We start from the raw sequence: 144,179 nt of genomic DNA, 5'->3' as shown, positions 1-144,179 counted from the left end.
AACGTTAGTGTGAGCTGAGAGTGGTTAAAAAAGCTTAAAATAATTAATCAAAGAGGAGGAAATTTAAAAAAATAAAAATAAAAAAAAAAAAGAAAATAGCACAGGTTAAAAGTTTAGAACGCTACTCCACTTAACAATTTTTATTATCTAACAATTTTTTTCACTCTGCCACAAAGTAGATTTGTGTCTATTTTGAATTATGTGTTGTCCACAGTAGAACCAAACTAAAGCACCAACAGCAAAAAGAAGACAAATCAAGAGCAGCCCACAGCTGATACTGCTCCATATTTCTGATAATAATGCCTAGTGGCAGCAAAATATATAAAAATGTAAATGTGTGTCTACAAAGCTCAAACAATTAATGTGGTTTGGGTTTAATTTAATTTCAAACTCATATCATACTGTGCAGAGTTGTTTGGAGATTTCTCTTAAAAGTATTTTTTAAAACATTTTTAATGAGACAAAATGACTAGTGTTGGTACTGAGGACAAATACATAAATGAATATCTTCATCACAACATCCGTAGTAAAAAGTTCTTTTTGTCAAACTCCTAGCCATTTACCAGTCAGAGTGGAGTGGATGTATAATGAACTCTGCCTCAGGTGTTGGAGTCAGCATTCTTCTCCTTAGAAGCATCCATATTAACTGGAAAATAAAATGCACATGTTCTTGTACTGAGCAAAACTTTTATATGAATGCAGGATTGGCAAGAACATGATAAACACATCGTCATTCTCCAACAATCACATACTAATTATTATGAATGATTATAAAAACAGCTGCATATTGTTATTTTTCTGCGGTGGTAAATAAAGTAATAGGAAATGAAAAAAGAAAAGCTGTTTTTCCACCTAATTTTTTTCTTTTCTCTTTTGTTTTAACTTCTTAACAGTATTACTTTGTAAAAGGAGTTGATTAAATTTAGGAAAACATCTTAGTAGGTAAAAACACTTTTTATGGTTGGCTGCGTTTTAATTTGTTAGCTCTCTGCCATTATGCTGTTACCTGTTCCAGCCTAAATAAAGGTGAAAAAAACTGACATTTCCCCCCATACTTGACGTTTCAGTAGCTGGCATGTGGTGTTGCTGAGAAATGTCACAGCACGCAGCGACAGTGTGGGGGCTCTTTGACACGAAATGCAAGATCACACTGCAGTTGTGTGTGACAGTTTTGTTTTTGTTTTTTTTAAATGCATCTCAAATTGTAACAGTGCAGGAACATGACAGTCCATACATCGGCCACTCTCATTGCTCTACTGACAAAGCATTAAAGCACTTGCCTGAAATTCACATATTCTTTCAGTGAAGTGATATAAATTTTCAAACAGCGAGAGAGGTGATGTCAACGTCTTTGTGACATGAAATCCCTGAACATAGAGTGGATCCAGGCCGGCAGGAGGAAATGGGTTTGTGTTCTAACCATTTTTCACACGAGGGAGACCAGACTGAGCTGTGGTGACAAACTGTCAGGGTGGGTGTGTGTTTAAGTTTAACAGAGGCGCAAGACTTACCTGTCAATATAACTTACACAACACCAAAGACACTGATTTATATCCAGCCTGATCTGCAAGTTTTGCCTCCATAGTTTAATGAGAATTGTGTAAACACAAGCAGAGCTTTCCTCGGAAAAGGCTGTCAGTCAGATTACTATTTAATTTACTGGATGCTACACACATTTAATTATCCCCATGATCAGGTTAACCTTCCCCTTGCGTTAAGGTCGTTTTTAGGTTTTAAATGAGTAAAGAAGCACATATATCTGTCTATTGCTCTAAAGCTTTTTGGTTTTGTCATGGACTCCTATTTTTATCAAAATAAAGCAAATATTGTTTTTCTCAAAATTATAAAATGCTCTTAATAATAAGTAATAATTAGAGCCAAACTGAAATCATAAGTGAACTGTCACCCAACACATTGACAGTATGCTCTGCTCCCAGTCATTTGAGCTTTAGAGGATCCTCTTCTTGCATTTTTTTCATACCTGATTAGCTCATTTACCTTGTTAATCCTTCGGCGTATATAAGGCATTGGTTGCACTTCCTTCTTGGCGGTCCATTGTTTGTTGCTTCTGTTTGTTGTTAGATGCTTACTGTTTGCTGTTGGTTGATAAAGTCCATGTCTCAGATTGATAATGTTAATATTTAGTGACGTGAGTTTTTTTTTGCCACCATGGTTGTTTTTGTGAGTTTGTTTTACTTATTTAAACCTGGCAAGTCAGTTATATAATGGCTTCTTGACAGAGGAAGGATTAACAAGAAACAGGTGAGGTAAATGAGCTAATCAGACCAGGTGAACTAATGAGTAGGAACCAGAAAACACAGACCTAAACATGGCCCTAAACACCAAAAACCAAGAACATAAACCAAGAACATAACAAATATCCAGAATGTAAACCATAAACATAACAAAAAACAAGAACATGAAACAACATAACAGTAAACCAAAGAACATAAACCGCTGACAGCAACTCTGGTAGTTAAATACGTTTAACTAAATAGTATACAGGCAGTGGCAGTTTTAGGCTCTTTTTAGATTGATAACATTCCATAATTTCAACCCTACAAGATAAGAGATGTCTATTATTATTTTTTTATTTTTCATTATTTTTATTATTATTATTATTATTATTATTATTATTATTATTACTATTATTATTATTATTATTATTATTATGCTGCATGGTGGTGTGGTGGTTAGCACTGCGGCCTCACAGCAAGAAGTTTGTTCTTTTGAGCCTCGGCTGGGGGGAGGTTGGAACAGTGGCCTTTTTGTGCAGAGTGTGAATGTACCACCCAATCCAACCCACTTTGGATCTCCAAAGTGCTGCACATCAACAATCAACAGTAATCAACAATACTGATTTAAAATAAATAGATAATTTAAAATAACAATTTATATATATATATATATATATATATATGTATGTATATATATTCTACCCACAGTTTTGCTCGCCAGCCTTAGGCTTTCAAAAGTCTTGAGAGAAAAAGTCTTTGGTTTCATTATCACCAGCTCTGTTAGCTCCTTTAGCAGCTGTGGTTGATAAAGTGACACCAAAGCATCAGAAGTACCACAAAGGTAAAAGTGGGTTCTGAGGAAGTTGTGTCCATCTACAGGCTTTCTCCCATTCAGCTTTTCTATTCTTATCACTCACAAACTAAAGACTTCCATTGCTAATTTTGTTTCCTTTTGTATGTAAACTGCAACCCAAGTGCAGTGCAGCATTGTTTCTGTATATTCATTGTTTTGATGGGGGAAAAAACATCTAGTCACAAACAAGTCCCACTTGAACCTTCTAGTCTTCTTGTCTTGACAACAACCAAGACAACTCTTCATCCCAGAATCTATTGCACAGATAAAATAATGGTGTCCTCCATATATCAAAAATGTAGTAAAGTAAATGGTATTTTTAAGTTGTCACTAACAATGACTTTTAGCATAACAGGGCAATAGCAAGGAAGGAAAAAGTCATTTTGTTCCTGGTCTAAGCCAATGACTATTCATGCAATTCATAAAATCACAACATAAAATATTTCAAACATCCAATATTTTAAGCCATATGGAACAGAACAAATCCCAGGACTCTCTAGGGCAGAATAAGTGCTCAGTAGTCCCCTGGTCAGGACTGGAAATTACACACTAATGGTTGCTGACGGCCTCCCTAGGTCTTTGATGAAGAGAGATTGGACTGACAACAATGATAACTCTGACTGTTCCCATCTTCCCTGCTCTTCCATTCGTCATTCTGGGCCACCTTGAAATAAAGGTTACACATCTATCTGTCTCAGGTAGAGCTGCAACTTTCTTTCCAGAAAATAAATTAAGGTCTTTGTTGCCAGGGTAAGAAACTCACCTTCATATCCACCTACCGTAACAATTGATGGATTTTAAAATGCATCTGCTATTTTTCCCTTCTCTCTAACTTTTTAATTTGTTTGTTTTGTTGTTGTTTGTTTTATAGAGAAGTGCCTGAATGATAGTTTTGGTTGGATTTACTGAAAAAATTTAATGATTTTTAAAATGCAACATAGTATGAATATATATATATATATATATATACACACAATTTATTTATTTTATTTTATTTTATTTTTTGCGATTATGCCCAGGGCTCCAGACTGCGACCAAATGTGAGACAGTGTGAGTGACCTTTTCATCTACTCGCACAATGGCAACCAGTTCACAGTAATGCGCAAATTAGCTGCTGGTTTGCCTACTCAAACTAACTTCAATACGAGAAAAGGAGACAAACACCAACGAAGAAGACGATGGCCAATGTGCGTGTGAGCGAGGACGAATGACCACTGTGATTGGCTTATGTGTGAAGAGGCGGGTCTTGGGGGAATTTATTGTTCCTCGGTGTTGTCAATTTAGCAACTTTGTCGCTATATTTAGACCCCTATAGCAACTTAAAAAATAGCTACAATTAACAGTGACTTTTTCTGGTATTACATGAGACTTTTGGAGACTGAGGTGAATGAACGTAGTTTACTCTTCCCAATGAGGAGCGGGTGCTGTGCAGACCCCTCCCCCTGTCCAAAAGCACTCATACAAGGCTTGGTCTTCTCGGAGCAGCAGCTCCCAGCTGTATTCAGAGCAGACGACGTTTACCTCTGTTTCATGACCAGACTGGAAATGAAACGTACAAAGCTGCTGCTGGATGATCCTGCACTGGCTTACTGTCAGAGTAATCTCTATTAATGAAGAATGTGGACAAAAATATTTAAAAAGTTAAAAGTGGTGTGACATGTTCCAGACTAATTAAAAAACAAAATACACTTAAAAAAAACTGAACTATAAGTAAAGAAAATATTGACAGAATAATTATTTTATTTTATTAATTTATTTTTGCTGTTCTAAACATTTTTAGGTTGTCTTTAATCAATTTTTGCCCTTGCCACTACATCCCTCTTTATGGCAGCATCCATTACAACTATATGTACTAGGCTGATAATGCTAATTAGCAACTTTTAGGACAGCCAATAGCTACTTTTCTTACTGAGGAGTTGGGAACAGTGGCTGGAGGAGTATCAGTCCCTGAAGCTATTTATTGCCAGTAACTACATGGACAAGTCATACCATGCCCTAGGGGGGATGATGGTGACAAAGTTGCCATTCTGCTTTGACTACAAAGTGAATATCAAATCAGATCATCAAATCTGATTTGATTTGAAAAGTTCTATGTCTACTTGTTTTGTATTAGTGTGACCAGTAAGATGTTTTTTTTTTTTTTTTTTTTTTTTGTCAACTGCTGCACACAAACATGTGAACTGTAGATGTTGTAATTTCTGAATTTATTGTTCACGTATTTATCACAAATACAGTGAAAATGAAAGGAAATGTGAATATTTGCTATGCACAGTGATTTCAGTGTGCGCCCCTAAATTTCCTGCTTGTGCTCCTAAAAATTTAAGTTAGGGGCCATCGTAAAAAAGTTAGTCTGGAGCCCTGATGCCTGAAATTTGCCTGTTTTTAATGCAATGTCCAAGATGATGCTTTATACAAATAAATTCAATGATCAGCGCTCATTCAGCAAAGTCAATGGCTGAATTAAAATTTCATACCCCTTATAGTTTAATTTGAAACAGAGTGCACCTTTTTTTTTAACTAAATGTTATATAGAACAGGGTACATTATTGCAGTTAGATGGGTTTGTAGAACTAAATTAATTGTATGACTTTGTAAATCTTTTGTTCAAATAGAAATTTAAATTATTAAAAACTGAAGAATATGGTCAAAATTAAGAACAAGAATAGGTTGGAGTGAACAAATACTTAAATTTTGTTACTGTTAACTGTGAGCCGGGAAATGTGCATTGTAGGATTTAGTATAAAGTTGTTTAATGTATACAAAATACTAATCAGCTTGATGAAAACCTTACAGAACTATGATCCCTGATGACTGGGATTAAAGGTCATAATCCTAAAACAAAATTGATTGAATCCTGTCATGACACATGGTGGGTCCTGGGCACTAGTACAGATGAGGAGGGTAAATCAGCAACTGGCAGGGGCTTCACCACTGATGTGGAACCAGACTGGGACTGGGTGACTAAAAACTCTTGGGCAGAAACCTGACAGATTAGGAATTGGCAGACCGAAGGCCGAAAGACATACAGATGGACTGACACCTGGCAAGCTGAGATCTTGGCTTTGGCTAAGGAGTAATAACCAGAGGTCTATGCTGCTGGAAGCTAAATATTTGAAGTTGAAGTGGTTTTAAAACAAACCTTGTCCCCCATAAATGTGACCCTCCTTGACTCTTCTGTCTCTCACAGCTTCTCTTGGCCTGGCTTCTTCCTGGGAGCTCTCTGGGGCAGCTCCAGGTTAGTTTCCAGCTGATTCTGTGACTTTTCAACAGCCTCCCAACATAGACACTCTAAAAAGAGCCAATTAATTCACCTGCTAGGTCCATTCTTGGTCAGTTGCTTCTGTCATGAGGTAAGGAAGGAAGAGACAAAGAGGAAGGATCCAAAAACAATACTAAAGACATTACAGCAGTTTAAAATCACTGCATTGGCTACCCATGTATTTCAGGATCAATTTTAAGGTTATTTAAGCAGCTTATAAATGTCTTGATGGTCCTAAACCTTTTTAATAATCTGACCCTCTGATGTCCTCCAGTCTTATCTGCTGTTTTGTTTTTAGGTGTACATTTGCTTTGTACACCTAAAAACAATTGTGAAAGAGATTACAATAAATTTTTGTTTGTTGTGTTGTACAAACTACACAATGTATATATAAATGTCTCAAAATTTAAATACCATATAGCCCAGTTCCAATACCTGCAATACCAGTTTCTTTTTTTCTATTATGATATAACTGACTAAAACAACTTTAGTGATTTTTCTTACCAAAACTAATAATTTTTCCAGCATTATGAAAACTCAATCGGAGCAATCCCTCTTCAGTGGTTATAACTGTCTTATTGGCATAAAGATCTGCACCTTTGTTATCCAAAGAGAGATTTAAATGTTTAATTCATTGCTTAGTTAAATTACAAGTGACTTAATTTCCTATTGCTGCATGGGGTCATCTCACCTAGAGACAGACCTTTGCAACACTTCAACAGCTCAATTGTTTAAACATGAAGGTACATTTACAAGCTTTTGTTAAATAAAGAGAGAGACCCTGATACCTCCTTTCACACTACAATTTTACAAGTGTGACCTTAGAGCAAGCTGACCTGATGTTTACTGAAAGCACAACATCAATATTTTCAGTATGTGTAATTCATTTATACCAAATCAGAACCAGAAAATATCTTGTTACTTCTTCAAGTTGACCTTTTTATGAGTCATAACAAGTTGGACATCTAACAGTCATTTAAAGGAACATTGCATACGTTTCTGACCTTAAAACTGTGCTTCTGTCATTTATTATGTGTATTCATAGAGCTGTCATTGCCCTACAGTGTACTGGTGCTGAGAAACCGTAACAGACAACTTTTTTTCCAGCCTGGGGCATCATAGTACAGCTGTATTTCGCTTGACAGCACCACAGCCCACGCCAGCAACTAGATATCAGCATACTGGCTTGCAAGATTGTTACTATGTTCCTTTTTCTTGTTTTTTGCCGGTTGTTGCTATGGTTCTTCTTCTACATTTCGACGTTTGTCTGGCTCGGAGGACTAGATTGTAGATGAGTTGCTGGACAGCATCGTCATGTGTGTGTTGTTCCATAATTACATTTTCGGACACATAGTACGATCAAAACTGATTTTTTTTATCTTCGCATGTGAGGTCTCGACCAGATAAAACATCTCATAAGCTTAAAAAAATCGTTATGTGTGTAACAGGCTTTATTCAAACAAAGACACAACTAGAGGTAACCTAACATATAGCCAGGTGTTTATGACACTTGCAGACAGTGTATATCTCAGTATTAAAGAAAAAACTGTCAGTCTCTACAACATCAGCGATGCCACACAGTTAAACTATCTATTAACTGATTTAGTCCATTTGTATTGTACGTTTATATGGTAATTTTCCATTATATATTTTGACTGAGAATATTAAAAGTAATGTTTTGCTTTTGACTCTAAAAACACAAACATTGCTAAAGGTTGTGTAACACCACAGCTCAGATGGTCTGATACATTGCTGTGACTCAGCCTTTATTTAAAAAAAATCTTCTTTGTCAAAAGCAAAAAGAATGACAAACAAAACCAGAAGTCAGACTACCAGCTTGAAAAACACTCGGGTGACAATGCTTTTGTTTGGCCTTGAGGTTAATCTTTGCTTCTTGATTTCACTTTAAATTCTTTACACCTTGTATCTCCAAAAGCAGGCATTGAGATGACAAATTATCTGTAGGTGAATCAGTACATCAGTGCATCTGCAAGTAAAGCTATGACCTCGTGACCTTTTTCAAAGTTATTCTAGTTCATTCTTCTGTGTGAATTATTTATTTATTTATTTATTTATTTATTTATTTATTGTAGTTCATAATAAAATCAGTGTTTTCAGTTTCCATGAAAAGAAAATTTATCAAACTTCAGTGAAAAGCCAAGTGAATTTCACAGCATTGCCCTTCCCCCCACACAAATATAAAGTGGCACATCAATGGGGAGCAACTTTAGCACTCTGGCAACTATTCCTGAAGGAACACGTTCACTTATCTGAGGCACAAACATAGCCGCCAGCGACCAGCCTCATTCATCATCCTGAGACGGCATGTGATTACACTATCAGCTAACTATTCAACAGCTGCAATTTTATTGTCTTACTGGATGAGAGGACGTACAACCAGGAGATGCTGAAGGTGCCTGGTGATCCTCAGGGATTGTCTACACAGCATGAAGAAACTGATGTCTGAGAGAGCATCACAGAACTATTGTCTGTGACAAGCATTGTACAGGTGAACAATCAAGATAGGCAGTCTTTTCTCTTTCTCTCTCTCGCTCTCACACACACACACACACACACACACACACACACACACACATACACACACACACACAAACCTGCAGAATCTGCTGGCTGATAGAGCAGACGCTAATGTCGTAGTGGATACACCGGAGCACCGGAAAAACACTCCTAATAAGAGTGTTTGAAGATGGATTGATGATGCTTCCTGAATCCCCTGCCAGTATAGCAAAGTTTTCCAAGAGCAAATCTTACAGATATGATTCAGAATTCAGTAGAGTTATGTCTCCTATTCGGCGGCATTATATCTGAAAAACCATCAGTAGCAAATACAGAAGAAAATAAAGTGTTGCTCTTGGGAAATCCAGATTTTCCCCAGCAGAACAAATATATTGGTAAAAACAATGCAATGGAATTAAATGAACCACTTATTCTCATAATTATTTTGTCTTAGCAGTGGGTTAGTCATCAATGTATACAAATACCAAAATATAATTATAAAATACAAAAACATGAAGCAGAATAAATAATCTACGTATAATCATGAATTAGTCTGTAAGTTTTATTTTCTTTTATATTAAATTCAGAAACAATGTGTAACGTTAGTTATATATAGATTATTATTTTCTGTCCAAATATTGTTTAAGAATATCTACTCAGTATACTAAAAATTATTTGTCATTGTAGCTATAGCAAAAGGGAATGTATAAGGAAATGTATCTTCTTTTTTTTTATTTTGAGGTGTGATGCTCTGGTTAGAATCTTATTCATACTTTCTGGTTTCTGGTACTTAATGACGCTAACTTTAAATCCTCGCTTTGTTTAGGTTTTACCACAGTCATTACTTCACTACCACTGCATAAAGTTATGTACACATATACTCACACACACACGCACACACACACACAAAAGATTAGGATGGTAAATAGCAACCAGGTGTTGCTAATCAAATGCACTCAATTAATTGATCATTGATGAGTTTTAGCAGCTCTATGAAACCCAAAGTTTAGTCAGTTTGCTGTCTGGACCGTTCAGATGTTTGTTAGCTTAGTGCCACGGAGTAAAGTCATGTGTGATGATCTTGTAAGGAAGGAGGATGGAGGAGTAGTTGGTGTAGTTAAATGATACACTTTCAGTCATGGGCTTTTGTAAGGTATGCGATGGAGACCAACATATACTCTGTTACTAGCAACACAACACTTTAAACACTAAAAACTAAAAGAATTATAAAATCGTAATTGCGTATCAGCACAAACACCCCAAACGAACGGTTAAACACCGTAGTGAAGCGCTCATGACCTGGGCTCTTTGTAGACACTGAATCTCTTGACCAAAACTGTGTCATTGAAACAAAACACAGCAGCAACTCTATAACAGAATGGCGGAAAAAGAAAAGAATTAAAATCTTACAGTGGTCCAACGTCCACACCTCAACTTGATTGAAATGCTGCTGTGGGACTTTAAAAAGAGCTGTGCATAAACAAACTGCCGCATCAATAATATTACACAACAGTGTTGAATTAAGTGGGCAAAAAATTCTTCCACAATTATCTATGAGACTGATACCATCGTACAGACAATCATTACTTCAAGTTATAGCTGCTAAAGGTGCTTTCATGGGTTTTTTTTTATTGTTGTTGTTTGTTTGTTTGTTTTTTATGTCCTGATAGAAATTAAGATTTGAAAAGGTGGAACTTTCTTTTTTCACTGCGTATCTAAGCTGATTTTAAGTTACCAGATTATCTACTCTCAAGTCTGACTTTCCAGTCATTGATCTTTTGTTTTTCTTTATAACATTTGAGCTTCAATGAGTTCTATTTTTACATTGAGTTTTTTTATATGCTTTTTATCCTCTTTTTCTGCCTCAGGCCTATTGCCTCTCTTTGATCACAACTCCGAGGTACGCTGACGGCGCAAAACTGTCACAACAGGATTCATGTCACTGTTTAATTAGCACTTCACTGTAATATTTATAAAGACTTAATCCTACAGACTGTTTTTATTTGCATGAAAATATAAGCTGAGAGAAAGTGTTGAGGTTGTTCTACAAAGATAAATCTTGTGAAAAATTGTATCTGTACTTTGAATTTTCTCTTCAGAAGAGTAATGAATTAGATTTAGGAAGTTTATTGCCTTGCTCTTAAGATGAGCTCCATTAGATAGTCCATAATTTACCATATTCAAAAGCATATGTTTGGTATAATGTGCACAGTGAAATGCAGTCATGAGCTGTTTTTCAACTAGATGGATATTAGGTGTTTATCATTAAGTAACAGAGTGGAAGTTTTGAAGTTACTTCATGGTCAGAACTGATTGCACTGCAGCTGTATGATGGATTCCCCAGGCACAAATGCTTTGTTTTGGCTTGAACTTTTCTGCAGAGAGGGATGGCGGTAATTCAGATACATTTGACTATTATAGTTAGCCACAACAGATGATTGATGAGATTGATGTAGTACAGAACTTGCAGGAAAATAAGGTGTAAAGATTTATTGCTGTGCACAGGCATGAAAGACAAAGCAGTGAATTAATTAGAATGAAATGAGTTGACCTTTAATATTATCTTGAATCTACTTGAAAACTCCAGTCACTTGTATCATGTTTGCCATGTTGTTGCTGCGCAGAACAAGAGGACAGTCTGTCTTCATGAGGATAAAAATTATAGTTAATAACAGAAGCAAGATGATGAGATCTCGTTCTCACAGATAAGATCTGCAAAATCTGAAGATGGCAATTTGTCATCCACTGCTGCAGTGTTTCTTCACATCCTTTATCATTCCAAATTTCCTTTGTATATATAGTATACTTTTCCTTTCAGTGTTGTTTTTTTATGATAAAAAAGACAGGTATGATGAGTTTTTGGAAAGTTAATTTAAAAGTACAATGAATGACTCAGATAGTTTTGCATAATTTACTAAATTTTTACAGGATATTTCTGCTAATTAAGCTGGTGTAAATGTTGTGTACATGAGCTTCATGACACTGTAAAGAATGTTGAAGAAAGTTTTATTATTAGTTTAAGGCTGCAATAATTTAGATAATGTCTGTTTGGAAATTCAGCTTATTGTTTATGTACCTTAGATCATCCCATGCAACTGCAGAACTGTAACAACATTACAGTTCTAGTTTATGTCGGCTAGAAATTTTATAAGCTCTTTTTGAGCAGTTTTTTTCTGCTCTGAATGTATTCCACTCTTCCTGCTGCTCTGAGTGAACTAAAATAACTTCTGGTGTTCCCCAAGGCTACATCTTGGGGCCACTGCTGGTCAACATCTACATGCGCCCACTTGCTCAAATTATGAAACAAAATATGTTACCATAACTATGCTGATGACACACAAATCTACATAACCATCTCAACAGGAGACTACATTTCAATCCGAACACTGATCAAATGCATTGATCAAATTAAAAATTGGATGTGCCAGAACTTCCTTCAGCTAAATGAAGACAAAACTGAAATTATAGTTTTTGGAGTCATGGAAGAAAGATTAAAAGTCAGCACTCTGCTTCAAACAGCTAAGTTCAAAATCAACCGCAAAGCCAGAAATCTGGGAGTAATCATGGACTCAGACCTGAATTTTAGCAGTTTTATTAGGACTGTTGTGAAGTCAGCCTATTACCACTTAAAGAACATATCGAGGATTAAAGGACTGATGCCTCAGCAGGATTTTGAAAAACCAGATCCCTCAGGTCATCAGGGTCAGGTCTACTTTCTTTTCTCAGAGTCAGAACTAAACATGGAGAGACAGCGTTCAGCTTTTATGCTCCAAAATAAACTCCCAGAAAACTGCAGGTCTGCTGAAACTCAAAACAGTTTTAAATCAGGGTTAAAACTTTTCTATTTACCACCTTTTATCAAAACAACTGTTTAATTCCTCACAGTGGAACTTTTATTTCTTGCATTTTATCTATTTTATTTTAGCTTTTTCAGTTTTTAATTCCTTTTATTTATTTTGAAAGTTTGTTTTTAATGTACTTTTTAATGCTTCCTGCAAATACACTAAGTGTTTTATGTAAAGCACTTTGAATTGTCATATAGGCTACATGAAATGTGGTGTACAAATAAACCTGCCTGGCTATGTATACAAGTTCGTATGGCAGATTTACATTTTCTTGGCAGCTGCATGTAAAAATACTAAACTTAAAGGGGTTGTGCACCCAAAAACGTATTTTTTGAGCTGTAAACAACATAGTATTACTTAATTGTAAAGAAAACCACCTGTACTTTTGATAAAATTATAACGCCCCCTACAGGATAAAACCAGATTTTGTTTTTTGTGATGTAAAGCCATACTTGAGCCATACTTGGTAATTCTTTAAATCATGAGAAATTTTTAAAAACCTTGTCTTTGTGCCCCCGCCCTCCAGATGCAACTGGCAGGTCCTCACCTTGCAGATATAGAAAACCTCGCCCACCAACGCATATGAACGGATTTGCTAGTTTCAGGCTTTTATTCTTTCACAGTTTCTGATTAAACATCCTGCAATGGGATGGATTTCTGCTTTTGAGGCATGTAAACGTAAAACCAGTCTTTACTCTTTACCTGCTGATCAAATCGTAGCAGCGGTAACTTAAAGCAGCACTTCCTGCAGCTGCTACAACCTGCTGTGAGTCTCCACAGCTTCCCAGAGCTGCTGAAGCTGCTGACAGGCCAGCGTCACAGCGTTAGCGGCTCAGACTGATACAGTTCAGGACCACCTTGTTCTTGTGTAGCTGAGGGGATTCTGGAAGGGAAAGTCTTCCACCTTAAATACCGCTCTGTAGCATAGGTGCTTTGTGAATTTCGCTTTCCATCTTGCTAGTGCCTGCTGATCTGCTGTTTGTCAATCATTTCCACCTGTGTATCCCAGTCCGCCCACTCTCCGCTCCCTGATCACCCCACACCTTCAACGAGGTGATCGAGCATGCTCATGTTTGCCTCATCAAAATAGCTACATGGTCTAAGCTGAGTATACAGTAATATACAGTTATGGGCATTTTGTGTAAAAATAGAAATGAAAGAATCACAGTGGGAAGAACAAAAGTGAAATTATGTGCAGGACAAAGCTTAGGTACTCTCGTTTGAAAAGACCTGGATGAATGCAATTCAACAAAATCCACAATTTCTCTCAAGTATTTTGCTTATTTTTCTTCTGATTTAACATTTGCGATTGTTGCTGCAAAAGTCAACACCATCACGTTATCATGCCAACCTCATCACAGTATGACACATAATGGGTAATGCAACAAAAGACTCAGTTTTTTAAAATTTAAAGCTTGAAAATCTCTGAGCCTGTTGTAAAGCTTCGGACTAATTTTACAGTTTACTGCAGGATTATATCTCTATCAGATGAACTGTTAAAATATGGCCAGTTCACATTCACATTAATTACAATCCCATGGCCTATCTTTTAACAAATAAACCTGAATTTTAGAGACTTTTATGAACTTAATAGGGATATAATGATGGAATATACAAAAGAGATGGGTCTTTGACTCCGACTCGAATCTCACTTATGTCGCATTTTCAGTTACTCAAGACTTGACTTGGACTCATACTTAAAAGACTTGAAACAACTCAGAGTTGCTATTTGAGACTCGTGAACAATCTGTTTTTGTGTGTGTATTTTTTTTCATCATCTCTCTGTTTGATCTCCTGTCTGCTGTCAGATGCATCCGCACATGCAATCAGTCAAAACTATGGCAGCACCTGTGAACAGGTCTGATGTGGCAGCACTGTTGGTTATTAAAAATTTAACAATATAAGAGCAGCAAACTGCAATGTCTGTAGTATTATAATCCAGGATGCTGGATCCACCACATCTACCTTCATCATCCACTTCAAAACACAACTGGAGAGGTTAGTCACTGTAATATGAAAGCTTAATGTTAGCATCCATGTTAGCAACAAGCTTAGCGCCACAGCTTTGTAAACGTTAGCTTCATACTACATTTGTACTAATATAATGTAAACAACATCAGATTGGCTCCACTGAATGTGTTCAGAAGACGAATGAGACATTTAATGAACACATTTTCTATAAACTGTGACTTTGCCATGATGATGTTAAACTAGGACCCAACTCAGATTAGTCCCACTGTTAACAATGCGGTTTTACTGGGTTTTAAGCTCATTAAAAACAAACAAACAAAAAAAAATATTTTTCTGATGCACTAGTGCGTGGATCCCTGCAGCGTTACTGTCCTGCAGATCTTACATGTTTACCTGCTGCCTTGGTCAAATTATTAATGGGTCATTAAGAAGCTTGTGTATAACTTAACAACTAGTCAGGTGTGTTGCTGCAGATAAACATCTGAAACCCGCAGGTTGGTGATCATGTACTACATTCAGGAAAATAAATGCTATGAACTGCAGTTCATATTATTAGTTATTTTCCTGAATGTAGTACATGATCATGGATTTTTGTACACATTAAAAACTCTTGGGTAAATTATGTTACAAGCATATTTACTAATCTGAATAAATTTCCATGTTCTTCTATAGGTTTTTCGAATTCAGTAAAGTAAAGAAAGAGGAACAGAGCAGTTGTTAGTTTAAGCTAAAGATCAGTGCTGTTACAAAATGCTGGTAGATTGAAGGTGAGAACAGATTTTAAATCCTTGGATATTATAATGCAGTCCTCTAAGCAGACGACACATGTCACATGGCAGATTACTCATCATGACTAAAATTGACTTGAGACTTGACTTGGATTTTCAAAAATGGACCTCTCTGGCCCAGCCTGAGCTTCTTTTGTTTTTATTTAACACTATTTTGTAATGATTATAATACACCATGATGCAGAAATATTAAGTATATAAAAAATTTAAATATAACATAAGAAGACAAACACAGGCCAGTGTGCAGCAAAACAGGTTATCAGAAATTTAAAATTGTCACATTTTACATTTCTGTAAACCAGGAACAAGTGCATTGTTTACATTTGCACAAAGGTGCTTTATCTAGTCTTGTCTTTTTAAAGTCATGAGTACTGTGTCTTCATGCCTGATTTAACGATGACGAAGCTGGTACAACTTTCTAAACATATTTTTTAAATGGCTTTGTTAAGGAAAATTAACCCCAACAAAACCAAAATAAAATGAAAAGATGAATACAAAATGAACTGCAATGAGCAAAACTCCAATAAAAATAGAGAATTATATCCTGAGAATTATATCCTGCTTATGCCGTCAATCAGTGTTAGAGTTAGATAAACCTGCTTGTTAGTTCATGAGCACCCAAAACATTTGGAAGCTGAAATTAAATAAACATATTGCATAACATTGACAAATTAATGCTATACTTTTCTAGAAACATTAGGAGCCTCTTTTAGGGCTCCCCCTTGAAGTAGCACCTTAATTCGTCTTTAGTGGAGTTCTTGTGACTTTCAGCGGAGCTCCTCTTAGCTCCTCCGTAATTCAAACCCTGGCTATGATGTTAAGTCATAATGGTTATGAAATGGACAGAGTGAGTTTATATAAGCAGACAGGAAAAGAGTCAGAGTATAACTGTACACTAACAAGACTTCCCCCCCCCCCCCCCCTGCAGGATTCTGAGCCAGGCTTTTCTCACTTTTGTCAACAGAACATATCATTTAGCCCTGAGGCGCTGCCTTCACTCCCACTGCTAACAGTAGCATGGGAAAAGGACTGGCAATAGAAATGTGGGCAATATATTTTTTCCAAGTGGATTTCTTATGAAGTGGATCAAATATACTTAATTAAGACACATAAATGAACATTTATTTAAATGCACTTAGTCTTCAATTTGGTTTACAGAAATTAAACACATTTTTACAGCGATTACAATATCCTTAACAACACGGTCTTTCTCTTAAGAGCAAGTTTTATGGTATACTGTGAAGTATACAGTTCAAGTCAGAGATTTTAGATCCACTTGGAAATCTAATAGAAAATCTGTATGGTACTTTATGTAATAAAATCATTGTATTAATATGACATAGTATTAAATGATGGACACATATCATGTCATCATGCATGACTTTTAAAATAGTTGCATTTATTTTTTGCAGATGAGGCAACACTTGTTCCTCAGTAGGGCCAGAAAGTAAATTTTCACCATGCAATATATCTGGGAAAGTATTTATTTAAGGGACAAAAAAATGATGTCTTTCTAAACCTAGCCTCATTGAGTTTAATGCTAAAAGCTTGCCTGATGTTTTAGTTGCCTGTGCCATCCACAAGATTTTTATCGATATTTACAGATGCAACATTTTGTCAGTGGAAAAAAAAAAACGGAAGCAGAATCAAGTAAACAGCTGTTACACCTGTTTAAGAGAGCATATAGCTCAGATAAAGATATAGGCATTATTTCTGGTATATACTGTATAAAGGACTCAACTCTATGTATTAAAACTAAATGGGAAAAGGAGGGAGTAATGGAGAGCATGGAAGAAGAATGGAAAACAACATGGGCATATGGAAATGCAGTAGTTCGCTTAGCTGGAAAGAATTTGGCTGGAAAAGTCTGATAAAATATTTTATTACACCTCACCAGAAATCTCACTATAAAGGCAATTCCACAATCTGCTGGAAAACTGTGGATGAACAGATCCACAGAATGAACATATGTCAGTTTAGTTGTTGAAAGCCCATAATAAATTGAATTAAAAAAAAACTACAGGGCTACTCCTACGAGGGCCACAGTCCTGTAAGTTTTCAATGGGCCCCTGCTCCAACACACTTCACTGAATTTAGTAGCCCTGATGTGGTATTATCAAAACATCTAGCTGCTTGAAGATGTAGTGCACCCAAAAATGTGTTTTTTTGAGCTGTAAACAACACTGAATTACTTAATTGTGATGAAAACTACATATACTTTGATTAAAATTTGTATTTTTTTTTTTTTTTTTTTTTTTAAAAACAGAATTTTGTGGGTAAAAAAAGGGCTCATAACGCTCTCTACAGGTTGTTTTTGTGACATTGAGAGGTTATTTACATCACGAGAAAATTTTTTTTAAAAATTTTAAACAGATGGGTCCTCGCCTTGCAGGCATAGAAAATGCCCACCAACGCATATGAAGGGACATAAGCTTATAAGGTGTATATTGGTTAGTTTCAGACTTCCATTCTTTCACAGGGTGAAATATTCCTGCAGTGGGATGGAATTGCGCTTTTGAGGGGTGTAAAAGTAACACCGTGTGTAGCTGAGGAGATTCAGGAGGGGAAAAGTCTTCCACCTTAAAGACCGCTCTGTGGCGTAGGTGCTTTGTGAATCTCGCTTTGCATCTTGTTAGTGAGCTGAGCTGCTATCAATCATTTCTGCCTGTGCATCCTGTCCCACCCACTCTCCGCTCCCTGATCACCCCACACCTCTGGCAGTGGGTGGAGTTACACAAAAGTAGGGGCTTTTGCACCAAGCAGCAACCTCCGCCTGTAAAATGTGAAGCCTATGTGGAAGTGCAAAAAAATTGTAGTTCACCCCTCATCTGCCGGCTGGCTCCAAAACAGAACAAATTCCCATAGACTCCCATGTTAAAAAGGCCAACTTCACAGCAGAAATAAACATGTTTAAAGCCTGGTACAAAAATCCATTTTAGGATTAATAGGTCAAGTTTACCTTCACACCAGCTGTGAGGGGGATGAATTTTTTCTAACTCATCCCTTTGGATGTTATTTAATCTTGAAATTCGGCATAACTAGGACCGTATCCTTTGGATTGACAGGTATGCAATATCCACGGAAAGAAGGGAGAATGCAGCACAACCACAGTTTTTAGCCAGCTAACAGCTTGCCTTAGCTTTAGCCCGCCTATCTCAGTTAGCTCGGTTAGCTCTTAGCTACAGGCAGCTCGGAGTTTGATGGTTGTCAATCATCTACCCCCACCTTCACAGTCCCCCTCTCAGCTCGACCTCGTTGCCCATTTTTGGATTTTCCGGGACTAACGACACGTGTGATGCTACCAAGATGGCGACAGTGAAAACCACCCAACGAGCTTCACTTTTGCTCTTCAGAAACCTACGGGTGACGTCACGGAGGCTCCGTCCATCTTTTATACAGTCTATGAGTTACACATAAAAACAGGCTTTTACATATTTTAAAAAGAACTAATACTTACTACAAGAACAGCTGTTATTAAAATAGTGACTTTAGTCATCAAGTAAAGACATTAAAGTGGGCAGAGACAGGTAGAAAAGGACCAGGGCTGGATATAAATTAAAGCACATTAAATGAGAAGTGCTTTCTTAATCTCCAAAGGGAAATCACAAATTACTACAGTTGTAACATTCTGCTACTTCCTGTTTTATTGTGGTGCTTCCTGTTACCAACTCCAATTCAATTAGCTGAATTACAAGCACCTGTGACCTGTGGGGTTGAGTCTATAAAGGCCCCCGGTTAACCTTTCGCTTACTCTCCATCCAGCAGCACCACCACCACTTGACAAAACCCCTTTTTGGGTCTTTTTGTTTTTCTTTTCTTTTACATTTTAAATAAACTACAATTATTAATCTCGACCATGGTGTGGTGTCCATTGTTATGTTACGTGCTTGAGCCAGCTGTAACAATAATATTACTTAGACAAGGGTCTGCTACAAAAGAAAATCTAAAACATCTATGCATGGGGAAGCTGTTCTACCACTTGAGCTACTCAATTTGTGGCAGTTTCAAGAAATGTCCCAAGATATATTTTCTCTAGATTCTCCTTTTTGTCATCACATAAACTAAATTAAATCCTAGTAGCTCAATAAATTACATATTTTTAGATTTTGCTTGTCCCAAAATATGTATCGGATGTTGGGGACTCCATCTTATACATTTGAGTTAAATTTGAACTCTGAGACTCGTTGGTTTACCTTCACCAGCTTCTTTTGCATGTAGCTACACCCCTAACTCCATGGAGAAATCCCCCATGGGAGAGCGAATGTTGCCCATTCTGCTGTGACACTGCTGCAGTGTGCAATCAGGTTTTTTTAACACAGCTATTAATGGTGTCATTAACAGCTGTGTCTCGAAACATTTTCACTTAAATCCTGAGATTTTTTAATCATGGTTGGCCTGATTAAAAAAGTGAAGAAATGAGAATTACCCAGCTGTAACTTCAGAACAGCCATTTTCTCCTCTGCTTAGGGAACTCCTAGACCTCTTATAGGTCCGTTTCCCTGCTCTTAACAGGTCTCACCTTAGCCACTCTTTTAAGAGCTAAGATTCTTTAGGAATACCTTTTACCTTTACTAGCATCTACTCTTCACTTTTCTAAGAAAACATCATGATTCTAGGAATTATCTTAAGATTTGGCCAACTTTAAGTTTGGCTAAACACCAGGCAAGTCATGGCAACTACACAGCTACAGATTGCTCTCACAAAGCAACACGCAGTTATGAGTGCAAATACATTTAACACCTATGACTTCTACAAAGAGAGGCTTACTCTGCCAGGATCAGATGCAACCAGCTTCCTGACTAAATAGTAACTATGGATGTCCACTGTTGCATGGACATGTGGCCGTTTGCATTGTTAGCAATAAACTGCACACAGCAAAGCATAAGACTGCAAAACCATTTGGGATTGTTGTTTTTTTTACTTTTATTATGAGGTGATGTGTTGAGTTCCTGTTAGTTATGTTAATGACACAATTGCTTAGTTACTTGGCAACCTAACACTTATTATACATGACTGATTTACCTCTTTTGTGCAAAACTAAGCACATAGAGATTTAATGGTCCTGGTCTCCATATGGTTCTTTCATACTTCACAAACAGGGGTGCACAATGCTAAAACATTTTCACTTAATTTCAGAGATGCAAAGTTGTGTCTAAGAATGCAGGATTTTTCTTTTCTTCCGGGAGAAACCAGCTCTTTCTTCATACATTTCTTCACTCATCAATTATATGCAGTTGCAGTTAGTCAAAATGATCAAATACAAACTTCCTTTTTCAAAATTATTAAAGCTTTAAGGATGATGACATAGTTTGAAGCAATGGTTTATCACTGTGTTTGTAATATCTAGTATTAATCATATTTTACTTAAAGGTTTCATTAAGGTGGTTAATTTCAGTGGTGGATTTCTTAAACTGTGTGACTGAAGAATTTTTCTGTTAAGCAGTTTACATCGTAGTGCAAACTATTTTCTTATGTGGACAATAATTATGTGAAGCAGAGCTCATAAAATGAAGTAAAATAATCTTGTATTCAGTTCAGCAAAAGACTAAAACTAAAGAACTAAAATATGATTGGCCCCAAGGAGCCATCATATAAATAGACAATGAAATTCTACCAACTATTTAGTAAACAGATAGTTAAAAGGTACTAGCTCCCTGCTGAGCTTTACGTTACCTCTTGTGTCATCTAGTTTGTGTTTATAACTCTAGTAATGTCAGTCATTCCCTTTCAAAATGTTTGTTCTGAGGAAGAACTCTGGTCATTGTTTATGGACCAGGCTTGCTTACGATGGCATTCTCTTGCAGGGTGTGTGTGGGCGTGTTCTCGATCTTGACTGACTAATTGAGTGATTAGAGGTTTAAAGTTGAACATTTAGGATTGCACAGATATTTTGTTTTTTATTATCCTGTTTTAATTAATTAATGAGCTGTATAATATAAAGTAATGCTTTAATATAATCATGTTCTGTTAATGATCTTGACTTACTTTATTCAGGAGTCTGCTGTGATAGCTCTATTTGAACTTAGAGGGTGGTGCCTTAGGGTATACATAGGGGGTGCTGTCAAGCAGACTGGTTGGTCTGAACAGAGGGAAGTTGCAAAGTTTGGCGTGCAGAATGTCACAATAAATGGAAAACTATTTTTCTACTACCCCAAGCCTGTAAATGGTCTTATTCTACCTTTGCACATAGATTGTCTTGCCACATGTACCTTTACTTGGATGAACATAAGATGCATTAGTGCAACTGAACGCAGGATATAATATACTTTACTATGTTATTCAATACCAGATAACTGGAGCTAACAGATATGAGCACATTTCTTAGTTTCTGTCCTCCCTTCAGAGGCTTCATGTGCAGTACAGAATTTATTTTAAAATTTTCCTAACATATAAATGTCTAAACTGCCTTGCTCCACCTTACCTTTTTGACCTGCTGTCATGTTCCGTGGTTCGGAGCCCGTTTTCCCCAGCTACCCTGAAGGCATCTGCTCAGCACGCTGGCTTGATTGCTGATGCGCTCCACCTGCGCTGTGCGCTTTATATACCTGCCTGTTTCTTCTCCTAGTTGCCAGATCGTCTTGGTTCTACCCTGTACGCTTCCAGCCTTGATTTCTCTGCCTGTTTGCCCGTCTGTTGTTGACCCTGTCGCTTTTGGATTTGGATTCTGTCTCAGCCTGCCCCCTGTCTGGTACTCTGCTTGTCTCTGTTTGGATCTCCTGGCTCTCGGACCTCTGGAATCGATTATCGGATTTGGATAACGGATCACGGACTACTCCCCTCACCCCCTCAAGGATTCCCTGTCCCCACGCTGTCATCCTGGTCAGCAATCCGACCTGCGGGTTATTATCCAGCTTCTAATCTCTTTTTTGCTCAGCAGCTTCTCCCACATCCCGCAGCAGTTTTCCCCTGGATCTCCTTGGCTCAGATCGTGAGATTCCCTCCTTCACCCGCTGGATCTCATCTTGCTGGTACGTCAGCCACACAATTCGCACTGTCATCTGCTGCTCCCTGCTTTCTGACACCTGTCTCCCATACCCACAGAAGCCTGACCAGAGAGGAACTGGATTGCACAATTCTAGTATCACAATAAACGTCTGTAACCTATCCCTGGGTATCTGAGTCATTTTCTGAGTCCAAACCTGTCTGCCTCATGACAGAACGATCTGGCCAAACAATGGACTCCTCAGAACCCATGGATTGGCGTACCAAGGTTGAGGGGGCCATTTGTCAACAGGAAGCGGGTTTAAACGAACTCATTGTACAGGTCAAGTCTCTGGCAAAAAGCATCTCCCAGCTGACCCCTTCTGCTCCCGTTGAAACCCATCCACCTGTGAGTTCCCCAACAGTTGTTCCGGGCTTTGAACCCCGCATGGCGCCGCCAGAGAGGTATTCGGGAGAACCAGGTCAGTGCCGGGCCTTTTTGACACAATGTTCCCTCCAGTTCGAATTACAACCTTCATCATTTCCTACAGAAAAAGCCAGGGTGGCCTTTGTCCTATCCCTGCTGTCAGGAAGAGCCAGGTTGTGGGGAACTGCGGAATGGGAACGGAATTCCCCTGTCATCAGCAATTTTCAGAGCTTCTCGGAGGAGCTGCGTCGGGTTTTTGACCCTATTCGTCCCGAGAAGGAAGCATCCAGAAACAGTGGCGGCTGATGACAATTTTTTTTAGGGGGGCGCAAATTTTCTTGGAAAGTTGACACTTAAAACTTAGCCACTTTAATTTCAATACAGTTACAGAGTTAGGAAGAAAAGAAAAACGAAGTCTGTGTATGGCTTGTCCACAACGTTTCGGTGGTGCCGACACTTTCAAACAGCAGACAAGGGAAGCAGAAAAAGGCGTTACTCACGGCGCAACCGGCAAGCCAACTCCGTTTTTCAGAGTAAGAGCGGGAAAAAGCCCGGGTATAAGCTCTTCCGCGGTCGCCGCTTTGTTGCTGTACTTGCAGATCAGGCTGGTCAGCCCCGAGCTCCTTTATCCTCTTTTGCTCCTCGAGAGAACATCTTGAAAATGGGTGCTCTTGTAAATATTTTACAGAATTAATTCGCTCGGGAATTCCGGTTCCACTTTCACATGCCATCTTTCTAATCGTACGCTACTACAGACTCGTCTCCAACTCACTCTGCTACTACGGATGTACGTCACACTGGCTTAAAATACAGGAGTGTATAATTGACCATGACATTGTCCAAACACACTGAAGCAACATAATTCAACTATTCTAATTCGCTGACGATGAAAAGTGGGCGTATCCGGGGCGCACCGAGCTGCGCCACAAGCAGATTTTTAACGAACCAATCAAAACGCAGCCTCCAGTGACGTTTTAGTCAAAAGTTTGAGGCTGACAATAGGGATTCATTTGACCGGCGCCCCCGCAACCAGGAAGTGTTGTTCAATGAAAAATCATTAAAAAGAAACACTGTGTAATGCGCTTAACATGCACAAAAAGCTAAAAAAAAATACATTATTTTACACATATCTTCATCCGAAATTATTCCTAACAGTTTGTTTTTTTTAATTGTGTAGTAACCAGGAATATGGACTCTTTGTAGGTGAGGGCGGCGCCCCAGCGCCCCCTGCTGGCCAGCCGCCACTGTCCAGAAACCTGTTCTCTCTCAGTCAGGCAAATCGGGCAGTGACGGACTATGCCATAGATTTTCGGACCCTGGCGGCAGACAGTTCTTGGAACGCATCTGCCCTCTATGATGCGTTTTACAATGGTCTTTCTGAGCGCATTAAAGATGAGCTGGCAGCCAGGGACCCGCCAAAAGATATCAACGCCCTCATCGACCTCTCTATCCGCATCGACCAACGACTCCGAGATAGGAGGAGAGAAAGAGGGACCCGGGACCCAAACCACTCTCCTGCATTTCCCAGTGCTTCCTTACCACCCCCTGTCAAAGGGGCCACTCCCTTTTCTGTCCCTGACGCAGAACCTATGCAACTCGGGCGCTCCAAACTATCCCAAGCAGAAAGAGAACGGAGAATGTCCCACAGACTCTGCCTTTACTGCGGTCAGTCGGGTCACATGGTCCGCGTCTGCCCAGTAAAAGGAGGGGCTCAGCAGGGGACGGGCGGACCCTGCTGAGCCGAACGCTCCTCGATCCATCCGTCTCACGACCAATTTTCCACATACTGGTGACCGTAGCAGGACAAGAACATGAACTCTCTGTCTTTATTGACTCCGGCTCAGACTCTGAATTTATAGATAAGAATCTGGCGGAGCAGCTGGGCCTCCGTGTTTCCCCTCTGTCAAACCCTGTACAGGTCCGAGCTTTGGACGACCATCTTCTTCACCAGGTGACTATGAGAACCGAACCAGTGGCGGTGGTTATGGATAAATGTCATTATGAGAACCTCAGTTTTTTGGTCATTGACTCTCCTCAGATCCCGGTCATATTCGGCATAACCTGGTTGCAGCTTCATAATCCCCAGATAGAATGGCAGAATTATAAACTGGAGCACAAACTGTCTGACCACCTGCCTCCGATCATTTCCCCCTGTTAGTTCTGTTGGAAAAGACACAGAGACCAACTACCCCAGTCTTTCGCAGGTACCAGACCAATACCTCGACCTAAAGGAAGTATTTAATAAGAGCAGAGCCACCTCTCTCCCTCCACACCGCCCTTATGACTGCGCCATCGATCTCCTGCCAGGCACCGCTCCTCCCAGAGGCCGTCTGTATTCCCTGTCTGCCCCTGAAAAGAAAGCCATGGAACAATACATCTCTGACTCCTTATCGGCCAAACTCATCCGTCCCTCTTCCTCTCCTGCCGGAGCGGGATTTTTTTTTGTGGATAAAAAGGATGGCACGCTGCGACCGTGCATTGATTACCGGGGACTCAACGAGATTACTGTGAAGAACCGTTACCCCCTGCCCCTCATGTCATCCGCCCTGGATCTTTTGCAGCAGGCATCTGTTTTCACTAAGTTGGATTTGCGGAACGCATATCATCTGGTCCGCATCCGCGAGGGGGACGAATGGAAAACGGCATTCAATACACCCAACGGTCACTATGAGTACCTGGTCATGCCTTTTGGTTTGACCAACGCTCCCGCTGTATTCCAGGCTATTGTCAATGATGTGTTACGGGACATGCTTAATACATTTGTGTTTGTCTATTTAGATGACATCCTCATCTTCTCCCGGAACCTCGATGAACACGTCTTCCACGTCCGAACCGTCCTGCAACGCCTACTCCAGCATCAGTTATACGTAAAAGCGGAGAAATGTGAGTTTCATCGTCCTTCGGTCTCATTTCTGGGAAGTATCATCTCGGCGGGGGGTGTGGAGATGGATCCTTCCAAGGTCTCCGCTGTGCATGAGTGGCCCACGCCAAACAGTCGCAAGCAGCTCCAGAGGTTTCTGGGGTTTGCGAATTTTTATCGCAGGTTTATCAACAATTACAGTGTCATTGCTTCCCCCCTTCATCAGCTGACGTCGGTCAAGAATCCCTACGTCTGGAATGAGAAAGCCGATGCAGCCTTCAGTCACCTCAAAGACGCATTTACCACAGCTCCCATTCTGCGCACTCCTGATCCCTCTCGCCAGTTCGTGGTGGAAGTCGACGCCTCCGACTCCGGTGTAGGAGCTATCCTCTCTCAGCGGAGTCCAGACGATTCTAGAATGCATCCCTGCGCATACTATTCGAAGACCCTGACCCAGGCTGAGCGCAATTACGATGTTGGAAACAGGGAACTGTTGGCGGTCAAACTGGCGCTACAGGAGTGGCGTCACTGGTTGGAGGGCGCCGCCGAACCATTCCTGGTGTGGACCGATCACAAGAATCTTGAGTACCTCCGAACGGCCAAAAGGCTTTCTCCACGACAGGCCCGCTGGGCCCTGTTTTTTAACAGATTTGACTTTACCCTCGCTTACCGTCCCGGAGACAAGAATGCTAAACCTGATGCTCTCTCTCGTCAGACTGTTTCCCCGGGGGTGGATGCAGACGAAGCTGAGGATTTCATCCTTCCTGCCCGTGTTCGTCTGGGAGTCACTCGTGTACAGCTGGAGGAGGAGGTCAGTCGGGCTCAAGCTACTGCAGGCATCCCAGATGGATGTCCACCGGGTTTGTTGTTTGTGCCTCCTGGTCTACGCTCCAAGGTCTTGGTGTTCTGCCACTCTTCCCGCCTGGCCTGCCATCCCGGAGCCACGCGCACTCACCACCTGCTGTCCCAGAGGTTTTGGTGGCCTCTCTGTCGCCGAGATGTGCGTGACTTCGTTGCTGGCTGTCCTGTCTGCGCCCGATCCAAGACGTCCCGACTGCGTCCTGCTGGTCTTCTGCGCCCTTTGCCCGTTCCTCATCGCCCCTGGTCCCATGTTGCTATGGATTTCGTTACCGGCCTTCCTCCATCCAATGGCATGACCGTAATACTGACTATTGTTGACCGGTTCTCCAAGATGGCCCACTTCGTTGCTCTCCCCAAGCTGCCCACTGCAAAGCAGACAGCGGATCTCCTGACTGATCATGTTTTCCGTCTGCATGGCATCCCGGTGGATGTAGTGTCTGACCGGGGTCCCCAGTTCGTCTCGAGGTTCTGGGCCGAATTCTGCCGTCTGTTGGGAATCCAGGTCAGTCTCTCTTCTGCTTTTCATCCCCAGTCTGATGGTCAGTCGGAGAGGGCTAATCAAACCCTGGAAACCTGTCTCCGCTGTCTGTGCTCTGACAACCCCTCTACCTGGTCCCGCAACCTGTCCTGGGTGGAGTATGCACACAACTCTTTGCCCTCCTCGGCGACTGGGCTGTCTCCTTTCCATGTCGTGACTGGATTTCAACCTCCGTTGTTCTCTCCTCAGGAAGTGGAGGTCCGGGTTCCTTCGGCGCTGTTACAATCTGTCCGGCCACTCCCCTGATCCTACAGCACTCCCTGGTCTTCTGCTCCTCCATTCACTCCTCACCTCCCTCATCCTCCACACCTGTTCCTGATCCACTCATTACAATCCAGTCAACCTGCCACACCTGTGTTCCTCTGTTCCCCAGTCCTACATAAACACCAGCCCTTCAGTCACTCATTGTCGGACCTTAACCTACACTAGATGGACTCACTCCCACTCCGTTCCTGGCTTCAGCACCCCCAGTACCACTTCCAGCATTGGTATCTGTATGTTCGTTCCTCTGAGTTCTGGTTCACAATAAATCTGTTAACTTGCTCTTGTCTCCTGAGGGTCCTGTGTAACAGAAGGTCCGACCTAACTACAGAATGAGCCGCGGAAGGAGAATAGGAAAGGGATTCTTCGACACTGGACCACCCTTCTCCACGGAGGATGAGATGAGGAGATGGCTGGACCAAATGATCAGTCTTCGGGACAGTTTTTCTGACTGGTCGCCATTCCAGGGTTCCAGGTTGGCGATCCGGCGAGGTCCAGCTCCCAGGCTCACGTCCCCTGTGTCGCCTCCAGCTCCCAGGCTCACGTCCCCAGTGTCGCCTCCAGCTCCCAGGCTCACGTCCCCAGTGTCGCCTCCAGCTCCCAGGCTCACGTCCCCAGTGTCGCCTCCAGCTCCCAGGCTCACGTCCCCAGTGTCGCCTCCAGCTCCCAGGCTCACGTCCCCTGTGTCGCCTACAGCTCCCAGGCTCACGTCCCCTGTGTCGCCTCCAGCTCCCAGGCTCACGTCCCCTGTGTCGCCTCCAGCTCCCAGGCTCACGTCCCCTGTGTCGCCTCCAGCTCCCAGGCTCACGTCCCCTGTGTCGCCTCCAGCTCCCAGGCTCACGTCCCCTGAGCCTGTTCCCCGGTCCTGTCTGGCTCCACAGCGTCCGACGCCACAGCCACGGTCAGTCCCGGCTCTACAGCGTCCGACGCCACAGCCACGATCAGCCCCGGTCCTACAGACTCCCATGTCTGCTTCCCAGTCCTGTTCAGCTCTGCAGCCTCCGACGCCTGCTCCCCGGTCAGTCCCGGCTCTACAGCGTCCGACGCCACAGCCACGAACAGCCCCGGTCCTACAGACTCCCATGTCTGCTTCCCAGTCCTGTTCAGCTCTGCAGCCTCCGACGCCTGCTCCCCGGTCAGTCCCGGCTCTACAGTGTCCGACACCAGCGCAACGGTCCTGTCCGGCGCTCACCCGTCCGAGGTCAGCACAAGTGTCCGAGGAGGTCGACGGATTTGACGCTCCTCTCCCGCCAGTGGGTCCAGTCTCCGAGGGGGTCTCAGGGCGAGACGCTCCTCTCCAGCCCCTGGTTCGGTCCAGCCTGTCAGTTCCTGTTTCCGAGGAGGTCGACGGGTTCGACGCTCCTTTCCCGCCAGTGGGTCCAGTTCCCGAGGGGGTCTCAGAGCGAGACGCTCCTCTCCAGCCCCTGGTTCTGTCCAGCCAGTCAGTTCCTGTTTCCGAGGAGGTCGACGGGTTCGACGCTCCTCTCCCACCAGTGGGTCCAGTTCCCGAGGGGGTCTCAGAGCGAGACGCTCCTCTCCAGCCCCTGGTTCTGTCCAGCCTGTCAGTTCCTGTCTCAGAGGAGGTGGATGGTTTCCGCGCTCCTCTCCCGCCAGTGGGTCCAGTCTCCGAGGGGGTCTTAGAGCAAGACGCTCCTCTCCAGCCCCTGGTTTTGTCCGGCCTGTCAGTTCCTGTTTCCGAGGAGGTCGACGGGTTCGACGCTCCTCTCCCGCCAGTGGGTCCAGTTCCCGAGGGGGTCTCAGAGCGAGACGCTCCTCTCCAGCCCCTGGTTCTGTCCAGCCCGTCAGTTCCTGTCTCCGAGGAGGTAGATGGTTGCTGCGCTCCTCTTCCGCCTGTGGCTCCGGTCTCCGAGGGGGTCCCCAAGTGGGACGCTCCTCTCCAGCCTCGGGGTCCTTCCAGTTTCCCGCTCCAGTCAGTGCGACCTTCCCGTCGCCCACCAGAGACTCAGCTCCAGTCAGCGCGACCTCCCGGTCGCCCACTAGAGACCCAGCTCCAGTCAGTGCGACCTTCCCGTCGCCCACCAGAGACTCAGCTCCAGTCAGTGCGACCTCCCGGTCGCCCACCAGAGACTCAGCTCCAGTCAGTGCGACCTCCCGGTCGCCCACCAGAGACTCAGTTCCTGTCTGTGCGACATCCTGGTCGCCCGCCAGAGACGCAGTACCTGTCTGTGCGACCTCTCGGTCGCCCACCAGCAATATCACTAATACGTCTCTGTCTTCCAGAGCTCCTGTCTGCACCCCTCCCTGCCTTCCAGCTTCAGTCTGTGTGCCTCCCAGAGCGCCAGTCAGCGCGCCTGCCAGAGATCCTGCTCCAGTCAGCGCGCCTGCCAGAGATCCTGCTCCAGTCAGCGCGCCTGCCAGAGATCCTGCTCCAGTCAGCGCGCCTGCCAGAGATCCTGCTCCAGTCAGCGCGCCTGCCAGAGATCCTGCTCCAGTCAGCGCGCCTGCCAGAGACCCTGCTCCAGTCGGCGCATGCCTCAGGCCGTCCGCCTGAGCTCCAGCCGGCGCATGCCTCAGGCCGTCCGCCTGCGCTCCAGCTCCAGCCAGTACACCCCTCAGGCCGTCCGCCTGAGCTCCAGCTCCAGCCCGTGCAGTCCTCAGGCCGTCCGCCTGAGCTCCAGCTCCAGCCCGTGCAGTCCTCAGGCCGTCCGCCTGAGCTCCAGCTCCAGCCCGTGCAGTCCTCAGGCCGTCCGCCTGAACTCCAGCCTGCGCAGTCCTCCGGCCGTCCGCAGGAGGTCCAGCTTGCTCAGCCGCCGGAAGTCCAGCCTGCCCAGCCGCCGGAGGTCCAGCCTGCTCCGCCGCTGCCAGAGATCCACCTAGCCGGGTCGCCAGAGCCCCGGTGCAAGCCAGCCCGTTCACCAGGGGTCAACCACAGGCCCACATGTCCTCCGGGTCGTCCTCCTTCCATGACCCGGCCCTGGTCTGCTCGTCCCCCGGGTCGTCCTCCTTCCAAGACCCGGCCCTGGTCTGCTCGTCCCCCGGGTCGTCCTCCTTCCATGACCCGGCCCTGGTCTGCTCGACCTCCGGGTCGTCCTCCCTCCATGCCCTGGTCTGTTCGTTCTCCGGGTCATCCTCCAGAGATCCGGCCCTGGCCCTGGTCCACTCATCCTCCGGGTCGTCCTCCCTCCATGACCCGGCCCTGGTCTGCTCGACCTCCGGGTCGTCCTCCATCCAAGCCCTGGTCTGCTCGTCCTCCGGGTCGTCCTCCCTCCATGACCCGGCCCTGGTCTGCTCGACCTCCGGGTCGTCCTCCATCCAAGCCCTGGTCTGCTCGTCCTCCGGGTCGTCCTCCCTCCATGACCCGGTCCTGGTCTGCTCGACCTCCGGGTCGTCCTCCATCCATGCCCTGGTCTGTTCGTCCTCCGGGTCGTCCTCCGTCCATGACCCGGCCCTGGTCTGCTCGACCTCCGGGTCGTCCTCCATCCAAGCCCTGGTCTGTTCGTCCTCCAGCAGTCCGGTCCAGGTTTTCCCGTCCTCCTGGACGCCCACCGAGGCGTTGGGGTGTTTTTGTCTCCCCCTTTTGGTCGTCCGCCAGGGCTCCGACTCCTGTCCTCACCGCCCTCCTGTTGTCCTCCCGGCCGTCTGGAATCCGGCCATCTGGAGGGGGGGGTACTGTTACAATCTGTCCGGCCACTCCCCTGATCCTACAGCACTCCCTGGTCTTCTGCTCCTCCATTCACTCCTCACCTCCCTCATCCTCCACACCTGTTCCTGATCCACTCATTACAATCCAGTCAACCTGCCACACCTGTGTTCCTCTGTTCCCCAGTCCTACATAAACACCAGCCCTTCAGTCACTCATTGTCGGACCTTAACCTACACTAGATGGACTCACTCCCACTCCGTTCCTGGCTTCAGCACCCCCAGTACCACTTCCAGCATTGGTATCTGTATGTTCGTTCCTCTGAGTTCTGGTTCACAATAAATCTGTTAACTTGCTCTTGTCTCCTGAGGGTCCTGTGTAACAGGCGCATGCGGCGGTCTGCCGCTGTCACCGTCTCTGGCGGCGCGCTCGCGCTGCGCTTCTGGGGACTTCTCAGCGCTACCAGTTGGCGGCCAACCGCCTGCGCCGGGCTGCCCCATCCTACCAGGTGGGTCAACGTGTTTGGCTGGCCGCCAAGGATCTTCCCCTGCACCTGGAATGTCGGAAGCTGGCTCCCAGGTTCGTGGGGCCGTTTCCGATTGCAAAGGTCGTCAATCCGGCGGCTGTGCGCCTTCGTCTCCTGCGGACCATGAGGATTCATCCTACGTTCCATGTTTCCCGGGTCAAGCCTGTCGTCTCCTGTCCGTTGGTGCCCGCCTCCCGGCCCCCGCCGCCCGCCCGGGTCGTGGGTGGGGGTCCTGTTTACACTGTGCGTCGCATCCTGCGCTCCCGCCGCTCGGGCCGCTCCGTCCAGTACCTTGTGGATTGGGCTGGTTATGGCATCGAGGAGAGGTCCTGGATTCCTGCTCGCTTCGTGGTGGATTCTGCGCTCTGGGCCCGCTTCCATCGTCGTTTCCCCGGTCAGCCTGGTGGGTCGTCTTGAGCCGACCCTTTTGTGGGGGGTACTGTCATGTTCCGTGGTTCGGAGCCCGTTTTCCCCAGCTACCCTGAAGGCATCTGCTCAGCACGCTGGCTTGATTGCTGATGCGCTCCACCTGCGCTGTGCGCTTTATATACCTGCCTGTTTCTTCTCCTAGTTGCCAGATCGTCTTGGTTCTACCCTGTACGCTTCCAGCCTTGATTTCTCTGCCTGTTTGCCCGTCTGTTGTTGACCCTGTCGCTTTTGGATTTGGATTCTGTCTCAGCCTGCCCCCTGTCTGGTACTCTGCTTGTCTCTGTTTGGATCTCCTGGCTCTCGGACCTCTGGAATCGATTATCGGATTTGGATAACGGATCACGGACTACTCCCCTCACCCCCTCAAGGATTCCCTGTCCCCACGCTGTCATCCTGGTCAGCAATCCGACCTGCGGGTTATTATCCAGCTTCTAATCTCTTTTTTGCTCAGCAGCTTCTCCCACATCCCGCAGCAGTTTTCCCCTGGATCTCCTTGGCTCAGATCGTGAGATTCCCTCCTTCACCCGCTGGATCTCATCTTGCTGGTACGTCAGCCACACAATTCGCACTGTCATCTGCTGCTCCCTGCTTTCTGACACCTGTCTCCCATACCCACAGAAGCCTGACCAGAGAGGAACTGGATTGCACAATTCTAGTATCACAATAAACGTCTGTAACCTATCCCTGGGTATCTGAGTCATTTTCTGAGTCCAAACCTGTCTGCCTCATGACACCTGCTTAAGCCTCATGACCCTACTCAGCTCCTGACATCTGCGAAGCATCTGACTTTGGTTGCCCTGGAGACGAGGCTTGCTCTCATAGGGGATCAGGCTTTTGCAGGAGTATCTCCAAAACATTGCAGTAAGTTACGTTTGAAAAAGAAAAAGTTATAAAAGTGACAGCTGCATGTTGGATATATACATGTTACATGTCTAATTATTTTATAAAATACAGTTAGGTATGAATCACATCTAGTTACATTCAAAAGATGAAGGACATAGAATTTTATAGATATGACAATTCAGCACAGACAATCTAAATGAGTCATTTTTTACATGTCTGTCAAATCAAAGTTAAGGCTGGTTTTAGAGCAATTGGCACGATTTGCATCATAAGGTTTGTCAGATTATAAAAAAAATTTCATTTCATTTCTTTGTCTAATAAAAGAAATAATTAAAAAGAATTCTAATATTTCTAAAGCTTCGGGCTGATTCTATAAGTCATTTAGCTAATTAACATTCATGCTGCAAAAGCTTGAAACAGCACCAATTATCTCTACCTGTTTAATTAACCTGAAGCCTAAAGATTTTGCATCGTGAAGCTTCCAGCAATGATTCTTCAGCTTCTTTGACAGTTCACTCAGAAAACTTGAACACACCATCCACCTATGAGCCTAATTTTCTCTTTAAGATATATGTAAAGCCTTCTGTAGCCCCAGTTTAAAAATAAGCATTGTTTACTGTCAGATGTCAAGAAAAATACTGTCATTCGATGGCGTAGTTTAAGATCAATTCACACCAACTGATGTGTGCATCCTGTTGCACGTGCAGCAGACAGTTGTGGAAGATAATTCCAGATGATGTAGTAGCCACTGTGTTTACTTTCTCCTCACGTCCCACTGATAGGACTCCACACTTTGAAGCTCAGAGACAGACGGATGTTCACACAGCACTTCTTCCTCTTCACACTCCACCTGAGTGTGAGTGTAAAGGTCTGTGTGTGTGTGTGTGAGGGGGTGTTTTCTCTGCCTCAGTGAGCGTTCGCCCCTCAAACAGTAGAGAAAAATGTCTCCCTCGCTGAGTTCGTTATGCCTCTGCATCTGCCACAGACGTGGCCGGAGGCGTGATGTTTTCAGGTTGTCTTTTCACACGATGTCTGTGGAACAGTAAGGGGATTTAACTCAGTTTAACACAAAAGTTCACTTATACGAACGATGATCTGATTATAAATTGGTTGTTAAAAGTTTAAACCAGTGTTGCTGGTTTAATAAACTGATCATGACACATTTATACACAAATGTCTACTATGATGAAATTATGACTTGTTAAAAAGTATTAAAGGCCAAAACAGTTTCTAATTAGCACCATAACTCAGGAAAAGAAGGAGTGAATGTAATTGAAGCTTGACTGGTTGGTGCAGGGATATAACCACAACTTCTCAGACTTGTTAAATTTATTCGCTTTGATCAATGAGTCAATGGTTCATCTGAAGTTAGCTCACAACTGAATTTAGTTTAGCTTTTTATGTTTGTGGAGTAAGACATGTTTGCTGTGTTAGCTTGTTTTGATCAGTTTTTGCTTAACTGTAATTATTCATAAATGGGCTACATAAAATTTCCTTCTCCTATGCACCATAAATACTTGCATTTGAATAAGTATGGTAGACATTTACCATTTATATCACAGGTATTGTAAATTATAGAGGCATCCTACCAATTAAGCCCATGCTAGCCTTAGCGGATAACTTAACCTTCATTAATGTTTTTATATATGGTCACTTCTGACTCCAGAAAATCAATTCGAATGCATGACATTTCAAATTATACATTACTATGAGTAATCCTTTCATAAAATTTTTAGGTCTTTATGGCTTCAACATTTTCTAAACTTACACAGACAAACACAGCCAATAATCTTTGCTGTGTGTACAATTCCTCCCTAGTTAAAACAATGCTGCTGGTTATTTCACCTTGACTCAAACTAATTAAATTTTTGTTTGACTGTGAATTTAAAATGATGAATTTAAAATGCAGATTTGAAAACAGACCATATGACTCTCATCATTAGTCTGTGGCCTTTAGAGATGTGTTATTCCCTCACTTTCATTCAACTGTGACATTCAGGCCCACTCCTGTGGAGCCAAATGCTACTGAACAAGTATTCTAGAGTGCTTCTGGACAGATGAGGGGAGGCTGTGGCATTGACATTTTAGATTTCAGTGCCCCCCACCCACACACACACACACACACACACACACACACACACACACACACACACACACAAGAGGAAACGACAAGAAATTTTCAGACCGATCGAATATTTAAGAAGAAACAGTGTAAGCCATTCCTGTTTCTTCGGATGACAGCTGACATGGGGCATGGTGACAGTCCATGGCACATTATTTCAGCATGAAACTCTCCATGCTGGGATTCGCTCCTGTGGAACAGAGAAAACAGTCACAGTCATTGAAGACTGAATTGTCTGGGACTCTCTTAAGTCTGAGAGGCTAAACTGGCTCAGAATATGGCTTATTAAAAGCCTGGGAATAAAGAAATTAGGAGAGATTTTTATTAAGGTAGAAATAAATTTCTATGAGAGTTATGTTTCTCTACTTTTTTAAAAGTTCCTGTATGTTTAAGAGGACCTGAATGCATAAAGAGCTCTCTTTTACAATAGCCTAGGTGTATCTAACCAATGAAGTGCACTTGTGTTTTTGTTTTGAGTGTTTATAGCTTATCAACTAGCTTTGTTCCCCTCCAGCAGTACACGTTAATTAAACCACCATGGATGAATTTATTCTATCATTGGATTCTTTCTGCCCGTTAGTATTCCAAATGTCTTGGAGTGTCGCGGCGGGACTGTACAATATGATTGTAATCCTTAGCAAAAGACAAGGAAATTGAGCCTGAATGTGTTGCCCTCTTCCCCTGTGGATGGCGTTCCCCTCAGCAGGGACTGACAGAAGATGGATTCACTTATTATTGTGTCTGTGCATGCCAATAAGTGGAGCATGTGGAATCAATAAGTCCCTGGGAAAGGTGAGAAGACTGTTCAGCTGAATGGTCAAGCAAGGGTACAAATGAGGCAACAGCTCCAGTAAAAAGTAGAAAACCCTGGGCCTCTGCATTCATTCTGCTGCATAAAGGATCAGTTACAAAGAAAATGACCATGTTAATTAACTGCAATAAGCCTCCCTTTGTGTTCTATATTTAACTTAACCTCATGTTTAATAACCTTGTTTCAACCTGCTGAACCTGCCTACTGTATAATCTGTTGAATAGCTTTCTGAAGACAATTAGGTTTTAATCATACGTCTGATCGTAAAGAATGATCATAATCTGTTGTGGCTCTGTGCCCTAAAGGGTTTTATATCACAATGAAGAAATGCTTGTGTATAGAGACCACTGCAATTTCTCATTTTTTATCATTAGCTGTTGATCAGCAGTGAACCACTGTGGGTGTACCAGGTGATCACAACCTCACAGACATTTGCTGTGAAACGTGTTTATTAATGCCCTCCACTATTTTTTTTTTATTTAAATGTAATAAAACAAGAGTGATTACCAGTTTTAATATGAGAATAACTATACATCAGGAGGATGGAGTTCTTACAGAAGCCAAGAGTTTTTATCTTGAGATCTCAAGTTAGTTACACAGTTATTTTAAGATCATGAAGTTATTTTTATATGATAAGTTAATTTGTTCATTGTCTTGAGAATACTGCCTATGTTTTTTTTTTTTTTAGAATGATCAATAACTGTAGCTGGTTATTGCAAAGCAAGAAGAATTGTTTTCATAAAGTCACTTTTGAGATCAGATGGTGCCAAACTGTGCCAAAATGGCCATTTTAGAAACTTAGCCTGAACTGTCTGTATTAACAACTGAATTTTGTTCAGCTTCACTTAATCAAAATTGGCCTTTGCAGAGATAATGTTCACATATTTAATAGAGATTTAATAGAGATTAATTGTAAATTTCCAATGGGAAATTCATATTGACCCTGGAAGTGTTTGTGATTTATTTTGGTTTTTTTTAGGCAAGTTTGAAATGCTTTTCATTTGGGCTATGTGCAATTTTTATTTATTCTTCACAATAAACATATATACCAACATTTCCATGTTAACAAATCTTACATGTTCCTTTCACTGTAAAAGTCAGGTGTGTTGGAGCAGGGAAGTGGTGGTGGATTGGACGGCTCACAGCACACAACAAAGAATGCAGCTGTCCACGGTGCTTAAAGACATGGAACATCACCTGCATCCTTTGGAAAATGTAATGTATTAAATGAATAAAACACAGCACTGGCAAATTAATGTTTTTTTTTCTTATTTAAGAAACATCCGCAACGTTATGGAAATATGATTAAATATAACCTGAAAGTGAACTATTTTTAGAGCTCCCCCTTGGTATCTCAGGTGAGTGTTTTCAGCATCTGCTGTTCAGGGGAGCTGAGTTCCTCTTAGCTTTCTCATAATTTCAAACCTTGAAAAAATGTACTACACATGAAAGAAATCTCCTACTGAACTAAAATTCATTTTGTTCTTTTCCTGACAATAGTGACCAAGGCAGACCCCAGTGTAGAACATCTGTATTTCACTGCTGTATCTTATGTATAAGTGTATGTTGTCCCAGGTTTCTTTCACTTTTTCTTATTACATAGTTCTATAACAGTAGGTTCAACCCACAGCATTTTGCCCTCAACATCTTTTTCACCTTAATTTAACAACTACATCTTTATGATAGGTGTTGTGACCCAAAAGCTGCATGAAAATTCTCAAAAAGCATGCCCTTAATCCTCATACCCACTGAATAAAATCTGTAAAATTATTCTGAACGTCTGTGAAGCCCTTAAGTGAACTCCTAAATGACCTGACAAACAAGATGCCTCGGGTTGTAGATTTACATGAGTGCAGATAGTGGAACAGGTATAGACTGGAACAAAATAGGCCCTTCTGTCAATGAAAAGAGAACGCTTACCCCACTCAAAACCATCCACTTGTGTCAGCACTTTGTGGGTGTGTTTCTTTTTGGTAAATAGAACATGGCTGCTGGAGCCTTTCAGCAGAGGAGAGACAGCAGCATTCACTGGGTAAGTGGATAGCCTCTATTTACATTGTCACGGGTAGACATGCCCTACACGTATCTCTCTTATCCAGACTGTTCAGGGACTAACATATATCAGTTTACATGTGACCTGCTTGATACACCGCCTTACAGGCACAATCCCATTTCAAGCTTGGTGCTTTATCACCTTGATGACCTGTAATTTATCGCACTTCGATGCAGCATGAACAAACCCCTTTACAAATTCTTTGTATGGGTTTCTGCACCTCCTCTCCAACAAGCTTAGTCTTGCTCTACAGATGCAGCATTGCTCCTATTTCCTGTTTTCTGTGTCAAAAAGATTGAAACTATCAATAAAGGTTTTCTAGCGAGTCCCTTTTGGCTTTCTCATGGATCTATTAAGAATAATGGGCATGCCAATAGGGTGGAAGCTAAGACTGGAGAAACAACCAGCCTATGGGGGAAGATTCATCAAGATTTACTGCTTGGACGATCAACGCCCTCCACCACCACTACTGCTACCCCTGCAGTATCACCAACCTTTCATCTACACTCACAAACACACTCCCTCCACCCACTACCACTCTTGACTCAAGGGTTGATTGTCTGGTGAAAAAATCAGCCATTAGCGAGTAGCTTCTGAACCACAAATTAATGGACCCTTGCTTATTGTGTTCAGCCACCAGGAACGCTCAAGGGCAAAGCTCTCAAAGAGACATAAACAAAACCAAACAAAGAAATGAGGCTTTGTTATCTGATTTAGATGTTTTTCATTCAGACTTACTATTTGCAATTCTCTCAGCTGGTTACTTGAAAGGTTGTGAAAGGAGCAGTGCACAAAAACACATGAAATTTTAACTTGCATGCTCTATGCAACTTCACATTACAGACCCATGACAGAAATAGGACTATAAATAAACTATGAGGTTGGGTTGTACATGTTTGGCTAATCAGATTTTTTATCTCTGGCTCATGTTGTGATCATGTTGGTGCACACCATCCTGCAGCAGCTTGACTGTAGTCTTTTTATATCTGTCTGTGTCACAAAAATCACAGTGCCAGTGACATGTTTTATTTCTAATAAAGGCTTATGCGTATTATTTGCTTAACGCAGTCTCTGGTAGATGAGCATGGACAGAATACATCTTCTCAGATAGGTGGAACTTGCTTAACTATAAACAATCAAAAAGTACTTGTACTTGTTTACAAGACTTGTAAAATTGCTTTAGTTAAGAGTTAAATTGTTATTGAATGAATGTAACCCAAATAAAATAAAATAAAATATAAAAAAACAGCTGTTGTACTGTCTGCATACAGACCAAGCCCACTGTCCATCTTCTGCATTCATGTCATGCATATTTCAGCACGTATACAATATTTCAGACAAGTTGTGGATGTGTAACCAAATGCAGAGATATGGAGCAGCACCACCAGAAATTGTTGGTGTGTTTGCAGTATAGCTCATGTGCCACCAGTGACAGGAACATAGAGGAAAAAGTAGTCACAATATATGTAACGCTGAACTCTGCGCATGAATTGTCCAACAAGCATGCCAACATAAAGGACGCATGGGAGTGTATGGGCGGCGACATTTGACAACGTTTGGCAGACGTACCCATTAACGTTCATAAAGGGAGAATAAATTAGCCTTAAGAGTACTTTGTGGTTTGTAAAAGTAAATACTATTATATTACTTTTGCTCATATTAGTTGTCTGTCCCAACTGCCACCAATGGGATGTTCAGATGACACCAATTTGGTCATTTTTATTGTAAGACTTACAAAAATGTTAAAGGTTTTTTTTCATATTTTGAACAGAAAAAAATTGAGGACAGGGTTCATATTGCTTTCACATACATAAAAAACCTGTTAGCAAAGGGGCAAACAGCCAAATTGTGTTATTCAAATAGCACATTGAAAATCAGCATAGGTTGACTTTAGATATAATTTAATGACGACAGCTAAACTGTTTTATTAATAAATGATATGAAGAGGAGGAACACAGAGATAAAACTAACAGTGAAATGAGAAATGTGTTTGCCAGAAACTGAAAGAAAGGGGGAGCATGTGCATAAAGAATATGAGTGAGCCTAAGATGGAACCCTGAGGGATTCCATATTTAGGAATATGGAATAAGGTTGTGAAAGGTTTGAAAATATTTACATAAATTCATCTAATCTCTCACAGCGCCAATGTTGCCAATATGAAAACTCTTTATTTACAATGTTGGAATCTGTCACAGGGTATTAATGTTCACTAACAACTCATATTCAGAAGATCTGGCTTCTTACTGACCAGAAAACTGCCATGTATTTATATTTTCCATGCCTGATCTGGATCATAAACCTATGTTATACATTTACTTACATATCAAAATCTCAGCATTTGATTTCTGCTTTTCCTAAAACTGCTTCTGATGTTGATGAGCTCTCAACAGAAAAGTAAACATGCAAGATTTTTTCTCTGTTCCAATCTGTTAAAAGCCAGTATATCCTCCTCCAGCAGTACTGCATTTGTAATCCCCTCTTTATCTGACAAGACGCTGCAAAGATTTACTGTTATGGGTAAGTTATTCTTATCTGTATTTTCCCCTATTAAAAGAAATTACAAAGTGCTACTAAATCTCAGCTGTGACAAACAGCAAGCAACTCCATTCTCATGAGAATATGTTTGCAATATTTTGTTGTAGCTGAAGTTCAGGTTGTCTTAGATTGTGTCTCTGTCTCTAAAACCCCAGAATAAGATGGAAACATAAAGGCATAATAAAAACGTCTACAACACACTGGCAAAACTAATAATAATAATAATAATAATAATAATAATAATAATAGCAAGAATGGATTAAAAAAAAATAAAAAATAAAGCAGCAGTCTGAAATCACCTTTACAGTCTGGACTTTCTGTCAAATCCACATTACACTATCCCTTTCCCATGCTGGGAAAATGGCCTGTCACAACACATCCAATCCCGCATTGATCCCTTGATGCCCTTATTTTCCTCCATTTCTTCCTCGGCCTCATCCATCTCTCCTCCTGCCTCACTCTGCAGAATTGTCATCTATTGATTCATTCATCTATTCATCTCCACAACAAGACCTTATGCTTTGTGAGAGCTGAGTATTCAACGTGGCTGAATATCCATTTTGGTTTAGCATTTTAAATGGTTTCCAAAGATTTTCCAAGGTCGTTCCAGAAATTATAAATTGTGTTTGATGTTTTGCAAAAGTGAGATTTAAAGATAACTGCGTATGCACAGTGCTGTGCAAAAACTCTTTAGACACTCCAGCTTTCTTTAAAAATTTCCAGGAAGACATTAAACAAATGCAACAAATTACTGAAACATGTTCAAACATAGATAAAAAAAATCAATATCAGGCAAAACAGTTCATTGTATTCTAAGTTGATAAATTGTATGAGCAGCTTTATTCTTCAACACAAACCCTTGTAAACAAGTTTTCGTGTAATTTCTTTGAGTAGTCTTCAGAAATAGTTTTCCAGGCTTTTTGGAGGACTCTACAAAGCTCTTCTTTGAAGGTTTGGGTGCCTTTTGTTCCATGTTCTGTCAAAAAGATCCTACATTTAGATAATGTTGAGGTCCAGGCTCTGGGGAGGATCTATCACTCCATCAGACCTGTTGCCACATATTTTCAGTCCAGTTCTTGGGTCATCTGGCGAACTTCCGCCTATTCTCCCTGTTTCCCTTTCTAAGAATGGCTTCTTGACAGGCACCTTTCATAGAGACCATTTCTGATAAGGTTTTGGCTAGTTGATAGATCAACTCTGTCTCAGGTATTTCTTGAATTTATTTCTATTTCTTAAGAAGATCACTTCAGATCCTGTTCATCTGCTGTAGATTTAGGCCATCATCTTCTATTATTGATGTCCACTTGTCCAGATTTCTTTCATTTTTTATAAAGATTAAGACATGTTTTTAGCTTCTGGCTCTTTGGGAATCATGTTGTTGGTGGAAAAAGAAATACTGTTGTATGTCTGTCAAACTATGTTTTCTCTGGCATTTGATCATAGGTTCAGCAATAGAAATCAGAACCAGTTATTTCTTTGCAGTAGGCTAGTGGCAAAACATACAAACAGCATACAGTTTACACATCACAGGTTCATCTCTTGAGTGAGGTACCTAGTAAACTGAATGATTCAACAATCAGTATTAAGTTGGATTAACAATCAAACAAAAAGAAAAACACACACACACACACACAAAATGTTCAGGGACTGGACTGAAAATTAGTTTTGAAATATAAAGCAGGCAATGTCTCTGTAAGACCTTTAGGAAGTCAAGAGGACTAATACTCAGGACAAATTTAAAGATTACAACAAATAATTATTCATTGGAGATGAAACAGAGAAAAGAGGAGTTAAATGGGACATCTGACCAGCTGAACATTTGGTAATTCACTCTCATAGACATTTGTCTGTTTGGCATGAAAACAGGACATGACTAGATGTTATCCCAGCCAGAAAAATGTTTTTCGTGTCCTGGCAAAATGAATAAAAGTCTATCTTTTGGGTTGTTGTTTTTTCTGGTGGTAATAAGTACTAATTATGCTGGGAACTTTAATGCATATCCAACCCAGCACCTCACATAAATGTAGTCTTCTTTGTTTTTCCTACAAAGGATGAAGTGATTACATTACAGCCTTTTGTGTTGCTGTCATTCCTCCAGCGTGGTGACATCTACCTCATTGGCTCTTATTGTCTGGCAGTCATGCCAGAAGATGACAAAACATATACTGACGTCTTTCTTCTGCTTTCTTGTTAATATATTCAGAGGAAATGTGGTATTATGTTATTGTGTGAAAACACCTCTCCACCTCCCCCACCCCATCCTCAGCTCCTGCTCCTCATCATATCCCAATATATTTCTCCATCTGCAAAGGAAAATGAAACCAAGCAGGATCTGCTGTGTTTTTTGTTGCCAGATTCATTTCCAATGTGGATGGGGGCTCACAGTGGGATTATGGCACGATTGCCCAAAACAATCAAACCCTGCAGATTGAAGTGGTGCTGCACCGTGCATCATCATAACCTTGAAAGACCTTCACTGGCAGAGAAAAGGGAGTCAGGAGGGCCTCAATGTCATAACTGTGCAGATAGCGCCCCCTGTTGATCATCTTGGAAAAAAACAAAAAAAAAAAAACAAGAATAACATCAAAGAAAACAGGGGTGGAGGTGCACGCATTAGCGGTGGTAAAAGCAACAGCTTGATAGAAATTACATCATAGAGCCTCTGAGGACAGCTGGACTACTATAATATTTATTATAAGAAAGGAGGTAGGGCACAATTTAATTCTAATATATTTTCTCATGAAAAAAGAAAATCTGCCTTTTTTTTCTGTTTCTATCTGAAATCTTCAGATTGTAAATGTAGAATGTGATGATCACAGAACAGATTATTAGTATTTTATTGCTAATGATGACCAGAGAAATAGGCAAGTAAAACCATTTTTCTTTTATTTAATTTATTTGTACTTTTTCTATACAATAAAGGCAAACACTGTGAATTCAAGATATTTGTTTGTTTGTTTGATTTTACTTGTTGAAGTCCATGTCTGAATTTTAGGCCTTCAAATTTGTGATTTCACTTTAAAGATGTTTTGGCATTGCAGTACCAAGAAATGAAGCATTTTAGGAATTATTTGGCCACATTCCTTTAGCAAATGTGTTAATTTACTAAATAGTCCTAAATTTAACATTTTATTTTGCAGAAATGAATGTATAATAGGAAATTTAATCAATTAAACATGAGTAAACATGACATGCTCCATTCACACTGTCTGCAATGAGTGTTGTTGTTGTGTTAACCACATAACAGTGCCAAAGTTTATTATTTATTCACAAAGGGGTCTATTCAAAGTTTATGAGAACAACTGACTTCGAAAGACTTTGAAAAAACATTGTCAGAGAGAAAACATGCACAAAACACTTTTCCACTGTTGATGAACTATTTTCTCAGCTATATGCTGATTCTTGTTCAATATGCAAAAGAGATGAGTAAATTTATTCCCTTCATAACGGCAGATTCATATATTTAACTTTTTTGTCATTTACTAGATGGCTTTGTCTCTAACCACTTCCAAGCTACAGCATTTTGGATTCTTGATATCAAAATTTTACAGTTTATTCTGAATAAACTCTGTTGCCTAAAGGGTTAATTATCGTATCTTTCCATCTTGTCATCAAAAGCAGCTTGATTATTCTGGGGACATTTTAAATACATTTTCTGAACAAAGAAACTGCCCTCATCAAAGCTTCAAATGACATCTATCTAAACACAAATGGTGGTAGAGGTCCTGCCTTAGTTCTGTTAGATCTTGGTGCAGTTTTTGGCACAGGACCACAAAATCTTATTAGACCAACTGGAAAGTTGGGTGAGATTCTTTAGTTCTGAACTGGTTTGAATTCTGCTTGAAAGACAGGGACTATTTCTTATCAATTCGTAACCAAATATTTACACAAACCAAAATTACCTGCAGAGTTTCCCAAGGCACCATTTTGGGACCTTTTGTTCAGTCTCCATATGCAAAACAAAATATCTCTGCTTGATTATGTTGACACTCAGCTCCATATTACTGTTGTACCAGGGGACTCTGGTTCCATATAAAGATTAAGTTCATACCTCAGTCAAATCATTACTTGAATCTGCAAGAATTTTCTTTAGCTATATCAAGCTACATTAATATTATGGTCTTTGGAAATAGAGATGAACTTCAGTCAGAAATGTTAAGATCAACAGATCAAGACAAAAATGTTAACATGTCATTTTGGACTCTAAACTAAATTTTAACAGATATTGAAGCATTATTTATTTATTTATTTTTAAATCAGCCTTTTACAACCAGAAGAATATATCTGAAAATATAAGGGGACTGATGGCTCAACATGGCTTAATAAAACATATTATTTAAAATGCTTTTTTTTTTCTTTAACTGCTGGTGTACATGGCGCTAAATGGTTCTGGACCAAAATATGTTAGATCTGTTGACGCCACATGAATCACAGAGACTTCTGTGAAAGATTACGTTAATCAAGCTTACTTTCAATCCCAAGAGTGAAAACTAAACTAGGAGAAATTGCATTTAGTTTTTATTCTCTTATTATCTGGAACAAGTTACCACAGAATCTGAAGTCCACTCCAAACCTCTTTTCTATTTCTTTTTAATATGTACCTCACATTGGCTGGCCTTGTGTATAAATATATATATAAGGTGCCTTGACTTTATTGCACTGTGAACATAGTTTTTCTTTGTACATTAATATCTGGTCTTCTATATTTTCATTTCCTTTATGTTATGTCATGTCTGGTGTGACAGAGCAGCTGACGATCTGAATTTCCAGTGACATAATAAAATAATCTAATCATCTGAATATAAGAGACTTTTATTTCGAAAAATCTTTAGCTCCTCCCAAAAGTTCCGGTTTCTCTACGTGTGTCTAACTTATGCTGCAGAAGTGTCTTTGTGCTGCTGTATTAAGATAAATAATCATGTCTCTAGAGGTGGAATCTGCCGAGTAAGTATAACATTAAATCACTGATAAAAGCACGTGTCTTTATAGAATAAATGTAGGACTAATAACTGCACAATTGTTGATAATTTCCAAGGTGAGGCCTGTCTTATCGTTAGCTGTAGTACAGTTACGTTAGCTTCGCAGCTAGCATGCTAACGTGCATTTTTACATCCGTAGATGTTGATTCGTACTTGTCCAGTCCAAATAGGAAAAGTTTCGTGTTTAAATGCAGTAGTGTAATTCACCCATCCCTTATATGCATCAGTATTGGATTGGAAGCTAAAGTTAGCTAATTAATCAACGTTGGGCTTGGTAGCTAACCATTGATTCTACTCTCTATATTTAACAGCGAATAAAGGCTTGTTTATATGTAGAAAATTTACTCCATTTATTCCTTGTATATGCACTTCTGTGATATTGTGCATTCAATTTGTTTACGATCTGAGTTGGGATGATATATATATATATATAGATATAGATATATATATATATATATATATATAGATAGATATAATATACTATATATATTAGCAATGAATTCACGCAGAATAAATTATCAGACATAAACTGAATCATAAAATGTTTGTAAGTCCAGACTCATGTCCTATCAGCAATATCCCGTTTTTCTAAATATGTTTTTGCAAAATTCATGCAGCTTAACTATGATGGATATTTGCTGGCGAGTTAATCGTATTATTTAACCTTTTAAAAAACTAAAGTGTGTGTGGTTTTTTTTTTTTTTTTTGTTCTTTTTTTTTTTGTTGTTGTTGTTTTTAAATTAACCCATTAAATTAACTAACTTATTATACAGGCATTAATTTTAAACAAACGTATCTAAGTAATTTCTTCTTTTTCTGTAGTCTCTCTTCCTTTATAGTTTTTTCTAGCTCATTTTGTCTCTACCAACACGATGCAAACTGCAAAACACCCAAATAATTTTAATTTCTCATCATAAAACTATGACTTCTTACACAGTTTTATAATATGAATTGCTTCACCTGTCTGCCAGGTTTTCTCTATCTCATCTGTATTATTTGTGTTTTCTCAGCGTTATTCGTCTGATTATGCAGTACTTAAAGGAAAACAATCTGCACCGGACTCTGGTCACACTGCAGGAGGAGACCACAGTGTCTCTAAACACTGTGGACAGTATAGAGAGCTTCGTGGCAGACATAAACAGTGGTCACTGGGATACTGTCCTGCAAGCCATCCAGTCTCTGAAACTGCCAGATAAAACCTTGATAGACCTTTATGAACAGGTGAGGTTTGAATAAATGTTGGTTTTAAATATGTAACTTTGTACATTTGACAGAGTTCTCACACATAAATTTCTTCTGTTTAAATTCCCATCCTTAACTTCCTGTATTTGTCCTATTTTTTAAGACAAAGGCACTTGCTCTGTAAGGTGTCATTGGAAAATGTATTAGAGCTAAGTAAGTTTAGGATGAATGTTAAAGGATTCTTAATGGTCTCAACTTGAAGATGACCCAGCATTTACCCTCCTGGTGTCCTTACTTATTCTAGCATGTCATACCCAAAATACTGTTTCCTCATATCAGAGTGTGTTGGTGTTGTTTTCTGACCAGGTTGTCTTGGAGCTTATTGAACTGAGAGAGCTTGGTGCAGCTCGTTCACTCCTCAGGCAGACAGATCCCATGATTATGCTGAAGCAGACCCAGCCTGAAAGATACATCCACCTGGAGAATCTGCTGGCTCGCTCCTACTTTGATCCCAGAGAGGTGAGTCCAGAATATATGTGCCGCAAGATACAGTTTTTATTTATAATCTTTTTCACTTAATTTTCTTAAGATTATGCCATTTATCTGCTTTGTATTTTGTTCATAAGTTGAATGAATGTTTTCACCCCAGTAAGAAACAAGATTTTTAGTGGATTAGGGCATGGATTTCTCTTTGAGACTTAATAATGCACATCTGTCCAGGCATACCCGGATGGCAGCAGTAAGGAGAAGCGTCGGGCGGCCATTGCTCAGGCCCTGGCAGGGGAAGTCAGCGTGGTGCCCCCTTCTCGTCTCATGGCTCTGCTGGGACAGGTTTGTAACCTGAAATCCTGCAGGTTTACTTGTTTTATTTTATTTATTTATTTTTTAAAGAAATGCAGCCTAATTTAAACTGTAATCAGGAAATATTTGTAACAGACGGCAAAGATTTAGGCCCATTCCCATTTCTCTTTTTTTACCCCTTCCCCAACCCCTTGCTTTTCCCCACCCCTCTCCCCTTAAAACGAAGTGGAAGGGATGCAAACATTCCCTTAGGAAATGAAGTACCCCTACTTGACCGCCACACATCATCAGAAGTCACCATTGCTCCGTCAGACGAAGTGACAAGTATCTATGAGAACTGAATGGCAACAGACTGATAACAAAGATGCCGTATCGTTTTAATGGCCTGGACTGTGGGCATATTTTTGTGCTTGTCTTCAAGACGAAAGGAAACATGCTGTAGTGTTATGATACACACACGGAGGGCTATGTCAAGTCAAATTTATTTCTATAGCACATTTAAAACGACCTCCGTTGACCAAATTGATGTACAGGACAGACAATATGTCTATGCTGATGACCGTTAGCGGCATTAGCAAATTAGCTAATGTTAACATTAATGAATGTTATCGATTAGCAGTTAGCGCTAAGTTAGCAATTTTGGTAACAACTCTATGATGAACAAAATCGTAAATAAATGGCCACAAGATAGAACACAAATGTTATGCCTTCCTTCTGTCGTCATCTTTGCTGATGACAACAGCATTTCCATCTGGAAACTTTTTTATACCCTTTTGTTTTAGGTGTGGTCCGGGCTGTCTTTGTTTGGAAGGGTGTGTGTCTCTCCCCCTTACCTTTTCCACTTCATCCAAAAGAAAATGAGAAGCCCTTTTCCTGACATGAATGTACAAAACGGAGGGGGAAGTTTAAGGGGTATAAATGGGATTCAGCTTTTGTCAGTGACTTTGACATGAAGTGCTGATGATGATTTCCCTCCGTAGGCTCTGAAGTGGCAGCAGCATCAGGGTCTCCTGCCTCCTGGTATGACCATTGACTTGTTCAGAGGTAAAGCTGCTGTCAAAGATGTGGAGGAGGAACGCTTCCCCACCCAGCTCACCAGGCACATCAAGGTATCCACTCTGTTTCAAAATGTAGATTAAAGGATTCATCAATCCACATTGAAAAACCAACATTTATGTTTTTGATTTTAAGTTTTACACCGATGAGGAGTTTAAACAAATGTCCTGACTTTAATGTTTTTTAACTTTTCTTAATCTATTCTTTTCACCACCAGTTTGGACAGAAATCTCACGTGGAGTGTTCCCGCTTCTCTCCTGATGGTCAGTATCTGGTCACTGGCTCAGTGGACGGCTTCATTGAAGTCTGGAATTTCACCACAGGCAAAATCAGAAAGGTAGCAAAAGCAAAACTCACCAGTTACACTTTCAGCTTGGGTAAAACACTGTTTGCACTCATTAAAATGAACCTTTTTTGACTTGAACTAATTGTATGTATTATGCTGTACAGGATCTGAAGTATCAGGCTCAGGATAACTTCATGATGATGGATGATGCAGTGTTGTGTATGTGCTTCAGTCGAGACACAGAGATGTTGGCCACAGGAGCCCAGGATGGAAAGATCAAGGTCATTTTTCATCCTGTTTTGCTGTTACATGTTTTATTACATTGTGCAGCAGTTGCAGCTGACTTAAAAAAAAAAACAATCCTAGAAAACAATTTTTTCCAGTTATATACTTTTGTATTTTGTTTTTGTGCAAAAAAACATGTTAAAGGGCTTGAAAATGTCTTACTTCCTGACTGTTTTTGAGTTAGACTCAAACCATAATAAAACTTGACATATTCTTATCTGTAGGTGTGGAAAATCCAGAGCGGTCAGTGTCTGAGGAGATTCGAACGGGCTCACAGCAAAGGAGTAACTTGTGTCAGTTTCTGTAAGGACAGTGGTCAGCTGCTCAGCGCCTCCTTCGATCAGATTATCAGGTAAACAATATATCAATCACCTTTAACCTTTCTATTATGCCTGCTAACAATGTTCCTGTTTTGTTTTGTGTTTTTTACAAGAATCCATGGACTGAAATCGGGTAAAACTCTGAAGGAGTTCCGTGGTCATAGTTCATTTGTTAATGAGGCCACCTTCACTCCAGATGGCCATCACATCATTAGTGCTTCCTCTGATGGTACAGTCAAGGTAAAAGAAAATAAACAACTGCTTGTTCTCTTTTTTCTTTCATCTGGATATGAAACGGCGTCATAAATCTCTGCTTTTCTGCTTTAGGTGTGGAACGTGAAGACCACAGAGTGCAGCAGCACCTTCAAACCTCTCGGCACGTCTGCCGGCACAGACATCACAGTGAACAACGTCATCCTGCTGCCCAAGAATCCAGAGCACTTTGTAGTGTGTAACCGCTCCAACACAGTGGTCATCATGAACATGCAGGGACAGGTTGGTGCAAATCTTCACTCCACAAAGGTTGAAGTAAAAACAAAGGGGCTGCTGGAACTGGTTTAATTGAGCCCCTCTGCCTGTGATGCTCATGTCCTGTCTGTGTTTGGATGTGCTTGTTGTGCAGATCGTGAGGAGTTTCAGCTCTGGTAAGAGAGAAGGTGGTGACTTTGTGTGCTGCACTCTGTCGCCGCGTGGTGAGTGGATCTATTGTGTGGGTGAAGACTTTGTGCTCTACTGCTTCAGCACAGTCACCGGCAAACTGGAGAGAACACTGACGGTACGTTCCAGCATCAAAGAGTCCAAAAATATCACACTGAGTTTCTCCTTCAGGTTTCTAAAGTTTTACTGCTAGCGTTCAGTTTGAGATACTTGTCTGTCTTGCTACAGTTAGAGTGCAAGTGCAGATGTCTTTTTGAGTCTGTATTCTGAACCAGGGTGTCCAAAGTCTGTCCTCGAGGGCTGCTGTCCTGCAGGTTTTGGATGCTTCCTGCTGCAGCACACCTGAATTAGAATGAGCTGTACTTAACAACAAGCTGTTGAGGAGAGTCATTTCATTTAAATCAGGTGTGATGGATCAGGGAGACATCTAAAAGCAGCTGGAGACCCCTGATCTGAACTATTAAATCTAAATATTTTATTGATTTGCCAAAAACTCCACTATGAGTCTTTGTTTTAGTTGTTGACATTGTTCACGTTCTGCTTGGATCTTCTCCAGGTCCATGAGAAGGATGTGATTGGAATCGCCCACCACCCCCACCAGAACCTCATCGGCACATACAGTGAGGACGGTCTGCTTAAGCTCTGGAAACCTTAAAGCTTCGTCCCAAAAGGAGAATGGACGTTCTCGTTCAGCAGCTGCTCCCCTCACTCTGGACATTACTCCATCTACTTTTAGTTTTTTTGACATTTGACCACGCTGGTGAATCCTGTCCATCTCTATGTGGACCTGAAGGTTTATATGTGTCAGAGCACCTTCAGTTAACACACAAGGCTTTAAAAATGGTCAAGTGTAATTAATAACAAAGGAGGAGGGTTGCCATGTTTGAGCTGATGAGAAGTCTGTAAACTCAGATTCTTTTTTGAAATTTCCACTTTTTGTAAATAAATTTTTGTAGGCTTTTTTTTTATTTTTTGTTTTTTCCAATGAGACCTGGTTAAATAGTCTGTGGTCACATGTTTGTGTGTGTGTTATGTCTGAAATGAAAGGTTTCTTTTCAAAAGCAAAGGCCACGATGCCTTAAATTATTCAGTTGCTAAAATTTGGCTAATCAGAAACAGCTGTTTCTTAACAGCAGTCAAAAGATCTGATTGTTTCAGTTTGAGGTTACTGTCCTCACTGAGAGGAAGGCTTTTGGAACAAAAACAAGTCAAATGTTTGTTTTTTTCCCCCTGTTGCATTTTCATTCATATGAATGTGGCAAACAAAAAAATCGTTGAATTTCTCAAATTGAATGACCTGTAACCTGTTGGTTGTGCAAATATCCAATGTAACATTTATTTTCTTTACCATTAAAACTATTTAACCAGACTTAATTAAATGTGCTCGTAGTTGTTGTGGAATAGACATAAAATTTGAGGTAAGTGATGATCTTTTTCTGCAGTCACTACTGAATCCCAGATACAATCCCAGAGACTGTTGCATAAGCACATTAAACATCTTTAGGTTGAATCTGTCCTAAGTTTCCACCCATCGCCTCCTTCCTCTGCAAAAAGAGGAGGTCTGCCTATTCTGCTTCTCTGGTAAAAAAAAAAAAGGTTTTGTCGGAATTTGATCCCTAAAAAAACTAGTTGGAATATCCTTAGAGCAGCAGCTCTGCAGAGAGGAGTGTTAAATCTGCTAGCAGGACGTGTAGGATGTTTGCAGAGCCTTCCAATTTAAAGTTTATATTGACCTCTAGCTAAAGGCACAAAGATACATGAAATTGATGAGTGTCTTGGACCTCACCTGCTCCTAAAAGTAAAATCTAATTAGAGCCAACTTTATGTGATGCATTTGAGTTATTAAAGCATTATTGGTCCTGAATTGTCTCTGCTTAATGACAGCATGTAAAAAAGGATGGGAGGATTTTTTGGAATACAACAGATACAATAATTATATTTGGGGAAATTAAGTGTTTTTATATGCTTTGGTTTCCATTATTACTAAACCAATTTTTTCTCAGTTTTACCAAATAATTAAAACAAATTAAATTCTTGTCATTTCAAACCATCTACACAAAATATATTCAGCTCTAATTAAAAAGAAAAGGAGAGAAATCCAGAAATGAACAAACCCTGATCTAATCTCTGGCTTTATTTTTTAACCTGTATGTGAAGGGAAACAGTTCTCACTGAAGGGAACTTGGCAGAGTTGCAGCAGCAGGTCAGGAAGGTTGAATGACTGTTCAGTGTGTGAGGGGTATCCACTGGAGAGAGTCACAATGCCAGGATTTCTCCAAATCACTCTGCTTTTCTTTCCAATTTGCAGCCTCTTTATTTTTGTTTCTAGCAGACTTGCTGATGACATAACAATTAGACCCACTGTGGATTTAGATGACACTTTTAACATATCTGAGAGCCTTTTTTCTGTATGGAAAACCAATGCCAGAAGAGTTCCCAACACAGGATTCACAACCAGTTACACAAAGTCAACATCTAAAACCGTCAGAGCTTCTGAACTCCTGACTGAAAGTGAAGATCAGAAAGCAAAGAGAAAATTGTCCAAGACAGAAGATGAAAAAGTGGAAGATCCTCTGAAAGTAGGTGAGTAGATATCAAATTGATATTCTTCATTTTTGGTTTTATACTTTTGATCATTAAAAGACAGAAATAATGACTCCTACTTATCAGCTATACCGTGCATACTTAATGATTAATATGAAATTTTCATGTTAAATTAGTTGAACTTCATGAAAAAACTTTAATCCACAGTTGTTCTAATATAAGCTATTAAAATGTTCTTACAGTGTAGGGAGTGTCAAATGTGCCATCACTGTACCCATGAATAAAAACTTTGACTGTAACATAACAAACCTTTTCTCAGAACCAAGCAACCAAAAATTGTTTGTGTTTGGATGCTACAAACAAAACCTTGATGGAGTTATGGTAACATCTTTTACAGTCTCTGTCAGTGTCCCTCAATGTCATGCACATGTGTAAAACACAATAACTGGTCTTTGCATTTAGTGTCCGAGGGTTGAGACGAAAACGCTGTTGGCTCAGATCAGGAGAAATAAAATAAACAAATAAGTCACACTTTTTGTAGCTTTTACTTGTAGTGGTGGTCATGCATAATCAAGGACACACAGCAGTTAATGGAAAAATGAGCTTCTAAAATGTTCACACATAGCATTTCTATAACATATTTTTTTTTATCTCTTAGCCTCTCCATGCTTGGGTAACAGTTATCTGCCCATCAGATATGAGGCTATAGCTGCATGAAGCTAACTAAGTTTATTCAGTCGGAAACCGCATGAAATTTTAAATTAGCAAACAAAATCTCTATAGTTTTAGGTGTGTGTGTTAAAATGTAAATGTATGGATTGTTGTGTGGTGAATAACGTCTTAGCAGTAACAGCTTTTTCCAGGCTTGCACTAAGCTAATGTTAAAGCTAAGCTAGCCCAAAGAAAGCTAACCAGTTTTTCATGTAATGGTTAATCACATGGAAGTGACATAAAATTATCACTAAACTTTGTGCAACAAATTCACTTAAATAATATCACTTAATAAAATTGTGTTTGTGTAGGGGCTGTTCCTGTGCAGTCCTTTAGCTTCTGTCCCTTTTAGCTAATAATGATTGTTTCATTGAGATGCAGATGCTGGTGTCTTTCCGGGCTTTTCTCACTAAGAATAGGTAAAGATTGTTCAGCCAAACATGCTGAATTTCAAATCAGATTGTATTAAAAGGACACTTAACAGATCAAAAGAAGGAAGTTTAAATTAAGGAAAGCTGATTAGATGTGAAATTACAAACACTGGCTGCGTATTTCAGTCACCTTTCAGCTTTGGAAAGATATCACCAGAGATGTTGGTGCATTGTGAGCTCTCCACAAGACGAAAGCACAATGCTGTCCTAAAAATCCTGACCAGAAAAAAGAAATCATTGTTTAAACAACTCCACAATGGTTCTCTGGCCTTTTAAAATGTTTTCCCACATTTAACACATAAAACATGTTTAAATGCAATCTAAATTAGCTTTACTAAGACTTTAAATGATTTTTCCTGGTGTATTTGTACATAGTAACTTATATGTTGTTAAGGGATGTTTCTGCGAAAAATGTGTTTTGCCTTTTTACAGCAAGGAAGTTGAGAAAAAGCATTAAGACAGCAAAAAAGCCTAAAACTGTCACGAAGAAACCCAAAGAGATCACCAAGAAGCCAGTTGTTGCTAAGAAAGCAAAAAAACCAACCAGTCCACAGAAAAAGTCTCAGGTATGTGTCTGTATTAGTCTTAAAGTATACTGTATGCCACTCAGGCAAGGGACAGGTCTAAGTACCTACTAATAGGTTTTGTTGATTTAGCCATGTGGTGTTATTGTCAGGATTATTCAGCTTGCCTTTTTCCATAAATACATTATACATGAACTTAAAACGGATTAATGAGAAATTTTAACTAAGTTGGACACTGAATTATTAGAAAACCCACTTAAAAAGCAACAAAAGTTATTTATTTCCTAAATTAACACAAAAAAGGTCAAATTCATGACTAAATACTGTGCCTATCACAGGTGATGTAAGACAGACTATATCCTAATTCTTATGTTGTTAATCAACTTCACCCGAAGTTAATGAAAATGAATTAAAAATATTTATTGGTCATTTAGAGCCCAACCAAAAGGTAGAAAGGCCAAAAGCCTCAGCTTAAAAATCACCCCCTTGACTTAATAAATAATAAATTGGTGTGACCATAAAAGCCAACATTATTCACCAGAAATCTCACAGTTACTGTCAGCATCAAGCACAGCTTCAAATCACCTGACCAGATAGTCACTGACACTTCTGTTATACTTAAAGTTTATTTTTCAGTCACTGTTCAGTTAGATTTGGATTAAACTGCTTTATAAAGTATAAATGTTTTTTACTATGCAGCCTTTTTCTGGATTACCACAGAGACATGACCTACATTAGTAAAGCTACCTGCAGAGAACATTTATTTGATTTTTTGTGACCTGGCGTATGCGTCAGTAGCTGTGTTTACAAGCACAAAATGTCTTCAGTCAGTTTACAATTATAATCCAACTTATACTGTTCACATGGACCTGGAAAAGGTTATTTTGATTATAATGCATCTTGACTTTCCTGAAATAGCAGTGGAAAAAATAACAGGAATTTCTTATGTAAACAAATATGGACATGTGTATTTATTTAGTCATTTCAGTTTGTCCCCTCTAATAATTACACTTCCTTTAAAATGTCAAGCAATGTTTTTATATAACAAACCAAGCACTTCTGTTTTGGACCCTCAATGTCTTACTTTATTTTTTAAAAAATAAACTTTATTGAAAGAAATGAACAATGCAATACAAGCTGTAATGTAAACTGTGGGATTATGTTATGTTGACACATGGCTGACATAACAGACATGCGCAGTAAGGATAATTTTCACCCACATTTCAGAATATGTGTTTTCTTCCAAGCTAATCAGAACAATTGCCATAATTTAGCCATCATAATTGGAATTAAATTTTGATCCAAATGACTCTGATCTGGGGCCCCATGCATAAAGCTGGCATAGATACAAAAACCAGCGTATAAATATATTCAACTTTTAGGATTTATAAAAACCAAACTTGGCGAGAAAATGTTCCTACCTCCATGGAAACTCTGACCATGGCGTACGCACAAAATCTGAGAAAATGGGCAACTGTGACACCAACGGTACAGAATAAAATCAATGAAATGATGAGGTGGACTGTTACACATAGACCCCTCTGGGAGACAGGAGATTGATTAACACACTTTATTTAACAATCACAAACAGAAGGAGTTGTCTTACTGCAGGGGTGCCCAGCTCCTCAAGGGCCACAATCCTGCAGGTTTTTGATGTGTCGCTGCTCCAAAACCACCTGACTCAAATTGATGAGTCATTGTGCAAAACTTAAGAGGCTGTTGGATCTATTTCAGGGAGTCAGGTGTGTCGAAGTAGGAAGCATTGGAAAATCTGCAGCCTGCAGGACAGTGGCCCTCGAGGACCACCTTGGGCACCCCTGCCTTTAGACACACTGGACTAGACAGAATCCATAGAACCACGGATCTGGGAAAGATGAAAGGTAAAGTTCATGCAGGAACGAACAAATTCTGACAGGGAATGATGGTGGAGCTAGAGTTTATAAAGCCGGGTACCGGAATTGGAAACAGGTGTGGGTGATGACTGCGGGACTAGATTGGACACAGGTGTAGCTAATTCAGGCAGGGAATTGACTGTGGGAATGCAGGGAAGGAGAATGACTGCGGCAGAGTCTGATGCAGATGTGACATGGACAGTCTGCTGCCAACATGTACCAGTCAGTAAAAGAAAATGTCAAAAGTAAGTTTCTGTCATTTATTCTGAGATCCAGCCGAGTGGGACAGACTGGAGCATCTAAAAGTGATGCAACACTTGTGAAACACAGAAGAGGTGGATTTCCTGTATTTACTTATTTACTTACTTATTCTTAAACAATCCTTTTTTAATTGTTGTCCCAATTTCCATCAAGACAGTCTCCATTTCCTGAAACTCTAGTGCCACATTGTTAATAGCACTGATAGTGTCCTTCTGCATGTGCAGGACTTCCTCGGAGGACATGTCTGCTGTGGTGCTGCGTCTAGTTTCTAGCCTCACTCTCTTCAGCAGCACCACCGACCCACCTGGAACACCCAGGAACTATAAAGAAATATTATTTAACACTAAATAAACTGCTACCAATATCAACTGTATCTGTACTTTATACATTAAACAAAAAACTACATTACCGGCATCATTACTGTTATTTAGCAGATGCTTTTCTCCAACACGGTTTACTGTGGGCTGTAGTGTCTTGCCTAAGGTCCCAACTGGAAGCTGTTACTATTCTACCTTTCTGACACAAGTAATGCCCACGATGTGCCCTTTAAACATTTTTATGTTTGTCAACGTGGTCCATCAGGATCTGTCTCACATTCCAAAAAATTCAGCTTCTTCCCTCTTTTTCCCTCCCAAGCCATCACGCAAATGATGTGATGAATATGTATTATAGGCGTTCACCTGACCATTTATAGCCACCATGTGGGCATGGGAAGGCAATACCTCACATGCGCCCGCTTTAGAGTTGATTCTGATTTATAAACGGAAACAGGCATGGGATGTGCATGTGTACACTTTTTTAAATCTGAAAGTTGAAGTGTGCTGCACTTCCTTTTTGCGCCGAGGACGCCACCTATAGTTTGCTTTGCTACGCACAGTTTTATGCATGAGGCCCCAGATCATAATCTTCTGATTGGTATGTTTATATGAAGCATTTTTATTCTGATCAGGCTTTTAATCTCAATACTTGTGTCCATGTAAGCATGGCTATTGAGGGACTTTCAGCTCTACCTTTATAAATAAAACTAAAGAGACACTGAGTTAAACATTTACTTTATATTGTTTATATGTGTTGATTCTCTAAAAAGTTGAAAACAAATAATCGTTGCAGTTTTTGCTTTGCCAGTTTCCAACTTTCTAAGTTGTGTATTCATACTTTACTTTATGTCACAAATTCTTGTATTCAAGGATATGCATGCATATTTGCGTGTCTGTGTGAGTACTGGGCTGTACATCTACATAGAAAGTGTGTGTCAGGAATATGTGGCAGAACCCAATTAAAGAAGCAGAGGCAGAGTTCAAGTTTCAGGATATTTGTTTATTAGTATGCAGGAAATCAGTGAACCTGGGTCTGGGGTGAGACTGGTGGTCTCATTTGTGGAATCTGTGGCAAAAAGCGACTTAATCAGTCAGAGCAAAAGTATTCAGAAAAGTGTTACTTTCTAGACTGAGTCTGACTGTGGCAGAGTCAACACTCTGGCAGTGAGATGAAGCTGGAAAACCTGAAAAAGTAGTGGTGTTGATGAACCAGACAGGTGGAGCGAGACACCAGCATACCAGGACTTCATCTGGAGTATGACAGTATAAATATATGTATAATTTAAATGAAAGGTCAAAGATTATCTTTTTAGGGCTTTGCTAGGAATAAATGCCCAGTAAGCAAGATGTCAAGTCACATCAGCGGTAATGCTCATTAAAACCCATTCAGGCCTGTCAGGACGTGCTGGGATGAGATTAACAGTGGAATGCCAGAATCAGCAGCATGTCAGAAGTGTCAGAATAGTACCTCCTCCAATATAGTTCAGGCTCTGCTGTGTTACAATTAGAATCATCTCTTGACAGAAACGTAGTAAATGTTCAAGTAGAACAAGTATTCTACTTTCTCCACTTTACTGTTCGGTTGCAGTTTCTTATGTAAGTTTGTAAATTACAATAACAGCATTTTAATAACTGAATGAACCCAAACAAATGGAAAAACAACTATTTGGCAATAGCAAGAACTTTTTTATTAGTCGTTCATCTTTGAGTTGAAAACACTGAGTTTGTGGGATTTAGTTTTCTAGCTGTTACTGAGCAAAAGGGACCACAGTCTGACACCATCATTCCTGGGAGGAGTTAGAGGTTTTCCAACAGTTTGGGAATCCTAAAACACAATCTTGATTGGTTTTCTCTCCTTTGGGAATTTGCCATGTTTATCTATCAAATCAGCTGATTTTAATGCCCTCATTTCTGGAAAGAGTTGGTTTACCAAATGTCTCTGTCCCATCTTGAGGAGTTTCAGGAGAGATTTGGTTTTTGACGGAAGTTCAGAGGTCAGCAGCAGCAGAGACTCATTCTGAGTTACAAGCAGCTGAAAAGAGATCCTACTGGACTAGAAGGCAAAATGGTGAAAGGGTTTTATTTCATTTATGCGGCCTCGACACTTTGGCCCAACACTCTTTAGCAGCCAAGAGAGCTTCCTGACAGGAAGAGGCCAACTGAGCAGAGCTGAAACCTGCAGACAATGACAGTCTGTCTGAGGCAGCAGAGGACGCTGGATGGTCAAAGAAAACCTTACCGGCTACATTTAAGTTTTGCTTTCTCTATTTCATCATTTCTAGACTCAATTTGGAAATCTGTGTAGATAGAAGCATTGTGCTTAATCAAAACCTGCAGTAATCCAATGCAATCAATATTTCAAAACAAGTAAAAAAGATTATGCAGTCCCTCATTTGATGTTATCTCCCATAGCGACAGATAGGAAATATTGATAGGTTAAGATTCACGTTTTATTAATGATCAGATTCATAAATGTTTAATGAGTCCGGTACTGAAAGTGTCCACGCATATGAAGTTTTTTTTCCCTCTGTGGTCTTAATATAATTCATCCACATTTTAATAATGAGTAATGAAATACTTAGATAAGAAAGGGAACTTCTCATCTTCTTTTATCTTGCATGAAATTCAGAGCTGATACGAAATTACTATATAATACTGGGATTTTCACACACAACCATCTTTAGGGCTTACAGAGAAAGAAATGAAAAAGAAAATATTAAAAAAATGTCTTGTTGATGTCAGAGGTCAGAAGCAAATGGGCAGACTTGTTAAAGATCACAGAAAGGCAACAGTAAATCAAATAGCTTCTGATTTCAACCAATGTATGCAGAATACCATCTCTGGTAGGATAGTAGGGTCAGAATTTGGTGGGAACGTAAAGCATGGGTCCATCCTGCCTTGTTCAGGCTTGGGGTGGTGGTGTAATTGTACTGGGGATATTTTCATGGCACACTTTAGGCTCCTTTATATCAGTTGGGGCAGCAATGACGCAAGTAATAGAACGAGCCATCCAAATCCTGCTTTACCCCAGTCGTTCTCCAGTTCCACCATCACTGGTGTATGAATGTGAATGAATATTTGGTGGCAGTCGGTGAGGTTGTTGGATCGGATTGGCAGCCATGTTTCCATCAGGGCAGCTGTGGCTACCACCTGTGTCTAACTGTAGAGTGAATGAATTATGTTTAATTATCTTCTCATGGCTACTTCCAGCAGGATAAGGCACCATGTCACAAAGCTCAGATCATCTCCAACTGCTTTCTTAGTTCACTGTACTCCCAGCAGCATCCACAATCACCAGCTTTTTGTTCAGTAGAGCAGCTTTGGGATGTGGTGGAAGGGAAGATTCTCATCATGGATCTGCAGCTGATTCAACACCTTGTTGAATCTTTGTCACAAAGACCAGTTTGTCCTTTTTTTTTCTTTTTTTTTTGCTGGATTTAGGATCAAACAGTGAAATGGCTCTCACACAAAACTGGTTCAAAATTAGAATCCAATTAAAAATGCATTCAACTAAATCTAGCCTTTCAAAACATTTCCTTTCAGCTCTTATTACTTATATAACAGTACTGTGTACTATATTTTAAACACAGTCAATCATAAATCAACTAATAACTGCTTATTGGCTGATGAGTTAACAGTCTGGGGGAAAATAAATCAGACTTCTGTTTGTTTATTTGTTCATTTAATAGGATTTCCCATCAGCTTCCACAAAGTGGTCGCTAGTCTTCCTGGAGTCCTCACAACAATGCAACAACAATTAAAAGATATAAAAATTAAAATTACACTATATAATGAAACAAAAAACACATGACATCTTACACTTTTCAACAACTAAGTAAAGTTACTTTGCATATAAATCAACAATAACCAAATTAGTTGTAAAAACAGAAAAATTATATTGTGTCTGCCAGTTTATAAAGGACTCTTTAACTTGTGTTTAAGTAACTTTTTAAAAGATAATTTGTTACTGGTCGTTCTAACGTTAAATGGGAGTTTATTCCAAGCCGAAGACGTTCTATAATGGACAGTCCTCATCATAACATTTCTTTATGGTTTTGGGACCAAAAAAAGACCTGTGCTTACTTGTCAAGTGTTATGTCCATGGCAAAACTCTAAAAACCTGTTTATGAAACACATGTGGTGTACCCTTCCATATCTCATTATGCACGAACATCATAGGACAACATTTTGATTCATTCCATACAGTTAACCATGATAACTGTTTATGCATCTCAATTACATTGGCCTGGTAAGAACAGTGAAGAACTTATCGGGCTGCTCTATTCTATGTAATTTGACGTTGCACCTGACCAAATAACAGGGCAGTACTCCAAATACGACAGAACAAGTGACCAAATAACATCACGCATAACAGAAGATGGAACATAGGCAGAGCATTTCCTTTAAATAGCAATGCCTTTTCCCATCTTCGAAACAATATGATCAATCTGGTCACACCAAGACAATAGGTTATCTAATTTAACACCCAATAATTTGGTCTTAGTCACCTGCTCGACTGATACTCCATCTACACACAAATTAAGTGCAGTGGCATTAGCAAGAGCTTACCTCGTACCAAATGCAATCGATTTTGGTTTGACAGTATTTATTACCAGCTGGTTCATTCTTACCCTCATTCTGATCCTGGGTCCTTCGATCCCAATTACTTTGCTCTTCTGCTTGTTCAGATGTAAATTATGCTCACATAATAGTAACCTGTTGACTGTTAGAATGTCCTCCACTGGGGCTGGAATCACTGAGGGTGAAAGACAATCAGCTGAGGGCTTCATCCTACAAGCGCAGAGGCCTGGGGCCCCACCGGGGCCGACTAAATATCCAGGTAACTTTACGGACCAACACCAAACTAAAGAAAACCAACATGATCTATCAGAGCCACGCTGTGTATTTCGTTTGTGTGGGTTGTGTGTTGCAGTCTGGAACGCATGATGGAGACATCTATGATGGGGCCTGGTGCGCTCGGTACAAAGACAAGAAGCAGTGGCTGGAAGTCGACGCTCGACGACTGACCCGCTTCACTGGTGTCATCCTACAGGGACGTAGCTCCATCTGGAGGTCAGCGCTGATGCATGAAATGATGCATGCAGAGTGAGAATTAAAAGTGGGAGACAAAGTTGTCCAGAGAAAAATGGAATAATGCAAAGACGTAAATTATATTTACTGTAAAAACATATGTGTCTGCTCTCTCACAGCTGGGACATGGTGCACACCTACAAGGTTCAGTTCAGTAACGACACACTGGTCTGGACGCCGTGTATGAACGGTAGCAAAGAGGCTGTGAGTTAACATCTCAGTTCCTTATAAGTATGGAATCATGTTTGTGCCAATATAATCAAACGAAACCTCTGAATAATCATTAAAATGATTATGACTGTTCTGAATCTGTGAAAGGAAGTCTGTAAAATGAATTAGTTAAGTTTACTTAGCTGCTAATCCTCTTTTTAGGGTCATCATCGCTTCCTTTCTCTGTGAAATGTTGGAAACATCAGTTTATACTATGCAGCTTATACTTAATATAAAAAAAAGCAAATACAGGAACAGACGTTCTCACCATCAGCTGTTTTTCTAGTATGTGTGCTACAGCTAACTATGATGGCTAGTCATCCTTTTTCCACCACTTTTCTCCCCCTTAGCCAAATTGAAGCTGTTTACCAGATATTAATATAATTTAAGGTTTCACACTTTTTTTAAGAAAAAAGTGTTTTAATAAACATTTGTGTTTATAATTTGGTTTAAAGGTGTTGTAGTACAGCTCCTCCACATGAACAAGTACAGTATTTAACAAAGTACTGTTAAAACATTGTTGTTTTCTTAGTTTTGCCATCTTTATATTAGCTCCCTTATTTTATAGTACTCACCATATATGTTTGTGCTGCAGGTATTTGAAGGAAACCAAGATGCAGAGACACCTGTCCTTGCCCTGTTCAACACGTCCACAGCAGCCCGTTACATTCGGATCAACCCGCAGACTTGGTATCAGAATGGGACAGAGGGAGACATCTGCCTCAGAGCCGAGGTGTTAGGATGTGCACTTCCAGGTTCAAGAAGCCAGTGACTGGAAACAGATTTAAAATACATGTTTCATGCTGTTGGCAGTTTAAACACTGAACTTTCCCAACCTACAGATCCCAATACAATCTACGCATGGCAGACAGAACCAACAGGGTCCAAAGACAAACTGGACTTCAGGCATCACAACTATGAGGAGATGAGAAAGGTAAGACAGGGAGTGGTAGACTATACTGAAGATTTTATAGTTTTTATAAATTATTTAAAAACAGAAATAATGGTTTTTAGTTAAAAAAAATTATCTTTCTTCACCAGTGTTGACAAATTTACATGTTTGTGGTTTTGTTTATTTACTCAAGAATGTTCCACAGTATATGTGACAGTGTGTGTGTGTGTGTGTGTGTGTGTGTGTGTGTGTGTGTGTGTGTGTGTGTGTGTGTGCGTGCGTGCGTGCGTGCGTGCGTGCGTGTGTGTGTGTGTGTGTGTGTGTGTGTGTGTGTGTGTGTGTGTGTGTGTGTGTGTTCTCAGTCTCAGTCAGGTTTCAGTCCTGCACTGACCTTCGCGTGCTGCCACTGCAAGCAGTCAGTTTTGGAGACACGATCCTTAATCTGTCCTAAAAACCACAACCATAAATTCACAAACTTCTACAACTCATAGAACAGAGCCATAAGGAGACAGAAACTAGTCAATTTTAGTGCCGTAGACTAAAGTTTTAAAATTCATGTTCAGTCACAAACCTGTAATCATAGAAATCTTTCTCAATTTGTTTGACTGATATATTGATTTACTATTTCCAGCTTTTAGTTTTCTCCTCAGTAATCATGTAACCATATATCTTCAAAGAGTTCAGAGAAACATCCGGCTTGGGAAAATTCATCACTCATCAATGATGTAGTAGATTTCTAAAAATTAAACAACGTGACTCAGAGAGCACATCCTCTACCAAAGCTGATGGTGTCAAAGTTTTAATGGAAATGTAAGATTAAAACAAACAGCCCAGAAGTTTGAGAAAATTTGTTTAGCGGTTTTTGTGTAATCTTGCAGACAAACAAAATGATCACATACCTTTAAGTCTCTCTTCTTGATAGAGACCTGAGTTCATGAGTTTTAATGATATTTCCTGTTTTCCTTTCTATAAAGATATCAATGCACACTGTACAATTCTGTGATTTTCCTTTAAGGGGAAAAAGGTATTGGTATCAATATTGATTAAAAAGTACCATAAAGCAATGGTATCTTATTGAAAAGGACAAATGTGGGTATTGTCCATCCCTGTGATGTGCTAACAGCCTCATAACCCAAAGGAGAATGTGATATTTCAAATACTGAAGGCCCCTCCCCCTCCCTCTCTGCTGTGCTTTAGCCCTGCCCTCAAAGAGGTCGTCATGTATGAACAGGTCTTTTTACAAGGCAGTGATTTACCCCAGTTAGATAATCTCCTGGCTCTGATTGTTTTTATTTAAAGTTTGGTGGATTTTTACAATTAGCTTCTTTTTTATTTTTATTATGTATTCATTATTTTTTATATTTATACATGTTGTCTTTTCTTCAATGACAGTGTTAGCAAAGATGGTCAACAGTTAATGTCATTAAAATGACAAGGCTTAGTTACTGAAACTGGAGCTGATCTTTATCAATCAAAAGTCCAAAAAGCTCCAAATTTCAGGGGTCAGTGAAATTTCTTTGACTTTTGTTTTCACAGCTGATGAAAAGGGTGAATGAAGAGTGTCCGAATATCACCCGCATATACAGCATTGGGAAGAGCTACACTGGTCTGAAGCTTTACGTCATGGAGATCTCAGACAACCCTGGAAAACACGAACTGGGTGAGTTTACATGTCTGATTGTCTGGCAGTGTTTAATATTTCCTCTGTTGTTGTTCCTTCATGTTTCATTACAATCCAAATCTTTCTCAGTGGTTCATAAGGCAGAGGACTTTTTTATGACTTCATGACGATCCGTTTGCCTCTGAGAAATGCTTCTTTAATTAAACCTGCATTTTTCCACTTTCTGCTCCAACCTAATGAGAGGAACATGTCATGGAGGAATACACACTCTTGCATTCATATAGCAGTAAGGGGTCAAAGGGTTAGAGGGGACCTGTACACTAATTGTCACTGTATTTCTGTATTTCCTGAACAGACAGTCCAGCACTGTGAGAAACGTAAAGCTGTACAGTGAAGGTTCCACTTTGTTTGGTCGGAGGTTTACAAATGTTTTCTTTGGCTTCATCAGCTTGGCCCACATGACAGCAATGTTGATAGTTTTTTTCCCGCCAAAAAGCATGGCAGTGAAGGCAGCACAGCTAAGTGAAGGGTAACAGTTTTAGAGAATGATTATACTTGTGTTCAGTAATCAAATTTAATATCTTCAAGTGCTTAAATGCGCTTAGAACACAAAGATCTTCCTAATGACACACAGTCTAGTATTATTTCATGTGCAGGCTGCAGTAATTGGTAAAGTTGAAACAGGAAAATAGATATTTTTCCCTCCACTGTTAATTCCAGTTGAAAGTCACTGGAGTGAAATAACCTATTACGGTTTTTCAATATTTACCATGTTGGTGATCATAGTTTGAACACCGGATTAAAAATTCTCAGTCTTGTTTTCAATTCCAATTATTTAACATGCTGAATGTTGTTTTATCTTTGGGGACCGAAACTGTTGATTTCCTTGTTTCGGCATGGCCGCAGATGTCTCAGTGTGAGGTTAAATAAATAAGGCTTTGGATCATGAGTAGCCCTGCTCTATGACACACTTGTTGGCTTTAAACTTTTTAACCTTAATTTTTTTGTTTGTTTAGAAGAAATGTATCAACGTTCTCCTGAAGTCAGTTTTAATAACTCCTGCAGGACCTGAGAGATGTTTAACTGTGATCAGACCGTGCAGGCATATATGTCAAAGGGCGAAGTTCTTTCCAAATTACAGAAAAAACACGATTATGTTACGGAAAAGAGATTAAATCCAAACCTGAACTTGTTTCATCCAAAAGAAAGACTCTGATATTCATTTGTTTCACATCAAGTCATTTTAAAGTCTTTTTTAAAAGAAGTGAAACTGAATCTATGAAATTGATAAGAGAAGCTGTCAAATTAGGAATTTTGAGTGGCAGGTAAGGTTGCCATGGTGATGTGAATGATTGAATTAAATCAGTCAATATTCTTTATTAATCTACTGAGAGACATTCAAATGTCAGTTTACATTTTTTATTAAAATTAGAAGTTTTTTCTTTATAATTTTTGTAATTTGAAGTATGTTTTTTTTTTTCAAATTTTGTGTAAAAACACTGTTTAAGCAGAAGTTGTGAAAATTGATCAAGTCATTTGATTGATTTTTCTCTTCTAAAAATGGCTGATTATTTTGTTAGAGTTACACCTCTAAATTGGTCGTTTTGTTTTCCATAAAAACTTTCATATCAATCTTAATTTACTGTACAGACCAGTTTAAAGTAAGAGAGGGGATTACTAGAACACTACTAGCCAAAAGCTTGGACACACTTTGCTATTAGATTTAATTGAACAAGTGTGTCCAAACATGACTGGTACTGTAGATGTCATACACACTAAATATCTTGACACATCCAAATCAGCCAGCTCTCAGATCTGCAGAGAGGCTGGTCTCAATGAGCAGTGCTGCCTTGGCAGTCAACTGAAACTCCTCCTAAATGATTTTAAGGAGGATGTGTGAAATTTCTGAGATGCCTGCCAGTGCCGTGTATGTATGGATGCGGAGCAAACAGGACACACACTGATCTTTGCAACAGTGCTTTGAAAATCCAGAAAGTGTGGGTGTTAGTTTGACAAGTTAAACAAATAAGAACAGACTTGCCATCACAGCTGCATCTAATTTTTATGTGACTATTCTAAAGAATATTTAAAATCCTGTAAATGTAAAGCTGGATCTTCTTGTACTCTCCTTAGTGATCCAACAGACCTTTGAAAGTCGTATTTACATGTCAAAATGAGTGTTCTTAGCTAAATTCATATTTCTGCTTTTGGCGCCCCCTGCAGGAGAACCAGAGTTTCGATACGTTGCGGGGATGCATGGGAATGAGGTGCTGGGTCGGGAGCTTCTGCTCAATCTGATGCAGTACATGTGCCAAGAGTACAAACGAGGAGACCAACGGATCATCCGTCTGGTCAAAGAGACTCGCATCCACCTTCTGCCCTCCATGAACCCTGACGGATATGAGATGGCCTTTAAGAAGGTGTCAAAATTTATCCCTTCATACAATGCAAACTCAAAAAAAAACTGTTTAGTCCACAAATATTGAATAATTATACTACAATAAAAATAATTTATTCCAATCTTTTTTCATTCACAGGGCTCGGAGTTGGCAGGCTGGGCTCTGGGACGCTACAGCTATGAAGGCATCGATATGAACCACAACTTTGCTGATCTCAACTCAGTGATGTGGACCGCCATCGAGCTGGAGACAGACCGGTCCAAGCTCATCAACCATTACTTCCCCATCCCTGAAATGTACACCTCTGAAGAGGCTTTTGTAAGTGATAACATATACTCATCATAACGCTTTCCTCTGCTTGTCTTGATTATTGTTTTAGTTGTCAGATTACAAGCAGAGAACAGTCCAGCGTAATGTAATTATACAAGATCAGGATGTGGTTAATGATGGGATATAAATTATGCTGGTTTTGATTAATTTATTAATCTTTTTTGTACATTTGAGTTTAACCTTTTTTATTTGTATTTATTTGAATTTAAAGTTGGCATCTCTATCCTACCACTAAAGCAGGATTGGTCATACTGGAAACCCTGACAGAAAAAATAATTTCTGACCAAATCCATAAGATACAAACTCCAAACTGTCAGTCACCGTAGGCCTTTATATGCTGGATATCTCTGGGTAAAGCTGTGTAACATTAGAAATGATCTGAGTTGATTCTGGTGTCACCATTTTGTTTTATGTAGGATTGATCAGAACTGTTTTTGTCTGGCTCTTCCATACGGCCAGTTCTTTTGTAGAGTTATTTCCCACCTCATTACCCTGCAGTCACAGAAAATTTAGCAATAAGATGCAACAATAATTAAATGCAAAAATATAGAATAATTTATTATTTTCTGTGTTTATAAACTATATACTCCAATATACTCCCAAACAATATAAACTCCAATATCAGGTTGCATCTGAGACCCGAGCTGTCATCAACTGGATGCAGAACATCCCGTTTGTTCTTGGTGCTAACCTCCATGGAGGAGAACTGGTGGTCACCTACCCGTACGACATGACCCGGGACTGGGCACCACGTGAGCACACACCCACCCCTGATGAGAGCTTCTTCCGCTGGTTGGCCACAGCGTACGCCAGCACCAATCGGGTTACTCTCCCCTCTTACTCAAAGATCAGCTTCCTCTGGAACAGGCATGTCAAACTGGTCCAGCAAAGGGCCGTGTGGCTGCAGGTTTTTGTTCCAGCCAGCCAAGAGCACACAGTTTGACCAATCAGCTGTCTGAAGACTGAGATCAGTTGATTGAATCAGTCAAATCTGGTGTGCTGCTGCTTGGTTGGAACAAAAACCTGCAGCCACACGGCCCTTTGCTGGACCAGTTTGACATATGTGCTCTGGAAAGTGACTTAACACTGACCGTGAAATATTTCTGTGACCTAATCTGACCAGGTGATGTCAAACCCGGACCGGCGGCCATGCCACAACAAAGACTTCCTTAGATTTAACAACATCATTAATGGAGCTGACTGGCACAACGTTCCAGGAAGTAAGAATGTGTGATTTAAAGTAAAAATCTATACATGATGCTCATGATTATTGCTTTAAATGAAGGAAGTGGTGTTTTCAAAGTTTACATATGAGTTCATGCACTAGATCTTTACATTAGTCAAGAAAGATTTAAGCTTTTAATTAAAGAAATACTTTCAAGTACAGTTACACGACATTTTGAACAATCTGGTGCTTCAGACAAGCTTCTACACGGCCAAGCAGATGAAAGCGGGAGAAGTCACCGTTGCCGTCAGGTGGTGCATTTGTTTTTACTTGCAGGTATGAATGATTTCAGCTACCTGCACACCAACTGTTTTGAGGTGACAGTGGAGTTGTCCTGCGATAAGTTTCCTCATGCCAGCGAGCTTCCTATCGAATGGGAGAACAACAGAGAGTCTCTCCTGGTTTACATGGAGCAGGTCAGGTAGCACAAATTTATCATTTATGTCTGTTTGAAATTTTAAGCAATTTCCGTCAAACGACCTATGAAAAAAAGGGAGATAATACATCTGTGACTAAAACAAGTACAATATTTGTTGCACTTCATTTTGTTTTAGGTCCATCGTGGAATTAAGGGTGTGATTCGAGACAGAGACACAGAGGCTGGAATAGCAGATGCCATCATCAAAGTTGAGGAGATCGATCATCACATTAGATCAGGTGCAGCTTCACCTTATACATTCAGTTCAGTTTTTTACTGCTTTACAACCGTGTATTTACTGTGTTTCATCACACTTCTTGGCACACTTCAGCACACCATAATTTCACTGCAAGCTGAATGCACACTGCAAATAATTTTGCATGTAAATCCAATAAAACAGCAGAACATACTATAATGCATCATAGTTACATTTCAGGCTACGTTTAATATTTTATATTTGAATTCATAATCCAAAGTGCTACTTTTGGTTTTTCCTCACTCAGTGGCTGATGGTGATTACTGGCGGCTGCTGAATCCCGGAGAGTACCGAGTGACAGTAACCGCAGAGGGCTACTTACCGTCCTCACGCACCTGCTGGGTCATGTATGACCACTACCCTACAATCTGTGACTTCAACCTCACCAAGGTGCCCAAACAGAGGCTTAAAGACATTCTAGCAAAGGGGGGAAAACTTCCAAAGGACCTGCAGCTCAGGCTATGGCAGCTACGCATGCGTAAGCTGCGCGCCACCACCAAGGCCATCAACCAGAGGCGCGCTGCAGCTGCTAAACGGGCGAAGAGGGTGTGACGAAGGAAGCCAAGGAGAGAACAAAGCAGGACTTGGTTCAGAGACATTAGATCATTCTGGATTCTTGTTAGTTTTTTTTTTTTTAAAGGTATCAAGGCCATAGCCTTTGTACTATTTAAATAAATTTTAAAGAAGACATATTACACTTTCCCACCTGCGCCGACGCTTTCCTCATCTGCTGTGGAACAGCAGAGCAACTGAGGAAACACGTTGCAGATAAATTGCCAATTTGAGAAATAAACCAACACGATATCACAACAGATTTGTTTAGAGACATAAATCTTTATTACATAGTTACATCATTTTACTTTACAATGAAATTTAAAAACAAAAAAAAAAACTACTTTGGTTACAGTTTATTTAAGAACAGTGAGCTTCCACTTGATGCCATTTCTCATCCTTGGGGCTGCTGGGACCTCAGCATCTTCACAGAGGAAAAAAACACCCATCATAAATATGCCTCCTCATGTGCACCAAATCATCACATTTCCATTAAATACATCACCACGGCCTATTTCTGAGTGTCTGCTCATGTCTACACTAACTAGCCACTTTATTAGGTACACCTGTTGAGTTGATTAAGTGGCTAACTAGCCAATCACAAGGCTGCAACCCAATGCATTTATTCATGTAGACATGGTCTCAAACTGAGCATCAGAATGAGGACGAAAGAGGGATTTAAGTGACTTAACGTGGGATGCTTGATGTTGGCAGATGGGCTGGTCTAAGTATTTCAGAAACTGATAACGGGATTTTCACACACAACCATCTCTACTGATTTACAGAGAGTGGTCTGAAAAAGAGAAAATATCCAGTGAGCAGCAGTTGTCTGGACCAAAATGCCTTGTGGATGTCAGAGAAAATGAGCAGTCTGGTTGGAGATGATAGAAAAGCAAGAGTACCTCAAAAATAACCACCTTTAGGATGTGGTAGAACGGGAGATTCTCATCATGGATGTGCAGCTTATAAGTCTGTAGCAACTGTGTGAAACTATCATCTCAATATGGAGAAAACCTCTGAGGAATGTTTCCTACATTTGTAGAATCTACACCATGGAGAGTTAAGGTAGTTATGAAGGTGAAATTGGGTTCAAACCAGTGCTAGCAAAATGTACATAATAAAGTGGTCAATGAGCATAGATCATACTGAAGCTTAAACATTTATGGCGAAATGAAGTTTTTAAGTGAAGTTGCGATAAAAAGGATGAACCACTCATTTAAGACTAGGAATTGCACTGACCTTGTAAAGCTGCAGGTTTCTGCTGCTGTTGGAAAGAAGCCATGATGCTGTTTGCAGTCGAGTTTGGCCCGGTGAGCTACAGAGTTCAACAAAATGACAGCAGGAAATAAATCATTTAGATGTAGAAGGAATGATCAGTGCATTTATCTTGATGCCAAGTTAATTTTAGGAGGAATTAATTGTGTAAGTGCTGTAATTTGTACTTGTTAAATGCATGAAGAAAATTCAGAAAACAAGAAACAGACTGTTTTAGAAGATGGATACTGATTTGTAGTTCTTTGCTGTCTGGATCTGATCAGGAACCAGATCAACCAAAGCAAAAACAAACTTATGCAAACAGACGTACTATACGTTTTAACTTGGGTGTCTTAATGTTCATGGTTCTTCCATGACCATTTACAGGTTGGCACTTTGGTGGATCTTTTAAGAAACTGGAGTTTTTAGAGCTTAAGAATATATCCACAGGTGTAGTTTAAACAAACTGCTCTGAAAACTGATTTATTCAGTTAATACTCAACCCAGCAGATAGTTTTGTATTATGAAAAGTGTATGATATGAAAACTGAAATCTTAATTATGAACAGGGCATTTTACGGTGATAAGATATTGTTTTTACAGGAGCTTGGATGTTCTGCAGGTCTTCAGGCCACACTTCGGGAACAGCTGCCTCCATCATCTGCAGAGCTTCCTCATAGACCAGCTGCAGCTTCTCTGCTTGTTTATCAAACTGGAACAGCACCAAGGCCTTCAGCAGGCTGTGCATTTCCTCTGTGGTGGATGAAAGGAGGATTTTAGATATGAAGAACAGGTCATTTTTTTAATATTTGGAATAATAACTAATATCAGACCTAATTTCTCATAATTCTTTCCTGTTTTCTGGAAATGCTTTTATTATTGTGTGAAAGCTTCCAAACTCAACATAAAGAAACGTTACTACAAGACTTTACTGGTCTTCAATAAATAAACCAAGTAGCTATCCTGCTAAATAACTTCTTTTTAAAAGTTTCCTTAGCCTTTGTTTTGTTCATCTTCCTCAGCTCAGCCAAGCTTAAGCCTCAAACTAGTTTTTAATAACGTGCCTTTTAAAACGAGCTGATAGCTGTCTTTTCTCCAAAAATGTGGACCTGCTGGACCCTGAAGAGTGTTTTTAATACCTACATTTTTTCTTTTATTCAACTCTAAAAGGACAATCTAGACAAACACCGTTTGTACCTCTCATCTTGTCCACAGTGGTGATGATCTCACTGAGAGCGTACATCAGCGCTCTGTCCTCCATCGGACTTCCTTCCTTCAGACTCAACTTCTTTCTTTCTGCTTTCCGCCGGTTCTTTGATGACCTCCTGCCAGCAGAGCAGTAAATCAAACCACAAACAGGAATAATTTTTATTCTTTTTTTTCCCTGTTAGGCAAACATTTATATGTCTTACGAAGAGATGCGGGAGTTGCTCTGGGAGTATTTGGAACTGGTCATCACACTGCTAGCCTCAGAATAAAGCTCAGCATCAGGGCAGTCTGGACCATCTTCATCTGATGAGGAAGAGAGCAGGTTAGTGTTTTTACTTGGAGATGAATGAGAACTGAAAGCCTGTAGATGCTCCTACATCCCACACACTGGACATGAGGTGACGTCTGTGACACAAACTGCACACTGAAACCGACCAACTTGATGGAAACATGGCAAGAAGACAAACTGCAGAGGTTTTGGATATAAATGAATAAATTTTAGGTAGTTAAAAAATATTTTCAGACTATTTAACACAAATGAAACCAGAATGAAATACTGTTAAACACATTGGAACAGGACCTGGGGTCTGATGAGCTGATAAAAAGACAAGACAAACACTGGTCAGGGAGGTTGCCAAGAGACATGCAGCATCATTGAAGAACGTGTATGGATTTCTGAAAGTAATGACTCTGCTTTAAATGTGACAACAATCTCCCATATTCTCTATATGCCTGGATTGTGGGGTAGGGCTGCAAGACTTATGCCTTTTCATACAAAGAAAAACCTCCTAGCCTGGCTACAATTTGTTAAAAAATGTATCATGTCTCCCAAAATCATGTGAGGAAAATGTGTTATGGTATAATGAAGTCAAAACTGAACATTTTGTCTAAATTCCAAAAAGTACATTTCAAGCAAATAGGAGGAAAAAAAACACCCACTTAATATAACTTAAGAGCACCATACCAATGGTAAAGCATGGTGGTGGCAGTATCATGCGTTGGGTTGCTTTTATTCACCTAGAATTAGAACCTTTGAAATGGTGGAGGGAATTGTGAACATTTACAAATACCAGGGACTTTGGTCCAAAATCAACAAAAGAATGGTTTCAGAAGAAAATTAAAGCTCTTCGATGGCCAACCCAAAACTCAGATCCAATAGAAAATCTGTGGGATGACCTGGAGAGGGCTATGCACAAGTCTTTGAAATCTGACAGATTTGGAGTGAGTCTGCAATAAAGATAAAGTCAAACTAAATCAAAGTCAACTAATTTAATCAAAAAGTGCTTTGGGGAGTATTAGTTTGAAGGTGTGCACACTCATACAACCAGCTTATTGTACAGTCCATTTTTTTCCACATTTCCCCGCTAATAAATTAGCTAATAAATTAGCTAATAAATTAATTGAATTGTAAAAGCTCCAGCTCACATTAAAGGTGTGAAAAAGTGACTTAATGTGTTTTTTTTACATCACTAAAATCTGGCTTTATAACAGAGGTGTGTCCAGTTTTGTATCTACTGTGAAGCAGAAACATGACTTATTCTCACCAAGCATGTCCAGTCTAGCCTTCTCTTTCTGCTCACGAACTAAAGCCAGTCGGGTCCTGTGCCGTGTGAAGGTTGCTACCTGAGCTTCCAGGAAGACAGTTTGAGTGTTGACCGCTGAGGGAAAACAAAACACACAACTTTATCACAAGACAACATAACTCAGAAAGGCTTCACTATAATTTCCTTGGCATGCAATTTTTCTGTTTATTAATCATTATTCTTTTGATACGCCCTCCCACGGCTGAAATGTTCTTACCTTCTAACAGGGCAGGTTTCAGGTTGGTTTCAGTGATATCTTGTCTGTTGTGCATGAAAATCTGAAGCAATAACATAATATCTGTTATAATAGACTACAACACATGAATGTGAGGATGTTTGATGCCACATTTGCTACCACACAGTCCGTGTTTAAAAGCAATGAGGGTGAAAAAGGAGTTGACAACTTATTTTACATTTTTACTGACCAATCTGAGTGCTTCCTCCCAGACTGCACCAGTGATCAGAGCCAAGATGGCTTCCTCGCAGTCCTGTTGGAAATAAGAAAAATAATTAAATGACAATAATCAGACCTGAACTAGCGACTGTGAACGGGAGCAGTCTTACTTTAGCGTACTGATCCAACAGCAGAGCAGCCTCTGAGTACCGCCTCTGTTCAATCAGCTTCTCTATAAGAAAGAGAAACAAACATTCATTGGAGCGACATGCCACAAAGCTACACTGGGATCAAACCAAGTGTCTGTCTGTCAGTCTGACTACTGGTTGTCGTGATTACCTGCCAGGTCTCTGGCCAATAGAGATAACTGGTCGGGTGGCAGTGGTATCTGCTGTGCCACACAAATGGCGTTTCTCCAACTGGAGCTGCTGGTGAAAGCCTGCAGCGCTCTCACTGGCTCTCTACATCGCCATAGCAACAAGCCGGCCTGCTCTGCCTGTTGCTGCTCCACCAGGTGGTCTGCATATGCACAGCTCAGACACTGGAGATAAGAAAGGAAAGAATTCGGGAGCAGTAAGTACATCATCTCTGACTAACATGAGAGTTTTTCCTGCTTGTTTTCACCTTGTACTGAGGACTTTCTGCTGCATACAGTCGCAGAGCTTCGGTGTAGAGTTTTTGCTCCTTTACCAGCTGTAGCGCTTCAGGAAAATGCTCCTCACCTGAGTTCAAACAACAGAACAAATTAGGTCACACTAAACCTGAATTAGCAACTTCATTCTCAGTAAGTTGACTTACTTGTTATTTGCTATGATTTATAGATAACCAAGACTGAAGCAAAGTGTTTAAATGTTTTTGAAAGATTGTTGCTCAGCAGTGTATGAGACAAAGCTGGCAGAATGAACTGACCACACTTGCTGAGATGGACCAAGGCCTTCCTGTATCGTTTCAGGTGCTTGTCGATGGTGTAGCGTTGGTAGTTTGGCTCCAGGCTCTTCAGCATGTTTAAGAAAGGGAGGTATTCTTTTGGGTCCTGCAGGCATTTAGAATAAAAACTCAGAACACACACTAATTCATTGTCAAACTGCACCTTTCTTTTATTATATCTACTGATAAAAAAAAACAAAGGAAAATCCTGGTGTTCATTTTAAGCCAAATCAATGATACATCAAGTGTTTTATTTATTAATTTTTATCAAAACTGCCCCCGTCATCATCTGGTAAGCAGCTGCAAGCATAAACATGCTGAATCAGCATCAATTTCTACAGTATCTGTTTGAATTATATGCTTCTTTTCAATAAAACCTTTACAAAAGTAAAAGCATTAGTAGACAAGGACAGGTAAACTCAAACCAGCTTTCTTTTAATTTAGTTTTTACTTTTGTTATGTACAAAGAAATGTAGATTACCTCTTTTTAAGGATATGAATAAATACTGTTTAAAGTTACTATTTTTATGTAGCACAGAATGTTTTGGGACTCTGAAGCACGACGTGGGTATATTCTCTTGCTGAGTGAGGAAAACACAAGGTCACATCTTCCTGAGTCGTCATGTACCTTCTGGGATTTCTCAGCTACCATGAGAACGAGGTCAAAGTCATAGGTTCCCAGAGAGTGTTCGTAAAGATCGTTGACATTGACCAGGAAGAGCAGGTACTTCAAAGCCTCTTCAGCGTTCACAGCACTTGGAGCTTGTGGAGGGTTTTCTGGAGACACAAAAATGCATGATGGGTTAACAGGAAGAAAAAAACTTCTCACCTTGTCACCACTGTGTGTGCGTGGATGTGTTTGCTGCTGAGGAGTTCTCACCTCGAAGCTCGTGGACTTTCTGCAGAGCGATCTCCAGCTCTGGAACTGTCTTCTTCACGTGAGAAGTCAGTATGGACAAACAGAACCTAGACAGAGCACAAAATGAACATTTCAATGTCATACTTAATGTAATCGGTTCCTGCACATTTCTAACCCGAAAACTTTACACCTTCTTGGTGATTCAGGTCATGAAAACTGAAGCTTGTCTTTTCAGCTGTTAAGACTTGGGTAAAATCCGCTGGATGAAACATTTTAGTTTACATTTAAGATAATAACTGCTGACTAATTATTAAAGTTAAATTTATTCCATTCATCTACATTATAAATACTGATTAAATTAAAAATAGCACTGACTTGTTTGGGTCCATTGACTCCATGGCGTTCCGTAAAGCATTGCAAACGACATCGACCTTTTTTTGCCCGGAGGCAGAGTGCAGCTGGATCGGGCTGCTCTCAGGACGGGGGTACATGCTGGTGGCCGTGTCCTCCTCTCTGGGTACCACAGGAGAAAACAGCTGTTAAAGGTCAGTTATTTCTGCTGATGTGAGGATTTAGAACTTTAACTCTGATCATGTCTTACTTGAGCTCAGTGAGGAAGAGGTTAATGTGGTTGATGGAGTCAAGTTGTGTGATGAAGGTCCCTACATTTTCCAGGAAAACCTGCAGGGAAGGAATAGGTGAAAACATTTATCTTTATTGACAGTCTTGTACCACTAAATTTAAATTTGATGCCACAATTAGGTTTTTGTAAATTATGTATATTATTTGTGTCGTCTGTGGTGACAAGTTCCTGCTGAATTATGTAAAATATTCATATTATTTTAATATCTTTAAAATATCAAAATAATTATTGAATCTTAAAAGTACTGATATAAAACTCATGTTTACAAAAGGGAGTTATCATGGACAAAAGGATAATTTGAGGAAAAAAAAATCTATTAAAAATGTAGCTAAATATTGAATGAGAAAAAATCTCTTTCAAGAGGCATACGAACGTGACATCTGGTGTGATATAAACATGACTTTTGTTTGTTTACACACTACAGAGCATCTCTAAATGATTTCTTTAATTAGTTGTATGATAAAATCTTACATACCTTTGGGTTGTGATCATAAATGAAGTTCAGGTTGATCCTCAGCTTCCTCATACACTCAAAAGCTTCTCTGAATCTCAAACTGGCAACAACAACATGAAGCAAATAAGACTACAGCATCTTTGACCCTAGATCTAAAAAACCTTCCAACAACTGCCTTTTAAATAGAAGACCTGCCATAGTTGGAGGTATATATCATCTTAAACTCATATCAGCATTGATGGGAACACAACATCTGGGTTCACAAGCTAAATTGGAACAGAAAAACTATTTACAAAGTGTTACGTCTCACATGGAGGCTCTGAAACCAACGACAACACGAGCCTGGTCAGTTTTAAGAGTCTGTAGTAAGCTGGAAGTCCTGCTCTGTGGGCTGACTGGCGGAGTACAGACAAAAATAATAAACTTTCCTAATTATCAGGGAAGGGAGTTTTTATTAGAAATTGTGGTTTAACACAACTGAGGATGCCATATAAAGCCATCTCTGCATGCTGGCACAGTTAGTAAGTCTAGTTCTGTGTTTTGTTGCACAGACGTTAAACCCACTACAACTGGAAAGGAAATGATTAAACTGGGTTAGTTGAGCAGGGGTACCTACATTTTAAAAAAATCTCCATTTAGTTTCTGTTCTGGATATTTGCATGACGGCAGGAGAATACAATAACATATTACTAGTCTATGTTTAGAAAATAAGCATGACATAAAGATCCGTGTTAGCCGGGATAAACAAGCTGTTACTGAAATGAAAACTATTTTCAACATATCTACTAAATACAAGCAAAAGGAAAAAAAACAAAAACACACCTGTCCAACCACTTCCTGAGCTGAGCCAACACCAGTGCTCTGTGATGTATTGTCTCCAGATTTCCACGAGGCATCTAGACACAAAAATGAGGATGAAAATATGCAGCCATGGAAAGTTTTATTTGGAGAGAATCGTGTTTTTTACCACAAAAGAAACTAGCAGTGTGCGCGTTAGTGTAAGAGTGTGTGCGGTTAGCACACCTGTAGAATCACCCTGGTGTCTTGAGGCACCACGGTGACGATCCTTGATCCTCTCTCCACTCGCCGAAGCGTCTCATCATTCTGACCTCCGTCAGAGGCCAAAGCTGCCTGCAGCCCTGAAAGGTCAAAGGTTATTCACCCCAACATTGACCAGCAAAGAGACCACCGTTACAGCTGATATGAACTCTGACTCTGCGTGACTCTGATATTAACTTCATCTGTAAAGCTGTGCTGCTCATTCGCAGCATCTTTAACATCAACTGCTGTTTATGTTCATTGTTATTTTATTGAATTTTATTTAATTCTATCTTGCATTTGACTTTTCTTTGTTTTTGCACATCTGCCTGGTCCACTTGAACTATCTTATTTTATTTTACTTTTTCTTTTTTGTTATCTTGTTGATTTGTCAATGTTATATATCTATTTATCCATCCATCTACCTAGACATCAATCTATCCGACTTCTACATCAGCCTTTATTGCTTCTCTCCCACCTTTGACTGTGAGCGCGCTCAGTTGGAGGCAGCGGCAGATGTGAGAGTGAGTAGTGATGAGGAGAAAGTCATCACAAACAGCAAAGGAGCAGATGTTAGAGGCCAGCTGAGGAATAAGCAAACTTAAATCAATATACATGTTTCCAAAAGCCCGGTTGGTTGAACAAAGTAATATGCTGACATCCTACTTCTGTGTCTCCAGCATACAGGTGGGATCTGTCCGTGAGCCCAAGCAGATGTTCCTAAAGACATGTGGCATTGAAAAAAAAATTGATATTCAGGCTTGTGGACAAGATAATGAAAAAAAATTCAAGCATGTGCCTTTCCATTGATGTGTTCCTACTTCTCCACTGATGCTGCAGAGGGCTGTCTGGATGCAGGAAACGGGAAAGCCGATACTACAGCCGCTGGAGTCACGCCAGTCTTCCAGTGTTGGTTCAAGACAATCTGCACAGAAATGTCAAAAAGTAGATTAACTTCTGTAAACAAACACATTGTATATGCTTCCACAGAAAGGTAATGGTGTCTGCTTTAATTTATGCCAAGCAAATGAAATTATTTCAAGCAGACTTTCTGGAAAGTTTCCTTACAGAATGATGTGTTTATGAATAAGTGAGTAAATAAACACTTTAGGCGGACAGTTTTAAAATGAAACATCTCCAACACTAAAAAAATCTAGCACATAATTCAGAAACAAAGAAGTTTTGTTTGTTTACTGACCCCAGAGCAGTTTCCGGATCTGTCCATCCTCGAGCTGCAGAGCAACAGTTCCGGTCCGGGAGCTATGAACCATGCTGACCACAACACCATCTACTTCCACCTGAGACCTGAGGCATGAAAACAGCATTGATAGACTTATTTACATATCATTTTGAAGGACTTGAGCCAGTTCATATACTTATGAGCTTAAAAAAAAAAAAAGGCTGAAGGGTATTTTTAAGGTTGCTGACCTGACAGCCAGCTTGTCCCTGGCATCCAGAACAGGGTGGAGCATCAGCAGGGTGGAGGAGGTCGGCAGCAGACCGGAACTGACGGCTACAAACAGCTCATCCTGCAGCCACAGCAGCTGCCGCAGGGCCAGAGGGTCATCCTGAGGGGCAGCCAGACTGACGAGGTATGGGACAGAGAAGTAAAATAAACCACGAGACAGAAACACATGTTAGCTGCTGAATGAGAGAACACATTTATTAAAGCAACTGAGCATGAGACAGAAGAGGAGACAGTGAGCAGCAGGAGGAGGTTTTATGTTACCTGAAGGTTTTTTGGAGCATGAGTGGATGAGACATGATCCTGAACCCATCTGTCATTTTGTCAGCCTGCTCACCTGAATCTGTCATGACAAAAACATATGCACGCTAAATTTAAAACCATGCAAGACAAAACTCCAAAAAGAAGAAAAAAAGACAAACACGATAAAAAAGTCTGAACCTCATCATTTAATTTTCAAGCACCACATTGGTTTTCTTCCACTAATTAAGTCTGGGATGTTATTAGTGTTACTATTTATATTTTGTTATTATTATTGAATTAGATTAGATTACGTTTTAATCTGATCTCAGTTTTTATTACAGATTAAACTACAAGAGAGCAAATGCATCATGTTTATACACTTAACACCAACTTTATTAAGTGCACATATTCAACTGCTTAACACAAATGTCCATTTTGCCTACTCTACGGTTTTAGAAAGAGTAGTTTATAGTAGACTTAAATGCTATCTTAACAAGCTAAACATTTTAGTCCCATCCCAATATGGCTTCAGAAAGAAAAACACGACTGAGATGGCTGTACTTGATTTAGCCAAAAGGGTCAATAATGCACTTGAACAAGGCAACTATGGTGTTGGCATCTTCCTCGATTTATGTAAAGCATTTGATACCATCAAGTTTAACATCCTAATTAATAAACTACAACACTATGGTAACAGAGGCCTAGTACTAGACTGGTTTAATAGTTATTTGTCTGGAAGATACCAATGTGTTCTAGTAAATAACCACAGATCATCATATAAACCCATCAGCCATGGGGTCCCCCAGGGCTCCATTTTAGGACTTTTTGAATTTCTCATCTGTATTATAAGAAATATTATTTGCTGATGACACAAGCTTTGTTTTTTACCAAAAAAATCTAAATAAATGACACAAGCTTTGTTTTTTACCATAAAAATCTAAATAAATGACACAAGCTTTGTTTTTGACCATAAAAATCTAAATAAAATTGAACAAATCATAAACTGATTGTAAAAATACACATTTGGCTTCGGTGCAATAAACGCTCTCTTAAAAAAAAAGAAAAAGAAAAAAACAATCTATGTTGTTTTCCGTTCTTATAGAAAACCTGATGCAAAGCAAATTAGTCTTATAATAAATGGACAGGAAATTACAAGGGTCAGCTCCGCAAAATTCCTGGGGATCCTAATTCATTTCTACATTTTAAATGTATTAATGACTTGACAAAAAGAATATCTAAATATGCAGCTTTATTTTTTAAGTTGATATATTTTCTTCCACATCTTTGCACTTCTCATACTATAATAAAACTCTGAGCCTCATATGCACTACTGCAATATCATCTGGTCTAACACATTTTCAACCCACCTGAACACGCTGTGAATCCTTCAATAGAAAGTTATTTGTGCCGTGTCATGGTCCAAGTTTAATTTTTCTACAAGACCCATTTTCATCATTTTAATCTCTTAAGGCTTGTTGAGTGTAATTATCTTCTAAATGCTTGTGTAATACACCAGGTTGTTCATAATCTTAACCATAAATCACGCAACCTCATTCTAATCTTCCTTCCTATACACACCTATGCCACAAAGAATAAAAGCCGAATTACCGGGAAAAGACTTAAATCTACCAGCTTTAGCATTGTTTGCAGGGGGCTGCAGATTTAGAATGAACTTGATGAGAAACTGAAAATGTCTACGTCCCTCTCCAAGAAAAAACTTAAACTGCAACTTTTGGGCAAATTCCTAATTTTATTGGGAACTTGTCTATAGATTAAATGTTATTAACACAGATACAAGATTACTTGTATCTGTGTTGTGGTGATTTCTTATGTCTTGACCATAAATATTATTTAATGTACTTTATTACTGGAATTGAATACTTTTTGTATTTTTTGTGGGTCTGTTGCACGTTTACTTGTTTAGTTGATATAACCACAGAATAATTGATCCACACTCTGTCCATTGCCTTTTATTTGTTGAAAACTGGGCCCCCTATTATAAGCTTTATGTAGCTTCCTTTGGGAGATCCATTCACATTCCAACCACTGTAAAAATGTAAACATCAAGTGTTGTGTATTTCTCTATGTGTGTGAGTGTGAATAACTGAAAACTGAAATAAATCAGCCAATCACACAGCAGCAACTTAATGCATTTAGCCGTGTAGACATGGTCAGGATGACCTGCAGTAGCTCAAACCGAGCATCAGAATGGGAAAGAAAGGAGATTTAAATGACTTTGACCATAGCATAGTTTTTGGTGCCAGATGTGCTGGTCTGAGAAGAAGCTGTCTCGAGTAGAATACCTTGTTGATGTCAGAGGTCAGAGAAGAGTGGGGAGACAGGTTGTAGATGAGAGAAACAACACGAACACAAATAGCCACTGGTTACAACAAATTATATAAATACCATCTGAACACACTACACATCCAGTCTTGAAGAAGATGGACTACAGCAGCTAAGACCAGGAAACTGAGGCTAGGATTCACAGAGACTCATCAAACTGGACAATAGAAGATGGAAAACACCGGTAACACATTGCCTGGCCGAATGAATCTCTGGTGCCCTGTATCAGTCGGGATGGTGGTGTAATGGTGTGGGGAGTATTTTCTTGGCACACTTTGGGCCCATTTAGTACCAACGTGGCCTGGTTTAACCACCACAGCCTACCTGAGTATTGTTGCTGACCATGTCCATCCCATTATGACCACAATGTAGCATCGTCTGATGCTGCTTCCAGCACCATGTCACAAAGCTCAGATCATCTCCACCTGCTTTCTAGAACATGCGAATGAGTTCACTGGACTCCAATAACCTCCACAGCCACCCGATCCCAATAGGATGTCAGTCAGATTTTAATAGTCACCATGACTACTAATGGGAATGTTTCAGAGTCAATGACACAAACTAAAACAAGAGAGTGATGAGAGGAACTAAACTGCAAAAAACAAAGATTGATACAGAAATAAATAAAAAGCTTGGTAAATAAGTATATATGGACTTAACTATTACAATAATAATGTATAAAATAGGCTTTGGTTTAACTATAAAACATTAAATTAATCACTATCCTTGCTTTAATTTACAATCATCTATTTAACATTATTAAATTTACTTTATATGAAACATATTTTTGATAAAAATGTTTTTATTGATTTAATCATTTATTAATTTATATATAAATGTACCATTTTACCATCGTTTGTTTTTGTTCAGAAAAACAATATAACAGAAATAACTACATTTCTAGATATATTCAAATTCATGAAAATGTAAAATAAATAAAACTAAAATGGAGAAATAAACACGTAAAGAAAGAGTTATAATGAAGAGAAACATAAATTCATGGATGGAAGAATAGCCTTTACAAAGAAATGAATAAGAAATTAGTGAATAAATAAATTGAATTTAGAATTAAATGTCAATTAAATTGTGGTATTAACACAAGATAAAATGATAATGATGAAAATTTTTGCAGAAACATTAACTGTCAGATTATGTTGTCAATGATTTATTTTTAAGCATTAATATTGAATTAGTTATCTTTGACTTCAAGTTATAAATGTTGTATTAATATTGGTTTTAGTAGGTTCAGTCCTTCCTTATAAGAAAATTAAAAACATCGTTCTAATTTAATTTTTCCCACATTTATGCTGAAAAACAACGTTCAATACTTACTTTGGCCGAAGACCGAGATCTGTCCGTTAGCAGTGAATGCTGCGAGCTGATTGGTTCCCTGAGGCCGACACAGGAAAGTCACCTGGTTGACAGGAGACTTCAACTGGAGCTCGAATGAACACATGGGAGGGGGAACCACACACTGCCGGAACGTCGTTACCAGGATTTTTTCTGAGAGGAGTTGGACAGATATTAACGTCATGCAGGAGAAATTCTACAGTTCAGTGATCTCTCATCTTATTGGTCCTCACCTCCATCTATTACAGCCACGTTAGCGTTGTCACTGGCGTCCAGTCCGGGACTCCGCTCAGTTGTCCAGCCCCAGTCGTAGCTTGTACTGGTCCAGCTGCGGTTCACCACATGAAGCCGAAGGGGGCGCTCAGGGTCCCAGCAGATACACACCGGAGCTTTCTGAGGGTCTCTGCCAAAGCCCAAGCTCTGTTTCAGGTACCAGTGGTAGTTCCCCACCGTCCACAGCTGGACTGCAGAAATTAAAGGGAAATTCAGCCCAGTTTTTATTCCACTGATTCATTAACACATTTATTAATTATTATAAGGAAAATGATAATACATTTCTGCTTTCTGCATCCTTTTTTTGCTTTTCATTTAGCTTATTATATGGCACATAGTTATAGTTAATGTTGTTAAACACCAGAATGATTTTTTTCTGTGCTTACTGTAACTGCTGATCTGTCCATCCTCCCCAGCAGTCATGTCCTCCAACCACACAGCTAAAACTGTGGAATCATTGTTCCACAGCAGCTCCTTCACCTGCACATACACAGCATTATAATCTGATAACGCTATGTTCTGGATCATAAGCTGCTGACCTACTAAATGTATTTCTGTTTTGAATCAAGAGAAAAAGACACCCAGGAATATAGTGTGAACTTACCTTTGTTTGGTCTTTACTGAACGGCAGGGTGAAGTCTCCATGCAGCAGCCCGTTCTTCTCCAGGAACACCACACTGTGTTTGTTGGGGTGACGCTGAGTGCTCGCTATCAGGCTTCCTGACGGTCTGAAACAGCATGTCGAGCTTTAAAATTACTTCAAAACTCTCATATTCACGTATTAGCCAGAATCAAGGCAAAGTTTTTATTTACTGAGGTTTTATGTATTTTACTGAAGTTAAAGTGAAACATTTTTGGCAGAGCTCTTACTTCCAGCAGAGTGCCTGCTCCAGGCCGTTAATGGGTTCGCTGGTGGCCTGCAGGACACCTTCTCTGTTCCAGACCCGGACCTTTCTGGCTCCACTCTGAGCACAGATGGCACTGACAGCAAAAAGCTGACCATCTCCTCGCCATGTGACCCGCGGCCGCCGGTCGTCCCACGCTACAGCAGGCTGCACCTCCTGAGAACAAACATTCAACGCATCCAGAATATTTTCACATTTCACAGACATTCAGTTAAATCTTAAAAAGATTAGGATTTCTTTTTTGTTTTTTTGGTTGCTTCGTTTAAAAACCAGCTCTGCTGCTTGAGAACATCCTCACTGACCTGGATCTTCCTTTGCGCTGCCTGCTTCCCCTCTGAGCCGTGAAACTGAGTCTCCTTCTTCCCCCAGCCCACTGTCACAAACTTCCCTGAAAAGTTAAGTGGATGAGCACATAAATTCAGCGAAAAATAAAATATTCACATCAAATGTATTTCTGTGGCTTCTGCAACTCATGCAAGGAATAACTCATCTAAACTAAGTTCATTTGAAGGCATCATACCTTCTCCAAAATCATCCTGATGAATTCCCACCTCAGTGATTGGCTCAAAGTCTTTGGTCATCATTATGATTGTTTCCTGACCTGTGAACACAAATTATTTGTAACACTGATTAATATGTTCAGCTTTAGTATTTAAACCCTTTGTGATGGTGCTTTCTGCTGAGCTCCGGTGCATCTTACTTCTCCCAGCAGTCATAAAGATGCTTCTGCAACATAGCATGTCCAACCGTAAGTGACTGAGTTCACATATTTAGGAAGGCGCATGCTTGTCCATATAAAAGGTAAAAAAACAAGTCAGAAAGTGGAGTAAACAGTCCTCTGATCTGATGTAAGCATTTGGCATATGTTAAAGAAATCAGGCAGCAAAAAGCTACAGTCAAATATGGTGATAACAGCATCACTGTGTGCAAAGTGGAGACCAGGAGACTGGGAGGGTGGAGGGAAAAGTAAATGCAACGAAGTGCAGAATGAATCTTTTTTTTATAACCAAAAGGATGCCACCAAGAAAATTCAGAAGTGAATTTGGACATGGCCAGAATCTTGAATTAAAACCAAAACGCAACAGTGGAAATATGCTAAAACAGCCCAGCACTACTGACCTCCATCCAGCTTGATTAAGCTTGAACGTTTCTGTCAAAAAGAACAAAAGAACATCCACCAGACCAAAAACAACGCACACTTAGTTTCTAAGATGATTCCTTCACGACTTGAGGCTGTTATTACAGCAAAAGAGTTAAATACTTCTAAAACGAAAATTCTTCTTTTATTTTTTTTTTAAAGTTATATAAACTAATTTGGTGGTGGTGGTTGTTTGCTTTAGTTATTAAGATTATGTGCATGGTTACAAACAGGTGATTAACTGGATGGGTTTGCTGTGCAGCTCCCTGTTTGCAAGTGGCTGGATGATCTGTTGTCCAACCAATCCCAGTGACTCCTCAGCTGTTTGACTGTGATTCTGAAATCCATTCAGTGCAGCTGTGGTAGATTTGAGCAGTTTGCCAACTGAGGACTTGTCTTTGCAACTGTGATTTGCTTTTGTTTTGTTTTCTTGTTTTACTGGGTAGACTGTAATGCTTGTGAAAAGACTTAGTTTGGCCCTGATGTTGGTTGTGGATTAGATATCATCCCCAAAACAAAAAAGGATAATAATGTATGAGTAAATGTGTATGTGCCACTTGACTGAAAGAACTAAAACACTATAATTTACCTGCTTTTGGTGTCAAGGCTCTCTTGCTATTACATTACTTAACGACTGGTGCAAGTTTTTTTTTTTCATTTAATCTTCGTCTAAATATGTTTGTCATGAAAAACGTGTTTTTCTTACCAGTAGTAAGAACGACAAGCTCTTCATCGGGACTCCAGCTCATCGAGGTAAGACCGCTGTCAACACTGCCGACACACTCCAACTAAGAAGAATATAACTTTTAATGAGTACTCTCATACACACAATGCCTTTCCTTTTCCCTGAATGTTAACATGACTCAACACTAACTTGATCTTAAAACCAATGCTTCACTCAGATTAAACGGCATTTTACAATAAAGGGGTTTTGAAAAAAACAACTTTCTAATGCTTCATCATTACCAACCTGCCAGGTGTTGAGGTTAAAGAGAACAACATCACCGCCTGCTGTGGCCAAACATGCAGATTCAAGTTCAGCCAGATCCTGTAGTCCAACCACCACCCCGGTGCCATCCTCTGGGAGGTAACCGTCTGCCGTCAATGAGGCCTCGTTCACAACCTAAACAGGAAACCACAGGAAAGTTCAGTTAGTGCTGCTAGAGTACACTGCCTGCAAACGCAGAGGAACAAGTACTGCACCTGGCCAGTGCGGGGGTCATACTCTGTGATGGAGTATTGGGAGGCGATCAGTAGTGAACCAGTGTCTGCACGAACAGACAAACACTGAGGGGAGCCTGGACCCTGCAGCTCTGAGCTCTGAAGGCTCCTCAGCAGCTTCAGATTCCTCATTTCACCGCAGTGGTCTTTACCCTAAGTCCTGAGACGACCTGTGACAGCATGAGTGTAACAGGTTCAGTACTGAAAAATCTGACAGAGAAAACTCATTAACATATTTATAGCAGTACCATAGAGGTGCATAGCTGCAGCAGCATTTAACTGCTTTTAAATGCTATCATTGCACTAAATAAACTAAACATACTATTAATATCAGTGTCTTCTTTACTTCACTAATGTAATATTTTTTTACTTCACACAATTATAATGTCAAAACTTTCGGTGTATTTCCGATAGCAGCGAGCTTACGCTTTAAAAAGCTGCACGTTTTCTAAAGTCCGAGAACTTTTCACATCCAGGTCCTCAAATATTTCAGGATTTCAGAGGCTAACTGTGCCTCGATGACAAAAATTAGTCAGTCACAAGCGAAAAACAGCGCATTCAAGTGTACCATTCTCGTTAGAAAACCGTTTTAAATAGCACATTGTTTATAAAACCCACAATAAACCATTAACGACAGGATGTCCGAAAATGGAACTGGACTTAGCTAGCTTACCCTTAAACCAAGCAACGTGATGTTTACCAGCTAAATTAAATCTGCCATAGAAGACATGACGGCTGATAAACTTCATATAATTACCAGACCACGTTAGAAACCCACCGTGAAGACTGAACTTAAAGCAATATAACTTCCTTGGTATCCAACATCAACAACACAACAATATACATGTGGCGCTGTCAGCCTCATGCCCTTCGACCTCTGACGTAATTACGTGAAGACGCGGCGGTGTCGCCCCCCGAAGACGTGGAGTAAATTTACACTGATGCATAAAATAACTCAAACGTGGGAATTCTCAGAGCAGAGCTCCTTTTGCAAACTTTTGCCGTAGTTATATGAAAATTTATCATATAACATTCAGCTGTCATCCTTCTTTTTTTGACGAATAAAAGTAAGAGGACTGAAGAATTACAGGAATTCAAAGATTAAACGAAACCGAGTTTGATGCTCATTTATCCTATGTATATTCTGTTAGACTGCAACAGCTTACTGTACTGCATTTGGTTTACAGCAAATAAAAAATGCAAATTGCCATAGTTGTTAGATGATGTTTTTGCATGACTCTCAACATATCTGATTTCAGGCTATGTAATTTGAAAATTGCCATGATGTCAGAGAGAGTAATTCCAGGGCAGGAGCATAATGCACACCAAAGGCCAGAGCCTGGGACACTTCACCGTCAAAAATAAGAGACACTTTTTGTTGTATGCATCACTGCAGTCAGTCCGTCCATCTGTTCTCTGTTATGTACTTAAACCAGCAGAGCAAGAGAGAGAATAATCTTGGACAGGTCTCCACTCCATCACAGGACCAACAGTGCTCACAGTCATACCTACAGTTATTTCAGAATTAAAAAAGGCTAATGCACATGTTGTTTGTGTCCTGGGAAAGAAAACACGCATAGGAAATTCACACAGACAAAGGGAGAATATGCACAGATCAGACAGAAAACTAAAGTCAATAAATTCACCTTTAAGTTTAGACTTAATGCTAACAATAGTAGGGAATAATTTGTGACTTTAAAATTACATTTATACATATTTTCAACTCAGTATCATATTTGCGTAATTTCTTACGCATTTTCAAGTGTTACTTATTTATCTCGTGACGGAGTGCATATGCATAGGTACTTAATATAACTGGCTCTGAGAAGTCAAAAACTGAAAAATGGGGCTTCTGTGTCAGATATTTGCTCCCCCCTGACACATTTTCATTTGATTATTCTACAGAGGCATGATCTTTACAAGATATTATTCACTGTAAAGGTAAATAATAAGGCTTTCCAACTATGTGTAATACAACACCAGTTATATTATTATAAGAATTAAATAGACAAATCAACTAAACACAAATTTCCTTAAGTTTTGTGTTATGTTTATTGAGACTAAATGAATTGGTTTTACAAGTTATTAGCAAATACTAAAGCCAAAAGTGAAACTACACCACCTGCTTTGTGAAAAATTCCAGCCACTGCAACATTTTGAATGTAGGAGAGTCCCAAACAGTTGCCCCTATCTCAACCAGGGGTGAGTGGATCAATACAAATATTGATAATATTGATACTAGTGTAATAACATTGATACTTTAGTTTCAGTTACTTTCCTCTATGCAGTATAAAGTGGTTTTTGGTGGGTTCCCTTCACGTGACAAGGTAACTACATGCCCAAAATAATTTTCTCTTTGTTGTTTATGCATTATTGCATTTAAAAAATGGATGTGTTAATTCAACAGATTATTTACTTGGTACTGGATCAGTACCAAATATTTTATGTTCAGAACCATGTTCTTTGATTTTTCTAGTGCCTTTAACACCATCCAACTGTCTTTACTGAGTGGGAATCTGCTGCAGGGTGGTGTTACCACATCCCTCATCTCTTAGAGCACAGATTATCTTACAGACCTCAGTTTGTTCAGCTGGGGAATACCCTGTTTAATGTGGTGGTTGGTGAAGCAGTAGCACCTCAGGGGACGGTCCTGTCACCATTCTTCTTTACCCTATACACCTCTGATTTTAAATACATCACTGACTCGTGCAACCTGCAGAAATATTCTGATGACTCTGCGGGGGTTGGATGTATCAGAGATGGACAGGAGGAGGAAAACAAGGAGCTGGTGAAAAACTTTGTGGACAGGAGCAGCAGGAACCATCTCCTTCTGAATGTGAACAAAACAAAGGAGATGGTTATTGACTTTAGGAGGAAGAAACCTGCTCACCAGCCCATCAGGATCCTGGGTGAGGAGGTGGAGGTTGTGGACAGCTATAAATACTTTGGTGTGCATTTGGACAGCAGACTGGACTAGAGGATCAACACAGATGCTGTGTACTGGGATGAAAGTAGAATGGGTTGGGTTTGTAGTTTATAATATTTCTTTTGGTTAAATTTTAGATATTAGAGCTGCTTCACCTTTTGTTGCTATATAGAAGATTACTAGGCCAGTTAACGTTTTTGGTTATTTTCAGTTTTGCTTTTTACTGGCTTGTTTTGAGTTAACTTTAGAAAATAGCTGTTAGATTGGTTTCATGATTTAAGCAGCTTTGCTAACCCCAACATGTGATTCACACCCATTTGTCTTTGTATTTATCCTCATTCCCATTTGTACCAATAAATTCTGTTATCTCCCGGTTTTACATCTGTCCACAATTCTCATTCTTTTGTTACGCCCATCATACCCCTGTACGAGGTCGTAATAGATCCATAAGGATGGTAAGACAATTGAACACCACCTGGAGACAGTCAAAGACAAGAGGTCTCTGGACAAACTGGTCTCCATCATGGACAACTCATTCCATCCATTACTGGAGTATACTGGAGGGACAACTGAGCTCAGACTGGTGCAGCTCCGCTGTCATAAAAGGTTCAGGAAATCATTCCTTCCCTTTTGCACTAACCCTGTACACTAACTCCTCCATGATGAGATGATCATCACCTCTGCACTGAACCAATTATAACAATCTATAATCAGAATTGTACATCGTGTGTGTGTATATTGCTATTTAATTTAATTTAACTTTGTTTTTGAGCCTCTCTTGTAAATATTTTTTTTTCTATTGTATCCTGTCAGTGTGTGCATTGTTATGGGTAAATTTGCAATTTCTTTACTTTTCAAAGTGCCAATTTAAAGTTTATATAATATTTACAGCTTAGAAAATACATATTGGCGTCTTGGACCTATAAGAAGCTCTGTGCTAAAAGAAAAAACAAAAGAAAAACAAAAACGAACCGGATATTGCCACTTTTATTTCGTAAAGTAGGAACGTAGTAACCGGAAGTCATGATTTTTCCGTTTAAAGGTTAATTGACAGGCTTCTGGCGCTGGCTGACAACAGGTGAAGTAGAGCTTGTTATCGTGGAGACTCCGGACATCTTCGCAGGAGTAAAAACGTGTCAAGAGGACAGTAACAGCATGGTAATTGATTTTGTCACATTTATTTAAAAAATACTAGGCATTCTATATCACGACTCAGCAGACAGACTGTCATTTTTCTCCAAACGAAACCTAAATGAGGGCTTCATATTTCGTTTTGCAGTAGTTAAGTGACGACATTCTGATTTTTAAATCTCCCCACGAGGCAAACGTTAATGTCTTAACGTGATAGAAGGAAATACTTGAAAACATGAAAAAAAACTAAATGTAATTTTTATTGGTTTTATCCCCTGTGATTCAAAACGAAATCAGAAACTGGCTGTTGCTAAACATAAAGTGTCATTTATCACCTGTTGTCTGTGGTAGATAACAGGAATGTTTGGCAAAAAATGAAAACGTTTGGGTCCGGCATTTTTTCTGTTTAAAGGAAAATAAAAATAAATTGCCCCTATATTAACCCTTTTTACAGAATGATTAGTTTATGTTGAATGTACACACGTATGTATATAGAAACGTAATTATATTGTGTGTGTGTGTGTGTGTTTTTGTGTGAAGTCAGTGTTTAGCTGATGGTTGTTTGGCTCAGAAACTTTTTTTTAGAGCAGCTTTGTCTCGAAGTCTGTTTGTTTATGTTCTTTAAACAACATGAAAGCCAATGTTACTATCCCTCTTTTCCCCGTTGTTTCTAGTGTCTTTTTATTGTTATCATTCTGGGTACCATCATGGATGTAGCCTTATACTTTAGTGTTGCGTATACATGAGGATGACAGATATTTACTTTGCTTTTCATCAGCTGTGAAAAAGAGGTTAAAATTAGTGAGACTTTAGTAACCCTCTTTAAAATGTATACACTCATAGCACACATTGCCCATTTTTAAATATTCAGATATGTGAGAGAAGAGGAAAGCTGCTTAAAACCAGATGAGTTTGTAATAGTAAGGCACTCATTGCTTAGTGGGTACTGTAGAAAACCAAAAAAACAAAAAGATTTCTTGTGTTTTTCAGTCGTACTGAGAAAAAAGGTCCCTTTTTAGATCAATGATTAGTAGTTATAAAGCCATCTGTGACCTGCAGTGTTCCAGCTGAAGGGCCTGATGACTACTATTCTTTGATCCTACTGACCAATGCAGTCATGTTTGTACTTACTGGCACATTCATATAAAATCAGTATGATGAGATTGTTGCTTTTACAGCAGACATTTGCGTTCCCCACACTCATCACCACCCCTGTGTTTATGTTTATAGGCATGATACTGAACCCCCGCACCCCAAGCCAAAACATATTATTCAGACTGGCCTTTAATACCTGTGACATGTTATTTACTTTTATTATATTTTATTGATGTACTTCTCGTTTCACAATTTTATTGCTTTTGCACTAGTTTTATTGGAAAGTACTTTGGTCACCTTTGAGTGTTGTAAAGCGCAATATAAATAAATATTGATTGCCTAAACTAATATAAATATACCCACAATGTTTCGTATCTCACAATTCTGTCATCATTGCCAGTAATGCTGCTGCAGCACGAGTTTGACAGGAAGATTTAATGCTGACTTAGCAAAGAGGATGCATTCACAAGTATTATTTTCAGCATTGTCATCTTCCTTCAGCTTTTTTTTTCTTCTGTCACACGGTCTGCACCAGGAAGAAGCCTTCCTGTGTAGGTTTAAGAGACTCTGCTACTTCATTTTAGCTAATAACAACAATATCAAAAGAGGATCAAAGTGCTTTAAAGGAGGAGGCAATCATGCTGACAATGAAATAAAAAAAAATGTGTTTTTTTTTTTTTTTTTTTAGTATTGTCCCCTGATTCTTCAGGAGGGACAGTTTCTCATATTTGCTTTTATTATATATCTGTTTGAAAAACCAGTCAGTTTACCTTGATCACCGTGTTTATCTTGATCACCAAAGTGAAGCTGTCAAGTTCTCATGTAAAACAGACAGATATAGTAGCTAGGAACCAGCACAACACTGCAGTTACCCTAAATGTTGCTTCATACTCAGTAATACATCACTCCACCTTTGTTCTGTTTGTAATTTATTTCATCATGTAAAGTTACTGTGCTGTAGACAAAGTACAGCTGATGATCAACTCAGATAGTCAAAACAAATTTTAAACAAACAGGAGCAGACAGACATTGAGTAAGTCTATAAGAGCTGTTTGTTTACCCCTGACATAGAACGGTGTTTAGTTAACACGTCTTACCTCACTTGTCATTACTGGAATTACCTTCCTTCTTCACTCCTGATATTAGTCTGACTGCATGTGCATGGGAGGTACAAATGTGGAGAGTTATGATAGAATCTGTTCTGTCTTAGAGTCCTACATAGAAGTGATTTGTAAGAAAATACAGCAGTGTGTTTGTCATCTTTGCAGACTAAAATCATTTGTAGCTAATACTTGAATTGTTTTTTGTTTTTTAGAATGCAGTGATTAAATATTAAGATGATTTTTACAGGACAGTTTGGTTCAGAGGCCTTTCTGTGAAGCTCAAATCCGATATACATACATTGACCTCAAAGTATTCAGCCTGCTTTAAATTCAACCATTTATGTTACAGCCTTATGTAAAAAACAGTTAAATTGACTTTTCCTCCTCATCAATCCACACCTAATATTGACAGTACAAACACAAAATTATAGAAATTGTTGTTTATTATAAAAAAAATGAAAGAAATATCACATTTAGGATTCAGATGCTTTACTCAGTACTAAGCAAGAACTGGTTGGCCATTTAAGGACATTCACAGAGTTCCTTAGACACTTATGTGTTTTAGAAAACACACAAGTGTAGAAAACCACCTACACAGCATGATGCTGCCTCCACCATGCTTAACTGTTCAGATGGTACTAGCAGGTGATTTGTGCTTCCTGGTTTCTTAAATAGGACCTGGGTTGACTAATTGTGTCAAGTTCTTTGATTATTTTTGTTGTCATGGTAAAGTAATGAGTGTAGATTGATGATGGAAAAATGAGTTTAATATACTGAACTTCTCACCTCACCTGCTAAAAATGCTGGGATAGGCTCCAGCTTACCTGTGACCCATAATGGACTGAGCGGTACAGAGAATGAATAAATGAATGAATGAATGAAGATACTGAATATATTTTGAATTCACTGTTTAATCATGACATGATATCAATTTGCTGGCTGATATAAATTTTGCCACAAAGTGTGAACCTCATTGCGAATTGGAGTATTAAATAAAATAATTTTAAAACTTTTAAAAATTTTAAAACTTATAATAACCAAGGTAGTATAGCTTGACTTTATTATAGTTACACACCACATCTTTGGATATGGATACATGGATACATTTTGATTGTTACAACAAAGGACATATAAACAATTACATGCATTTCTTAAGTTAAGCTTACAAATAAATGATTACCGTATTAATGTTTGGTCAGTATTTTCAGTTTGGTTCAATGCTGTTGGATTGTTATTGAATCAATCAGATCAATGTATTGTTTCTATCCCTAGTAACCAACAGTATAATTTTTTTTCTTTATTGCTTTTATTGTTGAAAAATAAATTAGATCCTTTTAGTAAAACATCCATCTATTTTCTGTACTGCTTATACAGGGTTACAGGGGGCTGGAGTCTATCCTAGCAGTTGCTAGGCGAGAAGCAGGGGACACCCTGGACAGGTCGCCAGTCTATCGTAGGACCTACACAGCCAGACTATCACACACTCATTACTTGGGAACATGTAGTGACCAATTTACCCAACATGCATGTCTGTGGACAGTGGCAGGAAGCCAGAGTACTGGAGAGAACTCGCACATGTAAACTCTGCACAGAAAGGCTGTTTGAATCCCTCCCCAGCTGAGTCTCTTAACTAGTGACCTTCTTGCTGTGAGGTAGCAGCGCTAACTACCACACCACCATGCAGCCCTAATAACATGGCTTCTCACTGACCTTAAGCACAGTGTGTCGTATCTGTTTCACACTACCAGTCTAGATTTGGTGGACTTTGCTCGTGTTATATCTGCAAAAAAAGTAAGCGTTACCATTATGTCATAAGTATTATCACAATCTGTCAACACTTGTGCAACATTAGGGGCTCTGCTGCATACTTTCTTGGAATCCAGCATTTTTCTACTTGGCAAAGCGGATTTTATCTCTGAGCAGGATGTCTGCTATCAGACGTCATTATGAAGTAATGACTAAATGTTTTGTTTATTCTCAAACTACTTTTTTTCCTCTGACGTACACCTTGAGTTGCCATCAGATTAACACAAGTCAGCTGATAAAGAAGCTCAGCAACATTCCTCCTTGACATACCGATGTGTTGAACCAGATTTACTCCTGCCTTCACGCCTCCTTCATTCCATACTCATCAAGTCAGACTGCTATGAATACCTTCATTGTATCAGGATGGTCCATTCTTGCATCTCATTATAATTCTTTTCAGACCTCAGTTGAACATGGTGTGACCATATGAACTTGTGCCTCTGTTAGTGTCTCCTGAGACTCCAACCTCTTGTAATTTTAAGTGCTGGGAGTTGAGACAACATATCGCACCACTTTATAATGCCTAGACGAGCTACCCTACTGACTCAGTAGGTCATGTTTAACAGGTTTCACTATGAACCTGACAATATCTGGAGAAACAAATCTAAACAGAGCCATGTTTCCAAAGGTCAGAGCAGACTCTACTTCTTAAGGAAGCTGAGATCTTTTAACGTCTGCACCAAAATGTTACAAATGTTCTACAGGTCTGTTGTTGAAAGTGCAATCAGCTTTGCAGCAATCTGCTGGGGCAGCGGCATCAGAACCAGAGACTTGAAAAGAATTAACAAACTGATCAAGAAAGCCGGTTCTGTGCTTGGAGTAACTCTGGAGCCGCTGGAGTTGATCATCAAAAAAAGAATTCTGTACAAGCTGACGAAGATAATGGAAGATCCTTCACACCCTCTACACAACGCCGTGACGAAACAACAGAGTGTGTTCAGTGGGAGGCTTGTTCAAGTCCGATGCAAGACAGAGAGATACAGAAGATCCTTCCTTCCAGCAGCTATCAGGCTGAAGAACAAAGCCCTTAATTAATTAATGTGATTGTTTTGTTTTATAAAAAAAAAAAAAAAAAAAAAAAAAATACTACTACTACTACAATATTGAATTTCCCTTTGGGATTAATAAAGTATTTTTCATTCATTTCATTCATTCATTCATTTAACCATGAATTGTGTATTCAGTTCAAAGCAAGCCTTTGAACTGTTTCTAAATATAGAATGAGAATTAGTCACGTTTCCATTACCTGGTTTTCAGTAACTAACCCAACCTATGTTGTGTCATCAGGTGAAGTGAAGGATTAGCTACTTGTGTCTGTAAAAGATGTGGTAACCTAAATTGTGAAGAAAGACTCAAAACAAAATTATACTTTGAAAAGTTTTTAAAAAAATAAAAAAGAAGACCTCTGCCATTTTCTTCAGCACAAGCATGTGATGCTAGTATTTATTTTTGTAGTTTTTTTTTTTTTTTAAGCTGGAACAGATGTATTTACATAAAATTGGTTATTCTAGCATATAAAAACTGATTAACAAACAAAAGTGATATTGACATACATTTTTAGTCCACAGGTTGTCAACATTTCATACCCTGATGGGGAGCTGGCTCCCCAAAAATTAAAAGCTCTTCCCCCCTTTTGGACCTGGAAACTGGCTGCAGTCTGGAAAGGTTACAATTTGGGAGGGAAGTACTGTTGTTGGATAATGAGGAATCAAAATTTTCAGATAAGGGACTTAAAAATATTGTAACTTTTGAGCGATTTATGCCAGGTACACACATAATGATTTTTTTGATCTTATGAGATGTTTTATCTGGTTAAGACCTCATACTTGAAGATAAAAAAAAATCAGTTTTGATCGTACTGTGTGTGGTATGCTCCCAAAATGTAATCACGGAACAACACACACATGACGATGCTGTCCAGCAACTCATCTACAATCTAGTCCTCCGAGCCGGACAAACGTTGAAACGTAGAAGAAGAACCATAGCAACAACCGGCAAAAACGAAGAAGAAGAAACATAGAAACATTCGGAAAACACAACACACAGCATGGAAGAGGATATATAGGACGAGGGAGTGATGGTGGTCTTGGGACTATTGTTAACAGAAAAAGCCTGAACTAAAAAGAACAACAGACTGGAGACAGCGTGAACACGGACTTTATTTACTTCCTTGCTCCCCAGCCAGCTCGCTCTCTGATTGGCTACATTCTGTGCCACATCACCACCCACGCAGTCACAATGCACGAGTCGTCTGTGTTCTTCAGAAATCGGCACTGGAATATTAAATATGTTTAATGTTCCCAATTGTCGGCTACGACCCATTTCGGAGCCAATTATCGGGACAAATCGGCTCATAACACACCACAGACCAAATGATAATTGGACAGGGAAATCTCACGATGATCGGGCGTATGCCGTCTGAGGTCGGGAAGAGGCAAAATCAGGACAAAAACAGCCCAAATACGTTATGTGTGTACCAGGCTTTAGAAATGTTAGATTCCATATTTTACAAACTAAATGTGGACTGTCCAGGCTGCAGTCAGTACTCTGGCTGCAGCATTTTGGATCAGCTAAAAGATTTTCAGTTAATTATTGACACCTGACATTACAGTAATCCAGCCTGGATGTGATAAATACATGGGGAGGTTTTCAGTGCCATTTTGGTAAAAAGCGCTACTGATTTTTAAAGTTCTGTAGTTAAAAGACAGCCACTCCAGGAAACCGTTTTGATTTGTGAATTTTTAAACAAATCCAGAAAAAAATGGCACCTTGTTATTTCAGAATAACACTGGGAGTTAAGGTAATGCCATCCAAAATAAATTTATAGTTGGATAGGGATTCCCAGAGGCTTGTGTGCCAAAAAGTTATCAACATTTTGCTTAAATTTAGATTAGAAACACAACCATTGTAATATTTTTTTCTTCATGACGAGTCTGTAGCATCAGAAACTGATTAGTTTCTGTCATAGATGCGTTCAGCTGTGTGACATAAACATAGCAGTGGAAATGTATGTTATGTTTCCTGGTGATATTTCTCAGTGCAGTCAAAAATCTGGTGTTTTTCTTTTTTTTTTATCTCGTCTTTGCTTTTAGCATCACAAAACCATTGTTTTAATCTGTTTGTGTGGAATGGATGGAAACTTTTTGGGGAGAATTTGGGGTTAACTTGTTCTTTATTGAAGAAATTCAAGCTTTCTGTTTATATGTATGTGGACTCAGTAACTTACAGACTTTTATTCAAACTCTAATTTGAATGCCGTTGAGGTGACCAGTGAGTGCTCTTAACTAAAATAAAACTGAGACAAAAGTTCCTTAAATCTCACATTTCAGGCTGACACAAAAAAATTTAAAGGAGTGACTTTAAATCTCTGGTTGCTTTCCACCAGACAGTCCCTTTGAAACTGGAAGAAGATGGGCTGTCCCACTGTGCTTTTGTTTTTTATGAGTGGAAAACTTCAATCACTTCAGCTTCTCGGTCTTCATTGGTCCCCATTGTGTCACATGAAGCCCCTCAAGGTCTCATCTGATTGGTCCTTCAGACCACTGTGAGGACTTGTCAGCCAATCAGCATCTGTTTAAGGTAAGCACCACTTCCTCTTCTAAACAGCTGCTGCAGTCAGTCAGCTTATTCAGCAGCATGTGTATGTGTGTTTGTGAATGTGTGTGTGGCCACCCTCCCCTCATTTACTTCCCTCCCATCCACTCCCATCCCCCATTTCCTCACACTCACATTCAGTGTTTTTCTCTCTCTCACTCGCACACACTCTTAAATCTACCCTCACACACTCCTGCCACATGAGTCCCAGCAGCAGCCTCCTGTGTGTGAGTCACTGGAGAAAGTTACAGCAGTGTGTTTGTGTTTTCCTTGCAGCAGTGTCTCCTCTGCAGCAGATTCTGCTTCAGTCCAGACTCAGCCCAACAGATAAAGAGCGGAAATCACGGTTCACCACAGCTGAATCAGGGCTTTTGCAGAAGGTAATAACACCCTCATCACCTGTAAATACTGTTAATGGTTCTCTGTCCCTCACACACAGTTCTATTGTCAGGATAATTGGTGACTTTGCATGTGTTTTGGTGCAGCTAGTGACCAGCAGATGTTTTTACCCTTAAGCTCTGATTACTTACTCTGAAATGGGATAGTTTTAGCTCGTCTTATATTTTTCTGTTTTAAGACACGTTTGTGATTGTTAATACTTTTTAGAAAGTAGCACCACTCATGGTAGATGATAACCTCTACAGTCAGCTATTTATTAAGCGTTTAATTCTGTTTGAACTCTACAGTCTATCATAACAACCATAGCAAAGACCAAACTTATAGAAATATTTTACAAAGCAGTTTGAGGTTTGATTGTGGATCTACAGTGATTTCCATCATTAGTAAAAAGAATGAGATTTAGCTTCTAGCTCAAGTTGTAATTCTCAGTAATCCTGATCTGTAGGTCACCATATGCTTAGAAACCCCTAAACCTCTTTTTTTGGAGGGAAGGGTTAGGATTAGACTAAATAAATGACAACACCCATACTAACCTGTTTTTTCAGGCAGTATGTGTGTGTGTGTGTGTGTCCTTTCATAGCTGTTAAGATGACATCAAATTAAGATGACTGTCAAAAACAAAGGTACTAAGGAACAACTCATTATCCTGTTAGTTAGATCAAAACCAAACTTTTAAATTGCATGTTAAAATGATGCTCTGACTAAAATCATACAATATGAATGCTCTCAAAATGGATTAACAAATGCTGATAATGTTGCTGGAGGTTGAATCACCCCTGCAAGTATGTGCATAGCTACGTAGGCCTTACCACGCCATACAAGGTTCACTGTTCCATCTATTTGAATGAAATAAAGGCACAACACCAGCTGAATCAGGTGCTTCACATTTAAAGGACATCAGACTTAAAAAAGTAGAAAGAGCTGGAGCTCACTGATGAATTTTCAGCTTTATTGTGCAAACTTCAGGGAGACTAACGTTTCCACACCATCTGTGACAAAGATGGTGTAGAAACATTAGTCTCAATACCAGTTGTAGTAAAATCCTGGTGTGAAAAGGAAGTGAATATATTAAAGGTTGCTTCTTTCAAAGATTGAAGTAGAAGATGTTTGTTTTACCTTATCATGTTTCGACTGGCAACAGCAGTCTTCCTTTCTTCATATATTATGAAAGAACACAAAATGAACCTTTTTGAGCAAGTAAGTGTGATGTACCAAAATTTGTATTAGTGTATGTAGAAATACTTGAAGTTCTGCTTTCTTGTGGTTATCAAAACAGGCTTTAAATGCTCTCACATGAAAAACTAGGGAGCACTGTTGGATATACATCATTTTAATCTGCAAAGTAAATAAAAAACTTTCATTTTGCACACTTCATTTTTAACTTGTATAAGCTCATTTCAATGGTTGGACTTCATATTCAAGTCAAAGAGACTGAAAACAACTTGTGTGTGTTTATGCAGCATGCTACGGTTGAGTGTGAGAATTTACTTACACAACAGTTCAGCATCTTATCAGGGTGTTGTATAAACTCAACGTGACCCTAGAACAGAACATAACAGTGTGGGGAAAATAATGTTAACTCTCAAAGTAATGTATCATAAAGATGTTACTGTGGTATCAGGATTATGATTCATGGAAGAAAATCTAGCTTCAGCCCAATGTTAAATGTTGTCATGAGTAACTCCTCACACAGACGTTGTAATTTAATCACTGAGTCAAAGATAAAATGGTCAGCACTGTCCAACCCATAAAGCCACAGAACGTTGTTGAGCTGAACCGTGTCATGCCTAATTGTCACAGCAGTGGCAGCGTTTGTTATCCCATAAGCAACTTGCCAGCCTCCTGGTGGGCTAACATGTGGCGCTTCAGTTCAAAGTATCCATGACATTACCTCCACCCCTCTCTGCATGTGTCTGTACAGCAAGCAATAAACAAGCCGTCTTATTTTGTCACTATAATGATAACTGTATTTATCACTGACTGAATAACTCGTCATCGTATCTGCTGTAGATGTATGACAGATGTTGTTTATGTAATAATGAAGTCCTGCACAGCATGGCAGTTCTCAGCAAAGTTCAGACTGTTTTAGTTTTACAGTCTTCAATGTCTACAACGTACGTGTAACAGCTGCATCATATTTTAGTTTAATCTGCCGCTTTTGACATGTGCTGTTGAGACAGTACAGCTGTGAAAACAGAAGAGATGCTGACAGAAATGACCAGCTTATGCAGCCATACAGATACTTTTTTTTTCCTTTTTTGTGTTTTTTTTTCACCCCCAAAAAAAAGTGGAGCTAAGAAACTGGTTTTGTAATGGACCAAGCCTTCCAACTGCAATTGTACAAAGTCCAAAATGATTAACAAAAAACAAACAAACAAACAAAAAAAAGACTTTTGCCACATGTCATTTGGATCCATTTCCTGAAAAAAGGTTTATAATCCTTTCCACTGTTTCCAGTAAGAGCTCTGTTGTGAAGCCATGTTTTCTGCCAGCCAGTAAGCTGGTCTCTTAACTGTAGACTTCTATGATAATCAAGAATTGTGCACACTTTTTAATAGTGTTTTTCTTTGACAGTGATCACCATCATGGAGGTTCCCACGAGGCCCCAGCCCTCTTCCTTCACACTGCCTCTCCCTAAAGCAGCATCCCGATATTCATCAGGAGCAGCAGAAAAGGTTGCTAAGAAAAGTTCAGGGACTGAAAAGCTCCAGAAAAGAGATGGAACCACAGAGGAAGAGGACCAAGATGGAGACGAGAAATTCAGCTCAGAGCAGGAAACTATGCAGGAGTCTGTGTTTGTGAAATCGCCAGCTGATTTCTCAGAATGTGAAGATATTAATTCTGCTCAAATACATGTAAGACTCTCCTCACATGATAGTTTCTCAGAGGAGAACTCGATATCAGAGGAGAGGTTGGCAGAGGAAGCACAAGAGGCCCGTAAGAAGTCTGAGGAAGAGGAAGCAGCAGCTAAAGAAAGGGCTGCTCAGAGACAGCAGATGGCTATAGAAGAGCTGGTCCAGTCGGAGAGGAATTACCTTCAAATGCTGCAAGTCAGCACTGTGACAATCAGGAGCAACCTGCAGAAACTACAGGTATGAATGACTGGTGGGTTGTTGTTGATGGCTAGCACACTCAAAAAGGGGGTAGAAAAAGGTTCCAATGAACTAAAACTAGTGTTTGTCTTCTAGCTAAAATGGGTGTTAAACAGCAACAGGTGTCTTTCAGGCCAGTTGTGTTCATGAAGGCATCAGCGTCTGTGAGATGATGGTGGTTTGAGTCTCATTTAATGAAGGGACGATTAAAAAAAGATCTGACATCTGGTTGTAGCTGTTCTATAATCTTTTCTGGTGTCGTATGAGTGAAAGGCTGTAATTTTAATAGTTTGCCCAACTAACATTATGTTTACAGTATACAACAGTTATTATTCTCTGGCTTAGAGAGGTCGTTTCTGCAGAGACGGTAAGGTGCAGTGATGAGTGTGAGCTTGTTTAAGTAAGGAAAAGGTCTGCATTTAAATACCATCACCAGTCTAACACAGAGAGAAGAACACACTTATATTTCCCTGACTGCATAGAGAAAGCACTTAAAAAGGGTTTAGATAGTTTTTTTAAAAATTTTTTTTATTAACATTATAACTTCATTTTTCAAGAAACCAAGAAATTTAGCGGAAGCGACCTTTTTATTTATATTTTGTCTAGTGTCAGAAGAATCAGGTACTTTAAGGGAAAATAAGTGAAGGTCGTTGATATATTTTTTAAATTTGGGACTAATTTTAAAATGAGCCCCTTTCTGAACACCTGCTGACTACATTAAAAAGCCAAAACATTGGCTGTTCCCTGCTCTAGATTCACACGAACAGGTAGAGTGTACCTTCAGTGTTTCTGAGCCTGCTTTATTACACTGTGGTTCATGGTTTATCATCCGTTTTATGAGCCAATGCCCTGGTCTGCCCATAACATCTGCAAACAGGGGCTTGCACAGCATAGCTGTATACATTGTACAGTCTCAGAGTGCAAACATATGGGACTGTCTGGGCAACCTGAAGTACATTTTGCACAATGTAAACATTTTTATAGAAGAAACTGGGTACACATTGCTGTTTCGCATATCTTTGAAGTTGCCGATGTTGAGGTAACGCTGCAGCAATCCCACAGTCTGCTCTGCTGTGGCCTTTTTATCATCAGCTTTTCATTATGTCTGAGGTATTGCTTATTGCAGTAAAATAGTCATTCATTACCACAGTGGTAATGAAATGGGGCCATCATAAACCATAATGGAATCAGGTTTTATGGGCTGCGAGACCTAAACTGTGGATGAGCATGCAAATAAAACAACCTGGAAGGAAAAGAGAATCAGAAACTGGAAAGCTCTGAAAGGGTAAAGGAGCTGGGTGCCTGTGAGGGAAGTAAATGATCAGTGAATACTATATTTTAAGGTTGTAAGAAATGAGCTGTTCAACTGTAAATGGCATATTTGCAGTGAGAAAATAAGAGCCAGGTTGAAAAACATGTTTAGTGAAAAATACAAATTAAAATGCGTGTAAAAGAATAAAATGATGGATGAAGGACAAATGGAGAAAGGCTGGAGAGCGAAAGATGCCACATGAATACTGGCATTGTGAGGCCGATAAGACGCTGAATTGTTTTCTCTGGCAATGTGCAGATTGTTCTCTCTTCCGTGAGTCAGCCTGCCCACTTTTCCCTCATTAGAATAGACCGAGATGGACAAAATGCATCTTCATTAGCTGCATTCAGCAAGAAGCAGAATCACTGAAAACATGTTTTATAGTTTAAATGTTTTATTAGTTGAGATGTAGTAAACCTCAAACTAACAATTCTAAAATTAGCATTTAAATATTACTAGCCACAATGGTGTTTCTTTTTTCTTTTTTTTTTTATAGATTTCCATTTTTATCTTGGCCTTTATGTTGTCCACAAATATGCAGAAAATTTCAATTTCCCGTTTTTATAAAACCTTTTTGATTTGTTGGGGGAAAATGAAGTATGAAGTAAAGGAATGATGTGTATATGTCACAAAATTCCCTTCATCAAAGTTCCTCTGAAGGATGAGTTTAGATGAACTTTCACTTTGGACTCATCATTCCTGCCACGTTCATAACAGCTGAGGACTCATTGGACTAACAAGACTTCTGCAGACCCAACTCCGTTAAATTTTCTTCTTTTTTAGACTGGGAAATGTTGAGTTAAACATGTTTTTACCTCCAACAGCTCTGGGATTGTTTTGGTTTGATCACAGATTAAAGATTCAATTAATAAATGACCAAAGTAAGCACCATGTGCCAAAGGTGAAGCAAAATTGTACTGTATCAGCTGAAATCTCTGTTATCATGATTTTACAAAGGTCAATGTTAAATTATTATAAGTTAGTTCTGAAATAAAATGCTTGGTTGAAAACATCTTGCAGTTATAAATATTTGGCAGCATGCTGAACCTGAAAGTTATCACTGTGAGGTTGAGGGTAAAAATCTATATTTAATAGAAATTTTTGTTCAGTTTGTAATATAAAGTAACTTTTATACATACAAACATGTATTCAAACTGCATGATATTTATTTGTGGATTTAAACATACATTTCTGACTTCCTGAAGTTATGCACACGTTTATTAATCATCTAATATGTAACCATTTCACCACTAATTTCACTTCATAGTTTACATAGAATCATCTATATCATTTTAGAGCTACATGCACAAGAGCTGTAGAATATAAGCTGATGTATTTAGGCAAGTTGGATGAATATTTTTTATATTCTATGACTGCTAAAATGAAGTTAAAACTTTGAGTTTGGACTAAAACTGGTTTTCGCACCATATTTAACCCCCATGATCCCAGTATGCATTAAGGCACTACACTGCTGCAGTGCAGTTTTGCTTTTTCATGTGCTTTTATATTTTCCTCTATCTGCATGTCTGCTAAAGCCTCCTCCAGCCAACCTGGACAGCATGTTTCTTTACATAGAGGAGGTGATTGACGTGTCGAGTCGTTTCCTCAGCCTTTTGGACCAGAGGCAGGCCCAGTCTGGAGACCCTCAATTCCTGGAAATGCTCTGTAAGGGATCCTGTACACGTCTTTAAAATCTCTATCAAGCAGTTTTATCCCACAAACTTTAATATCGTTGCATTGGATTGTCTCTGTTTTCTGGTTATAGTAGTTTTGTGTGTTGATATTTCTTGGGACTTGAATATCAGCATTCCATCTTGGAAGAAGCCAATTTTAAAGTATTTTAAAGTTGCTGCTTCCTTGTCTGATAAAAATTTGAATCAGATTTTAATGTTGCTTTATTTTCTGTGTATTTCCTTTCTGTAAATAAGTACATACACATTTTTCTCTCCTGACAGGTGGTTCGTTCCTCAGCCTGTCATCAGACATTGAAGCAGCCTATAAGGAATACTTGACCAACTATAACCAGGTTACAATAGTGGAGAACAGCTACAAACAGAAGGAGGCGCTCTGGAATGATATTGTCAAAATCATCAAGGCCTCAGCGTAGGTTTCTATAACTTTCTTTGGTCTCACAAATGGAAAATATTGCACATGTAACATTTATTACTTTTCCTCCAGGCCTGAAGTCAACGCCACCTCTCTGAGCTTCTTCTTAGTGATGCCTGTGCAGCGAATTGCCCGCTATCCCCTCCTCCTGCAGACCATCCAGAAACACACTGATCCCTCTCACACAGCGTATGCACTCCTGGAGCAGACTGCTCACACCTCCATCGCCCTAAACTGTCGCATCAATGAGTACAAACGCTTCAGAGAAGTTGGTGAGACTTTCCCCAAATAGGACAGTGAAAGCATCTGATTTTGTCTTCTTCTGATGAAGGAAACGGCGTTGACACAAAGTTACCTTGTGCAAGTGCTGAACAGATTTGAAGTCCCCCTCTTACTTTGCTTTCTAGCTGACAAATACAAAAAGACGGAAACCCTGACCATCAAGGACAAGATCAACCGTCTCAACACCCACAGCATCGCAAAAAAGACAGCGAGGCTCAGCCAGCACATCAAACATGAGACTGGAATAGCTGCTAAGGTAGGACGCTGTTCTGTAACTGACCCCGACCAATCACTGCCCAGGAAGGGCTGTTTGGCATCTAAACAATAAGAAGTCTCTGTGTGCATACACTGCCTTCAGCTTCACCTCAGTAATGAATGATTTACAAGGAATGTAGGCAAAGACAATATGACATGATCCGTTATTTAAACAGCAGTTTGTTCTGGTCTGATACACATCTGTTAGCTTTCACAGTACTGATCAAAGACTTTATATCTGGACCTCCTTGTACATGTCCTGCATTTTTATTGGTGCTCCTTTAACTTCACCTTTTGATTTTGCTGATGTTCATCGTGAAGTCCATTTTCAGCCAGATATAAAGGAACTTTACAAAGTGATCACAGCTTCATCACATTTAAGTAGCTAAATGTGAGCAGTGACAAACATTTGAAAATATATTATGAAATATTATGAAAGCAGTAAGTGCATTTCTAACAATTGAAACATGAACTAAGTTTGGCAACTTTTCTCAGTAACATGCCCCCTAATGACGGGGAATTTGGCATCCATCTTGCATCCTATCTGTACTGTGAGCTCTCTGCAAATGATAAAAATACTTATGTACTTATGTTGACTCATGTCTTATCTCTTGCTCTGTCTCTTTCTCTCTTTCTTTTCTTCCTTTGATAATTTGATCTTGCGTTACTTTGATGAATCAGCCACTGTGCACGTTCGAAACGTCCAGTGTGTTGATAGCTGCTTGCTTGCTTAAATGGAAAACTTAGCTATAACGTTACGTGGCGTCTTGGAAGCAAAGGTTGTGAGGGCTGTTTGTCAGCGTCAGGATGCTGCTGGGCAGCAACAGAAATGTACATAATAAATGTCTCTGTGCTTCATATGTGTCAGGGACCCAGAGTTTTAAGGTTGGAAAATTACATAGTGCGTCTTTACAACAAATGTTTACAACATTTATGCAATCATGTTTTCATTCTTCTACCCTTATGTCCATACACACTTAGTCTGCATTCTTTTACAGCTGGTGGATGAGGAGTTTGATGCCATGGAAGGTTTCTTCTGCGTTCTGGAAAATGGGATCCTGACACTTCATGAAAATGTGGAGATGTATTTGCTTCACTTGCAGGTATTTTAATTGTTATGGTAAAATATAAATACCAGTCTCTGGAAGATTAAAACTCTAAAGGCTTTTGTGGAAACTGTCTTTTAACACAGTAGTGTGTATTATAAATCATATTAGGAGACATTGAGGCCTGAAACTCAGAGTGTTGTGTAAATCCTTGTGTGTATCCCGAACATAGTAAACAATCTTTTAGGTAAAGAACTTTGTTTTCTCTTGTTCAAGGGTCTAAACTCCAGATTATAGCAGCCAGTTGTAAGCTGGATGTAAAACATGTGTTTAAAGCTTCACCGAAGCTTCACTAGACCCAATCTCCTGTTTTGTCTTGTTCCTTTCCGGCTGTTTTGAGGCGGACCCCTGTTACAGATTAAACATTCAGATCAATTTTCTTTTTCCTTCCCATTATCTGCATCATAAATTGTCATATCTGAGGTGGTTCTAGATGTTTGTTTTAATTAACTTCATTTTTTTCCACCATGTCAGTTTCTCAAACATGAATAAAACACCTTATACATTTCTTTGGTTTAACGTTATGTATTTTCCAACAAACGCCACATACTTATTTCTGTTTAGATTTTTCCAGCGTGGCCATACACAAGATCCAAAGTCTTTCCAGTCCAGTTAGTTTCCAGAGGAAGTGGAATATTAGTGAACATTTATTTCTGTACAGTTGGTCTTATGTTTGAGTCACACTGTGCAGACTCCTTTAATATCCTGAGGTCAAACATGACTTTCTGTGTCCTGCCTCACTCTAAAACGATCCTCCCAAGTTTTTTTTTTGGTTTCCTGTTTCTGTGTCCAAGCAACAGAAACCACACTTTTTAATCTTTCTTATTTTTCCACTGCTTTTGCTTTTCTATCATTTCTGTCTTTATTTCTTTCTTGTGCATTCAATTAGAAAAGTGGGTTTTTTGTGTTTGAATCTTGAATTTATATGAATTTATATTTATCTTTATATGAATTTATCTTTTTCTTTATATGAATTTATATTTATATTTATATGAATTTATCTTTATCTTTATATATATTTATATTTATATTCACCTGCTGGCCCATTTCTTCCTTTTGTAAAGGCAGTTGCTTTTGGGCAAAAAAAGTTATTTTAACAAACCTAATTCAGCTCACCAATGATTTACTTAAACAACATGATTAAATGAGTGTTTTCAGCCTGTACAATGCTAATGTCTGTAGGGGTTCTTGGCCTGCAAGACAGAAGAGTTTGATTTGGATATGGATGGAGAGAAAGCACCCATTTGCTACAAGGAGATCTCTACTGCTCTGAGACAATGGATCCTTCCTACATTTGTGAGTTATTTGCATTTAGTTCCCACTGGTAGAAGATGTACTCAGATACTTTGCTTAAACACACACACACACACAAAGACAAAAACAAAACAAAAAAACAAGAAGAAAAAAAAAACAGTACAAACCGTAAACTTTGCAGATTTCTAGCATATATCTGGGATATCAGGTTGCAATATTGTCCTCCCTTCATCCTCCAGGAGAAGAGGATGAGAACATTAATCTACAAGCCCCTGTGTGCACTCCGTGACCTCCTGGTGGGCCCGAGGAACCTGATCAGGAAGAGGCTCGACAAGCTGCTAGACTACGAAGTGATAGAAGCCAAATCTAACCTGAGCTATGAGGAACAGGCTGTGGCCAACACATACAGGTAGAGAAAGAGTTTTTAAATGTACAGAATGAGACCTGCGGTGTCGCTAGAAGTCGCTAAATGATGTCATCATCTAATTTGCATAATCAGCTAGTGCATAGAGTTGTAATGGAGTCTGCCGTGTAGAGGGATGTCATGGGAAAGGCAAAAATAGATGAAAAGACAACCTAAAAATGTTTAGAACAGCAAAACATAATAAAAGAAATTCTTCTATTGATATTTACTTTGTTTTTTAGTTTAATTTTATTAAGTGTAGATTGTTTTTCAATTAGGAGTCAGCATGGAGAGACTTTTATATATTTATTTATTAAAAGTATGATTCAACTTCTATCACAGATTTACCAGGTGATTTAGTGCAGTTTTGGTACAATGACTGAGTCGTTGGAGCTTAGAGCTTCACTCCAAACACTGGTTATAACATAAAAGAGAAGTGATGTCATGAGGAGGACCACTGATGGATGAGACTGTGTACATGTACTAACGCTTCCTCATCTTTCTTTGACATCTTTGCATGTTCACGTGTTTTTAAACCTTTTGCTACAAACTTTTATCCTAAACCGAAGGTGTGTTTGTGTTATATAGAAATAAAGCAGGTTGTGTCATGAATCCCAGCTACTTGACCCACCTACACACAAAGAAGTTAAAGGTCTCCAAGCTTTTCCATGCTTTCATCTGCTTGGCCGTGTAGAAATTAATCTGAATCAAAAGATAGTTCAAGAATATATGTGTGTCTCCTGTTCAGAGCTTGGTGTGGCCGACTGTAGGTATTTCTACAGGTAATCTGCAGTTTCACCGCGTGTAGTATTGGATTGCCTTGATTGGAAGAATTGGTTAGCACCTTTTCGTCATATCGTCCTGCATTCATGCTGATAAGCTAACAGCTCCTAGGCTTTTAGATGATTGGTTGAAACTTAGCTTGAGGTGGAATGAGCCAACAGCAACCAGAGTAAGCAGTAAGTAGATGTAAAACCATAAACGGTGGACTGGTAGGTTCTCAATTCCACTTGTTAAAACAAAATGCTGATAGTTATGATGTAGCCACCACACAGAGATCTCTCTGCTTCCAGGGTTATTGGATTAAGTGGCTTGTTTGTCATTAATGTAACCTAGAAAGCTACCGGGATTTAGATTGTTTGAGTTACTCTAAAACAGAAGTATACTGTATTTGCAATCATAGCTTCGAAATTCTTTTTTTAATTTGAAGATATTTTGCTCTTTCCAGTATTGCCAAGAGTTATCACAACTTAAAAAAGTCAGTCTTTTTTAGTTTTTTATTAATTATAGATTTAAAATGCAAATCCCACTCCTCTTCTTTCTCAGGACAATCAACACGTTGCTCCTCAATGAGCTTCCTCGGTTTAACGGCTTGGCTCTGCAGATGATCTGGAGCATGTTGGGGACGTTCAGCTGTTTACATAAAGACCTGGCTGCAGACATGGAGCAGCTTTTCCAGAGCTTTGCACAACAGGTACAACCTTAAAACCACACATTCATCAACATCACTGAAAAATTTTAAATATTCATGTTACCAGGTTGTGATCATTTTTCCATGTCTCCTTGCAGCTCCCTCACAGCTCTCTTCAACCTGGTGAATTCTGGGAATGGGCGGAGTCTTCTGTGCTTAAGGGTGCAACGAAACTGCAGATTTTATGTCAAACTGTGGAGGTTTCGCTCAACTCGCCAGCCGTCCAGGTTGGAGAATAATGATGCTTTCACACTTCTTCTGAGTTTAGGAAATGAAGCAAATGTTTTGTTCTTGTTATTTAATAAATAATATCCATACAACACAGAGCTGATGTGTGACCCTCATACAAGAGCTAAAACACCAGAAGTACACAGTCACCAGCAGACTGCACAGTAACACACCGGTCTACAGCTGTCATTGGACACCTGATCTCATCTCGTTTTCTTCTTCTTTCTTTTTTTATACCCCACATAAACAACAAATGCTCAAGACAAATGCACTTTTAAACCCATCATGACCTGAAGCACCATATGGCTATACTAGCTTCCATGTTTGGAAGGGGTCGTACGTCTGAATGAGCTAATTGGTTCAAGTTCTATGAAACTAATATTAACCAGCAAATATCACTTAAGCCCTTTAAATCTCAATATTTCACAGCACAAAACTAAAAGAAATTTGAAGCTGCAACTGGGCTTCCTGACTTCATTGTAATTTAATGCTTCAAACAAGTCAAAACCAGATCCCTCAGTCATTGTATTTTTATTTTATTTTAGTTTTATTTTAAACTAACCTAACTTGGTTTGATGGCAGTGATATTTCTCCATCTTAGATTGTGTGAACAAAAGGATGGATGAACAGGTATTTACTAGAGACAAAGCAACATGCATTTTTTGTTTCTTATGTGTATAATCACTGGACTGGTATTTGCACTATTCCTTTGCAGGTGAATACCATGCTTTTGTCTTGCCAGTATTTCCTGCTTTACCACCTTTTAAAAGCCTTTTAGTGTGACATACTTAAGGAAACATGCAAAACAACTCACAAAAATAGCCTACTGATAGCACAGGATGTTGTTGCATCGTGTTTTTGGGTGAAAACTTAAGAGTAATCATGTCTACAGCTTTATGTTATTCTGGTGTGATTCTAACTTACTCGTAGATGAAAGGTTCTGAATTTTCTTCTTATTCTGCAGCGTTTTGTTTTGTTTCTAGTGTGTTTACGCATTTATTGATGGGAAATATCTGAGCAGTTTGTGTTTAATTTATAATTATTTTTAATATGAATTTGTGATTTCTAAGTAAAACTTTATTTTTTTTCTAATAATGCAATAATCCCAAAACTTAGAAATATGTTAGTTCACCTTATAAATTTCTATGTTTACGATGTTCATGACATGAAAATGCACGCCGGCTTAAACCCAGAGGTTTTGTGTTTGTTTCCGCCAGCCTCTCTGCCCATCCTCTCAACACCGCCTGAAGCAGCTGACCGATAAACATGGTTCTGGAAAGATCTACCAGGTGATGAGCACTGTGGTGGGAAGCCGGGACCTGGACCTGAACCTGGCTAAGGGCGAGTTGGTGGCCATCATAAGCGAGGCCGACACCCGTGGAGACAAACGGAGATGGCTGGTTGATGCAGGAGGTGAAATATTAACCTTTTAGATTCCTGCCAGTCGCAAACTCAACTTTCCAGTTTCAGTTTGTGCTGTAGTTATCATGGACACTTGAATCGGAATGGTTGACTTTAAGAGGAAAACAAACGCAGTTTATTTGTTAGGAATGACTTATGAACAGTATGGAGAACTACACGGTTTTCTACAGGTTTCTTACCAAAATAGATTGTAAATGTTGATGAAAGGAAGGTGGATACTGGTTTTATCATTTGAGGTTTTCTAAATGCAGCACTTTGGTGCCCTCTTTTGGCTGTATCCTGTCATTACACTAAACCAACTACCAGGCTTTATTTTATTTACACAGGTTAGTCTGCAAGCCAGTCTTATACTATTTTTTTTTTTTTTTTTGGTTTGTTTTTTTTTTGGTTTGTTTTAAGATATATAAGACTAAATGATTAAAAAAATAATCTATTTTACCCAAATAATAAGTATGGTTAAGTTTGTAGGATTTTTAAAAAATCAGTAAGAGCAAAAGGTTTTGTTTACTTAAAATATTTGGTCAGGTGAAAATATGTAAATTAATCCTCTATATGGATCCTCTAAGTCCAAATATGTGTGTCTGATCAGGAAGAAGAGGCTACGTTTCTTCCTCAAAGCTCATTCGCTATCACCAGGCAGCAGAGGACCCGCCCCCTTCACCACATCTCAACATGCCATTAGGTGTGACTGGAATCAGAAGACACTCCTACACCCCAGAGAGCCAGCCACTAGGAGTCATGAGCCAGCCACGTTTCCAGGTAACTCAGTGTTTAGGTTATTGCTTTATTGGCTGTGCCAGGATCATGTGTCAGTAACAACAACACATTAGCATAGCAGAAGCAATGATATATATCATTTATATGACACTGCTTTTAAGCAAATTGCAAATCAAAGTGCTTTACTAGCAAAAAAAAGAATATATTTTTTAATGGTGTATATAATTATAAACTATTAATAAAATCAGTCATAAAATGTTAAAAAGAGTTTTTAAGTTAAGATAAAAGATTTGCTTCAGATTTTTTGCAGTAAACCTGCAGTCAGTGAAAAGATCTTGTGGCATTGTCAGGAACTTTAGATCTTTACTGTAAGATGGAGCAATACCATTTAGAGTTTTATATGTTGTCAGAAGAATTTTAGAGGCCAATACAGGGCAATTATGACCTGTCAGCACTCCAGCAGAGTTGTTTTGGATCAGCTGAAAGATATTCAGGGACGTTTCTGGGCAACCAGCTAAAATGTCATGGCAGCAGTCAGGTCTGTACTTGAGAAATGCACGGATCAATTTCTTAGCAGCACTTACAGAAAAGGTGCTTCTTGGTTTGGTTATGTTACTTAAAATGAAACACAGCAACTTGTGTGCGACTTAAATTACAAGTCTTGGTTGAAGATTACTCCAAACAGGAGCCAAGAAAAAACTGTTCAGGATAACTAAAGGTTTGAAGGTGAGTCTTTGGGGCTTTTTGAACCAGGAACTATGATTTTGAGTTTTAGAAAATGACAGATAAGCTATGCTTTATATTTCCAAGACAACCCTGTAACTCTAATTATCCATTAGTTTCATCAGGCTCCATAGACCAAAAAAGCTGGGTGTCATCAGCATGCAAGTGGAAACAAAAAAATTGGTTTTTAATGCAACAAGTCCATTAAAAACTGAATTTCAAAGTGAATTTGCAACAACAATAGATGAGTGATTAGGAATGAATCTTGTGGGATATGGTGTTAAATTGGGAACTTTGCCACCTTGCTGACACCCTTTGTTGAACCCAGCCCTCAAACAGAAGAACTGCAACACCCTGAATAGGCAAGGCAAGGCAGTTCATTTGTATAGCACATTTCATGTACAGGACAATTCAAAGTGCTTTACATAAAACAAAGGCATTACAGATATTTAGAAATAGTAAAAGGCATCAACACATAATCACAATAAAATAATAAAAAATAATAAAAGCAAGATAAATTAAAAAGTTAACATGCAGATTTTATGCTTAGGCGCATGAGAAAAGAAATGTTTTAACCTGGATTTAAAAATTTCTACATTTGGTGAAAGTTTAATCTCCACTGGCAGTTTGTTTCACTTGTTTGCAGCATAACAGCTAAATGCTGCTTCTCCATGTTTACCAGAGTTGACCAGAGTCTTTGGATCTAAGAGCTCTGCTAGGTCTATATTCTCTGAACATATCACAGATGTATTCTGGGCCTAAACCATTCTGGGATTTGTAAACAACCAGAAGGGTTTTAAAATCTATTCTGTGACTGCCTGGAAACCAGTGTAAAGATTTCAAAACTGGTGTGATGTGTTCAGATCTCTTAGTCCTGGTTAAAACTCTAGCAGCAGCGTTTTGGATGAGCTGCAGATGTTTAATGCTCGTTTTAGGAAGACCTGTTAAAAGACCATTACAGTAATCCAGCCTACTGGAGATTAATGCATGGATGAATTTCTCTTGGTCTTTCTGGGAGACTAAACTTTTAATTCTGTTGATGTTTCTGAGCTGGTAAAAAGGTTCTTAGTGAAGCTTTGATGTGGCTGCTGAAAGTCAGGTCTGAGTCTATCAACACTCCAAGGTTACGAACTTGGTTGGTGATTTTAAGAGCCCGAGTCTCCAGGTGTTTACCAATGCTGACCCTCTTCTCTTTGCTACCAAACAGAATAATCTCAGTTTTGTCTTCATTTAATTGTAGAAAATTCTCCTTCATCCAGGTGTTTATTTGCTCCAGACACTGACACAATAAGTCTGTTGGACTGCAGTCATCTGGTGACAGAGACACATAAAGTTGTGTATCATCTGCATAACTTTGATAATTAATGCTGTAGTTCTGTAATTTTTGACCCAAAGGGAGCATATACAAGTTGAACAGAAGAGGTCCAAGGACTGACCCCTGGGGAACTCCAGAAGTCATGGCCACTCGCTCGGATTCATAGCTGCCGATCGTCACAAAATAACTCCGGCCTTCTAAATAGGACCTGAACCAGTTAAGGACCGCTCCAGAAAGTCCAACCCAGTTTTCCAGCCTGTGCAACAGGATTCTGTGATCTACAGTATCAAACGCAGCACTGAGATCCAACAGAACCAGGACTGATACTTGACCAGAATCAGTATTCAAACTAATGTCATTTAACACTTTGACCAGAGCTGTTTCAGTGCTGTGATGAGGTCGGAAGCCGGATTGAAATTTATCAATATTTCCACTTTCATATAAAAAGTCATTAAGCTGGTGAAATAAAACTTTCTCAATAATCTAGGAAATAAAAGAGGTAAGAGACAGGTCTATAGTTGTCCATTATAGAGGCATCTAGAGTCCTTTTCTTTAGGAGTGGCTTAATAGCAGCTATTTTAGTGACTTGGGAAAAATGCCTGATGCCAGTGATCTGTTAACTATAAGTAGGAGATCACTTTCTACTGAGGTAAAAACTGTTTTTAAAAAGTCGGATGGGATCATGTCCAGAGTGCATGTTGTTGATTTCAAATGCCAAACTGTTTCTTGTAGGATTTTTAAATTGACCATATTAAATTGCGACATAACATCACAATTATTTCCGGGTTTTAGACACAGACTAGTTTTCTTGTGTGACTGTGTGGAATTAATATTTTGCCTAATTGTTTTAATTTTTTAGTTAAAAAAGTTGGCAAGTTGGTTGCATTTCTCAGTGGAAAGGAGCTCTGGGCTTATCTGTACAGGAGGATTTGTAAGTTTTTCAATCATAGCAAACAGAGTGTGAGAATTGTTGACGTTCCTGTTTATCATTTCAGATAAATGGAGCTCTCTGGCCTTGCACAGCTCATTGTTTTCCGCCATTTCCGCTCAGTTTTTCTGCATTCTCTATTTAGGCTGGTGACCACAGTGGTGTTTCTCCATGGTGTTTTCTGTTTGCTCAAGTTGCTCTTGATTCTTATCGGTGCAACAGCATCCATTACATTCAAGACTTTCAGATTGAAATGATCCAGGAGTCCATCAACTGACTCTGCACTGGTTGTTGGTAACATAGCTATGGCCTCCACAAACTTAGCACTTGTTCTTTCATTAATGTACCTCTTCCTAATCGAGGAGCAGGTTGGTTGGACATTCTGAGTGATCAGTAAATCAGACAAAATACAAAAATGGTCAGACAAGGCCAAGTCAGTGACCGCAACAGAAGAAATATCAACACCCTTTGAAATAATGTGACCTCGAATGTGGGTCAGTTCTTTTACATGTTGCCACAAACCAAACATGTCCAATATGGAAGAAAATTCCTTGACATTACCATCCGTCATGTTATCTATGTGAATGTTAAAATCCCCAGTTAAGATGAAATGGTTAAAATCAGTAGAGATAACGACAATAATTCAGAAAATTCATCAATAAAATTTGCACAGTGTCCTGGACGTCTGTAGATGATTAGAAATAGGATTTTAGGAATGCCCCTTAAAATAAAACTAAGATATTCAAAATACGTAAAATCACCAAATGAAATTTCTTTACACAGGAATGAATCTTTCAATAAGACAGCTTCTCCTCCCCCTTTCCTCCCGTTTCGACATTTATTCATAAAACTAAAATGAGGAGGCGCTGTTTCATTAAGAACTATAGCACTTGTGTCTTCTGTTAACCATGTTTCTGTCAGAAAAAGAAAATCTAAACTGTGAGAAATGATGAAGTCATTAACTAACAGTGACTTGTTGGACAGAGATCTAACATTTAGTACAGCTAGCTTTATGAAGTTTACACTGGTCTCTGTTGCATTCTGAGTTATACAAGGTAAAGTTAACAGATTAGATCCATTCATCCATTGGTAGATGGTGGTCGCTGGGGTTCAGACCGGGATAGAGACATCCTTTGAAGACCTTGGGTGATGTGAGAAGAGGGTCTGGTGAGGGGGGAGAGCTGGGAGTTGATCGCCTCTCTGCTGTGTCCTTCGCTCTTATCTGTACACTCATGTTTGGGTTTGCCGTCCCAACAGCATGACGCAAGTGTGCACCAAGTAATCTGCATCCAGTTAGATTTGGATGCACACCATCAGGTCTGAATCACTCCTTACAGTTCCAAAAGATATCGAAGTTATCAATGAACTTTATCCCATGGATGATACATGCGTTTGATAACCATGTGTTCAGGCCAAGAAGTCTACTGAAAAGTTCAATTCCTTTACCCGCTGTAGGAATGGGTCCTGAAATATGAACATGGTGTGCTCCAAATGGACACAGTCTCTCCAACAGCAGAGAAAAGTCTTTCTTCAGGATCTCGGAGCCAGTTTTCCTCCTCAGGATATCAAAAGACCCCATGTGGACAATAATCTTCATACCATCTGGATGTGAAGACAGAATGGTCGGCAAGATCTCTGTCAGTTAATTTTGACAACTTAACGTAAACCTAAAAAATGAAAATAAATAAATTTGTGAAATTTGAACAAAAGTATTTGATATTCATGGATCAGCCATATTATTAAAACCATGGACAGATGATGTAATACTGCTCACATTAATGCAGTGTTCTGCTGGGAAAACCTGCTTTCTGTAGCACATTCTTAGACTGTTTAGGGAGGGCTTCAAGAACACAACAAAGGTGTTTATTAGACTTGAAACTCCACAGACACCAATCCACAGAAACCCTACCTCACTCTCCAGGACACCCTCATGAGAAGGATTGTACTCAGTACGAGGCAGGTGGTCATAATGTTATAGTTGATTTAGTGTTTCCCCTAGGTTTTTGGCATTGGGGTGGTGGCGGCAGCCGTTTAATGGTGGCTGCTGTATGGTGTGTGGGGGGTATTGCTGTCCGCCATGTAGAGAGGAGAGGATCAAATTAACTTGACCTTCTTGGGAGGGTGGTAATTGCCGTTGTGGGGGGGTGGGGGGAGTAATATAATGGTAAAGGAAACACTGTCTGATTGGCGTAGACTTCAGGTTACTACTGTGTGTTTCAATGATGACACGTCACACTTCAAATTGTTTCTGTAATTTTCTAAATTAAATGGTAAAGACCTTGTGTGTTGTCCAAAGTGCTGACTGATGGATGTGACACCACTCTGCAATGAAAGCATCAATCTGTCGCATTTTTGTCTCTGTGTGTTTCTGTCTTTGTACATCTATCTTTGTGAGGACCAAGAGTAGTTTGTTTTATTTTACCTTGGAGCTGAGGACTTTTTAAATGGTGAGGATTGAACAGTATAAGTATAAGAACACTGAGTGTTCTCGCAAAGATAGAAAGATGGGTGTGTGTGTTTAAGTGCATGTTTGTGTGTTATTAATGGAAAGGTCCATAATTAGCTGTTTAACCTTGTAAGTCGGTTAGTGTGTGAAGGGTTGCAAGGTAATTTATGCGATGCAGGGCTGCAGGCTGAGATAAATCTTGATAGTGTGTGCGTGTGTGTGTGTGTTTGTGTGTGCACATGTTGCCAGATTGATTTACATTTGTGTCCAAGTGAGTGTGAGAGGAGTGTCAGGGCCAGTAAATTTATTATGGTTTATGGGAGTGTGTGCATGAGCTATATAGGTGAATGCGTGTGTGCGTATATGTATGTGTTCATGTGTGCACGGTCTGTGTTTTGCTCAATTTATGAGGACCTGTGCTTGTGTGTGACAGAGATATGCCTTTCCTGTTAAAATGAGTGATTGCTCCAGTGACCTTATACAGGCGGTTTTTCCTCCTCCTCCCTTCCATCCATCCACCGTGACCCTGACTCTACTCATATACAAAACATACACACCATATCTTGTTTGTAGTATTGTGTATGAAATACTCATTTTCATCATCTTCTGTTCTTTTGTCAACTCTAGAGTTTTATCACTGCAAAAAAATTGAATCCCTGGCTGCAGAGTGGGGCTGCACAATATATAGAAAATTTACCTTCAGCACAATATTAGCATGCACGATATACATATTGCAACAACTGCCTAAACTGTGTTCAATAATAAATCAATAATATCTACATATTTTAAGGAAGTGATGTGACGCTGTTCCAAACAGTGCTGCGCATCATGCTCTGTGTGCATCAATGGCAAATCAAATGTTCTCCTCATGGATGCCCGCTCTATGTAGATGTTAATGGCTGCAGCAATGGAGCAGATGGAGATGGTGGAACAGTGTGGTGGTGGAAGGCAGCAAGAGGAGCGACTAAAATATGGATGTTAAAGAACAGCAGGCCGGCTATTTGGAACTATTTTGGTTACAAGACAGATGACACACTACTAACAGGTACTTTGCAAGCCATGCAAATACTTGTGCCAAGCACCAGAGGAAACGCTTCAAATCTCTATTGAATCTTTTCATATTAGCTAGACATCAGAGCATTAAACTCTGTTTAAATGACAGAACCTGCTTTTAATTACTGGCAATCCACAATGGAGTATAAAACACTAATCTTGTTAATATATTAAAAGTTGGTAAAGAAATAGCTTTAAAGGTGTCATCACCTGGGCTTTTCATGTATCCACTGTCCTCTCAGTGTCTTTAAACATTTTTTTGAAAACTTATTAAACAAAAAGAAAAATCGAACATCCTTGTTCTGAACCTTTGTTCCACAATACCACAACTTTGTCTTGTGAGCCCTTCACCCCACTTATAAAAAAGAAAACACGGGGCTCATTTGTACATTGAAGGGGGTTAAACTTTTAGGCACGACCTTAGCATTAGCAGTAAAGCATGACTTTATATCATTATATCATTCCACGCCTAAAGCGTGACTTTAGGTGTGGAAGAGGGGCTAGCTTATTCAGATAGCCTCCTGTGTTGACGAAATCCCAGGAACAAATTAAAATCACATGTTTGCGAGAGTTTACACTTGTTGGTGGCTCTGCTGTGAACAAAGGGCCCATATGGAAAAACTCGACCGTCTTCAAAAGAAAGGCTTTCCTGGGAAGTTAACACTTTGGTCAAACACCAATACACGTTTTAACTTGGAAAAAGTGCAATTTCCAGGTGATAACTCCTTTAAACAAAGCAAAAAGTATATATTTTCTAGCTCTGCTAGATTTATATTCACTGAACATATCACAGATGTATTCTGGGCCTAAACCGTTCTGGGATTTGTAAACAAGAAGGATTTTAAAATCTATTCTGTCACTGACTGGAATCCAGTGTCAAGATTTCAAACTGGTGGGGCGTGATCAGATCTCTCAGTCCTGATTAAAACTCTAGCAGCAGCGTTCTGAATGAGCTGCAGATGTATAATACTCTTTGTAGGAAATCCTGGTCAAAGACCTTTACAGTAGTGATGCACGATATGAAAAATTTCAAACAATACCGATAACCGATAATTTTCTGCTTCTCATGGCTGATACCGATAACCGATAAGTTCATATTTTTATGTTTATATTATAATCTGCAGTTTGTGCTGGATGCAGCAATGAAAAACTGATATTTAACCCCTTACGATGCAGATGTCCCGGTACATGACTACTAATCAACAACATTGCAGCCATGTGTGCAAGCCCCTCCGTCATGAATACCCACAATATACACATCAAATTAAAGCTCAAAGTCTCGTCTTTCCTATGATATAAACCATTTTGACACTCAACAACCACAGCGCTAACACTAAAGCCTTTTTTTTTTACAGAAAAGCAGAAAGTTTAAATGTTGACTTTCCTTACTTTTGAGGGCTCTCTATAGGTCAAACATCAATATTTCCCATCAAGATTGGTCTCATTCTGTTCGTAGGCGAGGACAAAAAATTTTTTTTTTCTGTGTTCTAAAGTGTATAACTATTTATCAGTAATACCTACAGTGATTGTGATTGCTGTGGGTGAAACTAGAGAGTGTTGCCTTTACAAAGAGCCCAAGCCTGTACTTACAATCCAGAGGGTTCAATAACAGCAGTAATTCTAATTTGGAGAGATCAAATTACAGGCTTTTTTGCCAAAATGACCCTGCTTGATAAGGGGTTAAGTAGCTCTGGCTTATCTATAACAGCAAACAAAAGGTTTTGGCTCTTCAAATGTTTATTTTTTTCATGTCATTGAACATTAATGTGGTCATTTGCTGTAGATAACAGCAGCAAAAGACAATTCCATTCAATCAACAAAGTGCATCCCTTCAAAATTATGTAGCAGATGTATGGTTTATCTCCAAAAGTTTTGTGTTTAAATATGAAATTCTATGTACTGACAAACTGCCAGCCTCCATTACAAAAATGTAATCAAATAAATAAAATAAAGTGCACCCTAAAAATTAAGTGAATAATCTACCAAAGGTTTACAGAATTGTGAATGCTTTCACTGCATCAGACATCATAGAGAGTTTTTCTGAAAATCTTATAGTTCATGATAAAAACAAAAAAAAAAAACTTCAATGATTCCCACTTTTAACATTTAACTTCCTCCTAGCGTGCAGCATTACTTTTTTCATGTTAAAGTCTTGAACCAACCACTGAGCTGTCAAGCTTAGCATGCTGACCGGACTAACATCAGACATTCATATGTCTGTGGTAAAACTTACATATAGTTATTCTTGTTGATCAAGTGGTGGATCTGTGTGGCACCGATATCATTGAGGGCCAGGAGGGACACATCCGAGAAGAAGCGTCGGCTTGGAAAGATGAAACGTGGCTCCAAATGTGCTATTAACTTACTATAACCTGGGTTCTGCTTTAGGGCTGCTTTAGGGTTACTCTGCCTGAATAAGATACCCCCAAATTTCATTAATTTATTTGGGTTTTTTATCCGAAAAATTTAACCATCGGACCACGAAAAAAATATCCCCATGCTGGCCGATATTTTAATTTTCCGATAAATATTGTGCAGCCCTACTTTACAGTAATCCAGTCTACTTCAGATGAATACATGGATGAGTTTCCCCTGGTCTTTCCAGGAGACTAAACTTTTAATTCTGTTCATGTTTCTGATTGGTAAAAATCTATCTTAGTGTCCTTAAGATAAAGACCAGAGTTGCTGATCCTTGTTCGTTAGGCTTCCCTTTTATGGATACACAAATTTGCCATGACCTTTTATCAACAGAGGTGCTGCTTATCCATATAACACTCCTCTCTAGTTTTTCACCTCCATCAGAAAGTTGGCTTCAGCAAATATTCACCACATGAATCTCTCCTCAGCTGATAATCATGGACAAGTAACCTTTTTTTCCTGCATGTTGCTGCTTCACAATGCTAATTAAATGATAATTGGTGTAAACTGTCAGGGCAGAGCTAATGTCAAAGCTGAGAGGTAAGCTGAGATGAAGGTTTTTGTTAATGACACTGAGCAGCTAGCTAAATTCTGCTGTTGGCGCTGCTGGGGCACTCTGTCGTACCAACACAGGGCTCATTAGGAAGCCTTCATTCTGTGCATGTGGGAGTATGGGGTGATGAGCTGGGATTTGTCAAGACATAACTAGTGGGTTAACCTTTTCAAAGAATATCACAGTGACTTGTAGTAGAGATTTTTTATTTATTTTATTTTTTTTTTGCATTTTTATATATCTGCATGCTTCCTCTCATGCTTACTTTTTTCCTCTTGGTCAAGTAAAAGTTTAACTTAGACCAGCTTTTGCAGAATGCTATACAATAGCAACAAGACGAATGTAGGGACAGTCTGCATTTTGTCTGCAAAAACTTCCTTCAGAGACTAAAGGTCCTTGAAAGATTATAGTCCACAACCTCCTGAATTGTAAAACATTTGATTTCAAGATTGCACTTAAGAAATTCTTAGGAAAACTAAAACATTTAAAGGGATTTTTTGTTTGTGGCATATACATGAGAAGTCTCATCTGCAGTAGACCGTCAGATCTCTTGCTGTTTGGAGAATTAGAAATAATGGTAAGCAAAGTAAGCTAAAATTTAATTAGAGGGGGGGGGGCCACAAAAAGAGCACTTTTTTTGTAAACTGTAAATGGCATCTAAAATAACTCAATCCTGAACACACGCACCCAGTGGAAATTGGGGGTAAAACATGTAGGACAAGGGGTCCTGAGCCACAGGATGGAGAAACATTGGGCTACAGTATGAATCAGAATCAGAATACTTTATTAATCCCAGAGGAAATTGTGTGCACACAGTCACTCCATACCAAATAAGAAAGGATAAGATAAAGATAGCAATCACAATAAGAAAAATTACAAATTCATTACAATATCTATATAAACAGATGTGGGATAAATCCTGACAGTGAGTAATATAAACAGTATTATCAATATGATAGACAGTAAAATGTAAATGTAGTGTAAAGTGTAAATGTATAACAGTGGATGTTGTTGCTATATGGAGGAGTTGTACAGTTTGATGGCCACAGGTAAGAATGATTTCCTGTGTCGTTCAGTGGAGCATTTAGGTCAGGGGTGTCCAGCTCCGGTCCTCAAGGGTTGATGTGTCCCTGCTCCAAAACCACCTGACTCAAATTGATGAGTCATTGTGCAAAACCTAATAGGCTGTTGGATCTATTTAATTTGAGTCAGATGTGTTGAAGCAGGAAACTTTGGAAATTCTGCAGGACAGCGGCCCTCGAGGACCGACTTTAGACACCCCTGATTTAGGTGGTATCAGTCTCTCACTGAACGTACTCCTGTGACTGATCAGCAGGTTTTGAAGCGGGTGGGAGGCATTGTTTAGTGTTGTCTTTATTATGGACAACATTCTCCTCTCCGATACCACCGTCAGAGAGTCCAACTCAATCCCGACAACGTTACTGGCTTTGCGGATCAGTTTGTTTGTCTCTGCAACTGTCAGCCTGCTGACCCAGCATGCAACAGCGTAGAGGATAGCACTGGCCACAGCAGGCTCATAAAACATCCAAAGCAGCGTTCGGCAGATGTTGAACGACCTTAGCCGCCTCAAAATATAGAGATGGCTCTGGCCTTCTTGTAAAGTGCAGTAGTGTTTTTAATCCAGTCCAGTTTGTCAATTTCCACTCCAAGGTATTTGTAATCCTTCACCACTTCCACATTGACACCCTGTATTGAAACAGGTGTCGCCGGTGTTTTGGATCTCCTAAAATCCACAATCAGTTCCTTAGTCTTTGTCACACTAAGCTACAGATGATTCTGCTCTCACACTATGTGACAAAGCAGTCCACACTAGCTTGATATTCCACCTCATCTCCTCCACTGATGCATCCGAATACAGCAGAGTCATCAGAAAACTTCTGAAGGTGGCAGGTCTCAGATGTTTAGAGGGTGAAAAAGTGGTGCGCCAGTGTTGCTGACCACCGTGTCCGACACACAGTGCTGCAGGTGCACATACCGTGATCTTCCGGTCAGGTAGTCCACAATCCAAGACATCTTCCACCGCACTGGGACCCTCTGTAGACTCAGACTCATCATGAAGATATAGTGTAAGACTCCACAGTGCTAGGAGGCACAGGTTTTAAGGACCCGGGGACTCACCCCATCCAGTCCTGCTGCCTTGCCTGAGTGTAGTCTTCTCAGTTGTTTCTCAACCTGATTACAGTTAAGTTGACAGGTGAAGGATTGTCAGGTCTATCACTGGAGGCAGAGGTGCAGTAAGGAGAGGGAGGGAGAGAGGGTGGTGTGGCAGGGGGGTTTCAAGCTTGAATGAGTAGAGTGGTGATTGTGAGGAGAGAAAGATGAGAAACCTTTTATGTTGTGATTTTTTCACACTTTTCTCCTAAAATACACTCTATAACACCTACAACCCTGTAGGAAGGTACCACATTGCCAGTCTGTCTGACTGCAGCCAGATTCTACCTGAACCACGAAGTCGTCAAAAAATTTAAAATGAAATAGTGATTTTATTTATTTATTTATTTTTTGTCTATTAATCGTCTCACTGTTGTTGGTTTTATTTAACATCATTAAAGTATGTGAAGAGTTGGCGGTGCACAAAAATGTGTAATTTGGCACAGGCTGGACTTGTAAGGTCGATATAAGTCAATAAAGATCATAGTCATGATTCAGGGGTAGACTTACTCTATTTTTTATCTTACAGGTTATGGCAGCCTATGATTTCACTGCAAGGGGAAACCATGAAGTTTCTGTTCGGGCTGGTGAGCATGTCCGTGTCCTGGAACGCCATGACAAGCGAGGAAACCCTGAATGGAGCCTGGTGGAGGCTAGTGGTGGTCAGAGGGGCTATGTGCCCTCCAACTACCTCGCTATCATGCCTGTGAGGATGGGGCCACCGGTGGGTTTCTTACCAAACATCTAGGAGGAAGCAAAGAAGGCATTTTTACTTTTTTTTTTTTTCCTTTTCATTGCAGCTGCTTCACAAACAGCATGTCTCTACATCCTGACCATTAACTGTTTCATTTACATGGTCAGGTTGTGTTTTTAACCAGATATCAGTGCAGTTAACAGCCACTGTGTGTGCTCATACTATATTCTCATAGCTGGAACATTCAAATTAATTTTCACATCTTGAAGCTATTTCCTGTGCAAACCAGTGTAAGTAAACAATTACATTTACTGATATCTTCAGTTTACTAGTACAGACTTCTTGACCATGTTTTAGGCCATTGAGTGATTATAACCCTGATTTTTGTAAAGTCAAAAACATGTATCCAAAATCTCTTGTGGAGCTGAAGACGACCTTATTTTCAAATAATTCTGTTGACAAACAAAATCTTTTTATCTATATCCACAAGCTGCCATTCGTTCAAAGCTGCAGGCTCAAGTAGCTGAGATGTGTGCAATAGAAGGCATTGGTACAAATCTCCTAATTTAATCACTTTCCCATCTGTTTTGGTGGAAAGTCTTTGTTTGACTTTAATAACTAGCACATGTGACACACTGGATAAGAAATGAAGGATGTTGCAGTCAGGGATCTGACTGGTTTCTAGCGTCTTGCTCATGGACACTAAGGAGCAGTAGAGACTCGCTGTGACTGGAGGTGTAAGGACAATCTCAAAGTAGCACAGAAAATCTGTTATAGTTGTTTCCAGTCTCTGGAGAATTTCCTGGATAGTTCAAGGCTCATCCAAACTGAATGAAGGAGAAAAGTCTGGATATGACCTTGACTCATTTTTCCATGATCCTCAGTGAGAGTAAAGGACAATTAAGGGGAAAAAGACACACAGGATATTCTTGTTAGAGAGCCTGGGTTATAGTAGGATAACATCAACACTGAGACAGAGAGCGTAAATGATGTGTGCGTGTGTGTGTGAGATGTTTGATATGAAGCAGCGTTGACAGGTGATTTTCTGTGTATATGTGTGCTGGGTCTCCTCCTCTTCACCTGGAGGCAGGAGCAGCATTGTATGGAGACTGACAGGTACACCATGCTGTCATCATCTCAGACTGTGTAATATGATGTTCATGTAAAATATCTCTAAGGCCTCATAGGAGAGAAATTCAGCTGGATCACTGGAGTGGGAAATGGAGATATAAAAAGAGTGAGGAAGACATTTATTCTGGTACAACTATGATCCCTGACCAAGAGAGAGAGAAAAAAGGAGTTTGTAACATTGGAGGATTTTCTTTAATCTTTTTCAGAGCGGACACAAAATTATTTTATTCAAAAAAAAAAAAAAAAAAAAAAAAACAATGGGAAAAAAATGTACTATTCTGGCTTAGGAAATGGAATTATGAACCAAAGAAATTACAGTTATCTCTTTGTTGCATCTCTTCTGGGTTTTGTTGGGGCAGTTTTAATTTCCTGAGTCTTGAACCTTCAATAATGAACAAAAATGATCTTTCATCACAGGTAACAAGTTATATACGGCAGTTGACAGATCAGCTTTTCAGGAAGGAGCTTTGTCATCCACCTTTTCTTTTGTTCCAGTTTTTTTTATGTTCAATCAATTTCTTTAAGTTTTCAGTCCAGACATTTTGATGTCTGTCTCAGTCGGCAGATGTTTCCCTTTTACAGCGTTCCCCTTTTGTTTGTACTAGCTGCAAATTTTAGATGCAGCCGACAACTCTTTGAAGGACTTTAATAATGCTTTCTATTGTTTCAACTGGCAGCCCTCTTGTTGAGGCCATGTTTCATGTCAGTCAGGTGCAGCAGCTCATTAAGGTCTGCAAACGCTCGCTTTTATCTGCAGTCTCATTTGCATATTTCGACTTGATTTAGTTTTTAGAAATTACAAACTGATACCTTCCATCCATGATTTTCTTCTGCTTGATAAAAAAAGACTTTTATTTATTTTTGAACAAAGTCAGGATGTTCAGCTGTCAGCTTGAATTTAGTTTAGAATGAATAGCTTGAATTTATTTCTCATCCTTTATTTTTCCCTCACTTCCTATAAGCAGATTTGATTTCAGCCTCTGTCTCCTGCTGTGATGTTCTGTTTGAATCCTCTCAGCCCTCACTACAATAAAATTGGGATTCATCAATCAGGTTCTTTTTAGCTAATGAGGTCTAAATCATAGACATAAAATAGTCCAGACAGGACAGAGACGACCTAGTTCTGTTTTCATATGCACCTGATAATATTTGTTGCCATGGAAACGGTTGAGTCAGAGCAGGTCATGTTACTGAAGCATTTCTTCAAGTTGATTGGTCCATGAAAACGTTTAGTCACAGCGTAACACAGCTTGCTTCCAGGACGCCTCAACCCAGTGTCAAAATATTTAATATAGTTTGTTTTTAGGTGGAAGATGGCTCAGATATGATGCGAGATTTAAACTATTACAGGTTTAAGGGGTTCATTCATCAGTTTATATCAATAACTATATTCTAATGTGATTTTTGTCAGATACAGGGCCACAAATTTGGGCTAAAGCACAAATTTAAACATCCATTGCCTAAAATGTGTTTAAGATATCTAGCTTAAAATTTGGTTGATTACTGTATAACAAGCACTCCTGGGGGTTTGTACAGTTTAGAGGCTACAGCTGATTTTGATCTGGCAAAACAATAAACGATGTTTTTAAGAACAGAAATACCAGCTCTTGCATTTTATTAATGGAAAAAAAAACCTTCATAGAAATTTCCATAAATATCCAAATCTGATGGCTAAAATAACTCAAATTTGATCAAACTGGCCTTTTTGTAAATAACAAACACTAGTTATCTTTCACCTAAAAAGTGTACTTTATAATATGTATTGCAGAAGTTGTTGATGGTATAGAAGGAAAAATTGTTAAGAGCAGAAGTGTGAAATATTTTTTGTAACACATAAATGTTTCACTTTGAATATCACCGCTGTTGGGCGCAAACCTCCTATCTCCAAAACTGTCATTTTTCACAAAATGAAAAAAACTGTATGGTTTTGTAATAGTTGGACTAATGTCATCAAACTTGATATTGTGTTTTACATCATATATCTTTGGTTAAATATTTGTAAAACAACAGACAGACATAAAGGGTGACCAATAGTACTGATTTATGAAGGAAAACAAAAATCACAAATTTTTGAAATTGGAGGTTTTTTCCCCGACAGCAGCGACATGAAAATGATATATTATGTACTTAAAGTAGTTCAAATGAATGTTAAAACCAGCCACATTATGTTGCAGTGTTTTGTCCATATGTAGCCTATATATATATATATATATGTATATATATATATATATATATATATATATATATATATATATATATATATATATATATATATATATATATATATATGTGTTTGAAAGGATTTTTTAAATATAAAAATGTGAAAAAAACAAAACATTTTGACTTTAACTTGCACCAGCTCCATCAGTAGACCTATCAGGCATCAAGCTTTGACTTGAATGTTGTGCTGCATCCGCTGCTGTGGAAGTGGAGCAGAGGGTGGGAGGCTGAGCTGCTCAGCTGGAGCTTCCCATCAGTCTGAATGTCAGGATGAAGCAGAACAGCAGGCATGTCTAGTGGGTCCTTAAAGCCAAAATATTAAATGTCTTCAAGGTTACAAAAGAAGAAACTGGAATATCTTCAACCTGAGAACATTAAACTTCCATTTTTCCCTCTTAAAGGCAACTGAAGCTGCAGTTTAATTACATATTGCATATTGATACTGTAAATAAATAGGAACAATAAAAATGTTTCCACAGTTTGTTTAGGAACTGGTGAACATTCAAGAGGCAGTAAATATTGTTCTCAGAGGTTTGATGGTCCGTGTTTGTATTTTAACCATAAAATGCTGTTGTTCACATCTCCACCACTAGAGGGAGGAGAAGACTTACACTGGCTGTGTTTGATAACATTCACCTCATGGTTTCATTGTGTAACTGGGAAGTGTTTGTTTGATCTTATGTTTACATTAACATTATTATTTTTCTCAGTATTTATCCTGGCATGCTCCAGCTCAGCAGACAAGTCAGATTCTGTACATTCTGTTAATATTGTTCATTTTCTTATTAACCTGCTGACAATGTGGTTTTCTGCACAGCAAATCTGTTTATAATTTATTATTTTGTAACTGTATTATGTCATATTGTAGTTTTAACTTATTTAATGCTGCAGGGATACATGTCCTGAGATCATGCATGAAGTCTTTGAAGTGTTGCCAAAGTTGTGATGTTGAGTTCACTCACCCACACATGTATTCACACAGCAGATGGGGGTTTCTGCAGTGCAGTAGCAGTGTCTGTCAGAGCAGCTGTGATCTGATTGCATGGCTTCAATAAAACTAAAGTGAAACCTGTTTTGTGTCCTTGTAGCATTTTACATGAGTAAATTATCAGAATTTTTACATTCTAAATGTTAACAGTCGACAACAATGATAATCAGCTTGTAGGAGCACCTGATTTTGTCATGTTTTGACTAATGGAGAGATTCTTTGGATTTTAGACATCTTATTGGTTAATTAAATGAAGCAATACAACAAAAATTAATTTAAAAAAAGTACAGAATTTCTTTTAAAAAATGTGATTATAAACTAAAACAATGATTTATGTTACAAATGAAAATTTGATTTTGGTTAAATTTTCAAACAACTGAAAGAAGAGAAAATTAGCAGATAAGAAAAATTTATTTTGTAATCTTTCAGTAGGATTTAGGTCAGGAATTTGGACCCTAAACATTCATTTTATTTTGTCTTTGGCCAAATTTCTGTGATAAGGAACATAGCATTTGCAGCATGACCTCTTTTTCATTGTGTTTTTTATGGTTAACAGATGTCTTGACATTAAGAATTGATTCAGAATTCAACAAGTTATTAATGAAAACATCCTGAAGTAAATCTCGCATAACCAGCCCACACCATGATACTACCACCGCCATATATTTGAGATATAATTGTATTTTTATCCAGGGTGAAGCATTTCTGATCTTCCAAATAGAATGCTTCACACACTGAAACTAAAATATTCTATTTTCTCTATACTATAATGATAACATGATTTTCCAGCATCCCTTTGGAATGTGGCCTTTGCCTGTTTTTTTTTTCCACAACATTACTTTTCAACATTCACCTGATGGTGCAATTAAAAACATTTACATCAGCCTTTTTGATTCAAATCCTAGTTTGTTTGCTCCAAAAGGCCACTTCGGGTAATTTTGAATGCGCAAACAAGCTGATTTGGATCAAAGAAGCAGACTCAGTCCGCCCACAACTGCGTGTCCTACTGCGAACCAAATATACGAAGCGGACTATGAAACAAAGCGCATTAAGGGTTTAGTGCACCACATTGTGGGATGATAGGTGGCTCTGGCTGAGAGAAATGGCTCACAGTCAGACATGGAAGAACTCGGTAAAATTTCTGATAGAAATCTGTTAAACCCAAGACCGCTAGGATCCGATGCAGGTCCATGTTTTGATGTTACGTGGTAGAAAGAGAAGTTGTCCTGAATTAGATAAATGGATGAACGAGTTTTCTTCTTCGTTGTGTTTTCCCTTGCTTCAATAATTTCTGATGCAGTGCCACCACTGCCGGGGAGTGAAATTCATTATTTAAAAGGTCTGATTCGTTTAGTGCAGTAGTGCAGTAGAAAATGCAAACTCGGTCTAGAAGAATGTTGCCCCCCCAACTGAACGGAGTCCCTAATTGTACCAAGTCTAGCGGACTATTCTGGTGTGAATGCACCCTGAGTTCCTTTGTGACTTCATGCTGTTGTGACTTCACCAGTTAACATACATGAGTTGTGAAAATCACATCTCTTTAAGTCAAACCAGGCACCCACTCACACCCAGTTGATAAAAAACTAGTTTGTTCATCTTGAAATTACCTGCTAATACTAGATACATGCAAGCTTTGTTCAATTTGATTATTTTACTCAGCAAATAACAGACACATTAGGTTTATTAATTTTAATTTGTAGTCTCATTATCTGTTTTTATTGCTTCAGAAAATCTGACATGTCATATTTATACAAATGCATAAATAGATTGTGTAACCGATTAGTCCACACCACAAAATATTTAGGTTTCAAAAATGTTACGTGCTTATATTCTGCATTATTTAAAACAGTCTGAATAGTGAGTGTTGCACAATTGCAGTATATCAGGTCTCTCTTGTAAATGAGACATTTGGTCTTAGTGATGTCTCCTATATCAATTAGGGTAAGTGAATAAATAAATCATGTTCCTAGGTAAAAGTAAGAAAGGATGAACTGTGGTGTTATACTGCAGACCAAAATACACCCACATAATTTGAGAGAGTTTGTATTTCATTAGTTAGACAATGAAAATAGATGGTTAGACCTGGATATTCATAAATACATTATTAGGTTTTGGACTGCTGAGTGACAGCTGCTTTTTTTCTGTTAAGCCCTGTTTTTTTTTATTTTTCATATACATATATATATATATATATATATATATATATATGTATAGAGAGAGAGAGGCAAATTTGGGGCATTAAAGGACTAAAATCTGAAATCTGATGCAGAGCTTACAACATTTCTTCTGGACCGGTAGGTAAAAGACTTCTATTGCTAATGTGGATGCAGCCTACATTTTATTTAAAACTTCAAATTTTGGGATGGTGGCTAGCTGTGTGTACAGGGTGCTGAGCTTTCTCTGTAAGGTATGTGTAAATAAGAAGAGGAACAGCGAGCTTGAGAAAGGGCCACACCACAAAGATGTAAGTTTTAAGGGCTTTATTGAAGTTGAGGGAAGGAGGATGAGAACGTTGTTATGAGTTGGGTGAGGGAGACTCAGGGTGGGGGTGCTGACTTGGATCTTCTAGTGACCAGGCTTATTGACCTATGAGTAAATATATTAATTGAAAACATATGTTAAATGGAAACATACACATCATCTGGTAAAACTCTGCTCCCTTGTGGTGATATTTTGTGAAGACTAAAGGTCCATTTATGCTTAACGCATATTAGTTACGTGCGTAATTTGGTTAATTTCAGGGAGCTCAGATACCCATTGTTTGACGCAGAAGACAGAGCAACTACTGGAAATTGCGGGGGCAAATCTGAGCAGGATAGTTGATATGCAACCAGCAAAAGAAACAAATCCAAGAAGATGAAGAAGATCAGGAAGGAAACAAAGAAGGAGAAGAAGAATGAGGAGGAAGACAACTGTCGAAATTATGCAAGCTTTTGAAGGACTATATGCGAGTGTTTAGGGTGTGTTGGGTGTAAACAGCTTTATAGTGATGCATTACTGCTGCTAAATGGTGTCTGAAACTGACGTTGTCTCGCGGGAATGAACTCTGAACTCAGCACTGCCCACTAGTGGAAGAAATTACTTAACAACCAAGGCAACACAAAACTCACATGGAAGTACTAGGATGGCGACGTATGAGAACTTTTGAATTGGACGTTGATATTTATGTACGTAAGGAAGCATAAAAGGGCCTTAAAGTTAAAAAGTCCATCTTTCAGCCGCTGCTCATCGAATATGTAGATAAACTTACATCTTATTTTTTTCTTCTTTTATCCCCAAAACTGCTGGAAAAATCTGCCCCTGTCCCTGATGTTGATGACTCTTTAGGAACCATCACAGTGGTGCCATTACCAAGGCCTGGATTCCCACTGGCTTGGTGTCATTGGAGCCATTTGCTCTCTGCAGAAACCAGTTTTGGCAGATTCTTGGAGACTGGACATGTTTGTAGAGTAAACAGAGCTCATTGCAGGTTTCTGACTCTGAAGTGTGAACAGGACTGTTGCCCACATGGATAAGATTATTTGCACAGCAGCTGTCACTACATCATCTGTGGTTCATCAAAAAGTGTGTTTACTTGTGTTCTTCCCCTTTTCTAGTTTACTGGATTTCTTCACATTCCCTCAACTTTTATCCCAGAGACTGATTAAACAGTAGGGCCACTCACACAATGTCAAACTTTACTTAAATTACTATTTGTTCTAAGTCAGTCATTTTTCCTGTTTTATATACTGCAGCAACTGTGTGTTGGACCCATTTAATCGTCACGCACCATCACTCCTGCAAAATGTTGTACAATACAAAGCTGCAATGAAAAACATGTTTCTAAGCTGATGTTTGTTTCTGGTGAGCCAACCAAAGCACCAGCTTTTTATTTATTTTTTCTTGATTCTCAGCCTCTTAGAATCTTAGATCTTTCTTTTTACTAGATTTGTTGTCCCAGCTATCATCATCAGACACTGACAGCAAACACCCATATTAATATTATGATGTCAAGTATTACAATCAGTTCTGCTGATTTTTAATGTCACCCTGTTTATGTTATTAATAAAGAGGGAAGTCAAGAAATTCTGAATGGATACACAAAATCCCCACTACTGATTAAGTCTGAAACAGAAAAGTACACAAGATTACAAATCTTAATGACATGACCATAAAAATAGCAGGGAAAGAAGCAACAAGTCAGGATGTTGTGGAAATCTGTGGAGCAAATTGGAGGAAGTTATGCAGATTGGTTTAATTTCTTTCGATCTTCATGCCGAAAGATATGGCATCAGTTATATTTCGGGTAGTGCTTCCACTTAAACTCAGCATGTTTACATGACAGTAGATAAAATCAAGTTGTTTTAAAAAACATGTGGATGTGAAATGGTAGCTCGTAAAAGTAGACATACACAGATAATGTGGATGGAAGTAGAATAACTCCTACATGCCTACATTCAACTAGATGATCCACACAAGATCCAGAGTTTCCTATTTCTCCGTCTTTATACATCCTTTTGTACAAACAAGAAAGTGTACGTGTATATGTAAACAGCCAAAATCTTTCATATCTTATATTTTTTTGTAAGATGGTTAAAGGCTGAATATTTAGGATTTTTTCCTTAAAAATAATTTAAAATGTTTTCATTTGTTGTGAGGGATAAAAGGAAGCTTCCCTATAAACAATCTGTCTCTCTACATCAACAATGTCTTTGTCAAATTTTCCCCTTTCAAAATAAGAGTTACGTGACGGAATAACTTCAGTGCGCTGTATAGCTCTTTCTTACTTCCTGGTTCCTTAACCAATCATATGCGACTCCCCACGGTTGCCAAACAACAACAAAGCAGCATTTGGTGTTTTATATCTGCAAAAGAGCAGCAGCGTGCAGGTATGGATATGGAAGCTAGTAAAAGAAGCGGACTAGAAATAGCTTCAGAAAAACCTAAAAAGCCTGGGCATCCTGCTAAAAAAGCAAACGACCAAAAACGGAATAAAACGATGATCAGTGTTGGAGAATCTTTTGCACGGTGGAGAAGTCTGAGAGACCAAATTAAATCCAAGATGGATGCAGAGCTGACAAAGTTTCTCCTCGACAGCTAAGCACCGGAATTTTGCTTAAATAACCAAAAAGCTTATCTTGATTTACAAAGATTTTAGTCTAATTTATTTCTCAGCACTCATTAAATTAATTTGTGCGACTGTATGGATGTATTAGTTGAGTAACTTGATGGCCTATTAGTTTACAACAACAAATGTAATGATGTTTGGGCCAAGTGAATAGTGTGTGTGTCCTTATAAACTAATAAAATTACTATCAAATTAATTTATTAAGTGAGACTAAGGGTAAACAGTTGCTGTGTGGCATTTGTTAATTAATGTAGCTTTTGTTTACACTCTATTCTATGCTAACTTAATTAGCGTGTGGAATTAGCGCTAGCATTGCAAAGCATAGCAACCTACTGTGTGAATCATCTTCGCTCGTCAGGATTATGTTTGCTGGTGCTATGTTCTCCATCCTTAATAGACTGTATATAAAAGAGCCATCCTCTCACAAACCAGAAACCTGCACGAGAGGGTGGGGCGGCCTTTAAAAGGGTCAAATGGTAACTGAAATGGTTGCCTAAAGTAATAAGTGTGCTAAAGTTATTGGTTGATCAGAGCAACAAGGGGTAGTGCTTTGGCTTCTTCCGACTCCTTTTTGGACACTAGCGTAAACTAAAAAAAATGTTTTTGCTTTTTTTCATTTGTTTACCGTTGTATTTGTAGACTATTTACAATATTTTCTGTTGCTTTTTTAAAACAAGATTTTATTCAAAATAAACATTCAATTTAATTCAACTGAATTCAGTTAAATTCAAAAGTATTTCTAGACAATCACTTGTCACTAATAAAATCCTGATTTTATAACATAAGCATCTTCTGACAAAACCACTATTGAAATAATTTAAAAATTATATCTCTATCATGAATTTTGTTGTGCTTACAATTATAATAACATTGTGTCCACAGTGTTGCAGCACAGGGTGTACTACAGTTACTTAGTTAACTTAATTACTATCCCATGCATGTATTGTAGTACATGGATGGTGGTCCAGTTTAAAGGCTAGGTTGAGCTATAACCAAGATTGACTCCGTATATAAGTGTAGTTACAGAAAATACACCAAAAAGACTAAAATTTTCTTAGCTGCTCCTTTTATATCCAATCCTGAAACCCTCACCTGTCACCATGTAATCAAAAATGTTGTTACCGCGTATATTTGCTTATCTGGTTATCTGAACTACTTAAATATTGAAGTCAGTTGAGAGAACAAAAATGAAGATAGTGATTAATGTTACTGATGTGTGACTTTACCCTTAAAAAAAAAGAATCATCCTTAAAATAAACATTCTAAAAATGTTTACCTTATTCTCTTAATCTGTTTTTATAACCCAGTGAGGAGGAGAACATGCACTGCATGCAACTACAGCCGTGGCATGATCTACAAATTTCTGTGTGTAAGGTCATACATTCCAGCAGAATCTGGACAGACGAATGTGTGCATGTCCACAGAGAAAATTAGCAGGCTTCAATGGGCACTTGAGTGTGAGCTGGATAACTGGTTCTGTTGCTTTTAGTGGGGCACTTAGAGAACAAACGCTGCCTCTGTTTCTGTGTGGATGCTGCTTGCTGGAGTGGAATTGTCCATGCATGAAAATTCTATGGCTGCGAGTGTGACGGCGAACGCTTTTCTTTGTATAATCTTCTAACATTCTTACTGGACATGCTGTATGTGTTCACCCTTACAGATTTAAGAATAGCATCATTATTATTTATGCTTACATCAGCAGCAGTTTGATGTTGAAGCTCTCCTTCAGGCACCTGATAGCCTCTAAACGACTGCATGCATAAGCGTAAGAGTGTGTTAATTAATTAGTCTTGGCGAGTATGCCTTTCAGCATGTGTAGGAGGATGCACATCCTTGAGTGCATGTTTGTGTGCGTGTGGCAGAACCTCAACGGTGTAGTAGGAAACAGATCTTTAGCTATAAATAGCCTCTTCTCCAGATGAGACTGAGCTAAAAATAGACACATTATACACTTAACCTCCTAGAGGACAACACAAAAACTGCACTGAAGGGTGCCATTTCATGGATAATTGTGTGTGTTCGATCTGTTCCTGCACAGAGGAAATGCAGCCTCTGGGTTGTGTTTAAAGAAATGCATTTAGCTTTGTCTTTCTTTCTTGAACTATAAAAGGAAAAAATAAGGAGAAATTAAAATTGTTGGTAAAGCAGCACACAATAAATATCTGCAAACTAATACAGCTGTATGAAGAAAAAGGAAAACACCACTGGAAGATGCTACACTGTGGTTATAAAGGGATGGACATGGTCAGCAACAATACTCAGTTAGGCTGTGGTGTTTAAACCATGGAACCTTGGTACTAAGGGAACCAAAGTGTGACAATAAAATATTCCCTCCAGCAGTACACCACCAGCCTAAACATTTGTTACAAGGCAGGATAGATCCATGCTTTCGTGTTGTTTGCACCAAAGTCTGACCCTACCATCTGAATGTAGCCCTGGCATTTTGGTCCATACCAGCTCATATATAATAATGTACATAAATGTGAATATAAACTGTGCAACTCCTTAAAAAACCACTTAAACCATGCAGTGATTTAGCAGGAATCAATGGAAGTAGACATGATAAATACTTCAAAAAAGTGTTTGTGTTTGTGCAGTGTGCATTTTATTTAATGAAATACAGCACAGTGATGAATATTAGAGCAGCGTTCACCCTACTTTGTGTTTGAGTGGGAAAGAAATAGAGCAGACATGAGAAATGATGGCTTAGATAACTGTTTCCAGTTAAAGTGCAGAAACATAGTCTATGTGCCTGCGCTTCTCTTGCTCATAGTCTTTCCTTTTATGGAGATGTAATCTCAGCCAGATTCAACAAAAGATCCATTGACTGATCAATTGATTAGTTCATTCATACGTTCATTCATTCATTAACATAATGATGCAGTCAGGTCAGCCCTCGTATTTTTTCTTCATGTGCTTTTTTCTTTCTTCCTGTTCCTCTTCTTCTCTGGTTTGTTACTTTTGCTGGTTATATTTGCTCAGCACTGCCCCCACAATTTCCGGTGGTATTGCTGTTTTCTGCATCAAGTGACAGATGGCTAAGTTCTGTTAAAATGAACTAAATTCCGTGTGTATCCGTCACCGGAAATTGTCCATCCGTCCATTAAAACCATGCAAATCCTTTTCGACACAATCATAAATTTGATTTTCTCAGGCAGCTTTTATTTCCAGGAACATGATTTACAAATACAAAAATTATATATAAACATTCATTTACAAATGCAAAATCTTTGACTTTATATTGAGCCCAAACATTGGCACTTATCAAACTGTTTCCTCAGAAATCTTCTAGTTTCTGTATATTGTACATAAACAGCTGCCATATTTTGACCCAAAAGTCAACCCACAACCAATAAAAAATAGTCTAATGAATAAAATCAGACAACTGCTGACTCACTGTTAATGTTAATGAATGCTGGTTAGAAAATGTTCTCACGTTACATAAAATGATCTAGTTTAGGAAGATATAAAATAACATTTAAGATCCTTAGGTGTTTAAAAATTTGAGCCAGTCTGTTCTTACTGACCTCTAATATGGTCAAGGTATTGTGGTCCACATCTGCTGCTCACTTAATATTTTCTCTTTTTCTGACCATTTTCTGTAATGACTAGAGATGGCTGTGTGTAATATATAGATATACAGTTTCTGAATTACTGGCACCAACAACCATGCTATGTTCAAATTACCTTAAATCCCCTTTCTTCTCTATTCTGATACTCAGTTGCCTGTGACGTTCTGTCATAAACAAATAATCACATTTCCATTCTAAATTAATCATTAAACTGAAACTGCTGTCATAAAAGTCCATAAACAGGACAAGAAAGGTAGATTTTCATATCTTAGTGGCGATTTTCAGTCATCCAGACCAAATAATTTGAACAAAGTAAACCGGTCCTTTTCTCTTGATTCTTGAAATCTTTCATTTGAAAAGTTTCTTCAGTTTAGACTCTGGTTCACCTACACCATGTTTTTGAGAGGAGTCACAAGGAAGTCTTTCAACAAAGGAAGGAGTCTCAGGTATCACCTACCCAATAGTTTTCAAAAAAATCCATGAATAACTGGGTGTTAACCACATTTTCCACTGCTTAAGAGAAGAATAACTGCAGTAACTTAGAAAAGAATAGCCTGTTCCATTGTCATGAGAATCTTGTACAAAAAAAAGAGACATTTTACTGTCCACAGTGTCACTGACCGTTCTTCATCGGTACTTGGCAGAACCATGTCTATGGCTGTATGGATGGGAATGGAGCTGGTTTCAATCCTGTGCTTGCTTTTTTATTGCCACTGGCAAATGTGTCTAAAAAGCAAAGGCAAAAGTGACATCTGTTTCGAGTCCTCCAGCTATTCCAGTTTTACCTGAAAATGCAAAGGGTGCCTATCTTAGTTTCTTGGTACACCAAAGCACATTTGTGACAAAGATGGTGCAGCATATTCCTCCTGTTGTTGCCTACAAACGTTAACTTAACAACAATTTCAATAAGTAATTGATCAGTTTCAGATGAGAGAGGATGCATCTTTAAGAGTCAAGGAAAGAAGTCCAGCTGCCCTTACTCCAGCTCCTATGAAGTTACTTGTACTTGCAGTAAACCTGCATCTCATCCACTCCCATTAAGTTTCCATGTGATGCAATCCTGTCTTAGGCTGTGTCTCTCATAATGTCTATGCACATATCTAACACCTAGTAGTGACACAGTTTCCTGGTTTAGACACACTGACAGAGTGGATCTGCAGATTTATTTTCTCCTCTTGAGCGACAACTCTGTGCATTCCTGTAGGCCAAATTTATGAGGGGAGTTTCCCACTAAAAAGAGACCGAAGTATAATTGTTTCAAGCTCAGCTCGGTATTATTTCTACTAGCAAGTACCATTTAGCTAATTTGCAATAACCTGAACTCATTGCCAAATCTTATAGTTCAATAAGTGTAACTCCTATCACTTGAGGTCAACCAGCTCTAAGTTATGCTATTTTACATCTTGGCTGTCTGGCTTAAAACACATCAGTGGAATTCAGATGTAATTGACACAGTGATCATTTCCCATTGGATTAGATATCTATCTGAATTCAGGTTTATTTCATGTGATAAACCATGAGAAGACTAAGAATGTTTGATCCATTTTTCATCACTAAATTGTGTTGAATATCATGAGATCTCTGGAGCACTTTTATGCAAGTGTCACCACCAAGAGACATGTTTTTCTTTACTTCCTGTGTGTGCTTTGCTATCCATATTGCACTGTGCACAAATTGTTGTCAGTCAAATATGGGCTTTTTAAAAGCTGATCGTTTTTTTTTTCTTCTTCTTCTTTTTTTAAGAGGTACTTCCAGTTTCACGTGTTTAACCTTTCCATGTTAAACTTTCAAAATATCCTGCATGTTTCAAATGAGTAATTTCCCTTGTTCTGTGTAGTATATGATGTATAAACAAAGTTGAAGATAATGTGCAAGCTTGGCTTTGCGGGCAACAGTTGTAATATGCATCTAAAGAATAATTTCCTGATATATAGTGTAAGGGCACAAACAGCACATATCACATGGCTGTTGCTGTATTAAATGAACACTAAAGGATATGACTCGCTTCACTAACCTGTGCAAAATTCCACCTTGACCAATCAATATTTTTCAGCTGTGAACAACTGTGCAATCAAAAAATTTTCACCTATGGTGCAAAAGAGATTCAATAATTTTCAACTGTACGATGTGACATAAAAATATTGCTGCAAAATGTATATTTCAACTCTAAGAGTTGTAAAATCTAGATTTTTTTTTTTTATTTTTTTTTCCCCATTCAAGAGTCTGCAGCAGTGCAGGAGGTCAGGAAGCCATCTGCTCTCTGATTGGATAGTTTGATTTGTCACCATCCAATCAGATAGAAGTGTGAAGATATGGACAAAATTTGCAACTGTAACTTCAGTCTTGCACACAGTTTTGTGCTTTGCACCTGTGAACAGGGTTTTTGCGAAAACTTTTTTTTAAACTTTTTAAATTTAGGTGATTTTTTTCAGGCAGATTATTTTCACAGGGTGACAAACAGATGCAAACTTTGAAATTATTTGCAAACATTAATTTACAACTGCAAAATCTTTATAAGCACATAGTAAATCTGTACATGTACAAGGTAATCACATGACTAGAGAATGGACTCAGGAGACAAACTTTGCCATGTTCTTTTTGGAGTATCATGATATTAATATTAGCTCTTCAAAATGAACTTGACCGGGTTGTTTTTGTGATTTTTCCATTCTCGTCTTTGTGGGGTTCAGGATCACAACACAAGGATGCTTTTACATGATGACTGGAGAAGCTCAAGATAACAAAAAGCAACTTAAACACGTTTCATGAGCTTTAACTTTCAGTTTTGATTGTACACAGTGATGTAAGGCTCCAGATTCTTCATGTTAATTTATTCAGGGTAATTTTGTTTTGCATTTCAGATCTGACTGATATCTTTTTTAAATAGGTCACATTACCCTCTTCTAATGCAGTTCGAACTGGACAATTGGCACCATCTACTGTTTATTTAATGAACCCAGCAACCCTTAATATGTGATGAATGATAAAAAAAAGCATTTTAAATGATCAAGAAATGAGTTCCACTCCCCACGTCACTGCTGCACAGCAGCTGCAGTGTGTTTGTTTTGCCACGCAGTGTTAGCAAGGGGAAAGGTGTCAAGTTAAAAAGAGGCATCAACACATTGCCATGAGGTCAATAGTTTTAACCTGCACTACATTACCATGTAGTATGAATTCTGTTGTGTGTATATATATACACACAATAAATACTTAAACATCGAATAGTTGTACATGTGCATTTGAAAGTTTATTTAAAAATCAAATTAATTATATAATAATAATAATAATAATTATTATTATGCCTGTTGATGTGGTGCAGTTTATATTTAGACAAGAGACCCTCATGCTCTCACATGTATCAGGTGATTGTTGTCATTAGATCTGAAGTGTTCCGATGAAACACTGATACACGCGCACACACACACACACACACACACACACAGCATGATCTCATATTACTGTCAGCCTTCATTAGCTGTCTCTCTGTGTGTTGCATTACAAGACCGTGAGCACAGCTGAGCAGCGTCTCAGTTAAAATATGTAAAAATCTAAATATAGTCTCCAAGTTTAGAGCTGTTATGTTATTTGATATTACTGAATTAACATTTGGTGAGTCACGTTGTCTGCAGCTGATTTTTCTTTTAACTGGAGTGTAAAATCAGTTTTGACATTGACCTCAAATGAATTAGTTTCCAACAGAACAAAAACAATCTTAAAAAAGCATACATTTATTTATTTATTTAATTGTACATCTTGACAATATTTACAGTGCTTTGTGTATGTGATAGGATAAAAAAAAATACAATTAAAAAAAGGAAGATAGAGAAAGAGAGAAGAAAAGAAGAAAGAAAATTCAGAAAAAGAATCTGGCAAATTTTTAGTGTTGGGTATGTTTACGTATAAATAGTAACCATTAAAAAAATGTTGATTAATTAGTAATAACATTAATTCAAATGCCAATATTAACAATATCTTAAACTAAAAAGTAAAAAACTGAGAAGCTGAGGAAAAACTGATCATTTCACATTGATATTCATAATTAATCTGTTTGGTTTCAATTCCTAACCGTCAGTGGTTTTACTTGACCCAGTGACAGTAGTGAGATTTTGGTAAAAAAATTTGATTAACTAACCAACAAATAAACATTTTCTAAGGCAGTTTCCTTCATAACATCTACACTTGTCACATTGTTATGCTAGTGCACTATTTTACCCACAGACTGTATGCAATTTTAAAAAATGAAGCAGCTTCTGTGATTGCAAAGTGCTTTGCTCTGTATTTAATGGAACATCCAGAGTTTACATTTGGAACTGACATGACTAGACAACAACAAATGCAGGTGTGAACGCGCTTTGAATGGATCGAAAACGCATTTACAGCTAATCCTATCACTCAGGCCACAACTGGAGGTGACCAGAATACATGTATCTGTATTTGTTTTGCAGTCTGAGTGTAATTTTGTGTTTGGCCACACTGAGGGACCCACCCGCTGACTGGATGTTAGTCCACACCAGCAGCAGACTTAAATAAAATGCATTCTGTAAAACGCACAGCTGCTTTGTCCACTGCCGTGACAGAACGCAGCTCCAAAGACCCAGATGTGTCCATGTTTACAGCTGGCTCAGTGTGTATAAAGCTGTAGATGGGCTTATACTTGCTTTCTGTGCTGAAATCAAAGTGTTCCCCCACTTTTTTTGCTTCATGAAACTTAGGACAGGCTTCAGTCCTGCAACCCTATGCAGGATAAATCAGGTACAGAGAAATGATATACAGAATACTTGATCTTGTAAATGCGAAATCTTATTGAAGACTGTCACACTGCCATTGTCTGATCCACCATATTATAACACACTGCAATTAGTTATTTTGCAGACTCTCTTATCCGGTGTAATCTATATGTGAAGAGAGGTTTTGAACAAACAAAATTGACAAAGTGGTCTAAAGATGATTTGTTACCTCTGACACGTGAAGCTGTGCAGCCAGCCAACAAAACAATAACTACAGGTTGTGACCTCCTTGTTGGTTCCCCTTTCATCCCCGTCTTTCTTCTTTCTTTCCTAGAAGGAGCTAAATCTCACTGTGACCTTGCTCTGCTTGATTTACCTCTGAGCTCCTCCTGGCTGAGCTGTAAAACACTGAAATAAAAGAATGACTGGCCATTTATCATAGAGAGAAGAAGTGGAATGCAAAGATGCAATGAAACAGGTAAGGAAACATACATGTGGGGAAAGCAAAGCAAAAGACAAAAGAAAAGTAGAAACAAAGCAGACCGGATGGAAGCAAATGATGAAAGGTTGGGAATTAATGGAAGGGCTGAGAAAAGAAAGGAGGAAGATGAGATTACAGGGTGAGATGCAAAAAGAGGAGAAAGGACTGAGAGGCTGGAGATAAAGACCACAAAAGAGAAAGAAAAGGTTGCGTTATTACTAAACCCATAAAGACAAAGTCAATGTAAAGATGAAAGTGGACAGAAGACAGGAGAAAAGAAGAAGAAAAGAAAGGAAGAAGAAAGTAGAGCTCAGACATGGAGATATTTCTGAACCAGCAGCTGACAGATGTTTGACCTATAAAGGAGGTCAAATCATTTAATTCCATATAAAACGCATAAAAATAGTAGTTTATATAATCTTTTTCTTTCATTTTTTCTGCATGGTACAATCACAACTTGTATCATCTCATCACATTAATACTGAAGTATCTACACACTATAGTCGTACATAAGTGTAACGGATGAACCGATGTTATCCACACGATCTCATCAGGTTTTGTAATATCTACTTTGCTTAACAGCTCCACACACACACACACACACACACACACACACACACACACACACACACACACACACACAGCACATGCATGCACCCAGTGTCAGTTGACTAGACAGATGGATGGTGACAGGGCTGCATTGCGCTGGATTAACACACTAAGTGTTCCAAATGCCAAACTGCATCACCACAGTCATGAACCCTCGTCCCCTCCCTGTCCTCTGCTCTGTTAACCACAGCTAGCTGCCCAATCATCCAGCCTGTGAGTCAACCAGTAGGTCACCCAGCGAAATATAGCAAACATTAGACTGAAGGCCTAACCTGGCAAGTTCTGTGTGAGAGTATGCTAGCCTACCTGCCAGCCATCCACTTGATAACCCAGCCACTACCTAACAAAATCAAGCTCTTTAGTGAGCAAATCACCATAACCCTGGACCCTTGCCAATACATAGATATGGGTATTTACCATCTGAATATGGTGATGTGTGCCTATGTCAAAGAATAACCAGTCACATACAGATAATAATTAATCAGTTCACTGTCAAACACAGAAAGCCTGTTCTTTAGCAACCAAACTGCCCTCAAGGAACAAA

The 144,179-nt window shown here is 39.2% G+C and overlaps 4 protein-coding genes across 6 annotated transcripts; 3 read left to right on the top strand and 1 right to left on the bottom strand.

Annotated features, from left to right (window-relative positions):
• The first annotated feature begins 45,090 nt into the window (after positions 1–45,090).
• On the top strand, positions 45,091–51,193 carry smu1a (SMU1 DNA replication regulator and spliceosomal factor a). Its single transcript, XM_041990808.1, has 12 exons — positions 45,091–45,202; positions 46,248–46,458; positions 46,786–46,938; positions 47,140–47,250; positions 48,201–48,329; positions 48,494–48,613; positions 48,727–48,843; positions 49,072–49,199; positions 49,281–49,407; positions 49,495–49,662; positions 49,790–49,942; positions 50,381–51,193. The coding sequence occupies exons 1-12, from the start codon at positions 45,177–45,179 to the stop codon at positions 50,477–50,479; spliced, it is 1,542 nt and encodes a 513-aa protein (XP_041846742.1). The 5' UTR covers positions 45,091–45,176; the 3' UTR covers positions 50,480–51,193.
• Positions 51,194–61,191: 9,998 nt separating this feature from the next.
• Positions 61,192–69,616, top strand: cpxm1b (carboxypeptidase X (M14 family), member 1b). Its single transcript, XM_041990328.1, has 12 exons — positions 61,192–61,577; positions 61,715–61,799; positions 62,401–62,560; positions 62,648–62,739; positions 64,234–64,357; positions 66,542–66,738; positions 66,856–67,035; positions 67,673–67,870; positions 68,171–68,267; positions 68,549–68,688; positions 68,827–68,929; positions 69,194–69,616. The coding sequence occupies exons 1-12, from the start codon at positions 61,384–61,386 to the stop codon at positions 69,496–69,498; spliced, it is 1,875 nt and encodes a 624-aa protein (XP_041846262.1). The 5' UTR covers positions 61,192–61,383; the 3' UTR covers positions 69,499–69,616.
• A 105-nt stretch (positions 69,617–69,721) lies between these two features.
• Positions 69,722–87,683, bottom strand: elp1 (elongator acetyltransferase complex subunit 1). Of its 2 annotated transcripts, none has more exons than XM_041990003.1 (36): positions 87,575–87,683; positions 86,779–86,966; positions 86,546–86,698; positions 86,282–86,363; positions 84,958–85,038; positions 84,740–84,825; positions 84,403–84,593; positions 84,137–84,260; positions 83,919–84,012; positions 83,493–83,723; positions 83,242–83,412; positions 79,588–79,666; positions 79,287–79,442; positions 79,057–79,163; positions 78,680–78,783; positions 78,525–78,578; positions 78,337–78,442; positions 77,844–77,959; positions 77,643–77,716; positions 76,842–76,920; positions 76,325–76,404; positions 76,099–76,236; positions 75,745–75,830; positions 75,493–75,641; positions 74,847–74,970; positions 74,562–74,659; positions 74,277–74,478; positions 74,108–74,169; positions 73,969–74,031; positions 73,761–73,821; positions 73,505–73,618; positions 72,164–72,263; positions 71,949–72,076; positions 71,353–71,504; positions 70,738–70,813; positions 69,722–69,922 (listed from the first exon to the last, which is right to left on the bottom strand). In XM_041990003.1, the coding sequence occupies exons 2-36, from the start codon at positions 86,926–86,928 to the stop codon at positions 69,855–69,857; spliced, it is 3,939 nt and encodes a 1,312-aa protein (XP_041845937.1). In that variant the 5' UTR covers positions 86,929–86,966; positions 87,575–87,683; the 3' UTR covers positions 69,722–69,854. The 2 variants fall into 2 exon arrangements, with proteins under 2 accessions (XP_041845937.1, XP_041845938.1); XM_041990004.1 differs by lacking the exon at positions 87,575–87,683 and adding an exon at positions 87,470–87,491.
• Positions 87,684–90,779: 3,096 nt separating this feature from the next.
• arhgef37 (Rho guanine nucleotide exchange factor (GEF) 37) lies at positions 90,780–128,125 on the top strand. 2 transcript variants are annotated; one of them, XM_041990005.1, is made up of 16 exons: positions 90,780–90,880; positions 98,243–98,436; positions 98,728–98,831; positions 101,425–101,942; positions 104,790–104,919; positions 105,210–105,357; positions 105,433–105,632; positions 105,768–105,898; positions 106,896–107,000; positions 108,186–108,299; positions 108,497–108,666; positions 109,987–110,134; positions 110,230–110,358; positions 111,577–111,772; positions 112,371–112,540; positions 124,636–128,125. In XM_041990005.1, the coding sequence occupies exons 4-16, from the start codon at positions 101,436–101,438 to the stop codon at positions 124,852–124,854; spliced, it is 2,367 nt and encodes a 788-aa protein (XP_041845939.1). In that variant the 5' UTR covers positions 90,780–90,880; positions 98,243–98,436; positions 98,728–98,831; positions 101,425–101,435; the 3' UTR covers positions 124,855–128,125. The 2 variants fall into 2 exon arrangements, with proteins under 2 accessions (XP_041845939.1, XP_041845940.1); XM_041990006.1 differs by lacking the exons at positions 90,780–90,880; positions 98,243–98,436 and having other exon boundaries at positions 98,576–98,831.
• Positions 128,126–144,179: the final 16,054 nt, after the last annotated feature.

Source organism: Melanotaenia boesemani, chromosome 7, assembly GCF_017639745.1.
Source record: "Melanotaenia boesemani isolate fMelBoe1 chromosome 7, fMelBoe1.pri, whole genome shotgun sequence".
NCBI lineage: Eukaryota > Metazoa > Chordata > Actinopteri > Atheriniformes > Melanotaeniidae > Melanotaenia > Melanotaenia boesemani.
The sequence above is the reverse complement of the archived record's forward strand: the minus strand, read 5'-3'. Positions and strand labels throughout refer to the sequence as shown.

Excerpts from the sequence above, each read along its gene's own strand:
- smu1a (XM_041990808.1), top strand. The coding sequence starts at position 45,177 with ATGTCTCTAGAGGTGGAATCTGCCGA. Across the intron at positions 45,203-46,247 it reads CTAGAGGTGGAATCTGCCGA|CGTTATTCGTCTGATTATGC; the intron begins GTAAGTATAACA and ends GTGTTTTCTCAG. Across the intron at positions 48,844-49,071 it reads CCCAGGATGGAAAGATCAAG|GTGTGGAAAATCCAGAGCGG; the intron begins GTCATTTTTCAT and ends TCTTATCTGTAG.
- arhgef37 (XM_041990005.1), top strand. The coding sequence starts at position 101,436 with ATGGAGGTTCCCACGAGGCCCCAGCCCTCTTCCTTCACACTGCCTCTC. Across the intron at positions 108,300-108,496 it reads AATGGATCCTTCCTACATTT|GAGAAGAGGATGAGAACATT; the intron begins GTGAGTTATTTG and ends TTCATCCTCCAG. Across the intron at positions 110,135-110,229 it reads TCCAGAGCTTTGCACAACAG|CTCCCTCACAGCTCTCTTCA; the intron begins GTACAACCTTAA and ends GTCTCCTTGCAG.
- cpxm1b (XM_041990328.1), top strand. The coding sequence starts at position 61,384 with ATGATCTATCAGAGCCACGCTGTGTATTTCGTTTGTGTGGGTTGTGTG. Across the intron at positions 62,561-62,647 it reads GTTAGGATGTGCACTTCCAG|ATCCCAATACAATCTACGCA; the intron begins GTTCAAGAAGCC and ends CCCAACCTACAG. Across the intron at positions 68,930-69,193 it reads CGATCATCACATTAGATCAG|TGGCTGATGGTGATTACTGG; the intron begins GTGCAGCTTCAC and ends TTCCTCACTCAG.
- elp1 (XM_041990003.1), bottom strand. The coding sequence starts at position 86,928 with ATGAGGAATCTGAAGCTGCTGAGGAGCCTTCAGAGCTCAGAGCTGCAG. Across the intron at positions 74,660-74,846 it reads GGTCCATCTCAGCAAGTGTG|GTGAGGAGCATTTTCCTGAA; the intron begins GTCAGTTCATTC and ends GTTTGAACTCAG. Across the intron at positions 74,479-74,561 it reads CAGAAAGTCCTCAGTACAAG|TGTCTGAGCTGTGCATATGC; the intron begins GTGAAAACAAGC and ends TCTTATCTCCAG.